Source organism: Cavia porcellus, unplaced genomic scaffold (genome assembly GCF_034190915.1).
Source record: "Cavia porcellus strain 051 isolate PalLab524CR breed Dunkin Hartley unplaced genomic scaffold, mCavPor4.1 scaffold_4, whole genome shotgun sequence".
Taxonomy (NCBI): domain Eukaryota; kingdom Metazoa; phylum Chordata; class Mammalia; order Rodentia; family Caviidae; genus Cavia; species Cavia porcellus.
Genome location: NW_026947487.1, coordinates 53502335 through 53622889, shown reverse-complemented (window position 1 = coordinate 53622889; position 120555 = coordinate 53502335). Strand labels below are relative to the sequence as shown.

The window sequence follows — 120555 nt, the reverse complement described above, 5'->3', positions numbered from 1 at the left end:
CTCCACAGCCAGCAGCCAAGTGCAGGTCTGCACCCCACTGGCCCAGATTGCACTCCGAGGGGACGGATGGTGATGTCCACCTCTGGCCTGAGCTGCCCCATCTGTGGGACCGAGTGGGGTTGGGGACAGGGCAGAGGGTCTGTGTTACACGCTGGACAGAACGGGCTCGGCTCCCTGGGGAGTGCAGGTTCCAGACTCGCCGATGGGGTCTTCCGGCTCCAGGGAAGTGCCAGCTGATAGCTTCTGGGAAGATCCAGAGATCCCTGTGGATGTGCCGTTGCCCGTGAGCCGGTTATAAATAGACATCAGCTGTGTCACTGTGCTGTGTGACACAGTGTCCCAGGGCCGCCAGCCTTCCACACTAGAAGCTCAGTTCCTAAGTGGGCCAGCACACAGCGCCGGTGTCTAGGGGCCTTGCAGTCTGTCCTGTTGGGAAAGGGAGCCCTGCAGGTGATGTGAGTCACACACTCAGGCCAGCAAGGCCCTTTCAGTGGTCACTAACCCAGACCCTGATTGACCCTGCGGTCCTCCCAGGGTCCCGCTTCCGATGTCAGTCACCATCTGTAACAGCGCTAACACTCTCGTGGGCGTGGCTTTCTCAGGGGTTTTCATGAGTTATGCTGAGGGGAATCTCTGGAATCCCGGAGATCTGTCAGTGTGCTGATCTGTGTCTGAGGAGCATGGCAGTGGGAAAAGCGAGCATAGAAGGCTATTTCGTGTCCCTGAGTCATTGTCCCCAGCTTCCCAGAGGGGATTGTTCTGTTGGACTCAGTGGTACAGGAAAGGGTGTTTCTGACTTTTAAACAACTGAAAACTAGGTAATCCCAACTGATCCCATTTCTAATCATACTGGAACTCATTTTACAAGCAATGCATCTTCACAGATCTTCTGAATGGCAAGCAGAGGTTCCTATGCTCCCCGGTGAGGAGGCAGAGGGCAGTCCAGCACTCCTGGACAGCCTGAGCACCCCTGTCCTTCCTGACCCTGTGCGGGTCTTGTGATCTTCATGCTGAACTCCACAGTGGACCAGGTGCGAGGGCGGACACCTGTGTCAGTCCAGCTGTGATTCCGTGGCCGCAGCAGTGTTATCTACCTCAGTACCTTGCAGACTGCTGCACTGGGTGATGCTGGACTGTGATCGTGTGCTCCCCATAGAGAGATGGGGTCATTTGATCCTTGTGTTCCACCATAATGTTGATAGCTGTGTTTTAATTATCTAGACACAGAACCAAAAGTTTCCCCAATATTTAAAATTCTTTTCCTGCCTGGATTTACCTCCAGTCCCCTCTTTACTAACGCATTGTTGAGCCTGTTCCTTGGGAGACACAAGGCAGAAGACTCAGCACAGTGTTCTGGAGGGGAAGGTGCCCTTAATCGTGGTGCATGCTGGGAATATCTTACATCAGCCTGGCCAGGGTTTTCATCACAGGAGGTTGTGTGTGTGTGTGTGTCCCTTACATCCCCATCACCAGCATTTCCTGGCAAGGTCCCTGGTGTGTGTGCTCTGACACAGGCCGGGCAGAGGGGATGGACACCCTTGTCCTCCCTTTTGAGTGCAGTTCTCTCCTTTCGTTTGTGATGACGCTGAAGTCTTAAGCTTAGGCATCTCTAAGTGGGGTGTTGTAAAGTCATCATTAGCACCCAGCATTCTGTCTCCCCCAGGGGAGCTGGGCTACTCCTCCCCTGTGGGGTGTAACTTGTCCCCCAGGGCCACCCTGAAAGTCCAGGGGCGAACACTGCTCACGTGGCCCCAGGCTCACTGGGATGGGCTATGAAGGTGGTATCTCCTCTGTCCGCAGCTATCCTTGGTGAGATCCCAGTTCTCTCTTCATGTCCTCCGGACAGGGGAACAGTCTCAGAAGCAAACTGGTTGGAGCTTTGCCATGCTGGAAAGGCAGCTGGGCAGAGGTCACACTCGGGATACATCAGGAGCCAGAGGCAGGACTGCAGGTGCGACAGGAAGGGGTCTCTGCTCCCTGTCCCTATGGTGTCCTCTCTGGGAGATGTCCTCAGCATGGGCCCCTGAGACCCACTGAAGAAAGAATGGGGTTCTCCTCTATCTGCTCTTTCCTGGGGGCTCATGGCAGAAACCTTCAAGGGCTACCTTTTTGATGTCTTCTTTACACAGAGGTGTCCCCTGCCCTGGCCCCAAGGGCCTTATGGGTTACCAAGTAACACTGGTGTGGTGTCTGTGGGCTTCTCCTGGAGGGCTCCACATTCTCAGGTGAGAGGGACGTGGTGCTGTGAGACTTCCCATTCCCAGGTGCACATGACCCATGTCTCATCCTCAAGGGCTGGGGGTCTCCTGTGTGACCGTAATGATGATGTGACAACCTAATTGGTTTTGAGATTTGTGTGGCATGTTGGTGGGGCACTCTGCTAGGCATGTCTGGGTAGCCATGGAGGTTGACCTTGGTGTCCATGTCCATTCCTGGTCCTTCCTTTCTGGTGCTGCACCCCTATTTGCTTTCTGGCTGCCATGAATTGAGCAGCTTTGCTCCCCAAACTCTTTCACCATGATGATGCTCCTGTCAGTGCCAGCTGACCATGGGGTTCAGTCCACGGAACCGTGAGCCACATTAACCCTCCCTCCTCTACATTGTGGGTGTCAGGTATTGTGTCCTAGCCACAGGAAAGCTGGCCAGTCCACCCTGGAAACCTGTGTCTTCAGTCCTCTGCCAGCCCCTCCACTGTCCTGTGTCCCTGCAGACTAGCCAAAATCTGTCCACAGACTCCCGGCCCTGCTCCTGTGCGGTCAGCCAGTGGGAGATAGAAACAGAGGGATCAGGTCAGAGGGTTCTTTCCTACCCCTCTTTAGGGCTTTGGGGAAGCCACAACTCCTGCCATCAGGCCATCCTCTGAGGGCCACCTGTACCCATGGGGCTTCTGGCCTTGGGCCCAGCACTGGACCTTGCTGGTTGTCCTAAACCCTGCTCTGGTAAGTGGGCCTTCACCAGCACCCCGCCTGCTGCCATGCCCTATGGCTACACACAAGACCCAAGTCTAACATGAAGAAAGGGGGGTCAGAAACAAGCAGCCATGATCGGCACTGAACACTGGTGTCCCCCAATTTCATGCGGGTGCCGGAAGTGCTGCTCCCCTGACATGGCATCTGCAGAGCCCTAGGTGTGGGTGTCCTGGTGGCTTTTCCCATCAATGCCATTGCAGAGCCTGCTCTAAATGCCCCATGTCTCCACATCTGCCCTTGTCTTCCACGGAATGATCTGTGTCTATGACCCCAGTGCTGCACCACGGACCCTCTTAGCCCATGGCTTCCATGAATTTGCATCTCCCCATTGTGTGGCTAGGACTGTCATGAACGGGATAGATGGGTCAAAGTTGACTTCCGCTAGACCTTGTGTCCGTCACTTTGTCACAGGGAAAGATCACCCAGCACCTATAACTTACAGAAGGAGAGTTTATCTTGGCTCACAGTTTGTAGGGCTTTCATTCCACAGTCAGCAGGCTCCCAGGCAGGGCAGAGGGGCTGGTGGAAGAGATCTGCTTAAGGCATGGTGGACAGGAAGCAGGAGGCAGAGAGAGGAGGGAGGAGCTGGAGTTGGAGCTGAAGCCTTCCAGGCCATGCCCCCAGGGACCAGCTGCAGCCCTCCAGCCCTCACTAATAGCAAATCAACTGTATCAGCCCACAATCCAGTCACCTTGCACAAAGGCTACCTAGAATCACATGAGACTGCAGGGGACATGTAGATAGAAAGCGTGACACCCTGGTGAAACTCAAAGTGGCCATGTAGCAACATGCTGCTGTCTTAAGGGGTGCATCTGAGTGGATCCAGCCTGAGTTGCCTGAATGACAGCGGGGACAAACCAACGAGCAAGGCCTGCTGTGATAGCCCCAGGTGGTGTCCATACCACCAAGAACCTTGGGTTCTCACAGGTGCACCTCTCCCTGGGACTCACACTGTCAGCTACAGTGAGATGCCCTCTGTGTATGTGGACAGGGGGTGGATGGACATTGAGGGTCCATGGTGCTGGTTGTCTGGGAACACGGAGAGGAGAAGCTGAGAGGCTCAGAGCTCTTGCCATGGCTCCCAGGGAGCTCAGGGAGTGGCAACAGGTTGCTGGTCTGCATCCTGCCAGACTCTGACATCTGCGAGAGCTGGAAACTTCATCTTGCCATGCAGGCAGTGTGGGGCAGCAGGGGTCTGCAGAGACATCCCCCGGAGACACTGGCAGGCCACAGGTAGACATAGTGTCCTCCTTCCCCTCCCTCATGACACCCCTGCTTCAGGCACCAGCATGCACACACATCTGCCATCGAGAACCCACACGCAGTGTCTGGTCTCGTGTCTGGGTGCATGTGTGACCAAGCACCATGCATCGGGAAGCTTAGGACAGTGGAATTCATCATGTCTCCATTGTGATGGCTGAAACTCTGAGATGAAGACATGACCTGGCCCTGCCCCTCAGAGACCAGGAGCATCCTCCTGGCTTCTTCGGTTTCTCCTGGTGACAGCCATTCCTGGTGACCCTGGGCTGGGCTGGAAGAAGCGCACTCTACTCTCTGCTGCCACCTTCACGTGGGCTTCTGCGTGTGTCTCAGTCTCCACATGACCTTCTGGTCACGTAAGCACTACAGTGCTGTTGGATGAAGGCTCACCTCACCTCGCTGTGACGTTGGCTTAACTGATTACAGCAAAAACCTTATCCCCAGCCAAGTCATGTTCTGGGGCTTCAGTGTATCACATCAGAATCTACAGTTCATCCCTGAACAGTGCCCAGGTGCCTGGTTCAGCTGTAGTGACTGGACTTGAGTTCTTTGATGGGCTCTTTCCTCTGGGTTCTTCTACCCATGGCTCAGGTCACCATAGTGATTTTAATAAAGTCAAAGCGCGGCCCACTGGCATGGTGAGAGTGTTTTCATTGTTAGGAGGGACTGTGTCCTGCTTTGAGCACCTGCAAGGCTATTTTGAACTGAGCGCGGCGATATGCCCATCTACCTGTAGTGCGTCCCTTTGGAGGAGTGTTAGACAGCCATGCCGGGCTTGGAGGTGAGCTTGAACCAGTGCCACACGCGGGCTAGGTTATAATCACACCACTCTCTGCCATTGCTTTTCCAAAACAGTCCTTCGGCTGGCCAAGATCTGAAACCTTCCCAGTTCCGTTTGTCACTCACAGCTTGATAGACAGCCCAGTGGTCACGCTTTTGCTCAGGGGAAAGGTCACATATGGTGCTCATGAGTGGCGTGTCCACCATATGTAGAGTGATGTCAAATGGCCATGCTGGGCAGTGACCATGCAGCATCACCCCTGTTCTTGTTGGTAGGAACAGATCATCCCCTCTGTCTGTGTAAAGGAAATAAATTGCTCAGCCAAGACCTTGCTTAAGCTTTTCACTGACTCTGAAGATGGGTCTGTGATTCTCAAATCATGGACCCTGCTTCTGACAAATGGTGTCTGCTGGCAGCACCTGCTGGGTACCTGAGAAAGGAGGGAATTCCATGCCCTGCCCTGGGGAGGTCGAGAACAGCCTTGGGAAACCGTGGGACTTTCCTCCTGGAAAACACTTGTCTGTGGGCTTTCTTGTGGGGCAGCTGGGGACTGTCCTGATTTGGAGCCGCCATCTAGAAGGGCCCTGCATGGTGGAGCTGCCCTGAATGTCACATGTCATTGATGGCTCTCTGTGAGACATCTGGACCAGGAGGCCAAACTCTGCTCACCACTGAAATTGAGTTTCAGGGCTCCCTGGCTGAGGCCATAAGCAAGCTTAGGCTCAACAGCTGCCTCCATTCCCTTCCACACTGCCTTGAGAGGTCACTGTGGCTGAGCTGGCCTTTCCTCGGAGGGAACCTCAGCTCCTCCAGGACACTGGACAGTACCATGTCAGGTGACCTCTGTGTGCCAGGTCTGTGTCTCCTCCTCCTTTAAATCCTAAACAGCCAGGTGAGGTGACTGGGTCTACTCTGTCACCACCACAGAGAAGAAAAGGGGTGGTTCTGAGTGCTGACATTTTGCCTGCCTGTCTTTTTGCCTAGCCTGGCTCAGGAAGAGTCTGACCATCCCATGGGCTTCCTGGGCAGGCAGGCAACTTGCAGTACCAACAGTAAAACGACCTCTGCCCATTCGAAGGAGGGAGCTGGCTACGAGAGAGACCCTCCAGTGAGCCCAGGTGGACTCAGTGGTCAGTGTCTGTGCCTGAGAACATAACTGCCCTGGAACTGAGGCTTATATCCTGGACGTAAAGCTGCAGCCACTGTCTTGGGACTTCCGCTGGGAGACAGATCTTTTGCAAAATGGATGTGGACAAAGAGAAGAAGGAAGCAGGGATAGAGAGGAGGGGAAAAGAAGTAAAAAGAATTAAGAAGTGTTGTGTGCATATAGCAACTCACCATGGTGACTTTAATTATTACGTACTGCAAGTGTGTGCTAATAAAAATAGAAATTTAAAAAAGCCTTTGGGATACCCAGGAGTGGGTGTTCTTCCCTTGCCCTGCTGCTGGTATCTAGGGCATTTTGAAGCTCCCTGGAGGGGCACAGCTCCATGGCTCCACACTGGACAGCACACTCCACCCCTTGAAGGCTCTGAGTTCTCTATGTTTTAATCAGCTGCCTCTGTGATTCACAGAGATGGACTTGGGTGGTGAAGCACAATGACCTTCCATGTTTTAACTGGTTTCAAGAATGATCAGATAATTGTGTTCCTTGGAATGATCCGTGATACCATGCTGAAGCATCCCAGCCACTGAAAAGAGCACTTTCAGGGCTTCTATCCTTGTTCTGCTCCGTGACAGGAGTGGGATGCTCTGTGGGAAGGAGAATCTGGGTGGGGGCTGAGCCCAGGAGCCTTAGAAAATTCATTTCATCTGACAGAGATGCTGGTGGGTCACTGTGTTTACAGACTGTGCCACTTCCTGGTACGCTGCCCTGCTCTGCAGTGGTTGTGAAGAAGCCCAGGGGCTAGCAGCCACTGTGGGGACAGGTCAGTCCCCAGAGCCTGGGCAGCAGGTGGCAGCTGCTGGTCACTACTTGCTGGCCATGGCTGCTCTGAGGCCGCAAATCTGAAAATCCTGCCTGGGTTTCCAAGGAGAGTTTTCAAGGTCTGAGTCTCTTGTGATGCCAAAGATGACCCTACCTGGCCTGATACCTATGACCTTCTGGTCTGGAAAAGTAGATGCTTTTGTGAGGAAAGCAAGCAAAGCAAAACAACAGAAATAAAGATTCACACTTGTTACTTAATATTTTGGTGGTTTCTCTGCTTCCCTGGCGTATTCCTGAGAGGAACACACAAAGGTACATTTGGAGAGTCCATACCCGCTGACTGAGTGTGGGTGTCCCTGGATGCATTTCCAGTGGAGCGGATACACTTTCTCCTGTCCCAGAGTTGAAGGTGGCCTCAAGAGCAGTGGTGTCAGGGACACCAATTAGGCCCAGAGTGCAGGTGCCCTGAGGCTTTGGCATTGAAGACTCCAAGCTCATGCATCGGTGAGTTCAAGGCACACCCAGCGTGGACCTGGCTTGAGGGGTCCATCCAGTACTGCAGGAGTGAATAAAGCTGGGTCATAGGGCCAGGATGAGAGTTCTGAGAACCAAGGCTGTGGCCCTGTGTGTGGGCCAGGCATGCAGACACCAGTGCAGAGGGCTCTCGGCTTCCTCAAGCTGCTGTGGCTCGGCGAGGAGTCTTTGCAGCGTGGGTCACTGCTGCAGTGGCCTGGGGTGTTGCTGCCTTTGTTGTCATGCATGTAGGTCCACCTGCTTAGCGCCCTGGCTGGCATCCCCGAGGCCTTGTCTGGGATTTGGGGTTGTTCCTCAGTCTGACCCTTCCTGGATTAGACTCGTGGCTGCTGGGTGTGTGGCACCTCTGACTGCGGTGTGTGATGACACCCTCCTGACCTCTCTGCCGTTGGGGTCAGGATTGGCTATGTGGTCTTTGTTGACGGGTATGACTTACTGAGGCCCTGTTCCATAAAACTCAGGCACACGGGGTGCTTCTGCCTGCACTTCCGGCTCTCTGGCTCTGGCAGCAGAAGTGTGTTTAGTAACCTGTGGTCATGGGGCTGAGCCCAGTGGCCCAGCCTACAGCAGACCTGAGTCAGGCCCTATGGGTCTCCCAGGGCAAAACCCAAAGACTGTGGAGCCACTGTGGTGTGAAAACTCCTTTGTTCTGTCACACAAGCCAACTAAGAGCATCTTCTTGTGCTTCCAGCCCCTGCAGCCCTTGGGTTGTGAGCAGGGCAGGCTGGGAGGCTGGAGAGGTGCGGGGCTGAAACCCTTCAAACCCATGGGGGACGTGCTTTGCAGGACAGGGCTGGGTGGTCCTTCCTCCCAGAAGCTGCCAACCTCAGCAGCAGCAGCAGCAGCAGCAGCAGCAGCAGCAGCAGCAGCAGCGACACCAGCCCTGGCCCACCATCTGCTCTTGAGGCCTGTGAGAAGTCCACCATGTTGCTGGCCCTTTCCCCCAGAGCGTGTCATAGCATCAGTGACCCTGGGCCTTGGGTCGCTCTCCTGGCCCTTGCTCTCAGGGGCTCCTACTGGGTCCCCTTCTTTGAAGTAGGGTTTTAAAACCAAATTGACAGTATGACTTGCACAATTGGCCCAGCAACTGTCTAAAGTTTAGAAAGATGAGCTGAGCCCTTGATGGGACAGGCGACATCATGGTAAGTGCTCCCGGGCACCTGCTGTTGCTGGACACTCAGGCCTGTCTCCATTGAGGAGGTGTGGAGTGGCTGCCCAGCTTCTATCCAGGGTGTCTGGTCTGTGCCATGCACAGACTGGAGAGGTGCGGGGCTGAAACCCTTCAAACCCATGGGGGATGTGCTTTGCAGGACAGGGCTGGGTGGTCCTTCCTCCCAGGGATAACAAAAGGCATCGCCCAAGTCGTGTGATGGATGCCCCAGACTTCTTAGGTGTGTAGCGGCTCTCAGTTTCCTGGGAGGCAGTGCCTGTGACCTTGAACCTTGTGAATGTTCCGCCTGAGATCGAGGCGGCGGATTCTGCTTCCCAGGCGATGTGTGCTGGTGGGCCTCTGCCCATCACAGCTGCCTGGGGCTCCGTGTCCCCTTTTGCCATCTGGGAGCATGGCACCACCACAAGGCAGTGTCCATTTCTAAGCAAATGACATGGGTTCCCCGCTGGGCCGGAAGCCCATTTGACCCTGTGTTGGGCGTATGCATGCTGTACACGGTGAACGCACAGGTGGGCTGGGTTTCAGAGCTGCCTGTGTGAGCTGGATCTCAGCCTCCCACTTTCAGGTCCTTGGGAGATTGCGTTTCTGTAGTTTCAAGGCCCACAGTGTATACGACTTTCTCCCACTGTCCCCGAAGGCCTATGCAGCCTGACTGTGGTCTCTACGTCCTTGCTAGCAGGCAGTCAAGAGATGGGCACTGAGATGGGATCCTGACCATGAAAGACTGCAAGTGGCAGAGCCCTGGCCTGCCAGCCGATGCTGACTCTGTGGACACCAGGAGGCCAGTGACAGGAGGACCCAGGGCAGCTTGGGGCCCGAATCCAGCAGCTGTGACTCAGAGGAGCTTGGTTGCCTGCTATGACAAAACTAATACAAATTTTCAGCTAGGTCACAGATCTGAGGCTCAAAACTCAGTGTGAAAGAAAACATGAAGTCTCATCCCCTTCCAGTGGCCCCCTGACTCCGTGAAAACCCCTTCATTCATCCCCTGCGCGTGCATCAGAATGCAAATCGAACCACATGCTTTCCTTCCCTCCTGACTGCTTTTAGAGAAACGTTTGCATATGTCTGCAGCTGCTGCTTCCAGCCCGGGGATGGTGCACTGCCGCTGCATGGAGAGCCTGCTCCCTGCTTCCCTCAGGCCACCAGTGGCCCTTGGACGCAGGACACTGTCACCAGCCCCCTGTTTGTGCCCTCTTGGCTTGTCCTCCTAACACTTTTTGTTCACAAAATCCTTCTATAAATGCTAGTAAAGAGGAGCAGAGTGTAAATTCCAATAGATGTTGTGCATTTTCCTCCACAGCGTGTCAGTGCCTATTCCAGCACCCAGCCAGTGTCTCCCCAGCCTCGGCAGCTCGGGGACGCCTGTAGGCTAAAGCTTCTCCTCCCCACGGTGCTGGGCAGCGACCGCCTCTCGATCTGTGCACTGATCCCTTCCATCTTTTTTTCAGGAACCTGTTTATTTTAAAATTACCCTCCCAACAAACCATGAAACACTTGGACATTACTTTATGGTCTTTCACTGAAAACATACTACACTGTAAAAGGAGTTTAAAAGTTAGAACACAGACTTGATGAAAATTTGAGGATACATTTAGGAAGGGACAATGTTAAAAATGGAGAGGAAAAAGTTTATTTCAAAATAAAAAAGGGAAATATTTCTCTGTTGTTCCTGTCATTCGCATCATTTGACAGCAGTTTCTTCAACTTTTTGAAAGTACTTCCAAGATGCTCTGAACTTATTTTGTTGTTTAACTTTGACTCTGTTGACAGCGTTTTAAAATTATTTTGTTTACTATTTAATTTGGGCATATAGAATTCTTCAAATAAATTCAAAACTTTCATCTATTTTATGTTTCTCTCCATGGAACCATTACCTTCAAAATTCCTCTCCACACCAGGCCAGGAATCCTGGTGTGGAGGGTCCTGGAGGTTTCCTGACTTCCACTGGAAGCTGGGCGTTCACACAGGGAGCTCTGCCAAGGCTGAGCCAGGTTTGTGCGTTGGAGTGGGGGTGTGGGTGTGGGTGGTGTCTGTGTCAAGGGAGGGCAGTCACACCGCTGCCTCCGCGCCCCTGCGTTTCCCTTCGAGCAGCTGACAGGCTGGCGCCCTGATCTGGGGATCCCAGTAGCCTCTTTCCTGTTCAGTGAGTGAGGCCAGGAGGGCCGGGGTGAGGGGCGCTCCGACCCCCGAGTCACAAAGCCCCGTGGTCCTGCCGCCTGCCCGGGTGAGCTGTCTCTGATGGCCAACGCCTCCTGCTCTCTCGCGCTCTCCATGCCCCCAGTCCTGGCTGCGGTTCCTCTGGCGCATCTTTGTGGGCGGCCTCCTGGAGCCTGCAGTCCTTTAGGCCAGCTCATGCCCCCTAGGTGGCAGCATACTCCAGGGAAGAAGCGGCCCTTCGCGCGGTTGCCCAGGCTGCCGGCCCTTTCTGGGGCTGCGCCCTGCAGGAATACGGGCCTCCTAGCGGGTCACCTGGACACGCACCGCCGGCGGGCGCACACGCGCACAGCCACACGCGCGCACGCCCAGACGCATTCATGCCCTCGCCGGAGACGCACTCGCTGCTTCTGCACCCGCTCCCTGTCCGCCCACACTGGAGCTGGTGCCGCACACTCGGTCCGACAGCCATGTGGGCCGCAAGCCGTGGGCTTCCTGCTCAGTGTCAGCGGGGTGAGCACTTCGGGGCCGCGGGGGGCCCACGGGGACCACCTGCTCTGCCTGTGTAAGGGAATCCCGGGTCTCCCAGCGTGCTGGCTCGGTGGCAGCCCTGATGTGCGTGGCCAGGACTCCTTCATGGTGACTGCCTGGGTTCACAGAGAGTGCCAGGGTGCCAGAAAAGCCAGCAGCGCAATCCGGCACTTTGCACCGCCCGGGCCCCCAGCTCCAGGAGCCTTGGACGCGGGCTTAGGGACCGAGTCTCCAGATTCCGGCTTCCCAGCTGTTTCTTGGAGGGCTGCTAGCCCCGCTGGGTCAAGTCCATCCCCCCGGAGCAGGTGGCCAGGGGATTCAGGGAACTTGGAATGTGAGGGAGGCTTGTGAGCCTGGGGATGCTTCCCCGGTGTGCTGCAGGGCTGAGGCTCAGCCCTAGTGGAGTGGCTACCAGGCTGTGCAGCCTCTGGGGTAGGTGACAACTTTGGGCCTCGCTGGCGGCTCTCTGAAAGCCAAGGTCACAGTGTCTTTGTGCTGTTGCTAGGAGTCACAGCCTGGGTGGCTTTGGACAAGGGAGGTTCCACTCACAGCCCAGGGGCTAGAAGCTCCCAGCACTGGTTGTCACGTGACCCTGCTTTGGGGAGTGCTGGCAGGTACCCCCCATCCTGGGGACCTAGGGAGGACCCTCCTTCCTCTTCAGCTGCTGGCTTCTCTGGTGCTCTGTACACATGCTTGTGATCACAAACCTTCCCCCTGGGGTGTCCACGGTTCCCTCTCCTCGTGAGGACACCAGGCATGTGGCAGGGTCCTGGGAGCTCCCGCATCGCATCCTTGCAACCTGGTTGCATCTGCAAAGAGTGCACTTCTATGCAGCCATAGTCATGTACGTTGGATTCAAACGTGTCCACTGGGGGTGCGATATAACCAATAATGCTTCCCTATTTAATGGTTTAGATCCAGATGTCCCCCAAAGCCTCGCGCAATCATGGCATGGCTTAGGGATGGAGATTTTGGACTCAGAGCATACTAGCTATGGGGAGAGAAGTGTGGCCTGGGACGTGGCCTGGTGAGGAGGTGGTGCCTAGTGGGAAGAAGCGGGGCCTGATGGGAAGAGGTGGTCTCTGGGGCGTGGCCTGGGAGGTGTCCTCCTCTTGGCTCCTCCCTTCTCTCTGCTTCCTGCTTCCCATCTGCTCTGCTGAGCAGCTCTTCTGCGCCAGGTCCTTTGCTCTGCTCTCTGTATGGAAGCCAGTCACCTGTAGTGAAACCTAAAACAAGACCAACTTCACCTCCCTGAAGTTGTGGATGTAGCGGGAGGCCCCAGGGGATGAAGGATGCAGGTGCTGGGCCTGCGTGGATCACAGCTGAGTCACTGCAGGGCTGTCCCACTGCAGAGGGACCCAGGGCAGGTAGAACATCTTTGCTCGCGGGATGCCGAGGGCCCCACGTGCGGATGCCACTCGTAGAATTGCGACGCTGAAGAGATCCTGCTAGTGGGCTCAGGTGCAGAATTCTGGCCCTGTACTGGGTGACTCACACCTCGGTGATGTCCCCAAGACGGCGCCTCCTTCTTGGGGAGGGTTACTTGGGGGTCCATTGTCTTTGGCTGCCCTTGGTGATCATCCCTGTCCTGGGGGCTGAGTGGCTCAGCCCTGGGGTTTAGGGTGTGATTGCCTAAGTCAGTGGGCTCATCAGGACACTCGAGTCTGGCTGGGGATGCACGGTGCATGGCCTGAGTGGCCTCTGGGCCTGCTTGGGCTCCAAAGGTGTAGGGAGGGATCTCTCGCAGGCGGGAGGCTTCCCTACTCTGCCACACAGAGGTGGCCTTTGTGCTGGCTTCCCCTCTGCAGGTCACTGCCCTGAGCTGAGGCCCAGCCTGCGGCGCACGGAGCTCCAGCTCCCGCACGGCCTGATTGACACCGAGTGAAGCTGGTGTGCACAGCAGTAAACCTCGTAGAAATGTGTGCCACCCTCTCACGGCATGTATCTGCGTCTCCTGCTGGCCAGGTGCAGTTTTTGTGTATTGGTTTGCTGTCTTACTCAGTCCTGCTTCATCTTATCTGGTGAAATGAATTGTGCCAACCAGGAAAAAAATACTCTTCTTTCTGCTTCTTGGGTGTCAGAGATTCCTCGTCTGTTCTAGAGAGGAGTTCTTCCTCAGATGTGCAGCTGCACAGTTGTTTCCACCCGGGCTGCAGTTTGTCTGTCTGTTCTCTCAACATCACCTCTTGGAGGATAGAAGTATTTTATTTTGATGAAGTTTAATTTCTATCTAAAGATGTTTTTGCTCTTGGTGGCTCTCTGCTCCCACTTGAGGTCAAGTGAGATTTCCCTGTTTTCTTCTGGCTGGGGCTCCGGAGAGGAGGACCCCGAGATCTGCCCGTGTGTGCGGTCTGGCAGTCACCTGTCTGTCCGTCTGATTCATGCTCTAGTGTTGTCTATAAATCTGTCTTTACCTTCGAGCTGTCTTTATCAATTTTCTGCCTATAATCCTTCTATCATCTATAATCTGTCTACTCGAGTATTATCTATCAGTTACTTTTGTTTCATCTGTCACTTGTTTATCTTTGTGTCTGTCGTCTTGTTATCTGTCTATATATTATCTGTCTTTTTATCTTCCACTGTCAACTCATTTTTCTATTATCCGTTGCCTGTTTACCTGCCATCTAACTGCTAATCATTCATCTACTGTCTAGCTACCCATCAGTGTCTGTCATCTTTTATTTATTGTCTGTCACCCACCAATCCACCCGTCTACCTGCCATCATTACCCGTCTGTGGGAGCTGATCTGAGCACCTCCTCTTGAACACAGAGCAGCTGCAGTGGCTTCAGTCTCAGTCCCATGTGCTGATGTGCACAGAGCGTGCACAGAGTGCTGCTCCCTCCCCCTTCAGCTGGCTCTAGGGGACGCAGATAAGGCCAGCTAAGGTACTAATGTGAGAGCTCTTAGGCCAACTGGCAGCTCCTGTTTCCTGCACAGTGGGAAGGCAGAGCCAGCCGGCTCCAGGAATGTCCGCTGGGTAGGAGCCTCAAAATGAAGAGGTTGTGAGTCCCTACGTCACAAAGTTTACATGTCAGAAACTGAAGTAACAGCCTCCAAAGACAATTCAAGTGCTACCTTAATTGAATTATGCAGATTGATCCTTCTGCAGAAATGCTTTTCTCCCCTCCTGGCCAGCTCAGATTACTCACGTGGCTCCTGCCATCCTCACTGTCACTCATCCTCTTGCCACCCCCTTCTTCATAAGATGATAAATTCTAGGAGAGGCCTTGGGTCAGGGCCTCTGTTCACACATCCTCACTTGGATCGGGCTTAGGATGCCTTGGCTGCCCTTAGTTTGAATATGTCTTGGTGCCTTTACTCATGCTGTGGGTTGCATTGGAGGTGGTAGGTTGGAGTTAACTTGCCAGGATTCCAATAACATCTCAGTGGGATTACAAATATAACTTTCCAGATTGTGAGGAAGATTAGAAAAGGGATTACAGTTCTTGGATTACAGTACCCATTATTTGGGACATAATACCTGTGTAGCTGTCTGGCCATGTATGTCTACTGGACCAGCCTGTATCTGTATGTACATCCACCTACATCTACCTACCCATTCATCTACCTCCACCTGTCTATCTGTCCATCCACCCACCCACATCTCCCCATCCATCAGCGTCCACCCAGCTGTCATGTAAGGTGGGGGCTTCAGTGGTCAGAGACTGCTGAGTCTTGTGTGGCCACAGTTGGCTGGCTGCTGACCCAGGAGGTTGCTGACGCCTTGCAGCTGGGACCTGAAGGCCTGAGTCCCATGGGAGCCGAGGGTGTGGTTCCAGCCCAAAGGCAGGAAAGACACATGTGCTAGTTAGTGTAAGATCACCAGGTGGAGGGGCCAGTCTATCTTTTGTCCTCTTCAGACCTTTGTACATGGAGTGAGGTTTGTCTCGACAGGGAGACATCCACACAGTTACCCCAGCCTGACTCCCTCCCAAAACATGGGGAACCCTGTGTGCCAACATTGGGCCGAGGCCCAGGCACGGTGACACCCATGCTTCTCTGAGAAACCAACACCCTGAACCAGGAGAAGACCTCAGACACCTGCGAGGTCAGGAGGTCACAGCACGCCGAGAGCCATACACACTGGCTGGTCCCCTTCCATCCTGTCCCCCACCCCCGTTCCATGAAGGATGGGAGATGTATGGTTCCTCTTTCCAAGTCTGGCCTACTTTGCCTCACATGATGACCTCCAGTTCTGTCTGTTTTCCTGTAGGTGATACAGTGCATCCTTCTTCAGGGCTAATATTCTATCGTGTGCAGAGATCACATTCTCTATCCATTCATCTGTGGTGCCATCTGGGCTGGTTGGCATCTTGGGTGCTGTGCCCTGAGCCACAGTAAACACAGGAAGCATGCTGGCTCTGATCTGTGCAGGCATATCAGCCCAGAAGTGGTTGAGTTGGGTCATAAGCTCTGCACTGCCTTCCCCAGCGACCTCCCTAGTGGCCTCTGATCCTGTTGTCCTTGGTGGCAGGAAGGTGGGTGCTTTCCACACCATGCTCTGCGGGGGCGACTTGCAGGGGTGGCACGCTTGAAACCCTACAGCGGGACGGGACATGCAGGTTGCTGGTGTGCGAGCCCCAGAGGGGCCAAGAGGAAGGGAAGGAAGTGGAGATGGAGGCCGCGCACTGGCCTGTGCTCACTGGATGCCAGGCTGGGAACGAGCAGGAGCGGGTGGCGGTGTGTGCCCCATGCAGACCCAAAGAGGCGCACCTTCTCTTGGCTGGAGGGGAGCGGGTGGTCTCAGTTCATCTGCTACTCAGTGATACCTTTGGCTGGTGGCTTCTCTTTAGTGTTGTCAGAGCCCAAGGACCCAGGGAATGGAGCTCGGTTTCCAGGCTGCTGGGCAAAAGTCGCCCCATCCCTTAGATCTACACTCTGGCTGTGGGGTCTTCGCAGACATCGGTCATCAGCTGAGCATGTCTGAAAACACACCCAAAGCAAGCAGAAATCCATTGGTATCACCTGTTCCAAAGTAAAATTGAGAGGATTCGCTCCAAGCGAAGCCTCTGAGTTTGACCCCCAGAATCACACACACACACACACACACACACACACACACACACACACACACACACACACAGGCACATGCACACACAGAATCTTAGGCTTTATCTCAGTGATATACCCCATTCGCTGCTATAGCCAGGGTTCCCAATCAGAAGCTAAGTTTCCCATTAACATTGCCCAGCAAGCTGCAGATGCCTGGAAAGTGGGCCAGTGCCCACCTAGTGATGCCATAGTGCTGCCTGCCCCCTGCCCCCTGACATGGCTTGGGGGCACAGAATGTTACACTAAGCAGCAGTGTAGACTGATGTGGAAGACCGGCTTCCCTTCCTCTTCCTTGAGGTGCAGCAGTGACTATTTTCAGCCTCCTCTTGGGGCATATTTGTATCGGTCAGTTCTGCATTGCAGGACAAAGCAAATGACATGCATACCTCCAAGGAGCTGTTTAGACTTCTGGGTTCTGAAGCCTCCAAGCGTCACCACAGCAGGAGGGTCAGGCAGAGCAAAGCTGCTCCCTCCATGGGGACGGAAGTGGAGGGTAGGGGAGGAGGCAGGAAGCAGGGGCTGGGGACAGGACAGAGCACCCAGGGTTACCCCCAGGAGCCAGGACACTCTACAAAGTGAGAGTTGCATCTCATCTCCTTGACGCCTCTCAAGCCAATCAATTTGCCAACCAAATTGCTTTACTTAATGTTGTTAATCAAGGCCAAACACGTTAGCAGCTGTCCTGAGGTGAAGCCTTGGGGTTTCTGTCTCTGAATTTCTTTGTAAGGAGATTCTTGGGCTTGGCATAAGCTCAGGGTGTCTGAGGGTTTGTAACCTCCACTGCTGGTGGCTTCAGGTGTCTGGCTAAGCGGGCTTGCACTGGAGGTGTAACTGCTCGTGCACAAGATTTCTGGAGCCTCTGGGCACAGGCAAGCTGGATTCTGGATACCCCTTCTCCATCATGTGCTGGGTCCTGCAAGGGATCCTGTGGAAAAGCACCTTTCAGCTGAGTTTTGCAGTCACAGGCGACAAGGGTCCTCCTTGTCTTCATCACAGCCTGCCTGGGAAGCACAGGAAAGCTTCTCTCCTGCTGCGAGCTGCAGGAAAAGTCAATTAGCACTGCTTGGTAATGAACTCCTTTCCTGTTTACTGTCTAAAAAAGCAGAGTAAGTGTTCTCATCACCACAGATTTAAGTTAAGAACTGAAACAAAGACCATGCTCAAAGTAATACCGCTGCACCTCCATTCAGCAGAGTGGCCAGGCAGAAGGGAGAGGGGAGTGAGGACCAGAGAGCAAGGCTGGGTCCTGGGAGATGGACCCCTCCACAGATGGAGGGTAGGTGGGCATGGCTTGAGAGCTTTGGGTGCTGGCCTTTTGCCAAGTCCCTGATATCCTTGCTCCACCCTTTGGAAGATAGATTGTTCCATGGCAGAAGCTCCCCTTGCATGGCAGCCCTGGTGTAGGAAAGACTGAAGCAGAGACTCCCCACGGTGCGGTGATGGGTGCTGCAGCACCAGGGAGGGTGACGGAAGCGGTCAGAAGCTCGTTGTGCAGGGAACAGAGTCGCACAACTGTGGAGCTTACAGAGAAAAGAGAACGAAGCTCCAAGCTGACTGACTACAAGGTCTCTGTCTTTGATAGGGTACAGTGAGAGGACTTCATTAGGCAAGATGGAGACACGTTTTCCAGCAGAGAAGTCCCGTTTGGGTGGATTAAATTAGGCCCTTAGATTTATCTCTTACATTTCTGACTCTAGCACAAACTACTCATGAAGTAAAAGAGGAGAGGCTTATTTGGCTTATTTGGAGAGGGCTTTGGAGGGCTCAGTCTGCAGTTGGTAGCAGAAAGGTCTGGGGTGGGGCAAAGCTGTCACCTCGGCGGCCAGGGAGCAGAGGGAGAAAAGGAGAGCAAGGGCCAAGAGTGCACCCTTGCGGGTCACACTCCAGGGCCAGCCTCCAATCTGACCCCACCTGCTGACGACACATTCAGCTGTGGGCCTGTGGATAAATGAGTCCACTGATGAGCACAACACCGACAAGAGCCAGTCACCTTCCAAGGCCTGAGACGAGAATGCGTGAGACCACATGGAGTTTAGGGGGCGTTTCAGGTCTAAATCTTAACCGTCCTGAAGGATTGCAGGGCATGTGAGTGGCAGCGAGGCTGGCAGACCTCTGTGAGCTGGGTCAGCCTTGAGGGAAACATGGGGACGCAGGGCTACCCTTGTAGGAAGTGTAGCTGCATCAGGGATTCAGGGAGTGGGCCAGCAGGGCTCAGTGCCGTCCCCTGGGGAACTAGGTTAGGATTGGGAAGGAGGTGCTGGGAGCCCGCACCACCGTGCAGAGGGCGTGGCAGTCACAGGCCCCAGGGTTCTGCAGGTCCCTGGGTCCCCTCCTGGTTCCTTTGGCTTGGAGCTTCCCTGAGGATGACTCCTAATCCTCCACAAGGAAAACATGTGAGAGGTGTTTTTCTCCTCCCATGGTATCTTAGGTCATGGTGGGCCATTTCCTTAAAATAAAAGAAACACATGCTGCTTTTAGGTCACAGCTGACAGTGAAGTGTGACTGTCATCGCAGGGGGCAGAATAACTGTCCCCAAGGTGTCCATACTGCAATCCTTGGGACCTCTAAATACATGCTCGACCTAGCAAAGGCTTTTGAGGGTGGGACTGGACCGGAGATAGGGACCTCTGCCCTGGGCAACCCAGGGGGGACCAGTGTCACCCCCTGATTTGGAAGCCCGGAGAGCTTTCCCGGCCCAAGCAGAGCTCTGAGGTGTGAACCCTGATCTGTGTGTTTCTGCCTTGGAACCGGGTGGGGCAGCAGTTTGCAGGACCCAGAGGATCAAGGGCAGAGATCCTCCCGTCCCAGAGGGAACCCCTTGACTTCAGCCAGTGCAATCCATCTTGGCCTTTGGCCACTTGGCACTGAGGCCTAGTAACTAACTGTGGGCCTTTTGGCGCTGCAGCGGGTGTGAAGCATGCGCCCTGAGTGCTGGTGTCTGGATGCCTGTGGGAGGCGCTGTTTATCTCCTGCCCTCAGAGGGGCCAGGTCCACCGCAGCCTGAGTAAGGGGACTTATTCTCTCAAACGAGCCTAGCACTTTGCTCCCCCGGAGAGAAAAACAAAACCTGCCCTAATTTCTGCCACTTGTGTCACACTGGCATCATGTGACGCTCAGAGCATTCCGGTTCTGGGCTAAAAATAGGCCGATGTCACCGTGTTCCATTAGCCAGTGCACCTTCTTATCACAGGACTGCGGGCTTTGATCTAGGGCTCATCCGCTTGGTATCTTTCTAATTTGTTTTTCTTGGGAACTCTGGCCTGAGTCTCTATTTTTTCCGCAGCCAAATGATCACTAAAGGTCACTTATTACCCACTGACAGACGTGTTTCTGAAGAGAAACATTTTTCCTCTCTAAAACCTTCACAGCAGTAGGGATTCTTGCTCCTGCCTTGTTTATGACACCAGTCACCCCTCCCAACCCTGGGGCCAGGGCTGCAGACTTTTCCTCCCTCCCCAGTGGCCCAGTGCACACACAGCCAAGCCCCAGAGTTCAAGGTCGAGTCTGCTCTTTGCCCTCCGGCACGGAGAGTCCTGCAGAGAAACAAGGTCATTATCGATGGTGCACCGCGCTGCACCCTGGCTGCACCCTGGCTGCAATTGAGCAGCGCCAAGGTGAGCCCAGGATGGAGGTGGGAGCTGCTCCATGCATGGAAGAGACACCCCAGATGGTGGCCCCCATGCTACTGGACACGACTCTGTGTCCGTCTGCGTAGGTTGGGGCTCCCGAGCCTTTGCCAGCTCTGCTGTGTCAAGAGTTGGTCTTTCCGGGTGGCCCTGGCATGAAATCTTCAGCCCCTCGTACTGCCTGCAGGAAGTCCCCGGAGAACGCAGCCTTCCCGCCCTGGCTCTCTTACCTGCCCACCAAGGAGTCACACTGGTGGTCTCCTCAAATTCCCACCAGCCAGCATAGTGCATGTGTCCTGTCCCTGCCTGCGTAAGGGCATCTCTGTGACCGTGTCCCCCTGGATGAAGGAAAGGCATCTGTCCCAAGAAGCCACCTGTGGGCTGGCTCGTGTGCTTGGCAGCCCAGTAATGGATTTCTCCCCCCATACCATGTGATCAGCGCACTGGGGAGCAAGTATCTTGAGGGAGCAGTGGGGAGGGTGCTTTTCCCAGGAGACACCTGGACTTGTGTCAGGCGAGGTCCTGGGAAAGGGGCTCCACATTGGTTTCCAAAGGGGAAGGACAAACTCAGTGGCAAATGGGTGGGGGATGGCGAGTCCCAGAGCTGGAAGCCACAGTGAGTGTGGCTGTGTCAGCTTCCCATTGCTGGCAGGAAACACCTGGGGCAAATCAGTCTGAAGGAGAAAAGGTTATTTTTGTTCAGAGGTTTCAGTTCATGGTTACTTGGCCCCACAAGGAAGCAGAACGCCATGGTGGGGCCTTATACAGCAGAGTCATCACTCCATGGGGTCAGGAAGATGAGAGAGAGGAGGGACCGGGTCCTGATACCCTTCGAGGCCGTGTTCCCAGTGACAGGACTTCTTTCTTCCTCCTCTCACTGCCTGAGGGTTTCAGCAGCTTTTCACGGGACCACTGTTGGGAGCCAAGCCAAGGAGTCTTGGGGACCCAAATCACGACTGTGGCAAAGGGAGGCCACGAACAGCTGTCGAGTCACCAAACACATCACTCATCTCTCTGTGGTTGGAATAAAAACTCTGAAGCCCACAATTTAAAACAGAGAAGTTCCTTCAGGTTTAGGCTTCCGAGGGCTCAGTCCGTGGTTAGCTGGCTCTGAATCGGAATCGTCAGGGCAGAAGGGCCTGGGAGAACAGAGGTGCTCACCGTGGAGCCCGGGAAGCAGAGAGCAGGGGAGAACCCAAGGGGAAGGGGCCAGGGTTGGTGGAGCCCCCAGCGTCACGCCTCTGCGGCCCTTTCCTCTAAGTCCGTTCTCCTTCACACAGCCCACTGGGCTGCGCACTCACCCGATATTCACCCAGGGCTGAGGTGGATGCCGCCGCAATCCGGTCACCCTCCGGACTCTCAGCCTGGTCAGGTCGAAACTCAAGGTTAACTGGCAAATCAGAGATACCCCTGCCCCGCTGGGGTCCCCACACCACCAGTGTCAGCACCTGGAAACAGTAGGAAGTCCCAGGCGTCACCACAGTGACACAGTGCAGGTGTGGGCTCCCGGGAGCCTGGGATGGGCACCTGGGTGAGCTTTCAACCGAAGAACGGGGTGCAGGCTTGGCCCCACGGGCACAGGAGAGGAGGCTCAGAGCTCCCTGGTGGGAGCCTGCAGCCGAGCTCAGTGCTGCCTTCTGCAGGGTCTGCTGAGACTGTGGGCCCTGCACAGTGAGGAGGGAGACACTGCCCTGGAAGGTCCCCGGCTGGGTCTGAGTGTTCTGACCCCAAGCTGCTGCTTTTTCTCCTTCTCATTCTCTTCCCCTTCCCCTCTCTTTTCCCTTCCCTCTTCTTCTTTTTGGTTTTGTTTTTGATTTTGGTTTCTTGAGGCAAGGTCTCTCTATACAGCTCAGGCAGGCCTCAAACTCGCAGGGATCCTCCTGCCTCAGCCTCCCAAGTGCTGGGATTACAAGAGTGTGCTGCCATGCGAAGCACTGAAGCTTTCTTGAGATAAGCAGGGCTTTAGAATTAGCACAGTGACATGGCCCAGGCCTGCTCGGTATCATTGTTACTCTCCACAGGATAAAAGGGAGCCCTGGACTTCCAGGGTTTGGGGTTTTGCAGCATCTATACAGGCTTTGAAGTTCAAACATTCCCTGATCTGTGGTGCCCTCACTTCTTCTTAGAGCCCAGTGAGCACATAGCCAGGACCCGTGTCACATAGACATCTATCAATCTATTAGTCAATCATCTATCATCTATCTATATATCTATTAGCCAATCGCCTACTATCTATCATCTATCTATCTATAATCTATCATGTATCTCTCTCGTTTTGATATTTATTATCTTTCTCTTTGCCTTTACTCTGTTCATTCATCTATTATCTATCATCTATTTATCCATCATCTATTCTTTCACCTAATATCTATCATCTATCATCTGTCTGTCAAGCATCTAGTAATTATCTATCTTTCTGTGTATCTTCCCTCTGTCTTTGTCGCTATTGATCCAGCCAGCCATCATTGTCACCAAGGTCAGGGCCAGCAGGAGCCCCATGTGCCGCAGGGCTGGGCTGTCCCTCAGATGGACACTGGATGACCTGGGCTCCTCCCCATCGTCCTCACTTAGCACCGACTCCCATGTTACAGGCTCAGTGTGACCCACTCACGAGGTTCTCGGCTGGTGGCCTTGGAGATGACCCTGGCCTGGATCTGGATGGAGTTCGCCAGCTTCATACCTCCCTGTCCAGATGCTGGACGTCTCCTAATGCCTCAGCACCACCTGACCCTTGCCAGAGGGAAGGTGACTGGCCAGACTCTGGCCCCATGTGGTGGAGACTCTGCCCAAGGATGGCCCCGGACCTGGACTCCAGGCTGCCCGGGGGCTGTGGCTGGGCGGGAGTGGGTGTTCCGGTGTCCTGCTTGGCAGGTTGGCACTCACTGCCTGTCAGTGCCCAGGATGCTACGCTGGCTCCTTGGCTTCCCCTTGGCCGAGGGTGCAGGGAAGTTGACTGGTGTCCAGGGGCCAGGCAATCCCAGGGCCCTGTCGAACATTGCCTGGGTGCAGGGCTGTCAGGTCTCCCCGCAGGCTGCGGTTTCTCTGTAGTGCAAACGTCAGGATCTCCTGTCCTGCCCTGTGAGACTGAGCACACATTTCTGTCTGTACTCAGCCTCCTGTAGGTGAGCGCACCTTAGATATTGTCCCAATCCCGCATGCCTCCGGCTCCAGGAGTGACATCACTGCCTCAGGGAACTGCTGTGCAGTGCTGCGTTCCCACGAGGCCAAACCCCTGGCTTCCACCCAGAATTGAGGCGCTGGGTAACCCACCTTTCTGTGTCTGGCTTCCTTCCTTAATTCCACGATCTTCAGTTCCCTCCATGCATCCAAATGGCCTTTTTATGCCTGAGAAGTATTCCGCTTCTACAGTCTGGTAGTGTCCCTCCAATGTCTGTATTTGATTCCTTTACCCATTCCCGGCTGATGGCGCCTGGGTTGTTCCCACTCCCTGGGTGTGGTGAGTACTGCCGTAACAGACCCAGGATCGGACGCAGCTCTTCCAACGGCGGAGGAACTGCCAGCTTCTGTGTAAAGTTTTTCTATTGTTAGTATTTTTAGCAGACTCTGCACAGACCTCTGTAGTGATTCACCTCCCCACCGACCGCGTGCCCCGGCCTCACATGTCCCCTTGTCCTGCACAGCAGCGGCCCTCACTGCTGTAACTCGCCTTGGCGTGTCCCCCGCTGCTGGCCAGGCCCGCGCCCTCCTTAGGGAAAGCTCTGGCGGTGCGCTGACCCCGAGCTGGCTTCCTTGTGCTTTGCCACCCAGCCTCAGAGGCTGTGCAGGCCGGGCCCTCCCCTCCCCCACCCGGCATATTCCATGCACCGCGCTTGCTTCCCTTGCTGGGCGGAGCCCTTTGCAGTTGCCGGAGCCCCTCCGTCTGGTTGCAGTTTGCTCTCCGTGCTTTTGCAGTGCTCTCCACAAACTCCAGCCTGATCCTACGGTCCCCTCTGCCTCTGCCCGCGCCTTCATGGTCTCCAGGCTCCCCTTGCGTCGAACCCGTGCTGTAGGTTTTTGTAACTGGTGAGCGTTGAGGGATCGAGATAGCTTTTCTACCTGTGGAAACCCGGTTTCCCTGCACCAGATAGGAAAGACTCCCTATTCCAATGTACGTCCTCAGCCTGGGGTGGCAGTCTGTCGGTTGGAGGTGTGCAGATCACGCTGGGCCCTCGATTCTGTCCTTCGGGTCCCGTATGTGGTTTTATACCGCGCACACTCTGGTTCTCCTGGGTCATATGGCTCCTTCCCCCTTGTGTCTGCACCGGGCTGCCTTGTGTCCTGGGCCCCAAGTTCTCAGGGAGTGGGCGGAGGACAAGACAGGAAGGAGCAAGGACTGGTGCCCCACCAATGCGGCTTCCACTGACTCACGTGTTTTGATGCCTTGCTTATACATTTGTTAATGAAAGAAAAATTATGGTGCTGAGGAAAGGGAAGAGAGCAGGCACGCCGCCAGGGCACCCTACGGATTTAATTGCTTGACTGACATCAGTGTGTCCTGGAGCCCTAGAGAAGGAACAAGGGAGGAGGAGGACAGCGCGGCCAGTCCGCTGGCTTTCCTCTCCCTGCCCAGGAAGAAGGTGAGCACCGAAACGGATCAGTGAGGGCCCAGCCAGGTGCAGGCACTGACCACACCTGTGCCGAGAGCGGTCAGAAACCTGAGCCCAGGTGCATAAAGTGCCTGCTCTGGCCCAAACATGGGGGGTGGCTGTTGTGACCCCGGGTGGAACCAGGGGCCACTCTGCACAGGGCCTCCTTGCTAAGGTTGCAGGGGCTGGGGCTGGGATCCCCCGGGCAGATCCTGTTTGGGTCCGGTGTTTTGGGGCCTGGAGATCCTGGTGCAGAAGGTCTGAGTTCCTTGGGCTCTGTCTTACAAACCTGGGCAGCCCTGAGTACTGAAGGGTTCGTGGCTGGGCGGGAGGGTCTCCTTGGACACCTGTTCCCAGCTGAGGCCAAGGAAAAGCAGCAGCGGGAAGGGTCTGCCCGGGTCCACACCGCCCAGCGAAGCCCTGGACATCATGGGGACACTGGGGTCTGTGGCAGGGATTCCAGACCAGCAGGACAAATGATCCAGACCAAGGGCACGGTGCACAGTGGATGGCTGTGGCCCAGAAGCCTCAGCCACTCTGAGTGGGCAGTAGTGATGTACAGTGGGGAGCTCCCAGGCTTGGCCGCCCGGCAGATAAATGGGTGCCGAGGAGACACTGGAGCGGGCGCTGTCCCAGGGCTGCAGGAATGATCCTCGTGGATAATGGAGAGCGCTGAGCCCCTGCTCCTGGACAGCCCAGCTCCGGGCCGCTGAGACAACACCCTGGGTGTAGTGAGGGCAGGGCGGACCCACCGGGGGCTCAGGGCTCCTCGGTTCTGGTTACATAAGCAGAGGCAGGAGTTCAATGAGACATGGGCGATTTGGACGACATGGGCACAGGGTGATTTGGGGCGGGAGGGAGGGCTTGCTAGAGTCAAACTGGACCTGGAGCCCAGATAGAAACCCGACTTCCCTTCCTCCTGTGCAGGTGGGGAACAGAGGGTCTGCTGCACTCACCTCTACCTGGACCGCAGCAGGTGTCACCAGACAGTATCTCTGAGAGGACATCCTCCGGTGTCCTTCTAAAAGGACAGGACATGTGGCACCCACCAAAGTGACTGCTTGCTTTAACCTGGAGGAGGAGGGCAGAGGATGGGCCCTCTGCGTGGCAGCCTGGGGAGACCCAGGAGACAGCTGCTGGCCACTGGGCAGGCTGGGGCCATCGTGGGGATTCTGTGATGCTTTTAGGGCTCATGGAGAGCCTGGGCTTCCCTAGGGGATCAGTTGGGAAGAAGGAAGAAAGACTGTACAGAGCAGAGCGAGAAAGGGAGAGGAAATGCAGAATCCCTCAGGGCCGAGTGCCACATATGCTGCCAGTGGAGCAGGAGCTGTGGCTGGATGCTGTCCGGGGCTGGGGCCAGATGTGGAGAACCTCTGCGAAGACTCACTTCCTCAGCTGTCTGTTTCCAGTAGAACTCCCCCCCCCCCCCACCCAGCACTTGGGTTTGAATCCAGGACCCTCACACTGAACTACAACCACAACCCTTTAAAAATATTTAAAGAAAAAAGTTTTGAGACAGGTTCTTGCTGTGTTGCTAAATTTCCCAGGCTGGGTTCAACCTCAAGATCCTCCTGCCTCAGCCTCCTGGAGTGTTGGGAATACAGGTGTGAGCCCAAATACCTCAGGAGACTTTTGAAGGCCTGATTTTCCTTGATGTGCTGTGGTGTGGCTTTGCTCCTCATTTCTGGAGCTGATATTTACCGTCTCTGTGCTGTTTATTTTTACATTTCTTCCGGGACCTCAAGTACAAAGCAATCCAATGATTTGCTAAATTAGGCTGCTTGGCACGGCGGCCACAGTGGGCACTGCTGCTTGCACTGCTCCTTCCAGCCCAGTGCCAAGCAGCTTTGGAGAGTGGGCTTGGGACATCTCCTGTTCACGGAGTCACACACACACTGCTGGCGACATCTATGACTGGTCTTCGGAAATCACGTGACCACATTTCGGATCATGGAAATCTTCCGGTCAAGGCCTGCCCTGGTGTGCACGGTAGCTCTCGCTGTCACGTGAACGAAGCCTGAAGTCCAGGTGCAGAGCAGGGCGCTCCAGGTCTGCTGCCCAGGCTGGGCCCTCTTCTTTGGGATGTCGGTGGCCAGCCCTCCTCTCTTGCCTAGGATGGGAGTTACTGGGTTCACGATTTGTCTGTAGAAGATGTGAGTTGGGCTCAATTAGTCACTGTACATTTACTGCTCAAACGTACTGCCAGGGCAGCACAGGGTTCTCTTGGTACAGTTCAGATGTACATAAGCATCATGGTCTTCACAGGGAGTTTGTACCTGAACCTGCAACCTCAGTTTCTGTTTGCACACAGCTTTGGGAGGAAACCTAGACATGCTTTTCCTCCTCCAATATTTTTAGGAGTAATAACATGCCGCCATACCCTTGTAGCCTTGGTCAGGTTAGGGTGGGAAAGTGTTGAAATCCAGCTGGCTGTTTATTGGAAGTGTGGTTTTCAGAGCCTAGATTTTCATTACATGAATTGGGTAAGATTTATTATTATGATTTATTTTATTTAACACTGTAATTTCCAGGTGCATCCATCTTCCTACGAATGCTTTACAAAATTTGTCCTTCTTTTCAGCCAAGTAGTCTTCTGAACAGACATCACCTTTTCTTTGTCCACTCGTTTGTTGATGGACACACAGCTGCCCCAGGACCAAGCCATTGTGAGCTGTGGGGCTAACTGTGGGTGCCCGTGGGTCACGGCAGGATGATGGCTTTAGCTGTTTTGGGAAAAGCTTAAGTACAGTTCGGTTTGTCTCATTGCAGTAAGGCCAAGTACACATAAAGACTGGGATAGAGATGTGGGGTAAGGAATGGGGAGATGGGGCTTTCCCAAGGGGTCTGGGTCCTCACTGATGGTGAGGAGAGGGGCGTGGGGGAGGGGGAAGAAGGAAGATTTAAAATAAGTCTGGTAAAGGACGGGCCCCCCCACAATGAGCGTGGTCTTTGTGTGCTACACATATGAGCTGAAAAATCATAGCAATAACAATGAAAATGGGGGAGACCCGAGAAGGGGGAGGTGGGAAGGGGAGGAATAGAGAGAACTGCGGTGAGTTCATAGCGCAGCAGCTCCCCAAGACGAGCATGGCCTGCGTGGGGTACAGTGTCTGCTACCCATCTTGCCTTCCCTGTGCCCCTCTGTAGTTACCGAGGTCCCACACACGTTTCATCTTCAATGTGCAGGTGACTGCCCTGTGCTGGAGAAGACGCACAGCGCATACATGCGTGAAACTGGCCGTTAGCGTTCCGATTCCACGGCGATTGCACCCTGGCATCTGTTCTGCTCCCCAGGCAGAGCGGGGTCGGCTCTACAAGCCCACTGGCTCTGTGGCTCCAGCCCTGTAGCCCTGAAAGTGGCCGCTCCTTTCTCAGCATGGGCCGAGCCATCCTGCCTCCTTCCGATGGTGGACCCTGGAGTCTTCCTAGGATCCCACCCTGCAGTCCAGGGCCCCCAGGCTCTAGGCATGTTCCTGGCACTGGGGGAGGTTGGGGAATTGCTGGGGTACCTAAGCTTCACCCCTGCCTGGGGCGGGAGCGGGGTGGGGCAGGCACCCTCGGGCTGCTCCTGTGGAAGCAGAGCTGGCTGCGATCTGGAGGACCTGGTCCTGCAGCACAGACCAGCCGGGCACTGAGGGGCACTGCCTGCCTGCCAGTCGCCCCACGTCTGTGTCCTGCAAGATCTGTGTCACGGCTCAGCACTGTTTGCAGGCCCATGACCACTCACTCCCTTCCCTTCCTGTCCTCCCTGGTACCTGGCAGCCTGCAGAACAAGGGCCAGGGAGGGACCAGGTGTAGGCGGGCGGGGTTTCTCTCCCATCTGTGCAGACCTCTGTGGCACACTTTCTTATGCTGATTCGCTCACTCAGTGTCACTTCCTACTACTCCAACAGGGACCTGAGAGCACCCAGTGGCTTCTAGAAAGTGGTCCTCTCTTACTTTTTTCATGGCTGACACCCACGAGTTAAGGAGGAAAAGTAGTCCACGGCAGGGCAGTTTGTCCCAGTCAGCCTGTGAGCCCCCGGCGTGGGCCTTCCCCTTCTCCACACCAGGATTTGCTGATTCTAGCCAGGACCAGTGTAGCACCACCGCCCTCAGTCCCAGCATCACACACTCTGCAGCCACCTCTGAATAGCCCCACCTAAGCCAGGGAGGGTTTGGGGGACATCTAGGTACAAGCTGTAACAAGTGGATCGGACAGCTAGGATGGCGTGGTGACCAGAAGCTCAGGGGGTGGTGGCTGTGAACGTAGGTATCATGACAGTGTCTGGGGCTGGGCTGGGGACAGGCGTGGAGACGGTGTCACAGCCAGCTCTCACCCAGGCTGCCTTTCTGCTCTTTCAGAGGAGTGGCCTCCTGGGCACAGAGCACAGGAGTGGACCAACACAGCCATGACTCTGTAATGAGCAATCGTTAGGTCACCCTCTAACCCAGAAATCAAGGCCATTGGCTGGAGATACAACCGGGCGTTCTGGCCACGGTGCCGGGGACACTGTGTCACAGTGCCGGGCGTGTCCCTCAGGATGGGAAAGGCTGCAGATCTCTCTGTTTTTTCGCTCTCCTCTGAGGCCTAGAAATTCTTGGAGGAAACAAGTGTGGCATTTGTATGAGTGACAAATACATCGCATCTTTAATTACTGCGTATCATGGGCGGCGAAACGAGACTGGTGATGACTATTGTTCAGCTCAAGGGATCCAGAAAGTGGTCACCCAGGTGCAGTTAAGTGGACGGCTGCTCTCTAAACTTACAACTGAGTGCAGCTCTCTGCTTACATGCTTCAGCACCTCGTTAGTTTTCGTGATGATGGAGGACCCTGTCCTGTGCTCTTGGGAGCTACTTTGTCCAATTGTCCCCTCCAGACCATCGCGGTCTAGTGGAGAATTTTGAGCCGATCTGTTTCCCATTAAATTCCGTCTAACGTGAGCATTTCTGCGTAGAAAGTCCTTAAAGTAAGCTGCAGGAAGCTGGCACCACGAATGGGTCAGGACTCCCGGGAAAGAGGGTGCCCACCCTGGACCGATGGAACTGGGGGGAAGGCCCGGGGGCAGCTGAATGGGACCAGTGGTGGGTGTCCTGGAAGCCACCGGGAATGGATGGCCCCAGGTCACATGCAAATGGCCTCTGTCTCTTGTGCCTCTGAGAATGTGTGGTTCAAAGCAGTTGCCACCCCCCTTCGTTTTAAAAATGGGTACATGTTTGCAGTATAAGCATCTGGGGAGCAGGCACAGGTGTATGGTACAGCCTGGTCTATTTTTTATTTAAAAATCCTTTTCCTCTCTAATTCTCTTCCTCCATTGCCATTCTCCTAAGTATTATTAATCTCAGTGCCCGTTTATGACCAGTGCCTGCCTGCACCGAGCTCCTCAGGCTCCCGTGCTGCAGCTCTGCTCCGCTCATCTGCCCCTCCCCCGCTGTCCTCTTGCCCCCAGCGGTCTCTGTGCCCATCAACAGGCAGCTGGATGATGAGAACTGGGTGTCTCTGCTGGGCTGTAGGAAAGGACAGGCTGGAGACATTTGTAGGAAAAGAGGTGCACCTGGGAAATACAATGCCGAGCGACATAAACCAGACACATAGGCATAAATACCGCATGAGGTCTCTGCAGCGAGGACCACAGCACAGGAGGGCAGGGGCCTGGGCAGCACTCCTGTGCGTGGCATCTGGAGGGTCCTGCCCGTCCGATTCAGCTCAGGGGATTGGCCAGGTGGAGCAGCAGAGGGCACTGGGAGGTGTTTCTCCTGGTATTTAAAAGTCACTGGATGGGAAGGTGTGTGGTCCCTGTGCTGAGAGCCACACACAGTGGAAGGTGTCCTGATCCAGGTGTCGTAGGATGGCTTGGCTGTCCTCTGCCCCTTGGCCTGGGAGCTCTTCCCATTGGGCTGAGGAAGGGACTTGAACAACTTGAAGCAGGACCGTGTGACTCTCAAGTCTGTTGCCTGGGTAGGCAGGCAAAGGAAAGGAAACCGTGCCTCGCTGGGAGCCATGGAGGGGTGGGGGGACTCGAGTGCCTGGCATACACCCAGGGGTACACCATCCTCACAAAAGGAGAAATTGCAGTGGCTCGTGCTGACGTGGAGGGTCCTAGAGAAATCATGCTAAATCCACTAAGGCAGATGCTGTGTGGTCCCAGTCTACATGGGATCTTCACAAAAAGCCAAAGGCACAGGGAGGGAGAGTAGAGCCATGGCGCAGGGGTGGCGAAGGACATGGGAGACTGAGGTCAACGTGGGCAATCTCACCCTTATGGGAGGCGACCAGTCCAGGGCACCGTGGTGCAGCCGGCCACTTCCAGTAAGGCTGTGGGCAAGGTGGCGTCCACTTTCTGTGGCTTCCCATGCCCACGTGAAGGGAGCTAGGAAAGGTAACGGATGTGTGAGTTACCTGACTGCAATCCCCCCGGTGCATTTATGAAAACATAATGTTAGACACCTTAAGTGTATCTAATAACTGTGAAAGTGAAAGGAGCATATGTAAAAAAAAATAAGTCAGGGCCTTCGCCTCTCCCCTTGGACTTGAGGAAGTCGGGAAGACGCTGACTCCTCAGCCTCTGGATTGTTTTGTTGGCAGCTGGATGCAAGCAGTGCTCTTGGCGCTTTGTCCTGCCAGGTCCTGAGCTGGTGCATGCAGCGGAACTGCTCCCATAAATACCACCCTGCATCCCAGACGCTGGACTTTTGGCAGCCGCTGCTCTCAGGATTTTGGCTTCTGGATTCCTTGTTTTGCTGCATGAGCCGTGACCGTAGAGCAGACCTGTGAATCACACTCCAAACCAGAAGGTCTTTGGGGATCTGACCTGTCACCCAGACAGTGCCAGTTAAACAACCCAAACCTGAACCCGAAGCCAAACGGAGGCAAATGATCTGTACCTCTACAGCTTTGCAAATGGAACTTTGAGTAGAGTGTAATGGTTAATTGATCAGTGTGAAGGTACCCAAATGGAATTCCAGCTGAACCCAAGCGAAGTAAACAAAGCTGTTTACCTGAAGGTGCTCTCAGATCACCGCCTTTGAACTTTGTAAAACGTGGTAAATATTTGCACTGACTGGAAGCAGAGCTAGATGGAGGACTTTCAGCAGAGTGCCACCACGGGTTTGTGCAATCTCTGACTTAGCTTCGGCTCCTAGACCCTGGGGTGGATGTGGCGCAGGCATCACACCCGAGGTCAGTTTTACTGTGGCTTCAGATTCGAAGCTGGCTTACATGTAAATAAATACAAGTCTAAATATTCCCTTAGAGCGGTCAAGGGACACTGTGCCTCGAGTTCCTTAGCATGTCATGAATATTAACATTCCTGAAGGGGCAGTGTCAAACAGGTGACGGAATCACAAAGGTGGCGAATTTCACTGTCTTAAACAGTCCAGCATCGTTACTCTTGAGCATCAGAAGTTCTCAGACCTAGCAGTTTATTTTTCCTTTACTAAAATGGAAACAAGTTCTTTCCTAGCCTAACAGGATGCAAAGACAGTGGATGACAATTCAGAGCAGTTTGGGTTTCGAAGCCATGGGCTAGGGCGAGGCAGCGAGCTGTGTTTCGCTGTGTTTCATCTGACAGTGTTTGCAGCCCTGGGGCAGGGGGTGCCCTGGCTGGGCAGCAGGGCCACTGCAGGGAGCAACTCCCGTGGGCATTTGGTCTGCTGAGAGCTCCAGTCGGACCTTTGTTGAACTGACTTGAGCGCCCATCACGGGCTGGGGGAAGTGCCCTGTGCCCCTCGGGGAGTCTCAGTGGTGCCCACTGAGGGGCTGAGGGGCACATGTGCAGGGGCTGGGAGAGCTCACAGGGGGTGGAGTTGCAGTCAGAGGTGGGGCTCAGGTTTGCCCCTAGTTGCTGAAGTTTTCCTTACCTTTGTTTATTTGTTTATTTTGTCTGTTTTGGGAGAAAGGCTGTGAAGCTGGCAGTGTTCTAGGAGGCACTGGAAGCAAAGGAAAAGAACAGAAAATGTGCAGACTGCAGGTGAAGCAGTTAGAATCCTCCTGTGTTCTCCTTTAGTTTTCTCTTTCGAGAAGAGTCTTACCAAACTTGGGTCGTTTTCAGGGAGTTACCCTGTCACCCTGAATCTGTGCAGTTTGCAGCCTTCGTTCCGAGGGAGGGCTGAGAGGGACCCACTTCCCGTGGAGCCCTGGGTGAGAGCAGTTACTCTGTGGGCTTGGCTTTCCTGGGGAGGGAGGGAAATATTCCTGCGCCCGCAGCTCTGCCTTCCCAGAGCTCTGCTCTGAGCCGGCAGGGAGGAATCAGCACTTCAGCTTTTGTGACTTGGTTTTCTGTAATCTTCCCTTGCAAGAACCCCAGGGAAGGCAGCCACTCCTCCCCAGAGTTGTCTCAGCACCCCTGGCACATTGGGGAGTAACAGTAAAGGCCCACGTTGGGACGAGAGCAGTGAGGGGTGGGTTGGTGCTCATCTCTGAGGGAAAGCTTGGTGCTAGCAACAAAGACCAAGCTGAGGGAAGGTACCAGGAAGCTGCTGAAGCCCAAAGTCCTGTAGGAAGCCCAGTAGGAAGTGCAGCACTGGCGGATGCCTCCCATGTCTCCCGGCTCTCCTCTGTGCATTCTGCAGTGTCTGAAAATGTTTGCTAAATGGAGCAGCTCTAGAAGGCTCTAGAAGAGATCTCTGAAGTTTTCATTGATTCTTGCTGGACTTAGTTGCTGTGGTTGGATGATGTAGCTGTGGGCGTGAGCTACACGGTCTTAGTTACTTGGCTTCTAAACAATAAACATCGAGGAAGTGGCCAGGCTGAGAAGCACTCACTGACCTGTGGAGGGGAGGGGAGGTAGCCAGGAGGTGGTTCTGCAAGGTGGCCTCGTGGTGTGACCAGGACAATGCCTGGTCCCCAGGGCAGAGGGGCTGCAGGGGATCCTGGCCACACCCAGGTGCTGGCTCACTCTACAGCTTTGCAAGCTTGCTGACCCTCTGGCAGTGCCTTCACTGCAGTGGGGTCTCACTGTCCCTTTCTCCCACTGGCTTAAGTGAGCCCTGGCCCAGGCTCCTGCCTTGTGCTGTGGACAAGCCAAGATGACCACACTGGGACCTGGCCAGCTTGAGGGAGCTCCAGGTAACCCCACTGCCTTCTGTGCAGGGGTGACCCTTAGGTGCCAGTAGAGCAAGCGAGGACTGAGGCAGAGCCTGGTACAGCATCCTGGACCCATCAGGGGGAAGGTTCTGGCCAGGGTGGCCAGCATGTGTGCCTGACCAGAAGGTGAAATCACACAGTGCTTTCTCTGGCTTGTGTTCATTAGATCTCGACAGGTTACAGTCAGGGAACCACATCAAACTGGGTGGCTCACCTGTAAGGGAACTAGAGAAAAAATTCCTGTCCTAGAGATGCTCAGAGTGGAGTGGGGGGCATGGACCAAGACAGAGACTTTTGTAGAACAACATTAAAAATGTCACTGCAGAGCTGTGGCTTGGCTGTGGGAATAGCAGGGTGGAGGAGGAGATGGCACCCTCAAATCCAGGGTCCAGACTCGGTGGACATTCTGAGTTTGCCTTACCTGTCCTTCACCTAAATGCGCTGAGATATTTCTGACTCAGCCTCTGCTTCTATCCCAGTTTTCTAAAGGAAAGCAAACTCCTAGGCTGAAGTCTTGGCTCTGCAGATGGGGCCTGAAAGGAGCTAAGTTAGGGTCAATGAGTTCCTGAGGTGGGTCCTAATCCCCTTATGGGAAGAGGAGGAGACCCAGGGGTGCTCAGAGAAGGGCCACCCACGGACCCCAGCAGCAGATTGCTGTCTGGGAAGAGAGCCCTGCGGGGGCCCGCCCTGCTGACTGCCACCTTGCTCTCAGCCCTGGAAGAGCAGGGGACACACCTGCTGCCCCAGCCCCTGCCAGCAGTTGTTCTGACTTCATTTTCCAAGACGCTGATTGGCCTTTGTTCTATGGGCACAGGTGTTTCTCAGATCGCCACCCTGAGGCTCCCTACAGCATTCCAGGAGGTGACTCGCTGCTGGCTTAGGTTCACAGTGGCCTCTGCAGTTCTAGTTGGTCTTTGTTACCCAGAATGGGCAGGACCAATGTTGCCCAGGATAAAAGTCCATTTCCCATGTCCTGGGGGGCCACATGGGGTCCAGCTCCTTGCTTGTTAACTCTGAGGAAGGTCTGTATCTTGGTGCCACCTTCCAGACCATGGAACTGCATGCCTGTCACTCGTCATAGCTCAAGAAGCTCTGGGTGATGGCGATGACCTATTGATGACCTCTCGTGAGCCACGGCCAGTGTGCGCCTGGTCTAGGGATCCCTTGGGGATGGCTGGGACCCTCTTCCTATTTGCTCATCAGGGAGGTTGAGGTGCTGACCGATGGACTCCTGAGGTCAGGAGTGCTCTTTTCACTTACTTCACTGTACTCAGCAAGGGGCCCTGGCAGAGTGGACCCTGACCTGCAAAACCCTCCAGGTCCCTTGACCGGGACAGCACCCTGGGCCAAGGCACAGCTGGTGCACAAAGGAGGATTGATCTGTCACAGCCTCAGGGTCCAAGAAGCCAGGATCCTATAAGGGGTCTGATAAGCCCCGACCTTGAAGCTGGAGGCTGCAGTGTGAGACAGAGGTGTGCTCGGATAGCTGATGCACAAGGCGTGACCCTCAAGTTGTAGGTCACAAACAAGGTGGTCAAGGCACCACTTGCTGATGCAACAGCTCTGGGTGGAGCATGGCTGCGGAATGCGAATGTGTGCGTGACTGTGCAGAACCGGATGCGCACATACACTGCAGGTGCACCCAGGGGTCCCAGTGAGGGTGATAAGGGACCAGCATAGGCGCCGGGCAGGGGTGGCGTGTACTGGTGGGCCTGAAAGCTGGTCCCGTGGGTGGGAAATAAACACAGGGCCCTCTCTTCCCTCCAGATCGTTTGTCACAACTGCCTGTGCCTCTACTCTTATCCAGCAATTTAATTTTAAAAAGTCACATTTACTCCCAAATTAATTCCTACATCTCTAAAGATCAACAGAGCAATGAGGAAAACTGTTGTCTGATAAAGCATAAAAGCAACAGCACTCTTGATTATTTTAGATGTGGAGAATGCTTTCCAGGCGAGCCAGCAACAGGCGTAAAATCGATTTCCACAGTCTTGTTTGGCCGGCAGGAGGGTTCCCATGGAAGACCCGAGACAGGCGACAAAGAGGGCCAAACATTCCGCACTGTGCTGGTGAGATCACTGCGTTTTTCTTCTGATTAGAAACCTAATGCTATTTGTAGACTATAGGGAAATAAAATGTAGTATAAGCAGGAGGGAAAAGTTTATAATTCCGACTCTGAGATAACACGCTCGACATTTTATCGTAGTTCCACCAGGCTTTGCTCTACTAAAATATGTATTTACATTTCTACATCACTGGAGTGGACTGGAAGTGGTGGTCAACTTAAACACCTGCTGAACTGAGTCAGTGTGGTGCTGAGTGTAATGGCCCTCCTGAGGACAGCTGCCAGCATCAAGGAGACCTGGGGAGGAAGAGTAGCGTTGTGGGTAATCCTGTGTTGCTATTTGGAGCTGCTGGCTCTCCTGGAGGAGCTGTCACACTGGCTTCCTTGATATGAACTCTGCTATCATCAGAGGAGCTCAGGCCCTAGTCGCTGAGGATGGCTGAGGTTCACTTTGGGGGAGCTTTGGTCCTTACTGTGAGCATTGCTTCCTGGTTCTGGAGGGGAAGATGTGTGCTATTCAGTCTCCAGGAGAAGCTGTCACTCTGGCTTCCTAATATGAACTCAGCTGTTATCATTGTAGGAGCTTGAGACCTCACTGTCACTGAGGATGGCTGTGGTACTTTTCAGGGGAGCCCTGGTCCTTATTTTGAGCATTGCTTCCTAGCTCTAGTACAGAACCCTCTGCCTGCTGGCACAGATGTTTCACCCAGCTGGCACAGACTTTCCAGCTTCCACTGCTGTCTCTTGGCCTTCCCAGTGCAGATCCATGGGATATACTTGCATGAGTTGTTGTTGTGGGCTCTTGGTTTTCAGTTGAACTCATGCAGGCCATTGCTGTGGGATCCAGACCCTCAGCTGGATTCTCTAGGTCTTTAGTGTGGACAGATTTCCTGCATTTCTTTTGTATTTGACTCCTTGGATGATCATAATCAATAATACTATAAATTATGTGCTCTGTATGTAATTGTTCTCCTTGGACTCCTGACTATAACAATCGCATAGTTGCCCCTTGATAGGAAACTGTTCTAAGCTCGTTTCCATGGCCTCCTGGAGCACCAAGAACAGCTGCATATACTGCATGGTGGTGTCCGCCTGCAGAGTTCGCTGTGGGACTCTGGCTGCATCCAGGCTGCCAGGTGCTGTGTGTGCTCTGGAATATGTGTGGTGCATTTTAGGGTAACCCCTAGACTGTCTGTTTGGTCTAGCCATTGGCTTGATCCTGGCTAGGGAAGTGGTTCTGAACTTTCCGTTATGAAAAGGCATGCTCTGGGAGCTGACCTGCAGGATACTTTCTCCACGCTTTGAGTTCTGGCTTTAGGACAGATTCCTGGGAGTAAAGCAGGGGGTGAAACCGTATGAATGGTTTTCAGGGGCTTCCAACTACAAGGCGTCTCCCCAACCCCTTCTGTCTGTCTCTCTTCCCCTGTGTCCCTCTCTTCTGTCCTCAACTTCTCTGATGTGACACACAAGTATGATACTTACTGTTTTAATCCACAGCAAGTTGGGCTTTTTTCCATGGCTGGGAATTGCTTGCCTGCACCTGGGTCGTATTGACTGGGGCAGGGACCTGGCTACTCATCATGAGTGTGAAGCCTTGGGTGGCTCTCTGGACTGAGAACTTCAGTCCTCTGAACAGTGTAAGCATGAGAGACACCCGAGGCCGTTGGTTATTCTGTGGCAGGTTTTATTCACACCCAGCTGACCATTTCCACTGTGAACAGGGAGCCTGGAGCCTGGCTTTGGCAGGGGACCCTGGCGGCAGAGTGTGGACTCTGCCGGAGTTCAGCTGTGGTGGAGGTGTGTCCGGGGGCGGAGTCTGTTGAAGAGAACGGCAGTCCCTGTGGAGGCCCGGGGTGACCCTCCTGCCCCTGCTCACCCCAGCTCTAGCCTCTCTTCCCTAACTTCTGCTTTAGGAGTGTGTTCAGAGGAGAGGGCTTTTAAAGTGTTACTCTGTTAGGGGATTTTCCTTTTAACAGATCTGAATCCTTACAGTGGCTCCTAGAACTACTGAGAGCAAAATTCCAGGCAGCCAGGAAGTGGGGTTTGATGCTGGCTGCCCTACCTCACTGAAGCAGCAATCCAGGCCTGGTCACTTTGGGGAGTGATTTTCTAACAGGTACCGGAGTCAGGGAAGGAGGCTGCAGCTGTAAACTGTCATTCATCAATGCCTCCAAACACCAGGACAAATATCCTTTGTCAGATTTCTGCATCCCTAAGTCATATCTCTTTCTTGGATCAAAAATAAATGGACCAAATGTTTATTTTTCCACATAAATAAGGATATTTGGGAAACTGTGGATTTCACTCTGCTGTCATGAAAGCCCCTCCTTGCCCCACTGCAGCATTGGGAGATGCCCCACCATGTGTCCCAGGACACTTCACAGTGCAATGGGAGGACTCGTGTCCTTACTGGGGGAAGAGCCATGCTCGATCTGTGAGAAGATGACCTTTCTTTCTGCTCATTTGGTCACACCATGGAGGCCATCAGGGTACAGGGCAAGTTGTGCCTCCAATGTGTTCCGGAATGGACGTCCTTCTCTCGAATCTGAGGGGAGGGAATCTACAGTCTTTGGCCACGGTGCGACCAAGCTTCCTGGGGGGCACACAGCACATCAGGGGTGAGGACGGCAGCCTGGATCCTGTGTCACTGCCAAGAATTCGTCTGTCCTCCCACACGCCACCTACCCATATCATGGAGTCTCGCCACAGCCCAGGTGAACCAGCAAGTGGAGTAGGTTGTTTAGAAACCAAGAGAATACCAGGCCAGCTTGTGAGAAAGAGGGTTCATAAGGCAGGAGGAGGAAAGGACAGAGTTCGCAATGACTTCCAAGCAAGGGAGAGGGGCAGGAATCGCCAGCAACTATACCTGTGCAGCGTGGCAGAACCCCACAGGTGCTGCCATCTCAACAGCAGCACCGCTTTGTGGACCTCCAAGGGACACACACTGCAAGCCCAGCACAGGATATTGCGGGACCAGCATCCCAAGAAGCCCGGCCCTCACCCTGGCAGGACAGTGGCTCCCATGGACAGCACTAGCCTGTCCACCCCCATTGTTTTTGCTTACATCTGGACATTCCAGTCTCTGAGCCCTTAGACGGTTCAGTCCATGGTCACTGGGCTCCAAGGCAGACTGTCCCTGATGTGCAACATTCAAGAGGAACATAATGGACATTTCAGTGACACAGTGTCAGGTGCCCTAGCTTTCCTCAGGGACTGTACACATGGAACCATGCCTTGGCCATCGTGATGTACCCAGATCTGTGAACAATCCTGGAGAGGATAGGACTGGAATGAGCCTCCTAGGACTGGATCAGGGAATTAGCTGAGTGCCCAGTGTTCTTTCCTGTGGCTGACCATGGCTATGGAGATGAATGGGCTCCGTCAGAGCCCAGCTCAGGGAACTCAGCATCCTCGTCCTTCTCTCCCAGAGCACAGGGGAGCCCGGCAGTGAAGCCTGTGTGAGTCTTCAATTAAATGCATGTGCAGCTTGGGAAGGGAGGTGTATTTTTTCCTGTCACTGGGAAAAAATACCTGACACCCAAACTCAAAGAAGGAGAAGTTTATTGGCTCATGGTTTCAGAGAGTCCAGTCCATGGTCTAGTCCATGCTTGGTGGACTGGTCTGAGGGAGGACAGCTGCTCACTCCATGGCAGCCAGGAAGGAGAGGGAGGGGAGAAAGAGAGGGAGGGGGAGAGAGAGAGGGAGTGGGAGAGAGAGAGAGGGAGAGGGAGAGGGAGAGGGAGAAATAGACAGAGAGAAAGAGAGAGAGGAGAGAGAGAGAGAGAGAGGAGAGAGAGAGAGAGAGAGAGGGAGAGGGAGAGGGAGAAATAGACAGAGAGAAAGAGAGAGAGGAGAGAGAGAGAGAGGAGAGAGAGAGAGAGAGAGGAGAGAGAGAGAGAGAGAGGAGAGAGAGAGAGAGAGAGAGAGAGAGAGAGAGAGAGAGAGAATCTGGGAACAAGAAAACAGCTTCCAAGTGACACCCTAGTGACCTCTTCCAGCCAGGCCTGCCTCTAACATTACATTTGGGTGGGAATTCACAATGGGTGAATCCACCTAAGAGCGCAGCACTCATGTCCAGTCACCTCCTGAAAGCGTCGCCTCTGAATACCTGATACTCTGGGCAGGGGGGCGGGGGGGGGCGGGATTTAGTTGGAAACCATACAGAAGAATCAAAATCTTTATTATTTGAAAAGAGGAAAAATAATTTTAGAATTAAACATGGCATAATCAAGCTGATCAAACTTACCATCACCAATAATGAGATTAAAATTAACTTTTTCGTATCTTAATGTGAAACAATAGAGAGAACAGGGGCTGGGGATTTAGCTCAGCAGCATAAGTTCCTGCCTTACAAGCAGGCAGTTGTGAGTTTGATCCCTGGTACCCATAATTAAAAAAAAAATAGGGAGAGCACAGAAAACACTAATTTTCTTTTTATTGAAAATCTTAACTGAAATCCAAGCGTGCAGGCAAATGCGTATCCTCGAACTTTCAGGAAGACAACTGGCCTGGGTGCTCCCAGTGTCCTTATTGTCAAAGCCAGGGAGAATACCAGGCACCTGCTAGATTGTAGAGCAGACATGATGGATATGACAAATGGATTTTAGTTAGACCTGATTAAATGTGTGTGTGTGGACACATATGCACACACTCACACACAGAGCTGGGGGCAGTTTGCATGTGGGCCGTGCACTAGTGCTATGGGTCAATTTTACACCCAATTTTACACCCAGTTGTCGTGGTGGTAAAGGTTGAACATCCCTTACCTGCAATGCTTGGAGCTGGAAGGGTTTCAGATTTATCCTTTTTTTCTGCTTTGAACCATCTGCATAAGCACAGAGCGATGTCTTGAAGATGGGACACAATTCAAACATGAGTTTAGTCTTTTATTTCATAAGCACCTCATCTATTATCAACTCTGCACACGGGCAGATATTAGGGTCCATGCGGCTGACCATGAACGCAGTGGTCTCCTTGATGTGCAGTCTGATGGGCGGACCTGTGACGCCTGCTTTGACTGAGCAGATTTCCCAAGCATTACCAAGGAATGACTGATGCTTTTGGAGCAATGTTCCTTCTGATGGCTCCAGGGCTGCACATTTTTGTCACAGCAGGAAGCCTGTTTCTGGGTGATGCTGGGAGGCCACTGTTTGCAAGGAAGAAAGGAGTGTGTGTTGTCCCCCTGGAGCTCAGGTGGAGTAGGGCGGGGTCCTCTTCCTCTGGTGGACACCGTGGTCACTGGGAGTCAGAAGCCTGTCTCTCAGGACAGGTGCTGAAGGGATGAGGGGAGAGTGATCAGAGGTTTGATTGTTACTTAATCAATTGCTTTTTCTTTTTGCATAATTCTTTTCTTGGAATATGTGAGACACTTTGAAAAACCCTTTCATTCTTTTCCCTTCCTTCCTTCCTTTCTTTCTTTCCCTTTATTTCTTTTCTTTCTCCTATGAGTTAGTCTCCTATCAGCCGATTACTGTTTTTTTTTTATAACCAGAGCCCTACCCCCACCTCCCCTCCAGCTGACTGTGAGTTTGGGGAAACCCTCCATTACCGCTGGTACTTGCCTCTCTGTGCACCCCTGAAGCATCTGCTCTGGAGTACTGCAAACGTTAAATAAGCTATCAGTTTTAAAAATATTTTAAATTTTTATTAGTACATTTTAGTATGCAATGGTTATGTCTATTGTGGGAAATTGTACGTGTGCATAACACATCTCGTTCCCTTCCTCAAGTGGGATTCTGTCAAGGGAAAAGCTTCTGTACAGCAAAGGAAGCAACCAACCAACAGAGTGAAGAGATGACCTAGAGGGTGGGAAAAAATCTTCCTGGTTATACCTCAAACAGAGTACTAATGCCTACACTGTATGGAGAACTCAAAAAACTTGATCTCCAACATAAAAAAACCCAATCAAAAAAGGACAACTGAGTGGTTTCTTCGACAGCCCCCCCCCAGAACTGAATGAAGACACTTCTCAGAAGAAGTACAAATGGCCAATAAATATATGAAAAAATATTCAACCTCACTGGCCAATAGAGAAATGCAAATTAAAACAGCACTGAGTGTTCACCCCAACAGCACATCTACTAAAACAACACCGAGATCGCTTCTCACCCCAGAAGGAATAGCCACCATCAAGGAATCAAATAATAACAAGTACTGGAGAGGCTTTGGGAGAAAGAAGCCCTCTGCATTGCTGGTGGGAAGGGAAACCGGTGCCGTCACTCTGGAAAACAGGATGCGAGTTGCTCAGGAAATTTATAAAATGATCATTAATTTATTTGAATGCAATCCCCATTGTCACTGCCTCTTGCAGGAAACACATCCCAGGAGACCCAGGGGATGGTGGGCTCTTGGTAGAGTTGGCCGAGCTGAGAAGCTGCAGACCCGTTTCTGAGACTCCTCGGTACTCCCTGTTCCTCTATTTCCACCTCATCTAACCTTACTCCCTCCTGGGCTACTTTCTTCCGAGCAACTCAGGGTGATAAATTCCAGCATCTTTTGTTTGTCCGAAAACGTCGTATGTCAAAGTCCATCCATTTCTGAAACTCCCTGGGCACAGAAATGAGGTAGCCCCTGCTGGCTGCGTCCTGCGTCCGGGGTCTCTGTTCAGAGCCACAGCTTGTGCCCTTTCTCTGGCTGGCTTTTAGGAGTCTCTCTTTACTGCCAGCATGCTCACTGCAGGGTTCCCAGCTGTGAATTTTTTATGTGCTTTGTGTAAGGTGAATGCCCTTCCTGAAGGAACAGATTGCTTATTTTTAAAACCAGATTTAAGACTGTTTGTCACGACTTCCTTTCAGCTTGTCTTACCCCTGATTTCACTTCCTTCTCCTCGTCAGACTGAAATTCCAGGTATGATTCACTTCATGACATTGTCCCCAGCCACAAAGCTTCTTTTTGTTTAAAAAGGGCTGCCCTCCTCCTTGCCCCAGTGGACGTCTTGGCCAGTTCGTCCTCGAGCTCCCGGATCTGCTCTCTCCAGCAACGGGTCTGCTTCTGGCTTGCCAGGGCTTTTCCATTTCTACTACTGCTGTCTGCACTCTAGAATTTCCACTTGGTTCTTATTTTGTAGTACGGTGAATGGTCCATCGCCTGCTGCACGTCCCCGGCCACTCCTCAGTGCACTCACATCTTCCTCTCCCTTCTCCAGCTGCTTGGTGGTTGCCCGAATCCCCTTTACCTGGTCCGCATCCCTGCTGTCCCACACTCCTGCCCTGGCTGCGCTGTGGGTGTGAGAAGGGTTTACTGCTCCTTTCCCAGTGGAGAAACCCCACCGAGGGGGGCCCTGGAGGGACAGGGAGCCCCGCAGTGCCCTCCAGGTGGGGTTTGGGGGAATCTCAGGCTACCTGTGAGGTAGTGGCCAGCATGCCAGGTCTCCCTGTCAGTGGGTGAACTCCTCATCCTGACAGCCCCACCTGCCTGGCCCTCCTTAAGTAGCTTTATTTCAGTATTTCACTGACCGCTTTCTACTGTGGCATTCTTAAGCCCCAGGGTGATGGAGGGGAACCGGGTTTGAGGAACGGAGGGAGGAGCTACCTGCTGCAGAGCGACACGGGGGTGATTGAAGCCCGCCGTGGAAGCTCAAACTGAGGTGACTCCCACAGAACATATACTGAGACAGCTGGATACAGCAAGGGGGAGCATTTCGAGTATCAAAAGGGATTAATAGCAATGTGCCATTCACTGTAATAATTTTTAAAAATTTAAGCGGTCACTGTAGTCTCTGGCTGTCCCACTGATCAATGGTCCACAGCAATTTTTGTCAAATACACACGATGCAGTGCCCTCACCCACCTTCTTCACGGGACCTAGCACTGTGCAATTCCCAGTCCTCCCCAAAGTCAGGGTGACCACAAGAGGGGAGCACGTGGGGTCCACTCATGATAATGAGCCAGGCAGGCCAGCTCGGCTAAAGACCCCTGGACTCTAGAGCTGTCCAGGGAGCGATGAGGACCATGGGGTGAGTGTGTTTCAGGCTAGAGAGAGGATTTTGAAGGGATTCGTAGCAATATGTTTTTTAGTGTAGTAAAATTTAAATACAAAGGGAAGCATTTACAGTGCATTTCGGTCAGAACGGAGATGGTGGGCTGTCACACAGAGTAACAGCAAGTCTGGAGTGGCCCGGCTGGGGAGCCGGTGCCAGGCTGCCGCAGTCCCTCCCTCTGGGCAGGGAACGAGTCCTCTGGTGCTGGAGTCCTGGCCGCCTGGTTGCTCCGTGAACTGCCAGCTTTCTGGGCAGCTGTGTCCCAGGCTCCATGCGGGCAGAGCCTTGTTAGGTGTTTATGGCCTGAAATGTACTGGGCTATAAATAGGTGCTGTCCCCCCACCCCCCCGCCCGCTCAGATGCTGGGGAATTTTTTCTTCATTTTCTTCTCCATTTGTCAGCCTTAATGAAGGAAAAAAGGAGCAAAGGGGGAAATTACAACCACCAAGGAGTTTCGGGCTGGCAGGAAGAATGCTGTGCAGCTTTTCAGGCAGTGACAGCCGAGGTCCAGCGGCAAAGATGGGGTCAGTGCTTCTGAGATGCGGGGGACGTGAGCTCAGGAGTGGCGCCGGCCCTGGACTGTCTCTGTGCCCTGGGCGCTGGGTCTGGCGACGCCAAGCCTGGCTGTTCCGAGCTCCTCATCCTGACGACTCTGGCAGGAGTTTGGTTGCCAGCACGGAACGCACTGTCCCTTTTACCTGACAAGAAGTCTCAAAGAAACAACCAGGGCTTTGTCCACCTTCTGTGTGAGGACATCAAGGCAAAGGGACCAGCTGCCTATCCCGGGTCACACCCTGGGGGATAGTGCTGCCTGGGTATATGTGTGTGTGGGGGGGGTGCTCCCAGCGCGTGCCACAGAGTGTTTCCCTGGACCTGGGCAGGGACAGGAAGCTCCTGGGGGGTCTCCATTGAGGTTGGGGTCCTCATACTCCACCAGTGGGATGGTGTTGTTGCTGAAGTGGTCTCAGAGCTGAGAATGCAGGGAGAGGGGAGAAATCCCTAGGGAAAGTTATTTGGGGACACACTGGAGTGTCCTCGTGCCCTTGAGGGTCGTGTGCGGGAGGCAGCAAGGAAGGGAGGAGGTGAGCACCAATGTGCTGGCCCATTCTGGTTCCTTTGTGCTGCAGCTGCTCTTCGAGGAGAGGACTGGATCCAGGCGCCACTGGTGGGATGCTGTGACCATCACCCGGTCTGCACTCAATGCTCAAGTCCTCCACTGTTGTCCCTTTCTCATCCTAAGTTCCTGTTGTTCCCAAGACCCTGTCAGTGGGTGAACTCCTCCTCATCCTAAAAGCCCCACATGCCTGGCCCTCCTTAAGTAGCTTTATTTCAGTATTTCACTGACCGCTTTCTACTGCGGCATTCTTAAGCCCAAGGGTGAAAGCCCACAGAATGCAGCAGCACAGACCTTGCCTTGCGCCGCTCCCTCCCAGGATGGCTTTCAGATCTCTTCACAGTGAGCTTTGCTTTTTGCTCCTGGAGATTGCGCATTGGTGCTGGATGGGTGTGTGCCCTGCACCACGTGGCAGGCATGTGCACTGTGAGATCTCTGTGCACACATCTGTGTTTAAGGCCACCTGCACCCTAGTAAGGCATCCCGGGAGCTCTGTGATCAGCAGAGTTGGCTGCTTGAAAGGATTTGATTTGAAGTGCAAGACATTGGTAGGAAGATGCCCTGCGTGGGCTCTCGTAGGTACCATGTGTCCCATTCATACTGTCATGCGTGTGCTCTGAGGCCCCCACAGCCCTGCCACCAACACAGGACCTGCTCTGGGGCCCAATGGGGGCAACACTGAGCTGGAGCCCAGTCCTCCCCCTGGGCGTCTCCATGTGAAGCCCCGCCTCCTTCCTGGTCAGGGGGCAAGCAGAGGCAGGAAGCTCCTCTGGTAAAACTCCATGAGCCACATGCTCCACGAAGAGCCTTCCCTCACTGGGTCCCAGCCCTCAGCCTCTCATCGGTGGCAGGAAGGCAGGTGACCCATTCTGCCAGATCTCACAGTGGGAGGAGCAGTTCCGTGAAAATCTCTGTGCCCCAAGGTACCCAGACTGCCCGGCATGCGGCAGCAGGGCTGATTATCAGTCCTTATCATTGCTGTGTGTTTTTGTGTTGCTGTATCAGTCAGAGGAACAGATCTAATAGAAGAGATTTTATGTTAAATCTGGGAATGATGTGGAGATGGCTTACAACAGCTGCCTGCAGAGCAGGGTGTGGTCCATGCAGAGCTGTGTGCATCGGGGACAGCTCAGGATGCTGGAGTCCACTGCAGAGTCTGTAGTGAATCTATATGGAAACCAAGTTGGCTGCGTCAGAGGCTGAAGTAACTGGAGGCCAACGTCCAAAGACAAAGGTAAAGAAGAGCTTCTCCCAAGGGGAAGGAGATTTCTTTTTTCTTTCTCTTTTCCTTCCTGCTTTCTTCCTAACTTTCCTTCATCCCTCCCTTTCCCCTCCTTCTCCCTCTCTTTTGATTCTCTTCAGGCTGCAAGCCTATTGGTCGGTGCCACCCACATCTGGAGCAAGCCTGCCCTCCTCAATTTGATGACTTACCTGTCAATCATCCACAGAAACGCCCAGAGCTGTGTGTTAGTCCATTTAAAATGACATCACAACTGACCTTCACACTTCACCCCTGGGGTTGCTTTGGAAGAACCAGTATCTGCTTTATCACAGCCCTGATAGTAAATGGAGTTTTAACCACAAGTAAAACTACCTTACTTCGAATACTGATAATTTATCTTCAAGAAAATAAAATGGTTCTTTTCAATTGCTTATTTTCTGCCCACGAAGGTCTCTGTGTCCTTATATTAGCATGGTGCAAAGCTGTTCAGGATAAACACAAGCTCTGGAAGAGTGAGCCACTTCTTTTTTTTTTTTTTTTTTTTTTTTGTCTTTTTCCTTTTTATCGGTACCAGGAATCGAACTCACAACTGCCTGCTTGCAAGGCAGGTGCTTATGCCGCTGAGCTAAATCCCGAGGGCCCCCTCCCTTTTTTTTTTTCCATCTGAGTGAGCCACTTCTGACCCTGGCTTCCCGTGGGTGTGACAAGGGGACCGTGAGCAGGGACAGCATGCACTTGGGCTCAGTCACTTGGCCAGCCAGCACAAATTGCTCCTGCCAGGGCTGCGGTTGCTGAGCCTACGTGATATCCCTCGGCTACAGCACACTGCGTGGGGGGAGATGGGTGTGTTCCCCTTTGCTGGGGGATCAGAGCAGCCTCCCTCCTACTTCCTGTGTGGGCTCCGAGATTGGCTTCCTGGTGCCTTTGGCCACCTGTCTCCTGTCGTCTTTCCTGCCAGTTGGGTTGTCACTGTGGTAGCATTCCTGAGAGATTTTAGAGTCACAGGTCTTAAGATCATCAGGCAGTGGACAAGCACCCTTTTTTCTCAATGTCTATATCCTGTTCTGTGGCTCTTGAAATTGCTCCTGCCTGGGCTGTGGTTGCTGAGCCTGCGTAATATCCCTTAAGCCCTGCTGTGTGACCTCAGATCCCCCAGGGGCAGGGTGGGCAGGGTCTGTCCTTTTGACCTGCCTAGTGCAGAATCAGCACCACTGCTATTGTGCAGATGGATGGAAGCGGTGCCCTGGGATGGTCCCGAGAGGCCTAAGGGGCCACGGCAAGGCGGAGAGACAAGAATGGGAATAAGCCCGTGTGTTTCAAAGGCAAGGGTGCACAGCCGTGGACACCCTGGAAGGCACACGGGGCAGGGCTCCGGTCTCACCATCACTCCCCCAGCCACCACGTCCGCTGCCGGGCCAGCGCTGGGCTCTGCTGTCAGCTGACGCTTGCTGTGCCATTAGCTTCACACAAGGCGTGTCTGGCAGGTGTGGAGGTGCGTAGGCCACAGACATCGCCGAGCTCGCTTTTCAGAGGCATCCCCCCCTTCTGTCAGGGGCTGCACTGGCAGGTGTAGCAGCCCGAGGCGGAGAGGTAGGACTGACCCTATGGATGCTGCTGGAGTTGAACCGTCTCCCTAGTATTCCCGCTCCCCTCCCCACAGGCAGTGTGAACACGAGTACTGTACACGTGCTGATGAGAATAGTCAGTCAAGAGCCCGCCAGCCCCGCCAGGCAGCTTGGAGCCAGTTCCCACCACGGCCCATCGGGGCTGGCCGAGCAGCACAGTGCCCACCATCCCGGGCCCTACCCCTTTCTCTTCCCTCCTCTCTGTGCTCAGGTGCAGGTCAGGGAGAAAGGGCCCTTTTGAACAAGGTCACCAGCAGGTTCAGAGAGGAGGAGCCTCCAGCTGGAACCCACAGTGCGCTTTCTTGATCTTTGGCCGCGTGGTGGAGGTGACAGGGCGGTAGCTGAGGATGAGCCAAGGTGGGCAGTGAAGAGGCAGTGCTCTGTCTCCCTCACCTGGAGCCCCTTTCCTCTGGCAGCACCCCCATCTCAGGTGTCCTCAGCCATCACATAGCATGGGAGGCAGGTGAATAATAAAGGGGGCAAAACACAGTGAGGTCACAGCAGAAGTTGCCCTCAAGTAGCTAAGTGATCCTGGCACTGATGGAGGAGGGGACGCCAGCTCTCAGAGGTCCCAGCAGAAATTCCTCGTCCGACGGTGCTGATGGATGGGTTGTATTGACAGCGCGTTTATCTTCATGAGATTTCTGATTTTATTTCCTGCTCTGCGGACTGACATCAACTGCCCCTTTATTTTCAGGGGTCATAAGGGACCCAGCCAGTATCACAGTTTTAGAAACCAAGATTGCTATCAGTTGTTTACAAAGCTGAATCCAGAAAACCCTGGTGGATAATGGGATTTTATTATGGGTCATTAACCATGTGCATGGAGAATTCTGATACAATGCCTCCTCTCACAGCGAAGGAATGAAATGCATCTTAAAAATTCCAAATATTACCTGTGTTCCCGGCATGAAGAGGAAGAGCAGAGTGATCTGAAATCCCACAGGCAGTGAGCCTTGGAATGTGTATGCAGCTTTTAACAGATTACACAGGGCACAAAATGTCACCCTGTCACATGGCCCTGGTCCTTTCTCTCCTGGAACTTTTGGCCACGGAGTCCCCGTGCTGTACTCCTCAGCAGCAGCTGGTGCCCGGCCTTGGCACGGACCACTCGGGACTCTCACTGTGCCCTCCTGGCTCCTGTTCTGTGCCTTCTTGGGCACAGACTGGAAAAGGCAGCTACTGTAACTCACTGGAACTTGCTCCTCAGAAATTCAAGCAGACAGTGTTCAATCCTTTTTTAAATCCTGAAGGCATTTAAACCTTAGCTCAGGGGTGGTGCAGCTCGGTAAAGCGCTTCCCGGCCAAGGGAGCCTCTCTCCTTGCATTCTGTCTCCAGTGCTGGAAAAACAGTAGCTGGAATAACCCGCTTCTCATTCCTTTTCAGAATGATTGCTGAACTAGTTGTTCATACTGTAATTAATTTTGTAGATGCTTGAGCATTCATGGTATGCTGTTGTCATACCTTGTACATCACTGAAGGAACTCAGGGTCCAAGCCCCATCCATCCTGTCATTAGCCTGCCTCCCCCGCCTGCTGCTTCTGCAGTGCAAGGCCCGCTGTCCCTGACGCCATGGTCTGAGGTCTGACCCCTGCATGGAGTGACCTCAGTGAGCTTCCGTGTGGGCACCATGCCCAGGGGACCCGCCTGGGGCTTCCTCTGGATAGGGTCCTTATCACCCTCCTGAGTTCCGCTGTGTCTTACAGTTTTGTAGGGGGTTAAAATTCATGGCAAAACCAAGTATCTGGGTCATTTAAACATTTCAGGTCAGTTATCCTTTTCATCTGCAATAACCTAGAAACTAAAGCTGGGGTGCCTGATCTGGGGAGCAGACAGATGGGAGTCACATGCCGAGGTGTTTTTAACACGCCCGGACATCCTTCCATGTGGGGTTTCGCCCCACATGAACTGTGGGTTCACATGCTTGTTCTCTGAACCTGGGTCAGCCCAGCTCCCCCCTTCCCCCAGCATAACTCCTTGCATGGCCGTGTGAGACATGGGACCTTAGTGAACGATTCAGTGGCTTAGACTGACTATATTGCTGGTCAGGGTAGACCAAGCACCCGCAGTGAGTCATTGGCTCAGTACTGAGAGTGGTCCATGGGTTTCCTCTGGTCTGACAGTGTCTCAGGTGCCCCACAACAGCACAATTTCCTGGTCCTGGGCCCTGCTCCTCTGACCCTCATCTACCCTGAGCCCATGAGGCGGAACCCAGAGCAGCCTCCACCCTTCTCCTGTGTTTCCCGAGGACCCCAGAGGGGATGAGCTCAAACCCAGAGCAGCCCTCTCATCTCTACTCCCAGGGGCTCAGAGTCACAGCTGTGGGGACCCAACCATCTCTTCTCCAGGCAGTGGTTTCACCTCTAAGATGGCACATGGGTTGGTCAGTCACCCTTGCTGCACGGACCCTGGTGACACACATGCTGTGCCTACAGAATAGGGTTGGGGAAGTGAGTGGCTTACCCAAGATCCTCATGCAGGCAGTCACAAAGTGGGGGCATGTTTGGCAACTGGCCCTCAACGCACTGCCCGAGGTTTATTTCAGGTCCCAGGACAGAGCTCTCCAGAGCCACTGCTCTGTGCTTTTTCTAAAATGGACTCTTGGGTTTTACTGTGATGACAAATAGGCATCTTGGAGGCAGATTCAGAACCTGGCAAGAACGTGTGGAGCATTGGAGCCAATGACACTGTGGAGGGACCGGCTCTGCGGGTGCTTGGGCCAGCTGACCAGCCTGAGAGTTGGTCCAGGGCACCGAGTCGGCAGTCAAGGTCCTGTGTCTCATGTTGCCATGCAGAGGCTGCACCCCGGAGGAGCTGGGCTGACCGAAGTTCACAGAAGCAAGCCAGGCACGTGAACCCGCCTGCTGCTGATGCAGCACAATGCCCACTGTCTCTGATGCATGGGACAGGCCCCTACCAGTGACCTCGGCAGACGTGGTGGTCCTGTTTCAGGACCTGTCTTACACCTCCATTCAGTGCATCCGCCTTTCCACTGAACAGGGTCCCTTATCCTCGTGTTCAGCGTGGCTGGGGCTAGAGTGCAGTGGGGACCCAGATCTGGGTTCCCCGTGCCAGAGACAGGACACAAGCAAGCTTCCCTTCCTATTTCCCTGACTGGAGACACACAGAGGAAGGATTTCCATCATATCCGTGTGCTGCTGCGGCCAGGCCCCTGGACAGGTCACCATTGGCTCTGGAGACCTTGCCCATTCGCTTTCCAGACACAGCAGCTCCTGTATCCTCTGCTGAGCACTGGGAAGGAGACGGCTTGAGTCTCAGCTGTTAAGAAAGAGAAGGAAAGAAACAAAGCCAGGAGGCTAGCAGGACGGTTTGTCTCAGAGCACACCGGACAGGGTCTACCTGGTGTGTGGACAGGAGCGGGTCCTCTGGACAGGTTAAGATATCTTGTGCAGGGCTGGGGTTGGGGGGGGCAGAGTCCAGTGAAAGTGGCTTGTGGCTCCTCGCAAGAACAGGGCTCCAGGGAGGGAAGCATCTCCCCGACGACGAGGCTTATGGAAGTGCAGGAGCGAAGGCTGCCCTTCCGAGTTGGGCGGGCAGGGGTTCAAGGGGTCTCTGTAGGGACAGCTGTGGTTGAATTTCTCCATTAGTTATTTCCAGTATTGCTGGACACCGTTCCCAACACCAAGATTTCCAGGAAAGAGAGGTTCGTTTTGGCTCACTCTTCCACCCACGGCCTGCTGGCTCTGAGACAGGGTGACGTGCAGAGGGGCCTGGCGGCGGACCACTGCTCTCAGCTTGGGGAGCAGGAAGTAGGAAGCAGAGGGAGAGAAACCCTTCTGGGCCCACCCCAGAGACCGGCTGTTCCCACCTGTGCATCAGCTCTAAGCCCCCCGGGACCCACAAGCACAGCCTGAGAGCGCATGGGGCTCCTGGGGGACTCGGAACACAAACCAGACCAGACCTGCCACAGACTGCAGAGTGCCGCCCTCCAAGGACCCTGCTCTCAGCTAAGAGGGTGCTCTGCACCCTGTCCCCAAGTCCAGCACCACCTCAAAGTCAGGGTGCAGAAGATTCACCTGACTTCGTCACTTCGGAAAGTTCTGTGAAAAAGATGCCTGAGTGTTCTTTCCCTGTGCAAGAGCTTGGTAAACACAGGCTGACTCAGGCGTCCTCGGGGAAGTGGGAAGTGAAGTATTTTATAACAACACTGACGCCAGAGTCGCTTTGCTTGTCCCTGTGTGGTCCACTTTTTCCGGTGGCTCGGGAAGTCTCAGGGAATGCTGTGTGGACGCTGTCTCCCGGACACGGGTGTGATCTCTCACCTGACACCTGCTCTCGAAACTTCCATACTGCGCATCTCAGCTTCCAGCTTCGGTCCCTGCAGTGCTGTGCCCTGCTTTTGGGAGTCTGCTTTGCCCATGACGCAGCACACTGGTCCCACAGTGCCTCCCCCAGCTCAGCTCTGAGCCAGGGACTGGCATTGGGGATGCTTGTGTCTCTCTACTAGTGCCAGGTGTGGTGGTCAGGCCTGGGGGAGGCCGAGGCAGGAGATTTGCAAGTTCAAGCTCAGCTGGGGCTGACTAGTGAGCTCACAGGACCCCGCCTGCTGCTGGGGTTCAGTAAGGAGGCCCCAAGTCCCATGCTCAATGCGGCCAAGAGCATAAAAAGAATCCCTCCCCTCCCTCATCTCTGGAGGTGAGACTGAAGTGTCCTGGCCACAGGGCTGCAGAGGGCCCTGCAGGGTGCTTCCCCAGCACCTGTGGTGGCCCTGGGCTCCACTCCCTGCTGTTGCCTGTGCACTGCTGAAGCTGCCTCGAATGCCACGGTGCCTTCGCTCTGCAGCCTACTGGACACCGGAGGTCACATACGGTAATCCTGTGGCTGCCGTACGGAGAGCAGTGAGTGTGGGGCCGCAGCCCCAAGGAAAGAATTGGCATCACCTGGGGATCACTCGGTAAGGAAAGTAAAATTACATGTGGCTTTTTAAAAATCCCTGCGGTTTCAGGGGCTGGAACTGGAGGTCCCCTACATACCAGGCGGGTGCTCACCCAGCTGTGACCTTTTTTTTTTGGTACTGAGAATTGAACTCAGGATCTTGTGCTTGCCAGGCAGGCGCTGTGCCACTGAGCTCTCTATCCCCAGCCTCCAGCTGTGACTTTTGCATGAAGACCCATGCATTGTCTGTTCTTAGGCCTTGCTGGAAGGCAGTGGAGTGGCCGCCTGTCCCCCACAAGGAGGCACGTTGAGGGGACTTTGCCCTGTATCTCGGCTGAGAAGCCAAAGGCCATGGGCTGGAGCCATTCGTCCCTCCAGGCGCTTCCCTGCTGTCTTCTGCTCTCTTTCTGGAGGGCAGCATCGAGATGGTGCCAGTCTGCATGTCTCTACCCCCCCCACAGGACATGGGGACTTGGATGCTCAGGACTGTGGTGGCCCAGGTCCTGTGGCACACAGCCCAGGAGCCACTGCACCTCGGGAGGAAGCTCTCGGGCCCATCCTTGACCACACACTTTGCCCCAGCTGCCTTGGGCCAGGGATCTGGTGCTGGCCCTCTGTGCTCTGTGTCATTGAGTCCTTTGACGGTACTGTCCCTGCCTGGCTGGAGTTTAGGGACAGGGTGGGAGCCCATCGGGCACTGTCACAGCCTCTCGCCCAGGGTCCCAGGTTCCTCCGATGGGAACTGGTGATGGGGATGATTCAGCCCAGGGTCCTGTACACCCTGCATCTTCCAGGTTTTGCATATTGAATAGATCTTAGAATATCACTTGCAAAATGTCATTTACACTTGTGTTTTAGGAAGCAGCAGACAAGGATTCTAGAGGCTCCTCTTAAAATGCATTTGTGGGAGGAACCTGGGCTGCTTGGAAGAGGCCTGCTCTAAGCTGTCTGGCATTGATGCAGGGTGCACAGGCAGACACCCGTGAATCCCTCTGCTTTCTGTGGATGGCAGCTGAACACCAGGGGACCAGGGAGCCCTTCCTGCTTTCATTGCAGGTGCATTCGCTGATCTTCACACAGTTGGAAGCAGCTGGTCCACCCTGAGTGGACAGGGGGTCATTTGTGAATCAGCTCCTGGGTTGGATAGAAAGGCAAGTGCTGGAGCTCCTCCTCCTTGGAGTACCTTCTGGGGGGCTGGGCTGTAGGTGGGCGAGGTGGGAAGGAAACAAGGCTTGGGTGGGGTCTCAGGAAGAATAGGAAGTGGGCTGGGAGGAAACTTCTGAGAATTCCCCTGGGAGTACCAGGTCCTCCTCCTCCTCCTCCTCCTCCTCCTCCTCCTCCTCCTCCTCCTCCCCCCCCCCACCCCCCAGCACAGGGGACAGCAGGACCGTGTCCCTGGGCAGGTGGGTGAAGCTTGCATGCTTTTCTCCACGGGGATTTCAGCATCCAGGCAAAGGAGACTGCAGGGAAGTTTGGGCTCCAGTGTGAGGCTGTAAACACAGCTTTGCTGTTTGTTTTTAAAGGTAGATGCAGAGATCTAGACCTGGTCTCTACCTGGCCCTGAGATCCTTGGGGACCAACATTGCCCTGCAAACTGAACTTCATGCAGGGTCCCAGGCCATAAACACACTTGGTGCTGGCCATGATGGACAGAGTGGGTGCTGGGAGGACGCTCAAGCCCCTGGGTGTGGAGGGCCAGCTCCTCCCCTAACGAATTGTCAGCATTTTCCTTCACCCACAGCAGCTGGCAGGAGTCCAGCTGGCTCCTGTGTGGCCACTCTTGGGCCACGCCAGGGTCAGCAGCTAGGTTCTATCACTCTGCATGTGCCTGCAGCTTCATCCTCTCTCTCCCCTCCGCTCTACTCTGTGCATACCGAGCATCACTAACCAGGGTTCAGCGTCGGCTGCGGGTTTTTCTTACAGAGTAAAATTAGGGCTGGTGTTGGGCATCTCTGCACTGCCTGGTCTCTGTCCCTATCAGAACCCCCCACCATGTGTCACCCACAAAGTCCCTTACGCTCCTGCTCATTAACCCCCACTCCTCTCACTCCAGAGGCTATCGTTGCTCGGCTCTTTGCTTTTCCGAATGGGAGAGTTTGGGGCATGTTTCTCTCTAAGGCCAAAAAGCGTATTACATGGGTCGCACACTACCATGCATCATTGTCACAGCTACTGCCGTGTTTCAGGAAGCAGGAGACAAACTGTGGTAGGGAGTGGGGGTCTCCTGACCCACAGCAACTGTGGGGTGTGGCCCGTGCCCAAGATGGCTTCCACTGGGTCTCAGGTCCTGCAGTGCCCTCCTGTGCTCCAGGGTGCAGAGGACCTTATGATGGCTATGATTTCTTGTCAGAGTTAAACAGGCACAGGCTGAGGGGTCTCACTTTCCTCCCAGGCCTCTGGATACACAAACACGTGCATTTCATGCAGGGTTTGGCTTGCAGTCAGACCGTGGGGCTGGAGACAGGCACTGTGTGGACGGAGGCGGCGTGGCTTCCATGTGCCCTGTGCCCAAAGCCCTGACCTCTTCCAAATGGTCTGAAACAGTGCACTGGACTAGCTTAGCAGGCAGGTCACAGATTTCCTCCTGCACTCAGCAGAGAGAGGATCTGAACCCATTGCCTCTCGTGGGCTGAGCTGTATTCTAGAGCCCCAGTGAACATCTTTGCTGCTTGCTGGGTTCCCTCACCCTTCGGTGATACTGGACCCACCTGCAATGCAGCTGGTAACCCAAATACCCCAGGACTAATCCCCTAGGGTGTGGCTCTACAGTGTTTTCAAACACTTGTTTGACAAAAGCAGTTAACTATTTCTATTCAGCTTTGTAGACAATTGACAGTGATTTATTGTAAAGGATTTTCAGGTGCATTTTTCTCCAGTTCCTGCTGGTTTGTCCCCCTTCAGGGACAAACAAATCACGCCTGCACAGAGTTGGGGTCCAGTGAGCTGAGACTCTTGGTGGTGGGGGCTGCTGTACCCCAGCCTCACACTCCGCTCTGGCTGGTGCCTGGGGGCATGGTCATGTGTCCTTCTGTTGCTGTCCCAGCAGCCCCTGGCCTCGATGTCCCTCTCCTTGCCATCCTAGATGATGTCCTCTAGCCCCTACAGTGACCTCTCTTTTGGACCCTTGCATCTCTCTGGGACCAGATATTTGCTTTTCCAAAGCTTCTCCTGGGAAGCCACTGGCCGGGCAGAGTTTCATCCACTTGAACGTGAGGAATGCGTCTCATTGTGAGCCAGGAAAGCTTCACAATTGTGATGTCCACGCTGACTCTCTCCCCAAGTGCTCTGATTTTGACCTCTCTAAGAAGGAAAAATATTTGGTTGCCTGGAAATACAAGGACAGGGGCACTGTGGATAGTAGGTGGGGCAGCAGACAAGTGGTCAGCCCAGTGTGTTTGTCCATCCCCACTGTGTGAGTCCCATGTTTGTGATGCCTGCTGGCTCTGGAGGAAGCAGAGAGCACCGTGCACTGGCTCCTCCTTCTGCCATCGATCTGACAAGCATTGAGGGAAGCTTGTGAGTGCCAGCGATCTGAGCCCACAAAAAATCATCGTGTCCTTGATGATGAGGGGTAGGTGAACACAGAACTTCTCCAAAGCTCCCTCGCCAAGCGGGTGACGAGATCGACTTAAAACCTGAGTTTGATGGTGTCGTAGTGATTTTCCTTGGCCTTGAGCCAAGATACTGGACAACCTACGGGAGGAGAGGTGGATTCTGGCTTCAGTTTCCATTCCTGGGAGGAGGGTGTGTGGAGGTGTGGATCTTCCCAGTGGCCCCATCACCAGTGATGAGTACAGCACCACATGAGCCAACCACTCCTGAAGCCCCACTTCTGAGCTCAGGAGCTTTGGGAGAACATTCTGGATCTGAACCCTAACATATGGATTTGATGGTGGGAGAGCTGCTGTCTTCGGCTGGGTGAGCTGGCAAAGAGTCACTGAGATACCGCCGTAGGAACACACTTTGCGGGGTGTGTGGATGGACGTTTGCTGAGCACAGGAAGAGCTGAGGGCTGCTCCCTTAGAAGGGAAATCAAGCAGTGCCAAATGGGAATGGAGGCAACTGGCCCACGATCCGATCTGTCACGGGAGACTGCTCAGGGTGGGCAGCCTGGAGCCTAGCCGTCCTGAGCTGTGTACTTGGTCCATACTCAGTCCCTGGCCACCAGCTGACACCTCTGAGTGACGGGTCCTGCAGGCAGGAACAGGGGCAATGATGGTGGCCCCTGGGGGGACAGGAATGAGGAGTGATGGGAGCAGGGGCAGATCAGAGCCCTGGGTAGACACATGGCCACTGCCCACAGAAGCCTGGGGCAGTGGACACGGCGGGCAGATCCAAGGATGACAGGGCACTTCCCAGAGAGTCGTCCGTGCTTTCTGTGTTAGAGAGGCCAGGGAAGGGAAGGCGCACTCTGAGACAGAAACGGCATCTGGGCAGCTCCATGATTGCTTGTGAAGGAAAGGTGAAAAGCTCTAAGTTAACAAAAATCAAAACAAAAGGAAAGAAACTTGAAAAATGGAAAGGAAGGAGAAACATCAGCCCTGTACCTGCCATCTGCAGCGAAAGCACAGCCCGCGGGGCTGGGTGTCCCATTCCGCTCAGAGCTGCGCCCTGTGTTGGTTCTTCGTGGTTCTCTCCATGCCAATACCCATTTGTGTACAAAACTCTGCTCATAAAAATCCCCTCCCTGCCCCTACACTGACTCCCATTCCTCTTAATCCTGATCTAAAAGGATTAAATAGCGATTATGAATCTGGAATGAGAGCTTGTGTTGTGTGCTGAAGTATTTCTCATATTTCACAGATTTTTCCCTAAAATGGATTCTGAGAAATGAGATTAGTGGCTGAAATTATATTTGCGTTGGAGAGATTTCGGATACATATGCATGCGGACCACTTATATGAAGAAAAGTCATCACTGATTAACAGTAATGATTGTTAATTACTAAGTTATAATGAGAGAAAGCTGCATCCCACAGTGAATTATTTTGCACTGGCTAGGGAATACTTTCTTCACATTTCCTCTGGGTATTTCTGCAGTATTTCAATGAATACTAAGTACCGGTGATTTGTGCCATTACACTATTGACACACGGAGCACCAGAGTTCCTGGCTCCTGTCCTCTGCCTGCTGCTCATCTGCCCGTGAAATCTGCTTATTTATTGTTCTCGTTCATGCATTCTGTGACTTTGAGATCTTTCTAGTTTTTAAAATTTTTAAAAATTACTTTTAATTTTTAGTTGTTACCCATTTTGCAGTATATGATGATTACATTCACTGTGGGGAGCTGGTACATATGCAAAGCGCATCGGAAAAGAGCTGAGAACCTTCTGGAAGGTGAATAGCCTCAGCCTTGCTATCAGGGCACCCGCCTCTTTCAAGGAAGCGGAGGTGAGCGATGGTACATGTACGTGTCCAGGTTGCCCAGGGAGAAGCAGCTTAGTCCAAGTCATTACTGCAGTTTAATTCCTGAGCTTAAAACTCCTAAGTGATGGCCGGGAGGATGTGCACTCCTTCTGAAAGGGTGACTTAGCAAGAATGCATCTGTACATTCAGAGACGGAAGGCACATCCATCACTTCCCCAAGGAACTGGTGAACTTCAGAGGAGACGGCCTGGTCATGAAGGTGACACGTGGTCTCAAAGGTGAGGGACAGAGACCTGCCCCACCGCCTTGCTTTGCTGTGTAAGTGCACAGCGCCCTCTCTGCCTCCGAATCTGTTTCTCTCCTCTCTCCCGTCACCCTTCCCTTCAGGACTGCAGCATGGTGCCGGACTCAGGGCTGCAGCATGGTGGGTGGGGTGGGCACCTAGGCCAAGCCCTTTCCTGGCTGCCAAGGCCACTCTATTTCTCCTAGCTAAAAGGCTGTCCTGGTCTTGCACCCAGGTGCCGACGGCGGTAACCCAGGCTCCCTGGAGCACCGTGGAGCCTGGGGCAGGCACAGGCGTGAGGAATGATCCATGTTAATTAGCTTCTGTCCCTTTGGTATAAACACTCATGCTCTAAGGCTAATTTCTCATTTAATTAATGCCTTTGGCCTTCCTCAGGATTATTTTATGTATAATCCTGATTTAAGATGTGTTTAAGATATACCAACTGCCTCTATTTCCATGTGCCTGCTGTGTAGAGACAGAGCTCTAATATAGAAACAGTGATTTAAGAGGTAGAATTAAAGCAGGAGCATGGAAACAACTGTTCACCCGTATCCAGTGATTTGGGTTGACTTTGGAATCTTTACCTCTGTGATGAATTCAGAGATTTTGGGGTGCTATCATTTTGCTCCCGCTTTATTCTCAGTGCTTTGGTGTCTGGTTTCTGACTCTTGTCAAATAGATTTTTGGAGGGATGGCAGGGAGGATTACTCTTGGAAAGCCTGTGTGTTTTTTGAGAACTAAGCATGGAGCTAGGTGATGTGTGAGCTGCACTTAGCTGCAAAGTCCAGGAGAACCGAGGTATGCAGGAGGGGTCCCTGCGGGGCTCCCCAGCAGGGCTGAGCTCAGTCACCAGGGCTGGGATTTGGCCAGGACCTGGTCACTGTGATCTGGGCTTGATGACTCTGACCGCTCTCAGCAGCCTGTAAAGGAACGTGTACTGCTGCTTCTGCTCTAGGTTTGTCCCTTCTGCATGTCTCGCCTCTGTCCCCAGGGTCTTCACTCTGGGCCATCCTCGATCCATCCCGAATTTCTCTGATCAAAGCCTCACAATGCTTCTGCATATCACCCCCCATTTTGGCCATCTTGATTCTTGGGATTTCTGCTCTCAGCCACAGCCCTGCAGGTTGGGTGTCCTCTCTATGGGCTGCTGGGGACGCCTGGGGCACAAACTAGAAGGCACAGGGCCTCCTGAGGAGGGGATCTGTTAGGACCACTCCTAAGAAGTGGGCGCTCATGAGCTGCGATGTCCCCCACCCCCACCCTGACAGCCTCTTTTGCCGCACTCACCACCAGGCGCTCTCTTTCCGCCCATGTCCATGGGCCTGGGTCTTCCACTGCACCTCTCAGAAGCTCTTATCCCGTCGTCCTCGGGTTGGGATTCTCAGGCCACCGAGAGTCCAACTAAATCAGTGCTGATCATTGCACAGAAGGCTGCTCACGTCCTGAAGCCCGCTTAGAAGGCCTTGGACCACACCCCGGGGGAGGTTTCCAGGGAAGCTCGATGGAGAAGGTGCTGAGTGCTACAAATGTGGCAGCCTGTTTAAAAGAGAAGGCGCTTAGCCAGCGAGACTCCCAGAAGCCTGGGCCCTGGGCTGTGGGGCTCATGCTTTCTGAAGGTGGTGGGAACCTGCAGTGGTTAGGGTTCACGAGAAGGACAGATCCATCTTGAGATGGATGGACTTTCTATGTTGCCTTCCAGTGGCCACTGTGGAGTCAGGGAGGAGGACACAGAGTGGCCTTCTACATATGGCAGAGTGGTGGATCCCGCTGAAGGCCCAAGGCCCAGAGCTCCCAGCAGAGCCTGGTATGAATTGGTATCAAAAAGCCGAAAGGGCTGCATTGAAAGCTGGGAGGAATGGAGACGGCATCCAGAGGCAACATGGACACCCCAGAGAGCCTCGGAAGAAGCAAAAGAGCAGACTTCCTTCTTTCCCTTTTTATTTCATCCAGGCCACAAGCCTATTGGCTCGTGCCACCCACATCTGGGGTGGGTCGTTTCTCAGGTTGCATCCCTAGGTCAGGCATCCCAGACACAACCAGAGCTTTAGTCCCTGATCCACCAGGTGCCTCTGAAACCACTCCAGGTGATGGCACTGTTAACCAGCACAGAACCCAAGAAAGTCCCTGAAACAGTGATCTGATGAAGTTGGCATTCCAGGGAAACCACTGCCTGGAGTTTTCTATGTACAGACAGGGAGGACTCTGTGCCCCTGACAGCGGCCACCCGCTGCTCAGTCCAGGTGAATTCGATGGCATCCAGGGCTGGGCAGTCTGGTGTCTCAGGAGTGAGCACCCTGCTGCTCTCTCTGCCCATTTCCCCTCCTGCTACTGTGAACGTGGGCTTGGAGGACAGGCCAGGGTGGCGTTTGGTGACTTTCACCCCTCTGACAGCTACCAAGTTGGCACCTAGTGCTTATCATAAGCAAAAATCCCTCCCTGCTTGGGGCTCAGGTGCAGCCAGGCCTGGGCATTGGGCTCCAGCTGCCCCTTCTGCCTTTGGGGATCTTCGGGAGCTCTGTTCCACCTGGCTAAGCTGCCTCTCCAGGTGTCACTGCCATCCAGGGGTAAAATAATAAAAGCCCATAGCAACAGTGTCCCTGGCCTGGGCACTCCATATGGACCCTACAGTCTGCAAGGTCTCCCTGTAGCCACACCACTGCCAGCCACTCAGGGCTCTCGAAGGCAGGGGCAGGGCACCTGGACTGTTGCCTCCACTGCAGAACTGACAATGGGACCAGAAGGTGAGCTCAATTCAAGATCTGAGTCAGCAACCCCAGCATGGCACCAGATTCAACCCCACTCTCGCCTGTCTGGGAAGTTAGTTCAGCAATGCGGAATGGCATGCTGACTGAGTCCATGGTGACACTTGTGCTAATCAGTCATGAGGCAGTGGGTTGGTGACCACATCCTAGGCCTGAACGGCCAAGGACAGGCCACATCATGCACTCCTTGGCCCAATGTTGGTTGCATGAATGAAGAACAACCTCTGTTAGGCTTTCAGTTGGTACATGATATCAGATGAGGGAGGGCTGCTGACCGCTTACCATGTGCACTAAGCTCAGCTCGGAGAATCGGAAGGAGTCTGCATGGACTGTACTCTGTACCTGCCGGTGGCAAGCTATACCAGGGTGATGGCAGAGTGAACAGGGGACGATGGCAAGATACACAGGGGTGATGGCAGGGTACACTGAGGATGATGGCAGTGTAGGCCTAGGAATCCGAGTTCTGTTAGGTCTCTCCCAGAAAGCGTGAAAGTGAACCTCATTGGGTCCTCTGCCCCCAGGCTTTGCGGGGCTCCTTGCTGGGACCTGCTCCTTGTCCTTCCAGGCCTCAGTCAGGAGCACATGCAGGATTCCAATGCTGGGGTCAGTGCCATTGGCAGGGACACAAGGCCCAGGTCCAGTGCTCACTTGTAGCCCTTTGAGTTGCTGGCCCTGGGCATCCACCTCTGGGCATCTTTGCTGTCCTTCTTCCCTGCATTCCCGAGAAATGGATAGATGGAGGAGCTTTCAGGGACGTGGTGGGTATCTCTTGGGTCAAACTCGCTTTTGAAACACACAGTTAACTCACCCCAGGAAACCAGAAACCCTAGTCCTTCCCCCATGCAGTTCTCCGAAAGGCTCCTGAGATTTGCTAGTCTTAAGGCAATGAGCCGTGACTAATGGGGAAAGGAAGACATCCTCAGAGCAAACATGTTAGGATTGTTTAACATTCTCCTGTCTGAAGGGTTTCTGGAAACCCAGGTGCTCAGTATGCTCAGTACTGGGACCCCGAGGCCTCCAACTGGATTTTTCTCAGACATGGTCTTGCTATATAGTCCAGGCTGGCCTTGAACTCACTGTGTAGCCCAGGCAAGCATCAAAGTCATGGTGATCCTCCTGCCTCAGCCTCCTATGTGCTGGGATCACAGATGTGTGCTGCCATGCCCAGCTCCTCCACCTGCATTTGCTCAGGAGATTGGCAAAGGCAGTGACTGGGAGGTGACTGCCTCAGCAGCCTCTTGGAGAGCAGAGTCCAGTAACCAGGACTGAGGAGGTGGGCAGTATCTACCTGCTCTTTTGGTTTCTCCTGCTGGGCTGAGCCTGGAGAAGGCAGAGCATCCCCCAAACCTCCCCACGCTGTCTTGGCTAAAGTCTAAGGGAGGGGGCAGTGGGAGGTGTTGGGGTTGAGCTGGGGTCTCTGGCTTCTTCTGCAGCCTGGCAGCAGTGCCATGACCGGGAAGGCTCCACGCTCCAGAGAGGATCCAGGACCTGGGCTGTGTGGCGTTGGTCAGGGTCCCTTCCTGCTGACTCCAGGTCGCACTCACTTCGGGTCTCTAGGGTTGCTGCATGTTAATAGTTCTCTGTCAAGAAATGCATGCTTAGGGAGTAAAATCTTCAAAACACGAAAGCAAACAGAAACTACAGAGAAGCAAAAATGCTCTAGCCCAGGGCTGGAACCTGGACCCCGGACCCCGGACCCCGGCACGATAGACAAATGTGGCCGCCATCTGTCTTGTTCTTTCTCTTGCTGTCTCTTTTTTCTTTCTTCTCTTCCTCCTCCCTCCCTCCATCTCTCCCCTTTCCCTCCCACCATTCATGTACCACATACGGGGTGCGTGGTGTGACCCACCACACTGTTCGCTTTCTGCACTGGCTCTAGTGGCCTGGAGACCGATTCCCGTCGGGTCCTGTTCCCCATCCGATGGCAGCCTGCGGTGCACCATATTGATACCTTTTGAACTATACCGCTGGGGCTAATGATTGGGCTTATTCCAATTTTCCTTTGCATAAACGTTGCTTAAATAAATACATTTAAAATACTGAGGATTCTCCTCTGTGCACATCTGTAGGCGGAAACCAGAGGCGAGGCCAGGGGACTGGGGCAGGGCGGCTTCACCCCTGAGTGAAGTTCGCTGCCCACCTGTGCCAGCTTCAGGTCTGAGCTTTCTTTAAGGAACATTTTCTTCCTGAGTAAGAAAATTCAGCTGGTTTTTGATCTGAAAATCACCCCACAGCTTCAGCTGTCTATGGAGTCAGATCACCTACATACCCTCGCCACATGCAAGCAGCAAATAAAAGATGAGGAAAAGAATAAAGGAAAGAAAAGCAAGAAGAAAAGACCAAACCCGAGCTTCGAGGGTAGAGTTTGCAGATAGGGGAGTTGATGCTGCGACCTGACCAGCCTGGTTTGCCCCAATTTCTGTGTGTGGGTCTGTGTCTGTCTGTCTGTCTGTCTGTCTGTGTGTACTGAGTCCAGGGCCTTTGCACTGAGCCACCCCTCTAGCCTTTTTCTATTTTTTATCTGGAAACCCCCTAAGTCACTGAGACACCCAGGCTGTGCTCAAACTTGTAATTTTCCTGCCTCAGCCTCCCAGAGTGCTGGGATTAGAGGCATAGACCATCAAACTGGAGCTGTTTCTCATCTCCAAATGTCACCAGTTGGACACTTTTCTGTTGGTCTTGGTTATATTTGGGGATATGGTTTAAGGTCAGCTATGACTTCTTTTTAGTGAGGTCAGAAGACTTTGCTGTTTCACCTGTGTTTTGTCCGAGAAGTAGCAAAAGTTTACACATTGAAGACAATGTCTGTCTCACATGCAGTTCAAGTCGGGCCTTGAGCTCATGGTTTAGCCAGGGCTGCTTGGAGCTCTTAGTGATCCTCCTGCCTCAGCCTCCCAAGTGCTGGGGATTACAGGCATGTGCACACCTGGCTATAATAGTTTTTGAGTAGTGAAACTTTATTACCTTGACTTAGATGATTGCTCCAAACATTACCTCCAAATGTGTGGTGGTGCACACCTGTAATCCCAGTATTCTGGGAGGCTGAGACAGGAGGATTGCAAATTTGACCCCAACCTGTTTTGAAATTCAGCAACTAAGTGAGATCATGTCTCAAAATATGTAATAAAAATGGGCTGGGAACATAGCCCAGGGCCAAGGACTGAGTTCAAAAGAAAAAGATGTGCATCGGTGTGCGGTGAAGGTACACGCGTGGCTGGTGACCCCGAGAGCTTCTGGCGTTGCCAGGGGCCCCACAGAAGGAAGCAAACTGTGCAGTGTCACTTCCCATGAGTGTCCTGTCATTACTCACACTGTGTTCATCATGACCGGACAGCACTTCCTGCTCACACTGGAGCACCATGCAAGGTGTGTGTTCCTCTCTTTTAACAGGCATGGGGCTCTGGACAGCACTGAGCCCTGCAGCCTGAGCCTCTGGGAGGATGGCATTGTTGTCTGAGCGATCCCAGAGCTCAGTGCTCTTTCCTTGCCCCTTGCCAGGGTTGGTGAGTCTGGGTCCTGGCCGTGTGGGTCTGAAGGACAGGGACCTGAGTGTTGTGCACAGGTGTGTGTGCCAGGAGCCTGCTTGTTGCCACACTTCCACACCATGGACTGCAGTGGGGACCGGTCACAGGCTGAGGTCCTCCTCTCCTGGGTGGCTCCAGTAAACCATGAGCAGCAGCACTGGACTTCAGCAGGAGCCTGGAACAGCAAGGCAAGGCTGATGGGTCCAGGTTCCTGGTCCTCCAGGTCAGCCTCGAACAAGACACGGGCTCAGGTGACACCCAGGGACCTTCCCTACCCTCACGAGAGATGAGCTCCCTCCCAGCCAGAATTGGCCATCCCTGTGAGGACGCTCTCTGTGACTTCCACACCTCACATCTACAGAATTCAGCTTTTCCTAAGAAGCAAGATGGAGTCGCACCTCAACAAGCCCTGCATCCATCTCAGTGAGCCTGGGGTGAACCAGCCAACGCCCCCAAAGACTCAGGCTTTCGCACTTCAGTGTCTGGTGCCCATCCACGGGTGACCACCAGGCAGCTAGGGCTGCATTTCTGCCTCAACCCACACAGATACCCAGCTGCTGCAGATGGAGTCCACTTCCTGCCCACTCTTTAGTTCTTTTTTTTTTTTTTTTTGTCTTTTTCATTTTTTATCGGTACTGAGAATCGAACTCATGACGGCCTGCCTGCAAGGTGCCGCTGAGCTAAATCCCCAGCCCTCCTGCCCACTCTTGCCTATGTGCAGTGAGGTAGCCACAGGGACACCTCCTTCTCCCCTGGATTTAGAATTCTAGCACTGAATTGCATGGGCTTATTTTTTTAAAAAGTTTTTGAAGAACTTCCTTAGTTCTTATTTCAGAGATTTTTTTAAAAAATTATTTAAAAGGAAAAAGAGAAAAAAAAAAACAAAGTGGTGTAAGGGTACAAGTAACACAGAACTACAAAAAAAAAACAGTAAGAAATCATCAGTTGATAGATTACACATTATCATCTTAGAGATAGTTGCTCAAGTCACAGTATCAAAGCATACAAAGTGGACATTCAAACAGTGAGACTGCAAACAGTTGTGTTCAATGATCCAACCAAAGACATTAATATGGTCAGCTATTTAACACCCCTAAACACACTTGCAGTTGTATCCTTTAGAGCACTTCTTTTTCCCTCTCTTTTTTACAACAAAATTTACACATTTTGGGTTTTATTACTCCTTAGTTCTTATTACTTTTTTTTTGGAAGAGAATAAAGTCAAATATGGCAAAACAAAGCCGTCAGTCAAAACCAAGGATAGACATAGCACATGATGTAAAAACAGAGTACAAGGTTATCAACAATGTTTACCATAATGCCTCTTGCTTCCTTAAAAAGAATTGTCTATCTCATTAGGTATTATAAAGTTGAACAAAACAGTAGAGAACAAGACCAATAAAACTCAAACATTGTAAACATTACAGGACTTCCAAAGGAGATAATAGTCAAACCAGAATGGGCATCTTAGTGAATCTTATTGCCTACAAATTAGTTGCCTATACCCTCAAACCTGATACTATCATACAGAACAGAAGAGTCTAATCAGTCAAAACAAGATAGTGGGAGTATTACAGGACTTCAAATCAAGTTAATAGGAAATCAAAAAAAGTTACTATAATATATCCTGCTAATTTTTAAAAATTTCCCCCTTAATTAAAAAAACCATAAAAAAATAACTAAATAATTTTTTAATAATGAGAGATTGAGATAAAAGAGGTCATAACAACATAACAATACAGGTCAAAGCATGACTGCTTCAGCAACCTAGTGCTTCACCACCAAATAACCCGACTTAATAGTAGTTACCATAGTCTGTCTTTTTCCTTGAAATATTTGAATATAACTTCATATACTATAGCTTCAAATATTTCCATATCAAGAAGCCCAGAATAAAGCCATTCCAATTAATAAGTGAAAACTTTATAAGGCTTCAAGGCCACATAATGGGGAATCATGATTACCACATACTTTTATATATTTGAATCATTACTTACATTAGGAAATTATTCAGTATTCACACATGCGAGATTGATTTATTTCACTTATGAGTATGGTCTCAAGCTGTGCCCAGTTATTGATAAATATCTCAATGTGATCCTTCTTTATAGCTGAATAATACTCCATTGTATAGAAATACCACAACTTTTTTATCCATTCCTCAGTTGATGGACACCTGGGTTGTTTCCAAGATCTGGTGATTACAAATTGTGCTGCTATAAACATAGGTGCACATATAGCACTGTGGTGTGATGCTTTCAGTTCTTCTGGGAATATGCCTAGAAGTGGAATAGCTGGGTCAAATGGGGCTTCCAATCCCAGCTTTTTAAGAAATCTCCAGACTGACTTCCACAAAGGTTGTACCAGTCTACACTCCCACCAACAGTGTAGGAGAGTTCCTTTTTCCCCACAACCTCTCCAGCATTTGTTGTTGTTGGTTTTCTTGATCCTGGCCATTCTTTCAGGAGTGAGATGAAATCTCAGTGTGGTTTTAATTTGCATTTCTCTAATGACCAATGATGATGAACATTTTTTCATGTATTTATTTGCCATTTGTATTTCTTCATCTGAGAAGTGCGTATTCATCTCAGATGCCCATTTTTGGATTGGATCTTTGAATTTTGGGGTTCTGAGTTTTTAAAATTCTTTATATGTTTTAGACAGAAGTCCTTTGTCTGAGGGGCAGCTCACTAAGATTTTTTCCCAGTTTGTGGGTTTTCTTTTCACTATGCTGGAGATTTCTTTTGACATGCGGAAACTTTTTAATAAGAAGTGGTCCCAGTTATTGATTCTGGGAAGTATTTCCGGTGTGGGTTGAGTCCTGTTCATGAATTTTCTACCTAGTCCTATGTCTTCAAGGTTTCTACCCAATTTGTCTTCCAATAGATTTAGTGTTTCTGTTTTAATATTCAGATCTTTGACCCATTTAGATTTTAATTTAGTACATGGTGAGAGACATGGGTCTAGCTTTAATTTTCAGCAAATGGAGAGCCAGTTTTTCCAGCACCATTTATTAAAGAGACTGTCATTCTTCCAGTGAACCTGCTTGGCTCCTTTATCAAAGATAAGATGGTTGAGTGTGTTTGTAGTTGTGATTGTATTTTCTAATCTATTCCATTGATCTTCGTCTCTGTTTTGATTCCCGTACCATGTTGATTTTACTACTGTTGCTTTGTAGTGTAACTTCAAGTAGGGGATTGTGATGCCTCCTGCCTTGCCTTTGCTGCTTAGAAATGCCTTTGCTATTCTAGGTCTCTTCTGGTTCTAGATGAATTTTAGGAGTGATTTCTCTAGATTTATAAGGTATGTTGATAGTATTTTTATTGGGATTGCATTGAATCTGTATAACAGTTTTGGGAGAATGGCCATTTTCACAATGTTTGTTCTTCCTATCCATGAGCAAGGAATGTCTTTCCATTTTCTGAGATCATCTTCAATTTCTTTTTTCAGTGTATTATAATTTTCCCTGTATAGGTTTTTCACTTCTTTCGTAAGAGTAATTCCTAAATATTTCATTTTTTTGCTTGCTAGTGTGAAGAGTGTGATTTCTTTTATTTCCCTCTCTGTGATTTTGTTGTTAGTGTATAGGAATGCTATTGATTTCTGAGTATTGATTTTGTATCCAGCTACATTACCGAATTTATTTATTATATCTAAGAGTCTTTCAATGGAGTTTAGGGGGTCTTCTATGTAGAGTATCATGTCATCTGCAAACAATGATAATTTAACTTCTTCTTTTCCTATCTTTACCCCTTTTATTTCTCTCTCTTGTCTAATTGCTCTGGCTAGTACTTCCAGTACTATATTAAATAGGAGTGGTGATAAAGGACATCCTTGTCTTGTGCCTGATTTTAAAGTAAAGGCTTTCAATTTTTGGCCATTTAGTATGATGCTGGCTGTTGGTTTGTCATAAATGGCCTTTATTATATTGAGGTAAAGACCATCTATTCCAATTTTCTGTAAAGTTCTTATCATGAATAAATGTTGGACCTTATCGAAGGCTTTTTCTGCATCTATAGAAATGATCATGTGATTCTTATTTTTGGCTTTATTGATATGGTGGATTACATTTATTGATTTATGTATATTGAACCATCCTTGCATTCCTGGGATGAATCCCACTTGATCATGGTGTATAATCTTCTTGATGATTTGCTGCATCCTATTTGCCAATATTTTATTGAGGATTTTTGCATCTGTGTTCATTAGGGAGATCGGTCTATAGTTCTCTTTTTTAGTTGGGTCTTTCTCAGGTTTTGGTACTAGAGTAATATTTGCTTCCAGGAATGACTTAGGAAGGATTGCTTCCCTTTCAATTTCATTGAAGAGTTTGAGGAGTGTCGGCATTAGGTCTTCTTTGTATTTCTTGTAGAATTCTGCAGTGAATCCATCTGGGCCTGGGCTCTTCTTTGTAGGTAAGGACTTAATTACATTTTCAATTTCATTAACAGAGATTGGGTTATTCAACAGTTTTACATCCTCTTGATCTAGCTTTGGTACTTCATATGTTTCTAAGAATCTGTCTATTTCTTCTGTGTTATCAAACCTTTGAGAGTAGAGGTTTTCGAAATAGGTGTTGATGATCTTCTGTATTTCTGTAGAGTCTGTAGTGATTTCACCTTTTTCATTTCTTATTGCATGAATTTGAGCTTTTTCTTCCCTTCTTAAAATAAGGTTGGCTAGGAGCTTATTGATTTTATTTATTCTTTTAAAGAACCAACTCTTTGATTCGTTGATTCTTTGGATTGTTTTCTTAGTCTCTATTGCATTGATTTCTGCTCTGATTTTAATAATTTCCTCTCTTCTTTTGGCTTTGGGCTTGACTTGCTCTTCTGTTTCTAGCTGTTTGAGGTGTAGCATCAGGTTATTTATTTGTATTCGTTCTGTTTTCCTGATGTGGGAACTCAGTGCAATAAATTTTCCTCTCAGGACAGCTTTCATTGCATCCCACAGATTCCAGTAAGTTGTATGTGCATTTTCATTTTCTTGTAGGTATTGTTTAATTTCTTCTTTAATTTCTTCTGTGACCTACTGATTACTCAAGAGTGTGTTATTCAGTTTCCATGTGTTTGTGGGATTTTTGCAGTATCTTTTATCACTAATTTCTAATTTCAGAGCGCTATGATCTGATAACATGCAAGGGATGATTTCAACTCTTTTGCATTTGTTTAAATATGTTCTGTGAGCTAATATATGGTTTATTTTAGAGAATGATCCATGTACTGCTGAGAAGAATGTGTATTCTGATGTTGTTGGGTGGAACATTCTGTATATGTCTATCAAATCCATTTGTTCGCAGGTGTGATTCAGTTCTGTTATTTCTTTGCTCATTTTCTGTCTGGTTGATCTGTTCCTTGGTGTCAATGGCGTATTAAGGTCTCCTGTTACAATTGTGTTACTGATAATTTGAGTTTTCATTTCTGTTAATAATTGTTTTATATAACTAGGCGCTCTGGAGTTTGGTGCATATATATTTGATAGTTATCTCTTCCTCTTGGAGTTTTCCCCTAACGAGTATGTAGTGACCTTCTTTGTCCTTTATGATCATTGTTGGTTTAAAGTTCACATTGTCTGCAAACAGAATGGCTACTCCTGCTTTTTTTTGGATTCCTGCTGCATGAAGTATTGTTTTCCATCCTTTGACTTTCAGTCTGTGAGTATCCTTCTGGGTTAGATGGGTTTCCTGTAACAGCATATGGTTGGATTTTGTTTCTTGATCCATTCTGCTCGTCTGTTCTTTTGATTGGTGCATTGAGACCATTTACATTAGTGGTTATTACTGTTAAATGCTGGTTTATTGTTGACATGTTATCTCTCTGCTGTTGCATCTTTATCTTTCTGTTCTGTTTAATTATCTGCTTTGTTTAGTGGTTTTTTCCTTTGTGTATCTAAACTGTCTTTCAATATTTTTTGCAGGGTTGGCTTGGTGTTCATGAAGTTCTTCAGCTGTTTTTTGTCATGGAAGTATCATATTTCACCATCAGTTTTGAATGATAGTTTTTCAGGGTACATCAGTCTAGGTTGGAAATCATTTTGCTTTAGGATCTGGAATACTTCACTCCATGCTCTTCTTGACTTTTATTGTTTGTGTTGAGAAGTCTACTGTAATTCTGATAGGTTTTCCTTTATAAGTGATCTGTCTTTTCTCTCTGACAGCTTTTAATAATCTATTCTTGTGTTGGATTTCTGGGATGGTGATTATTATATGTCTGAGTGTAGTTTTATTTTGGTTATGACTATTTGGAGTTCTATATGCTTCACTGAACCTGATGTCGGTTTCTGATCTCATGCTTTGGAAATTTTCATCTATTACTTCTCTAAATATCCTCTTGACATCCTTTATGTTGTCTCCTTCTTTTTCATTAATCCCTATCAATCTTATGTTATTTTTCTTTGCATCATCTTACAGTTGTTGAATTGTTATTTCCTGATTCCTTGTTATTTTTAAAAGATCTTTCCTTTCCTGTTCACTAGCTGCAATCCTTTCTTCAAGGTGTGACATTCTATCTTCACTTTCATTGAGGCGGTTTTTACAACTTTCAGTGGAGTTTTTTATTTCTTGTATATCTCTGTGCATCTGCATTATGTTTGTTTCTTATATTGCTCATCTATGGATTCTATCTTTTTGTTTAGTGCCTCCAATTTTTAACTGTGTTTTCTTTAGATATATTCAGAATCTCTTTCATTTCTTTTATCATTTCTTCTTTTATCTGGGAGATTATTTCGAGTTTGAATTCCTTTAAAGCTTCCTGGAGTTTCTTGTTAATTTCAGTAGCTATTATGTCCGATATTTGAGGTGAATGGCATATATTTTCTTTTATATACATCGCTCCTAGAGTTTCTTGAGATGGGCTGGAGGTTTGAGGTTGTAATTTGGTCTTTCGTTCCTATATTTCTGTGTTTCAAGTGTTATTTGAAAGCTTCCTCAGGGTCTGTTGGAAATCCATTTCTATGTTTGCAGCTCCTGGGACTCTAGCACCCAGTTCCCCCAAGCCACTAGGCCTATAGAACCAATGGACCTCTTCTGCCTGTTTAGAACTCTGTAGTTCCAGATAATCTGGGCTCCAGGGACACTGTGCGCCCACCTGCTTGCTGGAAGCTCCACAGTTCTCCAAGCGCAGCCAGAATGCGGAGGTGGATGTCGATGCCTCAAACCCACTTATGCACTTCACTGCACCCGGAAGCCTGGAGGGTCCGGAACAGTCTGGGCTTGGGCTTGGGCCAGAGTGCACTGAGCACTTACCGCAGGCCGTGGGGCCTCTGGAACTGGTGATGATCCCCTGCTTGCTGAGATATCCACAGTCCTCCAGACACATGGGGAGGCGGAAGCCTATTTCAGAGATTTTTAAAAAAAAATCTTAGAAGTAGAATCCTTTGTCTCAAATGAAGTATGGTAACTCCAGCACAGGAAGTGTGACTGAAAAACACAGTGAACGTTTACATTTTAAGAAGTTATTACAGTAAAAGACACAATGCCATGAGCCCTTCTCCAAATCCTCCCCTTTCTCCAAACAGGCTCATCCCTTGTCCTCACCTCCTCCTGCAGCAGCTCTGGAGTCCTCTTTCCTGAGGGTCTTTAGCTGCGCTGTCCTGCCTGCCTCTATGTCCTGAATGGGTTTAAACATTTCCCACTCACGGTTGTGACTTTGTGAAGTCTCATGGTGCTAGGTCTGGTGACTGAGATGCACGAGGACCCAGGGTCAGTTTTTACGAGCTGCTCTCCATTGCATGGTGCTCGGCTGCAGCATTCACTGTAGTTTTTTTTTTTTTTTTTCTTTTTTATCTGACCTCATAAGGACCTCAGGACAGAGGACTCCAGAGCTGCTGCAGGGAGTGGGCAGAACAATGAGAGGAGCGTGTTCCAAGAAAGTGGAGGATTCCCAGGGAAACCCATGGCGGTGTTCGGCTGTAATATTATTTTGCTAATTTACACTTTCCCCTCACCGAGGGTCTGAGCTTCAGTGGTGAGTCCTGGATGAGCAGGCTGAGGACCCAGCCCAGGGGGGCTCCTGGGACCTCCCCTAGGCGGCCTTAGACATCCCAAGGTGCCGGCTGGGAGCACGGCCCTCCAGAGGTGGGTGCTCCTGAGGGTGCCCTCCTGCGTCCCCTGCTTCGCGGGAACCTGAACTTCTGGAGTTTCCCCTGCACAAGTGTGAATGCACCTGCAGCAGACCTGTGTCCCCGCAGTGGGAAAGGGCTGATGGTTCAGCTTTATGACTGCACGGCTATTCGCACGAACATGTCAACTTCCCACGTTAAAACATTTCAGTGTGTTGGGGCTGGGGATTTAGCTCAGCGGCATAAGCACCTGCCTTGCAAGCAGGCGGTCGTGAGTTCGATCCTTGGTACCGATAAAAATGAAAAAGACAAAAAAACAAACAAACAAACAAAAAAAAAAAACCAAAAACGAAAAATAAACAAACAAACAAAAAAACCATTTCAGTGTGAAAGTTCACTTCCCAAATTTTGGCTTTAAAATAGATACAATTTACTCAATTCCTGCAGTGCCTGAGGTTCCTATGGCCTCAGGCAGGCAGGTGCCAGCCACATCCTCCCAGCTAAGCAGTCACTGTTCCTCGAAGCCTGGATGACCATGGGTAAGGTAGGAGAGTGTGGTACTCAGGAGGCCAGGAAACCAGCAGTCACTGTGGACCATCCTGCAGGGGGCAGGGGAGGAGAAAAGAACTGTTGATGAGAGCCGGGTGTGATGGTGCATCCTTGTAGTCCCAGCACTCAGGATGCTGAGGCAGGAGGATTGCTGCAAGTTCCAGGCCAGCCTGGGCTATAAAGTGAGCTCAAGGCCAGCCTAACCTGCATAGCAAGACCTTGTCTCTAAAGACGGAAAAAAAAAAATTGAGATATGTGGCTGTCATGGTTTATGTCAAGTGGCCCCCAAGCCTCATGAATTATGGACTTGACTATATCTAGCATTTGTGATTGGTTTGTTGTCTAGTGCTCAGATTGTTGGTGTGAGTGCTACACCTGCCCAGGGGTGGAGCCAGGACTGCAAGCATTCGTGAATACACCGGCAAGCTCAAGGTCCTGGGTTTGATTCCCAGTACAAAACAAAACAAAACAAAACAAAACAACCCAATAAGTTAGAAAACCACAACAAGGGGCCTGTTCAGGTCCCGCTGGGGTGGAGCGTGAGCGTGAGCCCCCTTCCAGGAGTGGTGATGTGCAACCCGGAGCTGCTGGCTGTGGGTTATGGGAGCGCCTGCGGCTACAGGGAGCCACCTCCTCTCTCCAGCTCTGGTGTTTCTCACTTCAGCGATTGGAACACCCGTGCCTGCTCGCATTGTCCCTTTTATTTCTTTACCTGGGCACTGGGGCTTCAGTGCAAAGTGTCATGTGTGCCAGGTAAGCGCACCACCACCCAGCTGCACCCAGCTCCCCGCTCAGTGTTCTGATCAGATCAGTGCAGACTCCGGGTGTCCTCTGCACTGTTCACTACTGAGGGCTCCATGGCCTGTGCACTTGGCCCAGTTGGCTCGGGGAAGGGGGCACATTGAGCTCCTCCTGGGAAGGAGCATTGCCTGCTTGGCTCCCAGAGCCTGGTTCCTTTTGTTTTTTTGAGACAGGGTCTCAATATGTGGTCTGGTCTGGCCTAGAACTCACAGCCATCCTCCTGCCTCAGCCTCCTCAGCAATTGGATTTCAGAGGTGCACCACCATGCCTGGCCCTGCTCCTCTTTAAAAGAAGCATTTTCTGCATGTCATCCTTCACAAACTGTTCCCAGAATTGCTCTGGTCTCCTTTGTCTCCAAGGCTTTGTGACATACTCAAAAGAGATGAGGTCCCATGTCCTGTTTTAAGGACCAGGGCTCTGGAATAGGCAGCTCTGAGGCTGGACACCATCACTAATCTTAGAGCCCAAGGGACACCTGTCAAGGATGTGGCAAAGCCAACTTTCTTTACAAGCCTGCTCATCATAAGCTCTGGGGCCTCGGCATGAGCTTGAATGGAGCAGGGCCTCGAGAGGACGCTCAGGTTACACTAGGTCACTGGTGTCCTGATGGTGGGGACATTTGGACCCATGGGGACACGCTGTGTGGTGACAGAGAGTGACTGGGAGATGTCTCTGAGAGTCAAGAAACCCCTGAGGTGGCAGTGAGCCACAGGAGCAGTGCAGGAGCAGGGCTGTGGCCAACCAACCTGTCACAGCTGAGCATGGTCCTGTCACCTTGCTCTTGGACCCCTGCAGTGCAGAACCAAGAGACATAAATTCAGCTATGGACAGCCCTACATGCTCTTGAGGGCAACTGCAGACACCTGACTCTCGTGTGCACCGTTGGGTTTAATTAATGACTCACAGGTTTGGAACCTGTAATTTTTTTTTTTTTTTTTTTTTTGGCTTTTTCGTTTTTATCGGTACCAGGGATTGAACTCACGACTGCCTGCTTTCAAGGCCGGCGCTTATGCCGCTGAGCTAAATCCCCAGCCCCTGGAACCTGTAATTTTAAAGGACCAGAAACACCACCTTCTGATTGAGAAGTGCCAGGGGATCACACCCATGGCTCCCGGGACGGGATCCTGCCGACTACAATGGCTCTGGTTCCTTTGTGCCCAAAGCTGGTGGGCCAGGCTCACTGTGAGGCTGCGTTCAGGTGTGGCTGGGCTGTCACCTGATGGAAGGGGGCCGAGGCACCGCCACAGGCCCTGGAGCATTCCCGTTCCCTAGGCTCCTGGTTGGTGGTAGAGTCAGAGACCGCGGGACAGTGGCGCACGCTGTCTTCCTGGTTACGTGCTGCGGGGCGTAGCTTCTGTACTAACCTTAGCATCTGGACTATCTGCCCGGTTCTAACTTTGGAGCTTTGGCCCCGTTTAGCATCTTCTGCTCCTTTTGCACTTCGAAAGCTCCCGGAGATGGGTGTGAGCCACACCGAAGGCACCCTGACTTCCTCCTCCCTTCTTCGTATTTTTAGCCTGCTCAGCTAAATTAGACTTGGAGCTCATCCCCTCCTCTCTTCTCTCTAAGACCAGGAGGAAAAAAAAAACAAGATCATTTCTCTTTTGCTAAAAGTCCCTCCGGGAAGGCCGCATAGAGAAAGCCCCACACAGGATAAAGGCGTCCTTTCCGCTGCAGCCACACACCCATCCGCCTCCATCACTTTCTGTTAAAAGAGGCAGTGTTTGTTTACTTAGGAGTTCCCTGGGGGTTGGCGGATGGCCGAGTCCACCTGGAGCAGAGCATCACATCTCCATCATTTTTACTCCCTTCCAGGCCCGTTCCTACTGCCAACACGGCTCCTTCCCCTCCCGGTTTCTTGTCATCTCTCCTTTACTTTGCTCTTGGTCCAGCGCTGAGATTCTGCTTTATTCCCGTGAGCATGGCTGTCCTCACGGTCAGCTGCAGTCTCAGCGGACCCAGTGGATTGGTAAGCACCATTCTGGGGCTGGCCAGGTGCTGCACTGGCTGGAGACCAAAGCCCCATCCGGTTGTGGGTGGTACGGTCCGGGGGGCTTGGAGCCCAGATGGAATAAAAAGGGAGGGGGGAAGCAGGAAGTCTCTCTTCTGCTTTCACTGAGAAGCTCAGGTCTTCACCATCACCTTTGGCTACAGACTCCTCAGCCTCCCAGCACTGGCCCTGCAGCTGCCCAGACTCACACGGGACTCCGCAGTGAGCTCAGGCCTTTGGCTTTGGGCTGGATGCTCTGCTTCCCGGCACATTGCCCACCCTCCTGCTTTCCCCTGACCTGACTCTGCAGGCAGTTGCTGCACGCCTGCCTTGTAAATCCTTTCAGTGTCACACGCGTTACACTGGATCACGCCATGTCATACCATGTCTGTTCCTCCAGTGAACCCTAACTAATGTGGCTATCCTCTATCATTCACAAAACAGCAAACACTGCTGAGGCTGCTGGGCCCAAGGCCCCCTTCCACACTGTGGGCGGGGACATTAGCCAGGACAACCACCAGGGAAATGAGTATGATGATTCCTCAAAAAGCTAAAACTAGACATTTCGTCTGACCCAGTGTCTCTCTCCTGGGTGTCTTCCTGAAAGAGTCACAGTCATTGTATCACAGCAGGGCACACACGCCGGGTTTCCAGCAGCACAGTGCACAGTGGCTATAAAAGACAGAGCTAAGGAGGCAGCAGCTGTAGAGTGAGTAGGCTCCAGGGGAGGGATGCAGAGAGGGCAGGGGCATCCTGCAGGGTCGCAGACACTCAGAGAGAACTGGGGTGTGGGTGGCGGAGGGTGGACTGCACCAGGTGTAGCAGAAAGAACATGGAATCTAACCATATAGATTCTAGGACTGATGGAGGTTCAAATCCCACCTTTGTTACTCCACAGAATTTTAAGTTGCCCAACCTGTTTCTCAGTGTCCCTGTATGTTAAGTAGGAGTTATAATAACACTGTGACTTAAATTTATAATGTCCTCCCCAAATCTCATGTGCTCAGAGGTTGGCCTTTAGAAGGTGATTGGGTTATGGGGGTTCTGTACTTGTCAATGGTTGAGCACACTAATAAATTTAAGGCCTAATATCCTATTAGGAGGCAGGCCTGGCTAGGAGTGGATCTCTAAGACTATGACTTGGAAAGGTCATTCATTCTTTCTTTTTTTTATTTAAGGGAAAAAAACCCAAAACAGTATAAGGGTACAAATAATACAGAATTTCAAAAAACAAAACAAATCAGAAATCACTAGTTAATAGATTACATATGGTCATCTTAGAAATAGTTGTTCAAGTTACAGGATTAAAGCATACAAAGTGGATATTCAGACAGTGAGACTGCAAACAGTTGTGTTCAATGATACAACAAAAACTTAGTAATATGTTCATCTATCTTAACACACCTAAACACACTTGCAGTTGTATCCTTTAGAGCACTTTTTTTTTTACAACAACATTTACACATTTTGGGTTTTATTACTCCCATAGTTCTTATTACTTTTTTTTGGAAGAGAATAAAACCAAATATGACAAAACAAAGCAGTCAGTCAAAACAAAGGATAGACATAGCACATGATGTAAAAACAGAATACAAAGTAATCAACAATGGTTACCATAATGCCTCTTGCTACCTTAAAAAAATTGCCTATATCATTGAGTATAATAAAATTGAACAGGAAAGGTCTTTCTTATCCCCAGCTTCTCTCTTCTCTCTCTGTCTCCTGATCTCCATCAGGTGAGCAGCTTTCTTCTACAATGCTCTTCACCTTGGAGCAATTTATTCTTTGGAGCCAGTGGATTGTGGACCAGATCCTCTGAACCATGAGATAATATAAACCTCCTTTTTAAACTGAGGGTGTTGATTGTTGTGCTCCAGGGATGGAAAACCTAACCAATACAGAAAATTGGTACCAGGAGTGGGGTTGTTGTTGGGACTGTATCTGACCTTGTAGTGCAGAAGCCTTTGGAACTGGTTCACAAGATGAATTTGGAAAGCTTTAGAGATATTGGCTAGAGAAATCCTGGAATGCTATAACCAGAACTTGCTCATGATTCTAGTTAGTGTCCAGGAGACCAGAATGCTTTTATAAATAAAGAAGCAAAGGCCATGCTCAGGGAATTTTAGTTGGGAATAAGGACTCTGTTGTATCTGGACTAGAGCTTTGTGTTATGCTCAGGCAGAAATCTTGTCTACATTTTACCCATGTCCTGAGACTTTGACACTGAATTTAAAGACTATGGATTGATTAATTTGTTGGAAGAAGTTTCAAGGCAGCTCAATGTTTGGAGTGCAGCACAAATGTTGCTGGATGCTTTCAGACAGATTTACATTGAATATGAGAAGCAGAAATATTCTAGTTTCACCAGAAAAGGAGCACCTACACAAGAGGATAAGAAATTCTGGTCGTAGAAAAGATCAGTGTTAAAAAGAAGTCAAGTATTTGCACTAGGAGGATAATAAAAACATTAGTTTGAAAGTGTCTCAGGAATTGTCCAGATCTTACCTTTATAGGCTCAAGGGTATAAAAGTGTAAGCCCTATTGAAGGACTTTGCTTAGAAAAGAGGCCCCAGGGCTTCCTGCTCATTCAGGGAAAGTGTCTCCATGAGTTCAGTCATCCAGGTTCTCAGGGGTCACTAGAACCACAATCCAAGAGGACCTGACTACTTTTTCATTTGGTAACAGATTTTAAATGATTTTTCAGCCATACAGAATGCAAGAGTTGTGGGGTCAGGAGTGCTTCCAACCTGATTTCAGAAGATGGTCTTCTGGGAGCCCAAGCCATATGTCTCTGAGAGGGCAATGTGTGAAGCTGTAAAACCAAAAGTACAGTGGAGATCCCAAGAAATTGGAGAAGCCAGGCACTGCAGGCAGAGAGCAGAGACACCTCAAAGACTGGCCACAAGGGCTGCAACCAGCAAAGCCATAGGGGTGAGAGGCTGCCCCAAGCCTCTTAGAGCTCTCATCTCACCACAACATGCCTTGGTCCTGGACACAGAACCGCAGGGTTTAGTGTTTTCCCTGCTGGGTTTCAGTCTTGCTGTGGTCCACTTCCTTTTTATCCCCCATTCCTCCTTTTAGCATGGGAACGTTTGCCCCGTGCTTTTGTATGTTTGAAATATTTAACTTCCTTTTTGATTTTTCACAGGGGCTCACAGCCAAGAGCTGCCTTGAGTCTCAAGGGAGATGTGGACTTGGGCTTTTTAGCACTGCTGGAAGTGTTCAGACTTTGGCAACATCTAGAGAAGGATTAAATGTGTTTCACATAAAGAGATAGACATGAGCTTTTTGGAGTGGAATGTTATGGTTTAGATCTCATATGATCTTCCCCACAAAGTCTCGTGTATTTAGAGGCAGGGCTTTGCAAGATGAATAGATCATGGATTTATTCATCAGTGAGTTCATGACTCCATGTGCTGTTGGTGGGTAGGGCCCACTTAGTGAAGGTCACTGGGGTATAACCTGGAACTGTGTGTTCTCATGTCAGCTTCTCCCTTTTTCCTCCACCATCTGGCTGTTGTGGAATGAACAGCTTCCTTCACCTCACCCTTCTCCCCTGCTGTTTTTCCTTGAAGTTAGCTGACCATGAACTGGGTCCCCTGGATCTAAGCCCCGTTAAACCCCTCCTTTAAGTGTTGGTTGTTGGGTATTATGTTCAGAGATGGAAACTCTGACTGGTAACTACTTTGGGGGTTGCTTTGAGAAATAAAGGAGTCTGTCAGACTCAGGCTGGGCAGCCGAAACTAAATAGCACAGAACTTTCCTTCTCCACAATCCCAGAGGCTGGGGGTCCACACAAGGTGATGGCCTCTTCCTGGCTCTGAACAGCTGCTCTTCGCTATGACCTCACAGATCTTTGCTCTGCATGCTGTATGGAGAGAGATAAAGGGGAGGGGGTGAGGGAAAGTGGGGACAGAGACGGTTGCCTGTTGTGATGTCACTGACCCCATGGGATCAGAGAGCCCTGAATGTCTTAGTCAGCAGACCATGGAAAAATACCTGACACTCACAGCCTCAAGGAGGAGAGGCTTGTTTTGTCTCATATTTCAGTCTGTACCTGACTGATTCCAAGGTAGGATGACACTGTATGGGGCCTGGATGAGGAGAGCTGCTCATGGCATGGTGGAAAGCAAGCAGAAAGTCCAGGGAGGATTCAGAAGGGAGGACCCTTCCAGGGCATGCCCCAGGGACCCTTCTCCTTCCTGCAGCAGTCAGTGATGAGCCCCGTGGTCCATCACCTTCCTAAAGCCCTTTCTATGAGCTCACAAAGCTTTGTGTGTGGGGACATATAGTCCACAACAGTGACCTCCTAGACCTTGTCACATGGGTGTTGGAATCCTGCTTCAGTGTGTAGCTGTGATCACAGACCCGAGGCCCATTGATTCCCAGTGATTAGAATAGACCTCACAGGTCGGAGGCCCATGGCATGACAGTTATCATTACCTTGCTGTCTGTAATTGGACTCTCAGTGCTATGTTAGTAGAAGTGTAAGCGAGCTGGAACTGTCTCCTCTGAGGATGTGTGGAAGATTGGGGTGCTGCAGGCCCTGCCCCCAGGGGCTCTGAGCTGGGAGCCCCAGGAGACCACAGGATGTCCGGGTCACAGGGAAACCCAGCCCGGGCCCAGCACCCTGCACACACCTGCACAGCAGCACATTTCTTTCTTGACAGGAGAGTTTGGCAGTAGGAGCCACACATGTGGAAACTGTGTCTGTGCCTTTTTTAACCTAACAGAGCTTTTTTTTGGTCTTTTTCCTTTTTATCGGTACCAGGGATCGAACTCACGACTGCCTGCTTGCAAGGCAGGCGCTTATGCCACTGAGCTAACCTCCAGCCCCCCTAACAGAGCTTTTAAAAAAAGGAAACCATCAAATGCCTACTGCCATCTCATTCATGATTGGAAAGATGAGGAAGAACCCCAAACACCCCAACATAAGGAACTGAGGACTCAGAATTGGATGCATCAAGGAAAAGTGACACTCAGGAATTTAAAATAATTGCATGCTTCCAGGTACATTCCTGGAGTTCTGTAAAGTAAGGGAGGCACTGGAAGGGACTGTGCTTGCAAAGAGATTCACATCATGTTGGTTAGTGAGAAAACCAAGGCCCAGGGGAGCGTGCTGAGAGGCCTCCCACCTCTGTGTTTAGCAGGACACAGGCTCATGGCAGCCTGCACTCCTGAGGATCACCCTCCAGGGCCTGCCCAAAGGCATCCTTCCAGGGGAGCAGGGCCGGCAGGAGCTTAGACAACCTCAGGGCTGTGGGAGCTTTGCCACTCACTTCCTTCTGTGTGTTCTTCCTTCTCTAAAATGACCTGCTCCTGTGAAAGTGAATCCTTGGGAACAAATAAACGAAACGAGTACGGGGACTTGAGCCTCATGGAAAGCAGCCTGACTTTGGAGGGGTCACCACACCAGCGTCACAGTGGGGAGATAGGGAGTGGGGGGCACCTACCCCAGCTGCATCACAGGCATGATCCAGGAGATGGCACAACTCCCTGGCTCAGGCTGTCTTGTGTGAGCGCTGGTTCCTTTGCCACCCGGACGGGACAAACGAGGTCTTCTGCCTGTGCACTGGGCATCAGCAGGGCACGCATGTTGCTCCTGCCACACTGGTTGATGGCGAAGCGTGGTTTCAGACCAGGAGTTCCCATCATGTCACAGTGCAGGACTTCCCTACTATGCAGTCCCTAAGATTCTTTAGAGACTGGGCAAGGGAAAGTCAGGGGCAGCAGTGGTCAGCATGCCCAGCAAGACCGCACTCCATGCTGTGAACAGCCCCTGCTGCAGGACCCTTGGTCAGAGTCCTGTCTTTGCCATGATAAGGGACTCTTAGTCGCAGTCAGTACTGTCCCTTCTGCTTGCCCTGTAGGACAGCCATGAGCTGCATGTGTCCAGTTGCTGTGTGGCTTTGGTGGATGTTTCCAATATGGCACGGCCATCCAGGTCCAGAAGCAGAGGTGGGTGCCTCCTGCGAAGGGCGGGTCTTTCTCACTGACCAATGGTTTGGAGGATAGGCTTTGACCCCTGGGTAGACCAGATCTCAAGCTCACAGAGGGCAGGAGGCCAGGGGTCCTGTCTAGCGTGTGCCTGCTATTCCTCAGTCAGGCCATAGTAGATGACTATTGTGGGTTAAGATCTGATGGTCAGCTTAACACCAGCTGAATTAAATCAGCATGGTGGTAAGTGTAGATGGCTCCCTGAGGAAAGTCACTGGTGTTCACATCACCACCCATGCAGGGCTCCCGCAGGCAGCATCACTGCCTCATATTCCGGGCCTTCTATGGGCTCTGTCTCCTCCTGAACTGAAATTGGACAGTGATCCTCAGAGCTTCCTGCACTGCAGCGGCTGCTTGAGCTCTGGGTCAGTGCCTAGGTCCCTGGGGCTATGGCATTCAGCCAGATGTGACTGACATCCCCTACCCTGGGACACTCGCTGACACCCCAGAGACTTCTCATCGGTGTCATCACACCCTCTGCAGGGTGACATGTCCTGCAGCACAGAGCGGAGGCACCAGTGATGCCCTCAGGGACCTCACAAGACGCAGGACTCCATGACGGGGATGCCCTGGGGGCTTGGGTGCTGGGTCCCACGGCTGAGCAGCACAAGCAGAGGTCACAGGCCCAGGTCCTTCGTGTCCCCTGCCCCTAATGTGGCCAGGGGATGATTTAATCTCACAGACCTACAGAGGTACAATCTGACAGGAGAGGAAAAGACTGCATTTCAGCTCAGCCAGAGCACACAAACAAATCTGGCTTCCACACTCTGTCTGCATGGGGCAATTCTGAGACATGAGTTGGTCTTAAAATCACCACAAGGAAAGCGGTTCGGTTCCCCTGAACTACTTTATGGACAGATGCAGATAAGAACCTCAGACTGGAAAGCACAGCACAGATTAATGATGCAGTAATAGGTTCCAGTACCTGAGATTGATTTCCTGTCTCCAAAATGATTGCACCTGAGGGCTCCGGACACAGCCTCACATTAAAGAATAATAATAAAGGAAGACATGCAGTTTTGGGGCAGTCCAGAGGGAATGGATGTTTTCTCACTTCTCCTTGGGCATAATTTGAAAACTTTGCAGTTGTTTCTTTTGCTTTTTGGGTCCTGATCACCCCCAGGCCTCTGCTCAGTGGCCTGGGGCACTGGAAGTGCGGCAGTTTTGGAACCAGTGCTGTTGGTCAGCATGGGCCTTGTGGGCCTGGGCCTGCCTTCCGTGCCCCTGAACAGGAAGATGCTTCCCCCCACCTCGCTGATTTCTCTGCTCGGCCTGAGCGATGCCCTGTCCAAGCAGGCTCAGGGGGTCAGTGGGGGGCGCATTTCCTTGGCTGCTGACCCTCAGCTGGTGAGGGAAGTGCAGACCAGTGCAGCCCTGTGGCTGGAAATGTTCAGTGAGCCCTCAGATGCTCTCGGGCTGCTCAGGACCCTCTGCTAGGCGACCCGCAGGTCACCTGAGCTCTCGCAGGACACTGGCTAGAGCACAAGCCGTGGGAGCTTTCAGATGCTCCCTGTGAGGTGTGGTAGAAAGACATGGCGACTGTCTAAAGTTTAACAGACTCAGTAAAAGACACATTGCCAGAGGCTACCCTCCAAATCTCCCCACACTTCAACACATCTGTCCCGTCCTCGCCACCTCCTGCAGCAGCTCTGGAGTCCTCTTTTCTGAGGGTATTTAGCAGCACTGTCCCGGCTGCCTTGGGATCTTGAGTGGATTTGAGATGCTTCCCTCTCACAGTCATTTTGGCTTTGGGAAGAGCTGAAGTCGCATGGTGCCAGATCCTGTGACTGAGGTGGATGAGGATGCAGCGCCCTGATTTTACAAGCCGCCTTTCCATTGGCTGGCGCTCAGCAGCAGCGGTCACAGTGGTTTTTTTAATCACTCCTAGCAAAGGCCCTTAGGAAGGAGAACTCCAGAGCTGCTGTAGGAAGTGGCCACACAATGGGATGAGCATGTCGGCACTGGTGGGAGGATTTTGAGGGAGTCACGGTGGTGTGCGTTTTACTGCAATGAGTGTTTCGTGATTTACATGTTGGTTGTATTTTGCTCACACTGGTGTGTCATCAGCCTTTTTCTCCAGCAGAGTCACAGCTCCCAGCCCCTGCATGGGCCTGACCTGCTGCTGGCCAGAATGAGGGTCTAAGTGCAAAGTGCAGTGTTGCGTGTATCGTTGGGGCCAGGTAGCTGCTCTGGCTGCCTGTGTGCAGCAGTGGACTTCAGTCTCCACTCACACCTCAGGGCCACTCTCAGTGCTGCCCCGACCCCACCTGATGTGGACACCGTCCCACTTGCCCCCAGTGCTGCCTGACACCTGTGTCTTGGTCTTGCCCTCCCCTAGGGTCAGCCCCACAGGACATCGAGAATCTCTGCCTGGGGTGGGAACCCCTGCCTCTCTCCACTCATGGTGCCACAGACAAAAGTTCACATGTGGGAGAGATAGGGGACGAAGAGCAACAGAACTCGTAGTCTCGCCTGTTACAGGGGAGAACCTGCACCAGTTGCTGCCAGAGGAGGAGATCTTCAAGTCAATCTGGAAATCCATTTACTGTTGGATGCTCCTTGAGACTGGTCTAAATCCACAGGCCATGTTAAACTGCAATCAGTGCCCTCTTTTTTTTTACTGGAGGATGAACCCAGGGCCTTTGCTGACCTATTCCCAGTCCTTTATTATTTTTATTCTTGAGACAGGGTCTCCCTAAAATTGCTAACTTTCCCAGGCTGTGTTCCCATCCTCCTGCCTCAGCCTCCAGCAGTGCTGGAGTCACAGGCGTGCATAGCATGCCTGATTATGATGCCATTCTAATGTGCAAGGTATAATTTATGATGAGGGGAGCAGGGCTTTAAGGAAAATCAGCAGAGAAAATTAAATCGCAGCTCTGGCAGTGCTCCTGCACACTTGGGCAGTGAAAGCAGCTTTCGGCCCCACAGGTACTTGGTACATGGCAGGAAACCCCACCTGGAGGTGGAGCCTGTGACTGGCTGCAGTGCAGCATCTGGGAGGGGAAGATGCAGCGGACGGTGGACAGGTGCCAGTGGGGATGGCAATGCGTGGCATGTGAGGCTGTTAGCACAGTCATCTCTGTCCCTGGCCCACCGCCCATGGCTAGATGGAGATGCCACCTGCTTCCCGGGCTCCTTTGTGCCTGGTGGTCCCACCCTAACCCTAGTGACCACTGACTGCCAGCCCAGCTGTCTCACCCATCCTCCCTTGGAGAACAGAGGGAATGGGGCCTCGTGCCCTGGCCTTCCCATGGGCTCCTTTCCTCAGGATCCCGGCCGGGTCCTGGGAGCCAGGCTGGTTTTTGTGTCCTGTCCCAGGGCCCAGCATGAGGCCCCTGATGGCTTCTCCTCCGGGAGGTCTGGCCTCCAGCTCTTGGTTTCAGGTGACCTTCAAGTTCAAAGTAAGCACAGTGCTTGTGAAACCTCCAGGTCCAGGTTATTTTCCTCACCGATGGGTTTCCCTAATGCCAGGGGAGAAGCTAGCATCACTCTTGGGGCGATGAGGGGGCCTGGCCTATGCTTTCCTCTACCTCCTCAGCTTCATCATAAGCTCTGCGCAGCAGGTCTGAGGCTCCGGGAGGCCCAACTTCCAGCCTCCACACGCCACAATGCATGCTCTGGAAGGACGACGGGGAGTACCGTGTGTCATCCTGTAAAACAGCCTTTTGCTTTCTAGGGAACCATCAGGGAGCCTTGTGATGTCCAAGGAGCTGGGAGTGGCTGTTCTCTGAGCCAGTGCTGAGAGCAGGGGTGAGGCAGGGCAGGGTGCGCCCTCTTGGAGGCTCCTGGCTGGAAGGTTCAAGGCTGTGCTCTCCTCTGACTCCTTTTGCATTCTCCTGAGGCCCCCAGCATTTTTTCACTGTGGCTTAATTCTCTGCTCATCCAAGGCATGAGCAGAGGCCTCGCCACCTTAAAGGCCTCGTGCTGCAGGAACATGGGATTCTGGAATCCTGTGCTAGGGTGAGTGAGACTAATTTCCCCAGGGGTCGGGGTCTTCAACCCATCTGGAGTCAGAGACTGATTCCGTAGAAGACAGTTTTTCTGTGGATTCCAAATGTGTGCTTTAGGGGACAGATTGTATGCACTCTACTTCTGTTAGTGTCACATAATAGACAGTGAAATGATTATGTAACACCCTGGTGTGGAGTCAGAGGGAATCTTGAACTTGTCTTCTGGCAACTAGATGGTCCCAGCAGGGCTGATGGGGCACGGTGACAGCTGAGAGATGCTGCTCATGTCCAGTCTACTCTGCAGTCTGTTCTGGTTGCTGTCACTGCCAAGAGCTCTGCTTCACAAAGTGAGGATTTTGGAAACAGAAGTGTCCTGGGCATTTCAGTGATATCATGGTGATCTTAGGGTGCTCTGTCTTGACTTTAACCCAGAATGTGTGGAGATTCGAACTTGTCTCAAACATGCTTCTCAGGGAATTGCCATTTGAGATCTCAGGTTTTTGACCCTCTTTAAGTATGGGCAAAGTTCATTCCTACTTATTCTCAAATGGGCTACGATAGATTCCTTCCGAGTTCGGGGGTTCTCTTGTGGTAGGAAGTAATGTTCAAACTCTCAGAAGCTAAGAAAGTGATCCTGCAGCAGCTGAGAGAAAGAAGGCCCTGACTCCTCAGTCCGTTTCAAAATCTCCCCTAATGTCTGAAACATTAAAAACCCTAATGTTCACCCATTGCCCCTCTAATCCCACTTTGGCTTTGAATGCAACCATTTTACCTGCTGACTTGAACACAGTTGTCATTCTCCTGAAGACTGAGATCACTGAGCAGGTTGAATATGTCACATGAGTAAGCAAGTTTTGTGACCCATTCTGTGTCACAGATGTGTGCTGCCAATGGTGACTGCTTTTATAAAACAAATGTCAGAGCAGCCCTTGTGACTAAGAACCTAGCCAGCGCTCTACTGTTAGAAAGCCATCTTGCTCCTGTGTATGAGAGAACACGCAAGCTCTGCCTCCACTTCCTCACAGAGCTACACAAACAGACACGAGTCAAGAGCATGCACTTTAATCACATTCTGCAAAGCATTAAATTCAAGTGGCATCTGCAGGCTGGCCTGCACTTCTGTAGGTACGACACAGTTCAGGAATTATATTTAGAAGCAACCTCTGTGGCCCAAGGGGTAAAATCAGAATGCTGTCCAGCCGCAGTGGCTGCCTCACCTGCGCATTCACTGACACAAAGTGCCCAGTTCCATTGTCCCCAGCATCAGTACACTCATCAGCCTGGACTGCCTGTGTGGTGACTCAGTGTTCCTAACAGTTGTGCCTCGGTGTCCCTGCTAATTCATTAATCCCCCTCGTTACAGTGCCAGCTGAAAGAGGAGCGTGTGCTGCCTCTGGAACTCAGCTCTCCTAGAAGCTCACAGCAAGCAGCCTCGGCAGCAAACGGGGTCCACTCTTCGATACTAAGGGCTTCTTAGTCTACCACATGCTCAACCATGGAAAGAGAAGCTTTTGGTGCCGACTCCTTACTGAAGTGGTGGCCTTCTGCTTGATTTTCATGCTTGCGTTTTCCTTTTCTTTAGAAAACATGGAAGCCTCATCTCTTAGAACAGGTTGCTCAGTCTGCACGAGGCAAAGCAGTTCTGGAGGTTTCATGGCTTCCTCAGGTGGCTAGTAATGACTTTATACAAAATAGTGTTGCTGTCAGGGCTCACAGAAGAATAGATTTAACACAGGACACAGACTTTATAGAACCATTTTATAATATTTATCCATAAAGTCAAATGCAGAAGAGTGCAAATGATCTCTCCAGCACTAGACTCAAATAACCCAGCTGGGGGCTTGGATCCCAAAGCAATGTCCTGCACAAGTCCCGCTGAAGACCATGAGTCTGTGGCAATGCTCCCCATGAGCCCAGCTGGAGGCCTAGAGCTCACAGCAACGTCTCATGCAAGTCTGTACCAAGGATCTGCGCCGGAAAGGCCCAAAGGTCAGTGATGGAAGCTAGAAAGTCTGCATCAGTGGGGTGAAGGCTCTGTGCTAGCAGCTGAGGGATCTGCACTGGAGTTAGGAAGAGATGCTCAAGGTTAGGACCAGAGCTTCCCTGAAAAGAACCATGGCAGCCATCCTCAGCGACAGCCAGGTCCTGAGCTCCTCCAATGGGAACAACTGAGTTCATATCAGGAGCCAGAGTGACACTCTTCTTCAGGAGAGTCAACAGTGCACTGTCTTCCCTGCAGTTCTCTTCTTATGCTGTTGATAACAGTCCTCAAGTGAGCCCTCCTGATGCAGCACTGAGCTGAGTCAGTGCAGCTAGGTGTCCGAGTTGCCCAGTAGCTCATCCACCACAAGCAAGCCTGGAGAAGGCTGAATCTGTTAACTCAAACAGGACTCTTTTAAATGCAGTTTTCTTCTTGTTGGCAGTCCTAGAGTCTTCTGCTCTCTCACCATTGGTCTTCCCTCCTTTCTAAAGCAGCTCTCTTCTGAGGTTTGTGACTGAGATGAGTGCATAATGCAAGGGAAAGGCACAGACCGAAGTGGTAAATAAAATGATGAGTGGCCACGCATGGACTAGACTCAGTGTCCAAGTCTGACTTCAAGCCCCCACCAGGAGCAGCTGGGCATCACTCTCTTGCCACTACAAAGCCTCCAACCAGATACAGCTTAATTGTCATGAGCTGCTCACTGAGATGACTTTGATGTGAGCATGCATAATTGATTCATTATGGTTTCTGTGCAATCAAACCTCTTTGCTAGTGTTTATCTGTGTTTGAAGCTGCTCCCCTGCACTAGCATCACTACCTCAACTCCACGTCAGATCATCAGGGATTAGATTTTCACAGGGAAGCACAACCCAGATCCTTCTCATGTGCAGTCCACTGTAAGGCATGAGCTCCTGTTGGGAGCCGCTGAGGCCTGTAGGAAAGAGCGAAGGAGCTAAATTACCCCTCCCATCGAGTGAGCCAAGTTGGCGCCTGCTTCCTGCCCCCTGATTGCCCTGGCGACTTAAACAGCCCGCGCAATAGATTGGTCTACCTAGCAACCAATGACGATGACCAATCAGCTTGCATTGCTTGCTGTTGCCCTATTGGATGATGAGTCCATATATATATGTATGTGACCCTCCCTGCGGGAGGAGATAGAGAGATAGAGAAAGTCCACCGGCGAGAAAGGGCTGGTGGCAGAACAGAGGCCTCGCGGGGCCCACGCGGAGACAAATAAAGACAAGGTTGCACACCGTCAGAATCTGTCGTGTGTTTTTCCTGCCGGCCGGGAGCGACACCGACATCTGGTGGCCCGTACGGGGATCTGATCACTCCCCTCGGTGGTGTGCAACGCTCCAGCGTGGTGCTGCCGGACAGGTGAGTAGGGGATAAGCCTGGGCTCTGGGTGGTGCGCACCTACAGGGCTTTTAGACTCCCCTCAGGCTCACGCGTAGGTGACGGGTTCTCTAAGTCACACGCGATGAGTTACAGCCCTTAGAGGTTAAAGATGGGTAATTTACCGAGCGCGGAGGCGCGGCCCTTGGTAAAGGCCCTTAGAAAGCTTTTAAAAGCTAGAGACCTCAGGGTAGGTCAAAAAACACTGGAACTATTCATAGCAGAGATAGATAGGGTGGCTCCCTGGTTTTTACCCACAGGGCATTTAAACCTGCCGTCACGGGAGAAGTTAGGCGGGGACCTCGCCTCGGCGGAATTGGGAGGCGATATTTCGCCGGCTATTCGCCCCCTGTGGGAAATGATACATGCGTGCCTTGAAGGGGAGGGGAAGGGGTTCCCGTCGGCAGTTAGAGACGCGGAAATCATGGACGCACGCAAGGCTTTTGAGCAGGCAAAATCGGAATGCTCTCGGGAGGGATCTGTCCAGGGGGAGAAAATCCAGGGAAAGATAGAGGACACCCAAGCTCTGGAGTCCTCCGACTCAGATAGCGAGGAGGAACCAGAAGGTGGGGCAGGAAGCCGAGAGGCCCGGAACCCCTATGCCGAGTTACGCCGCAAATTGTGTGCGTGCGCCGCTCGAAAAAAGCAGAGAGAGGAGAAAGGACCCCCGAGTGCCCCCTGGCGGGGAGGAGATAGAGAGCCATCCGCTCCGCCCTGGAGTTCTTTTCCAGAAGCGGTTCCCCGTCGAGAGGCCGCTACAGGGGACCCTCCCTTCTCTCAGCCGGCGCAGGAAGTGACGCCCCGTTCCACTCTGTCGCGACCGCCATCCTATGACGTCGCGCCGCGGGGCGGACGATATTTTCATGGGCGGTTATGGAGGGGTGAACGATGGCCCGGAGGGGATCGATCGATGCAAAAAATAGATTACGGCCCTTATGGAGTATATCCTGTGCAAATGGCCCCAGGCCAAGGGCGCAATGTTTGGGAACCGTTTGAAATAAAACAGATTAGAGAATTAAAAAGCGCTGTCACGACCTTCGGGCCCACAGCACCCTATACCATAGCTATGCTAAAAAACTTGTCTTCTGGGCCGCTCACCCCAGCGGACTGGACCCAGTTGGCAAAAGCATGTCTACCCTCAGGCAGCTACTTAGACTGGCGAGCATGGTACGCAGAGTTCTCTGCCGAGCAGGCTAAGAGAAATGCCGGTCGAGGAAACAGGGGCTGGAGATTTAGCTTAGCGGCACAAGCGCCTGCCTTGTAAGCAGGCAATCGCGAGTTCGATCCCTGGTACCGATAAAAAAAAAAAATAAAATAAAAATAAAAAAAAAATAAAAAATAAAAAATAAAAAACAAAAAGGGGGAGTAAGCCAAGGCCTGCCTCCAAAGGCGCGGTTATCTATGGCATTACAATGGATGGGCCCGGATCCGGTGGTTAGCTGGAACCGAGGCGCGGTTTGTGTTTTTCCGCAGGAACCGGGACGAGAACCACTGTGGGTCCCAGAGAGGCTGACACATGCGACAAGTCCCTCGACTGAAGATCAGGCCTGTTCCACCAGAGGCCAACCGCAGACCCAACAACAAGATGAGCCCTAAAAGAACTGCAGGACAATCCCTTTTTGGGGGCCTGGAACGGCTTGCTCCCCTATATTTTACCATTGTTAGGTCCCCTGTGCTCCTTGCTTCTGCTCTTACTTGTAGGACCATTCTTGCTCCGATGGGTTACATCATTTATTAATGGGCGCCTTGCGGCGGCCCGGCGTCAAGTACGCCTGGTTGCCCATGCGGCCCTGGCAGCAGCCCGTGATGGGCACAATGACCCCCAGGCCTACGCATGGCTCGCTCGACTGGCCTACGACTGGGTCTAGATGTGGCGGGTCTTCCACACTCCTTCCCTATTGACACCACACAGCAGGGTAGGTGAGTCAACGACAGGTAAGAGCGTGCCTCCCCAGCACGACGCGACCTAAGCCAGGCCCTACCCCATACTGCACGAAAGCCGCTGGATTACTAGAATCTGCCCAGATCTAGATGCCTCTCCGAGGGGATCACACGGAGGGGCATGAGTGCATGCCTATGTGCATCCAGGTTCCGTCCAGTTCACTCCTGGCCCTAAAAAAAAGGACGAGGGTCTCAAGGCCTTGGTGGACCCGGGGACGGCCGACCAGGGTCCAAGCCAAGGGCCTACGGTGGGCCTCAACACAGGGCATAAGCCTCTGCACTCGATCCAGGGCAGGCTGCGATGCATACATTCATTCAAAATAAATAAAATAGGGGGAGATGTTGGGAGCCGCTGAGGCCTGTAGGAAAGAGCGAAGCCTGAGCTAAATTACCCCTCCCATCGAGTGAGCCAAGTTGGCGCCTGCTTCCTGCCCCCTGATTGCCCTGGCGACTTAAACAGCCCGCGCAATAGATTGGTCTACCTAGCAACCAATGACGATGACCAATCAGCTTGCATTGCTTGCTGTTGCCCTATTGGATGATGAGTCCATATATATATGTATGTGACCCTCCCTGCGGGAGGAGATAGAGAGATAGAGAAAGTCCACCGGCGAGAAAGGGCTGGTGGCAGAACAGAGGCCTCGCGGGGCCCACGCGGAGACAAATAAAGACAAGGTTGCACACCGTCAGAATCTGTCGTGTGTTTTTCCTGCCGGCCGGGAGCGACACCGACAAGCTCCTACAAGAATCTAATGCCACTGCTGACCTGAAGGAGGAGGAGCTCAAGTGGGATGCCAGCAGTGGGGAGTGGCTATAAATGCAGATGAAGCCTTACTGGATTAACCGTCACTCAGTTCCTGTTGTAGCCTGGATCGTAACAGGCCACCAACCAATACTGAGAGGTCGGGGACCCCGCTCTGTGGGTGTGGATGGGAGGGAAAGTTTGGTGCTTCAGGGGATCTCGTGTCTTCAGTTTTCAGAGCAGGCGAAGGAGGAGATTGAGCTACTTGCCTTGCTCCAGAGTCTAGAGACCTGTGACCAGGAGACGTGTCCTCTGACCGCATCCCCCTGCAGTGTACAGTGGGGCAGGGTCCCAGGGAGGCCTCTGGGGAGCAGACACTGCAGAGAGGGAAAACCATCAGTGTGAGGGTGCTCACTGGGGAGCCAGGCTGTGGAGGAACAGAAAGCAGACAGGGTGGGATGTCCATCCCATGGCCTCGGGGGCTGTGCAAGAGTTATGTCATGGAGGTGGCCAGCTGAGGAGACCCTGAGACCCAGATGGCTGGACCTTTGCACTCTGCTTCCTGCTGCCCCTGGATGGGAGCTCCTGAGGTGGGAAGGCTTGGGGGCTGCAGGGCTGTGGCAGCCACAGAGCATGGTCCAAGGGGGCCCCTGTCCCTTGAACATCTGTCAGTTACAGTCCAGCACAGGGCACCGCACAGAGTCTAGCACCACAGGGTGACCAGAGGAGAGTTCCCTTTCCTTTGAGAGCTTCAGTGAGGGCCAGGGACAGGGGATGGACTTTCAGAATCCTGGATTCCTTCTCCACTGGAAAACCACTGATAGAGGAAAAGGGCTTTTTCTCTCTGTCATGCCTGTTCCCAAATCAGAAGGTGATGGAAAACCAAGACAGCAAGTTCGCACTGGGCCTGAGGGTGCTGCGCAGCAGGAGGGAGGTGAAGCCGAGGACACTGGCCTGGACACTCTGGGGACACGTCACTCTGATTGCTGACTATAGTGGTAGGTTATGAAAGGGGCCCAGATCTCCACCTGCCCATTTCTGGAGCCTTCTGTCAACCACTTCCGCATCCTCTGCTGGCTGACTATGACTTGTTGGCTGATGTAACATCAGCAACTGTGATGCAAGCAGAGGCCAGACTTTCGTGCAGGACTGCCCTCAGCCTGTCTGCGCTGTATCGGCTAAGAGCATGTGCCGAGCAGACCTTGTGGAGGACAAGGGAGTAAAGTTGGGTCAGTGGCAGCCCAGCTGGGGCCACCCTACATGAGCCAGCTCTGGAAAACTGAGGTCAGCGAGGCCATCTGGCTACAGGACACCCAGTGAGCTTAGCCAAATGCAACCTGGGGTCACTGGAACCTCGTTGGACCCTGAATAAGTGTGTTTCCTAAGTTCTTGGGTTTGCCTGTTATGCAGCACTGAGACAATGGTAGTTGACACATTGGCTTAGCTCTCTCAGCAGGTGCTCATCAAGGACAAGGCCGAGGGCAGCATCAGTGTCAGGTGAGGCTCCTGAAGAGGATGCACCTGGCTGCAGGGCAGCCCTGGGTACCTGGCCCTGGGCTTGCTGCACGGCCTGCAGCCATCACCTGCACATAGGTGAATTCCATCAGCCCTGAGATGAGTATCAAGCTAAAGAGGACTTGGACCCTGGCTCACCTGACCTCAAGCTGGAAATGACCTGGTTCAAGGGCATTCCATCCTTGAATTCATTTCACAAATTCTGAGCATCAGGTGACAATTCTCCTTTTGATTAGAGGTTTATTTTTTCAAGAAGCCAAGAGAAAAAGGCACAGAAAGAGGCTGACTTCTGAAGTGCCAGGGTCTCTTTCCCGTTACAAATGCACATGTGTTTACGTTCATTGTGACGGACTTGTTGTTGGGTTTGCCAAGTTTGCTACGTGCTTCTCTATTTAAAAGGCCTGGGAAAGGTGGTTTTAATAAAGCTTTCTAATGCAATAGAACATGCAACAATAACATCCTGTTTGGAGTCTCTGGAAAGAGCGTTTCTTTTGGAATTTTTTTTTTTCAAAAACTGTATGCAACTCTTTCAGGCAGAAGATGGAGAGGCAGGTCACTGCTCCCTGGGTTCACACTTGTCCCTGATGTAGCCGATAGATAACATTACCAAGGGACTCAGAGCCATCCTGATGAGCTGTCCCGAAGCCTGGTGACCCAGGCTGCAGGGCTCTCATTTCTTCATGGGCCCCAGTGGCTAGCATGGGCACAGGAAATCTACGTGTGTGTGTGTGTGTGTGTGTGTGTGTGTGTGTGTGTGTGAGAGAGAGAGAGAGAGAGAGAGAGAGAGAGAGAGAAAGAGAGACAGACAGAGAGACAGACAAAGAGACAGAGAGACAGGACTGGTGAGCCAGGAGACCCACAGGGCTGGTCCTCACAAGGAATCCCTTAAGTCAAGCAGGCACATAACCACCCAGAAATGCAATGCCAATCTCTCTGCGCTCACACACACAGCCCTGGAAGACCATGCGCCCGTGACCTCAGTCACATCGTAAGGCTGTGTGTCACCAGGGGACTCTCTGAGCCCGCACTGCAATCTTTGTCCAAAGAGCCGCGGCTGCTGGGTTTTATTTTGTGTTTGTTTCATGGACTCTGTTGCTGCTGTGTTCACAGTGGGCGGGACCCTGGGGAGCAGGACCTGCTTTGCAGGCCTCTGCTGGAACAGCACGGACTGTGTGGGCGGCTTGGCCTGTTGCTAGAAAGGAACGGGGTCAACAAAGCTGGCATGTGGCATGAGGAGGTGAGGACAGCAAGGCCCTGGGAGTAACAGGAGAGATGCACACTGGGCTGGATGTCCTGAATCACCTCGGAGGGCACAGCTGCAGAGCAGAAGCTCATTTGCTTACAGAACTGGAGTAAAACAGCATAGGTTTCGAGAGAGCCCCAGCTTGCAGACTGGGTCTGTGCTGCCAGCCCGGAGGTGTGAGATGGAGGACTCTGTCCAGGGCTGTGTGCCATCCCGGGGTTCCCATTCCTCCCCTTCACCCTACCTGTCTAGCCCATGCGGTCAGAGGCAAGCGACACAGGCCTCCTTCCCGAGAGGGCACCGAATCCTTTTACCCAGCGCTAAGAGAGACTCAGTAGAGATGAGGTGGTCCCAGCCTTGCGGCTGAACCTTGCTTTGTGATCCATTGCTGTGGGGTCCGGGCTGGAGTTGTGATGTGGTCTCTGTAGGTGCAGTTGGTCCTCGTAGTCAGGACACCTCCCCCACATTGCAGGGTCATCTACTCACCTGAATCACACAATTGCAGGTGCTGACCACCCCATCCAGTGCCCCCAACACCCCAAAGATCGGTGCTGGACCCTGGCACGTGGTCCCACAGGTGAGTGCACAGTGCAGGTGGACACTGACCCCGCACACCAAGCCGAGTGCCTGGGCTCTCTTGGGGGTGCACAGGCTGCCCCTTGTCCTCAGCTGCAACCCAAGCCCATTGGAGGATGTGGGGGGGATGGTGCCCTTGTCTTCCTCTGCTCAGCCCTTTGACCCCTTTCTGTCTCCTGGGATTATTTCCAAGCTCTTCTATGGCAACATCTTTCCCAGGAGAAAGCCGTTTCCATCGCTAGCTGACACGTTTCACAATAATGTTTATGTCCATGCAGGAATGGACTCTACTGTATTCTGTTTCACTTCTTAAGAATTGTTTTTCACTTCTTAAGAATTGTTTTTCACTTCTTAAGAATTGCTTTTATCAGCAGAGTTTTGCAGTGTACGATGACCAAGCTCACTGTGTGGAGTTGGAACATGCGCCTGACACCTCTTAATTCTTCCTGTGTTCCCTCCCTTTCCCTCCACCCCAGGTCCCATCCCTTCTGCAGAGATTTATCTCCCTGCTTCATTTTTAAAAAGGTTTTACAGCCCCCTAAAATGGTATCTTGATCCAACAATGAACTGCAAACCACACTTTGAAATTTATTGTTCTACTCCCCGGGCACTGCAGGCAGCCACCCTGCTCACCCTGGGCCCATCTGGAGAATATGTTTTATCTTTGCGTTGCTTGTCCTGTTAGTAAGCAGAGTGGCCTTCCTTGTCCCGGGCCCTGGGTCCCCTGAGCTCTCAGCTCAGGTCTCCCCCAGGGGAACTTGTGCAGTGTGTCCCTCAAACCATGCTGCTTGTTTCCTTGGTGAAGCAGAGCTCAGATGTGACAGGAGTGCTGCAGGAAGCTTGGACAGCACAGTCACGACCAGATTCGTGATCCAGGCCTTGACCCTAGTCATGGCTGCCCACCCTGGCAACCTACATCTCCCCTGGGACTCTGGAGGGAGTGCTGGGTGCTGAAACTCAGTGCAGGCATCCATGATGCTTGGTCTTGTACCAAGCCATCCCGGGAGAGGACGCTCAGGGGAGGTCACTGGCCCAGAGGGGGAGGTGCTGAGCAGGGACCTGCCAGTGTCAGGCAGCTGAGCCCTTGGCCGTAGTCGGCTTGGGGCTGGGGATTGAGCTCAGCGGCATAAGCGCCTGCCTTGCAAGCAGGCAGTTGTGAGTTTGATCCCTGGTACTGATAAAAATAAAAAAAAAAAAAAAAAAAAAGAAAGAAATAAGAGGGACTTCAGCCCCGAAAAGCCACTCGAAGTCTGCAAGAAAACTGACGCTAGGATTCTGAGGCTTGGGTGTGGTTTCAAAAGGCAAGGGATTCGGCAGAAAAGAACCAGCATGGGACCTCAGGGCCTGAGTGGATTCAACACGCTTCCAGTCCTTTTCATTTTGAATTTGGGAGGAGCCAGGTATCATGCGGTGCCTGATCCCACAACTGAGGTGGATGGGGACTCAGCATCTGTTTTCAGTCTCCTGCCTTGCTAATGGACGTGCTGGGCTGTATCTTCCTCATACCTGGTGCAGACCCTTAGGAAAGAGGACTCCAGAGCTGCTGCAGGGAGTGGGGAGACCATGGGTTGGTGTGGTCCCAGTGAGGGAGGACCTTGAGAGGGACTCATGGCTGTAGTCTTTTACTGTGAGGACAATGACAGTGTAAACGCTCACCATACCTTTTGATCATCCATGTGTATCTGCGTGTCAATCAGTGCACAAACTCTGCAGGCTGGGACTGGGGCGCCTGCAGGGTGGTGCGGCCACCATGTTAGAGAATCAGCTTTTCAATGCCAGTGTTCTCAGGATTTTCTTTAAAAATTGTCTTTTCCTTTAACGTAAGTGCAGGTACATATTTTTTGTAGGCTGTCTTATGGGCATCATTTATCTGATAATAGGGGTTTCCTTTTTGTCTCTTCATGGGCTCTATCACATTAACATATCCTCACACCTCGGGGGTAATTTTGTTCAATCATGAACTATTGTCGCTGTAATACAGCTGTGGTCTGAAATTGCCAGTGTTGTTTGGAATTTTAACCCTCCTCCTCCTAGCCTGCCAGCGCTGTTTCTGTGCCGTTTTCCTCAGGCTTTGAGGTCAGAGCTGAGCCATTTTGGGAAGTGACCGGAAAGTGTCCTGCAGATTTTTCTTGGGACGGCACTGTCCGTGCCACAGACTCATGATCTGCCCCCTGATACCGGGAGGAACTGAACCCCACAACTTCAGGTGTGGCCCCTTTTAGGAAGGAGAATATTGATAGGTCTTCATTGTTTCAGGGATCATTCTAAATGTCGATGTGTACTCAGTCAATAGGTTTAGGAAAATTACCATTTCCAACCAAATAAAAGTCCACTTCCGCGAGATTTTCCAGTGGGTAATTACAGAGTTAAGTGCATTTATTATGAGAGGATTTGCCATATTATTAATTTAATCTCACGTCCAGCTCAGTCTTCATTTTGTATATATGTAATCTCTCATTTTTCTTGAAGAGCCAGATATTTGGCATTCTAATTAGCTTTTTTTTTCTCTGAAAGAATGAGCTCTTAGATGAATATATCAAATCTGCTTTTATTCTATTTTTGCCATCAATTTTCTTTTTTAAAAAATTCCTTCCTTCCTTCCTCCTGACCTGTTTTCTTTATATTAACTTCCTGCCATGAATACTGCTTTCATCTGTTTTATTTCTTCTTTTTAATAATAAAAGCTTTCATGGTATGAATCTGTCTTTGAACACAGCTTAATTTTATTTCCCTGTGGTCAGGGTCCTTGGCCTGTACGCTTTCTGCCTTTTGAAATTCAGGGAGGTTTTATATGTGGTCTGAAGCAGAATTAATTTTCATAAATGTTCTGTGGAGTGCTATAAAGAATACATGTTTCTCTATGGAGAACAAGATTAAAACAATATTGTTTTAATTACTTTCACAATGACATTATTCAGGTGTGCGGAAGATTTATTTTATTTTCTGATTCCATCAAAGACTAAGGGAGTTATTTAACAGCTAAAATATTTATTTTGCTGAAAACATCACATAAATTCAGTGTGCATAAAGGTGTATCTGTGAGTTACCTTCTATCCTTCTCCGTCTCCTCAGGCTCCTTCCAAAGCTAAACCAAGCTTAGTAAGGCACTGTAGGTGAGCACCACGGTTAGATTGGACATGTCCTTCCAGACTCTATTTATGGACATCAAGTAAATGCCCATGTCCATGTTTATTTTCATATTTGAGAGCTTTGCATGAGTGATGAAAACCTTTAAACCATAGGCATCATGGTATTATGCTGCAAAGAATTTTTTTTTGTCTTTTTCGTTTTTATCGGTACCAAGGATCGAACTCACGACTGCCTGCTTGCAAGGCAGGCGCTTATGTCGCTGAGCTAAATCCCCAGCCCCCGCTGCAAAGAATTTTCAAGTCCAACCAAAAAAACCAGGAAATCTCCTGAGTGAAGTCACCTGGGTCCCTCAAGCCCACGGGTGTCCACCTCCTCGGGTGACATGCACAGGTCCGCTCCCCAGCCAGCTTTTTGGCAGCTCTGTCCTCCCCGAGGACCCCTTGACCTCTGCTGACCTCATCTCTAATCTCTCTCCATTTGTTTTTCTACTTTTATAATATTTTTGAATATTCAGGCACATAAAAGCAGTGCTATCAATATCAAGACTGCAGACATGACTGGGGAGGGCAGTCACCACGTGGAGAGATGGAGTCTGGGGGCAGGAGGGATGTGGCTCGCTCTGCACAGTGATGCCATTTGCTTTCAGCTGGTGACAGTTGCCACAACTCTGCTTGCTCTACACGTTCCTCCAGTTTGGGGTGCATCCATGCCCAGCCACTCCCTGAGGTCATGGGCTGGACTGTGGGCCTGGCAATGCTCAGAGGTCAGGATCTACTACTCAGCTGTATGTAAAGAGTGACACATTAGAGACGCTGGCAGGCAAATGGGTGCACCTGGAAAACATAATGCCCAGCGAAACAGATCAGACACATGAGCTTAAATAGCGTGCGCTGTCACTGCCTGAGGCAAAATACAAACAAAGGATGCTAGAAGGGGACAGGGGACAGATCCCGTCCACTGGGGAAGCGGAGGGGAGGGAAAGGAGAGGACTAAAGCTGGGTCACCTACAGGGCCCCAGGAGCTCGGGTCAGCGTAGACACTGTACGCCATCACGTGAGCTAAGACAGACACAACCAACAGCCGGAGAGGTAAAGGGGACAATGGGGATGTGGGAGGGGAGGGGACTGCAGGGAACCAGGCTGCAATGTGTACACACAGCCACGCCCCAAGGTGGTGTAAGCCATATGCATTACAAACATGTACTAATAAAATGAAATGTTAAAAAATCCAACAGTGTAAAAAAGTTCAGGGAACACATCTAGTAAATCACTGTTTAGTAGCAAGAAACATAAAAAATAAGAAAAGAGGATGCTTCCAGGCTCCTTGTGGCTGGGGTGCCAGTGCTTTCAGGCGCCCTCAGAGAGCAGTACTAGGACACGTGTGATGCTTTGTTAAAGGTGATTTGGGGTTGCTGCTCCCGCCTGACGCTCAGCTTTTAATATCTTGTTTTACACACGTGTCACTTTTCCGGCACAGAGATTCCTCACCCTTCACGTCATTCACAGATTGCACGTTTGGTTTATGGTGACAATGCTGTCATCAACTGTGAGCCCCACCACCTGGGGCTAACATTTCCTCCTGGTTCTTTGTCACCTGATTTCCCGGACCACGGGCTCTGGGAAGAGCATGACAGGCCGCACGCGCCCGGAGGAAATCTGCCCTCCACGTTGCTGTTCAGTGAGGTCCCCCCTTTCAGTTTGCTAACCATTTTAGGGACTGATTATTTAAAGTCTAAGCTTATCTGTGAACTGGCGCTAGATTTTCAGGGCTCACACATGGTAATCAAGCTGCTCTTGCTCGGTGAAAGCAAACGTGCATTCGGTCCTTATCTATTTCTCTCTTCCCTCAGCGCAATGTCCTTATCCAAGGTGGTCATATTTTTGAACATCACAGTGGACAAAGTGGACAAAAGGCTGGCCTTGGCTTCCATGCAGACATAGGCTGGCACCTGCAAGCCTCTGGCCCACCCATCCGCCCACCAGCCTGCTTTATGTATGCACCCACCTCAGGGGACTGTGGTATAGACCAGTGATTCCTTCACACCGAACTCTCATCAGCAGTGACCCCGCCTGAGCTGCACGTTCTCACCTGTGGGAGTACTAGACACGCTTCATGCTGTTTAAGCAAACCAAAGGCCAACAAAATAATGAGAAAAAAACCTCAAAAAGGACACTTGCTCACAGAATGACCAGGAAGACAAAAAGGCCTGGCCCCTTCTACCTCGGCAGAAATAAAACCCTTTTCTCTCTAGGCAAGCTTGTGAATGTTGCCAGTATTATTTGTGGATCACTGGTAAATTTTAGCAAATAGAAAAATTTCCAAATGTGAAATCTGCTAATGACACAGATTGGCTGGCTGGCTATCTATCTATATGCCCTGTGCTTTGATAAGTTAGGTATAGACTTTAAAGTATTTTAGTGTATGTAAACTATGTGCTGGAATGTCTAAAATACACCCATGCTATCTGTGCGTGATCGTGTAATCTCCCAGCTTTCTTACGAGTAAAAGCAGAGTAGATGTATTTTGGCAGTGACCCTGCGCTGGAGATGCCTCCAAATTGATACTTGCAGTCGTCCGCAGGGGCCCCCTAGTTGTGGTCCCCAGGATCTAATGTTGGGTGGCTCTACTGTCCTCAAGGCAGCAACAGTGAGCTTGTGCTGTGTGATCTGATGCTGACCAACAGCACCAAGCTTCTCCAGCTGTGCTGGCTGCTGGCAGACTTCCTCCTCCCTAGCTGCTCCCTGATTGGCCTCAGCGGCGACAGAGGAGCTCCTGTTTCTGCACAGCCTGGCCAGCACTAGTGGCGGCACATCTTCCACACTTCTGCCCTGGGATTATCGATGTCATCCATCTTTTCAGGCATCGACTGACCTCTGTTCTCAGTGCTTTTCTGTTATTCTCAGGTTTCTGATTGCGATTATTTCTGTACTTGCCTTCTTATTACTTTTTTCTGTTTCTAACTTTGGATTTAAGTTGCTCTTTTCATTTCTAAATATAAAAGCATAATTAGCTTAAGATTTTAGTTTTTCTGTCACACACTATAAATTTGTTTCCCAGCTCCTGTTTACCTATGTCTCACAAATATTGGTGTGCTGTATTTTCATTTTGATTTATTTTAATATATTTTCTAGTTTCCCTTGAGGCATTTTTCATGACTCAATGATTTTAAAATGTAATGCTAAATTTCTGGATATTTTGCCATTTTCTTTTTTAAAATTTTATTTAAAGAGAAAAGAAACAAAACAGAAAAAGGGTAGAAATAATACATAATTTAAAAAATAAACAGTAAGAAATCACCAGTTGATAAATTACATAGTGTCCTTTTAGAAATAGTTTTTCAAGTTATGAAAGTAAAGTATACAATGTGGACATTCAAACAGAGAGACTACAAAGAGTTCTGTTCAGTGATCCAAAAACTTAGTCATATGGTTATCAATCCTACCCACTTAAACATACATGCAGTTATATCCTTTAGAACACTTTCTTTTCCTTTCTTTTTTACAGTAGCAATTACACATTTTGGGTTTTATTACTCCTACAGTTCTTTTTACTTTTTACAGTAGAGACACAATGTGATATTTATAAATATGATTCTTATTTATTTCACTAATGAGGATAGTCTCAAGTTGTCTCCATTTACCTATGAAGGCCTCAAGAACATCCTTTTTATAGCTGAGTAATGTTCCATTGTATAAAAATACCACCTCTTTTTCATCCACTATGCGGTTGATGGGCATATAGGTTGTTTCCAAGATTTATCTACTTCAAAGTGTGCTGCTATGACCATGGGTGCACATATATCACTGTGATATGACCTTTTCAGGTTTTCTGGGAAAATATACAGGAGGGGAATAGCTGGATTGAATGGAACTTCCAATCCTAGTCTTCTGAGAAATCTTCATACTGATTTCCATAGTGGTTGCACCAGTCTACCAACAGTGGAGAAGTGTTCCTTTTTCTCCGCAGCCTTGCCAACATTTGTTATCAGTTGATTTCTTGATGGCAGCTATTATTTCTGGAGTGAAATGAAATCTCAATGCTGTTTTAATTTGCATTTCTTGAATGACCAGTGATGGTGAACATTTCTTCATGTATTTATTTGCCATTTGTATATCTTCATCTGAGAACTGTGTGTTCATCTCAGATGCCCAGTTTTGGAGAGGGTCTTTGAGTTTGGGGGCTTGATGTTTTTCAATTCTTTATATGTTCTGGATATAAGTACTGTATCTGAGGGGTTGCTGGCTATAATTTTTTTCCCATTCTGTGGGTTTTCTTTTCACTTGGTTGGTGTTTTCTTTTGAAGTGCAAAAACTTTTCAATAGTATGAGATTCTAGTTGTTGATTCTTTGAAGTTTTTCCTGTGCAGTTTGCATTTTGTTCATGAATTCTCTGCCTACTCCTAAATCTCTGAGACTTCTACTTACCTTGTCCTCCAGTAGATTTAATGTTTCTGTTTTAATATTTAGATCTTTAATCCATTTAGACTTTAGTTTTGTGCATGGTGATAGGCAGGGGTCTAGTTTCAGTCTTTGGTATGTGGAGAGCCAGTTTTTCCAACACCATTTATTAAAGAGGCTATCCTTCTTCCAGTGAACATGTTTAGCCCCTTTGTCAAATATCAGGTAGCTAAGTGTCTTTGTAGTTATGTTTTCATCTTCTAATCTGTTCCACTGAGCCTCAGGTCTATTTCTTTGCCAGTACCATGCTGATTTTATCACTGTGGTTTTGTAGTACAGTTTCAAGTCAGGAATTGAGATGCCTTCTGCCTTACCTTTGTTGCCCAGAATTGCATTTGCTATTCTAGGTTTCTTCTATTTCCAAATTAATTTTAGGAGTGTTTTCTCTAGATCTGTGGGGTATGTTAATGATATTTTGATTGGGATTGTGTTAAATCTGTATGGCCATTTTCACAATGTTGGTTTTCATAGCCGAGAGCAAGGAATATCCTTCCATTTTCTAATATCCTCTTCAATCTCCTTTTTTAGCATAGCATAATTTTCAGCATATAGGGCTTTTACATTCTTAGTTAGATTGATTCCTAAGTATTTCATTTTTTTATGCTATTGTGAAGGGTAATATTTCCATAATTTCTCTGTTGGTGAGTTTTTTGTTTGTGTACAGGAATGCTGTACACAATACAGGAATGCTGTATTGATTTTTGAGTGTTGACTTTGTATCCAGCTATACTGTTGAATTTGGTTATTACCTCTGGTAGTCCTTTAATGGAATTTTTTGGGTCTTCTATATGGAGTATCATGTCATCTGCAAATAATGATAATTTAACTTCTTCCTTTCCTATCTTTATTCCTTTCATTTCTCTCTCTTGTCTGATGCCCTGGATAGTGTCTCCAAAACTATATTGAATAGGAGTGGTGATAGTGGACATCCTCATCATGTTCCTGATTTTAATGCAAAAGCTTTTAGTTTTTGTCCATTTTATATAATGTTGGCTGTTGGTTTGTCATAGATGGCCTTTATAAGATTGAGGTAGACCCCATGTATTCTGAGTTTCTGAAGGCTTTTTATCATGAACATATGTTAAACTTTATTGAAAGCTTTTCCTGCATCTATTGAGATGACCATGTGGTTTTGTTTTTGGCTCTGTTGATGTGGTGCATGACATTTATTGATCTGCATATCTATTTTCAAAGTAACTGTTACAGATCTATAGTTGTATTATGCATGGTCAGAAAACTTCCTCTGTATGAGTTAAATTCTTCTAATATTATGGTTTGTATCTTACAAAAGACTCTATTTTGATGATATCAATGAGATGAATTTGAAATAGTTTTCTTGTCAATATATATAACCAGTCATTTAAATTTAATCTGATAATCTCTTTTAATATGCAATTTGAGCCATTTATATTTAATATACAACTGATGAAATATTTGGACTTAGGTTTTTATCTTTATTTTTTAAATTGATCCAGACCTGAGATTTTCAGAACTTTCAAATTCTGTTTTTTGAGCCATTTCCCTCATTCTGGGGAATGTGTTTTACTTCTTGGCACCATAAGATATTCTGGTCTCACCCTGAAATTTCCTTATGCTGATCTTGGAAGAGCTATTTCTCTAAAGTGCTCTGGCTGATGCTGGAAACCAAAACATTCTTTGATGCTACCTTAGGGTCCTTCTTTCTTTTCTGGACAGAGCAAAAGATTTTTATATGTAAAACAAGGCACGCATACACATTCCTATCCATTTCCATACCCATCTGTGCTTCTGTGCAATCACTGATCAGTTTGTGTGAATATATGGGCCCATTAACACAGGTCTTGATCCCAATCAAAGACAATGGTGCTCACTTCAGCCTGCCCCACCTCTTCCTGTGTAATGCCGTTCTCCAATGAGTCCCAGGAGTCACAACTCTTATGCACTTCCTTATTTTTCAGTCTTAGGACACATATAAACTGGGTTTAGACTCACTCAGTACAGCCCTGTGGAAAGCAGACTCGCCAGAGTCAGACCTGTGTTCCCCGATTGCACAGCCCCAGTAGTTTTGGACACACATCTTGTGCATAGCTTGTGGCTGAGGCTCTGGTGCAGGTCCAGCCTGTACCCCACCACCTTTGCAGTGCTGAGGTTGCTTCCCTGCAGTCCAGGATCACTGGTGTCCGGATGACAGGAAGCGGACCCCAGCTAGAAGGTAGGAGGCGAGGTGGCATGGGCTCTAGCAGGCATCACTACACTGTCCTGAAAACTCAGCCCCTCACCTGCCAGCCTCGAGCTTCCCCAGGGAAGGGGCACCCAGGAGCTGGTGCCGCCTCCATGGGAGAATGGAGCAGGGTAGGTGTAGGGGAAGGACACGGCCAGAGTGGTACGGACACCTTAGAAAGGTGCTCTGTGGGGGACCGTTTTTTCCCCTATGAGGGGTGCAGGGGTTGGAGAGGAATTTGCTTCATTTCTTTCTGTGCGGTCACATTCTTGTGACTCAGTTCTAGTTTAACTTTTTTTCTTTATTTCTTTCTTCCTTTCTCCTTCCTTCTTTCTTTCATTTTTTGTTTTTTTTAAAGACAGGGTCTTGCTGTGTAGCCCAGCTGATCTTGAACCAGCAACCAATCCTCTCACTGCAGCTTCCTGAGTGCCAGGGTCATGGGCAGTGTCACCATGCTTGAGCTTGTTTAGCTTTGGATCCCTAGAAATCTCTGGTCTGAAGAGCATGACGGATCTGCATCCATCCCATTCTTTCTGAAACATTTTATTTGTTTCCTTCTCTGCTCACATTGAGAATTTTTAGGAAGAAATCTGAGGGAGTTTCTTATACAAACATCCAGGAGTCCTCATGCTTAAAAGGCATCATCTGACTCTGATGCTAGAAACTTCCCACCCAGTTTCTAATTGGGGTTTTTCTCGAGTCTGGAATATTCACAACTTTAATTTTCTATCTCTGTTTGAGGGAGGAAGTTATTTTGCTACAGAAATGATTTGTACTTGATGACTTTTAGAGCTGTGTAATTTTGCATGACTGTAATATTTGCCTGCACTTGGAGGATACTAATTGGCTAGCCAAGAGTGGAGATTTTAAGCTGTGATCAAGTAATATGATATCCAAGAATAGGGATTTGCATTTGCTGCTGACTTATTAACACTATCAGCATTTTATTGACATTGGAAACTTTGTGTTTTCATACCATGGATTAGAATATATTTCTGTGCCATATTATAATCAAATTTTCTCTGTATTATCCACAGTGGTGTTTAACTGAAAGAGAGACAGTAGCTTGTTTTTACCTTAATATTCTATTTTAAGACAAAAAGCAGGATGAATGCACACAATATTAAGTTTAGAAATGATAGTTTCATGGAATAGGATTTAAATTTGTAAATACTAGCGCGTACATGGTAAGCTTTAGTAATTCTTTTTAATGAGCGTTAATTATGACTTGTTCTAACCTGAAATGTATTTCTAAGCTTGAGAAAAATACATCTTTCTAACATATTATTTTGGCACATTCCTGGAACATTTTATAATGAATAGTTTGAACATTCAGGAAAATCAAATGGATTTACAGTGACCACTTCTAACCTGGTACCTAAACTTACCACTCACCCGTAGGGCACCTGTCTGCTCACATTCTATCAATTGGTGTGCCCATGAATATTCTTTCATTTTAATTCATGTCAATGCAGAATCAGGCTCTATTTTTTGAATGAGCTTTGGAGTTTAATTAAATTTCACATTAATATCCTTTGAGGGCCATTTGTCCCCAGACTATGCTATGGTTCATATCTAGATGTCCCCCAAAGCCTCAGATGCACATGGGCAGGACTTTGGAAAGGTGATTGATATTGGGCATGTGATGCTCATCCCTACATTAGTACACCCACGAGTTTATAGCTGAATGCGATGCTGGGAGGTGGAGCCTGGTGCAGGAGGTCACTGGGGGTGTGGCCTGGGAGAGTTTGTTGCCTTCTTTTTTCCTTAATCTGTTGTTTTCTCTGCCCTGCCATGGGCTGCTTCCTTTCTTTCCTTTCCTTTTCTGCCCAGCTTTGGAGCCAGCTGACTATAGACTGAAACCTCTACAAACTGTGAGCCAAAACAAACCTCTCTTGCTTAGCAGCGTGGGTGTAGGGTATCTCGTCTCCCGATGATGAAGTACCTAAGACAGTACCTGTCATGGTGGCCCCTTGTTGGAGCAGTTAGAACAAGCTGTAAACAGCCCCACTGTTTGTACCCAAAGCTCTGTCTCTTTCCAGCAGGTCAGCCTCTTTGACCTCGGTGTCTTTTGGTCCTGTGCTTGACTTTTTTCTTTGCAGTATCCTGCCTCATGCTGTTTTGCTACAACTTTATGTCCTGGTCCCAGAAACATGCACGTGACTGATTTTAGTTTTTATTGAGAAGATTCTAAGCCTCTGCACTGAAGCACATGTCTGTAAACACAAACTTCCAGTGATGCGCATTGTCAACATTCATGAAAAAAGGGTGCAGCTCTAATCCTTTCAGGAAGTGATCTATGTACTCATTATGACAAAGTTGTCTAAGGCTTTGTTTGCAAAATCTACCAGGACAGCAGTGAGAAATCTCTTCTCTTACGTGAGCTGAGTGCAGGGCTTGGTGTGGGGATTCCTCCTCGCACTTTGGAGGTCATCTCGTGGGAAACAAGCTTCCAGACAATGTGTTGGTACTCCTTCTGTTCCTGAGCATAGCCTTTTGAGATACAACTGTATCTCAAAGCCTGTTTTTCTGCAAGGTGCAGGAAATCACTAATAAAAGGATAAATTACTTTAAGGACTTCGCACTCCAGCATCTTTAAGACCACTGTCCTGGGCATGTGGAACTCTCGGGCACGTTCCTCCTCAGGTCAGGATGAAAACTCTTCACCGAGCATGATTCCTCAATGAGGAGCTGGGATTCACTTTCCTGGAAGCCCCAGAATGATGGTCCCAAACCAAAAGAGGACCCTGAGACCCAGTTTCCTGAACCTCAAGAGGACATGAATGTCAGCTTCTCTGGGAAGTGCTCTGAAAAACACTGGAAGCTAGGCGTGCCTGAAATCCCAGCTCTTTGGCAGGCTGAGGCAGGACAATTGCTTGTTTGAGCCCAACCTGGGAAACTTTAATATCAACACAAAAAATAAAAAGGGCTAGGGATATGGCTCAGCAGGGAGCGGGCCATTGTTTGAATTCCCAACACTGAAAAGAGAAGAAGGAGGAGGGGAAGAAGAGGAGAAGGAGAGAAAGAAAACCATCATCCCTCAGCTGTGATTCTAGAGTGAAGCTATGACGTCAAGAGAGGTGATGTATCAATTAGGGGACTTCCCAGATTAGTGCCCGAGGAATACTCAGTTCTTTAGTTTCTACCAAGTAATATTCTCAGTCAGTGGCTTTACCATTCTCCTACTACCATCACACGAGTTTGAAAAGCTGAACGACCTACTCATTTTAAGGTAAAAGCTAAATGTTTTATTCAACAGTCTTATTACTTGAAATATTATAATTTCTGACGCATTCTCAACATTAACATTTTAAAATACAGATGTCTTGTCACCTGAGAAAACAAGTCTAGTGGAGTTTAAATATCCCAAGACTTCAGTATGTTAACACCCATGTGAAAGACGGAGAAACGGGTTAACAGTAGAACACACATCTCCCATCCCCTCTCCTTTCTTTCAGTCAAAAAGAACTTGATTTTTATGTATCGTGTGGGTCTCCCAACACACTTTTCAATGACTACATAAAAATTTTGAAAGCCTGGCGCATCTCCTACCAGCTTGGTGCCTCACATGTTTCTCACCTGAGATCCTGCGGTGCTGAGCTGCAGAAGCCAACCGAGCCCCAAGGGTATCCTAAAAAGTCTTTCACCTTGAGCAAACACAAAAAGCGCAAGTTTACTTGAAGTGCGTTTCTTATTGAGGTGAGTAGGTATTTTTGTCACTTGGCTCATGCATCAGAGAAGAATTTATATTTATTTGTAGCTAGAATGAGATAAGACTCAGCATCAGTTCTGCTCCTAATTCTCATTTTCGTAGTTTTAATTGAGATAAGTCATTCAAAAATTAGTGCTTGGCGTGGGCAGACACCTTGGGGTGGAAATGTCCCACCATGTGTCCCCTTTGAAGCTGTAAGAAAAGTCACCCGGAAGCCCACCAGGAGAAGCCTTCTGAAGCTCAGTCCTCAGGGCTATCAGAGGGGAGGTGCCAGCTCCACCCCAGGCCCTGGCTGCTCGCAGTTCCTGGCCTGAGCATCGCAGGAGAGCAAACTGTGAGCGCCTCACTCAGGATGCGTTATGGGGTCAGCAAAGGCTGTCTCACACCGGGGTGGAAGCACCTGAGGTTTATTTTTATTTTTTTTTTTTTACCACAAATACCAGAAAACTTTGGGAAAAGAGAATGTAGTTAATTTTAATAGGCCTGTCCCAGGCACTCCCTTCCCTTAACATGGACTCTCCAATATTTTCCTGCTGACCCAGGAGCCTCTTTCCTTCTCCCCTGCTCTCTGATGGTCGCCAGCAGGTGAGAGTCATCCTTAGACCAAGAGTTGGGGTGGGGGTGAATGTTGGTTGTTTCCCCCCAACTCACATGCATGTATCCTAAGCCCCGTGTGATGGTAGGATGAGGAGGGAGGTTGGGGGACCAAATAGTTGGTGAGGGTGCAGCCCCCCACCCCGTGGGATCAGTGTCCTGCAAAAGCTCGTCCACCAACCTTCTGGCCATGGTGACAGCCACTGATGGTCTGAGAGGGAAATGTCTGCACTGTCAGATGGGACTTGTCCTTCTGTCCCTGTGCCGCTGGGCCCTGGCAGACTGCTCCTCTCTGTTCCTGGACCACCCTTTGGAAGCAGGACAGAGACCCGTGGCTGACTCAGCCTTCCCCCGCAGGGCTTTCTTCTTTCTGCAGTACTGGGGACTGGACCCCAGCCCTTTGCACTGACCTGCATCCCCTGCACCTTTGCATTTTGAGACAGATTCTCACTAAGTCCCCATTCAGCTTGGACTCACCATCCTCCTGCCTCAGCCTCCCAGGTGCTGGGATGACGGGTGTGTACGGCCACACGCAGTCCTCTGCTGATCTTTTGCCAGGAGGTTGAGCCCACAGCCTCCCTCCTCCTTCCTGGAGCTAGGGCAGAGCATCCTCGGCAACCTCGTCCCTCACACCCAGCCCTGGCCAGTGCCCCAAGTCAGCTGAGCTCGCCGCGCCCCCAGCCTCTCAGGGAGAAGCTCTGTCCATTCTGCAGTGGGGTGCTCTGAGCCTGTGAGCTGGTACCAGGCGGTGTGAGCTAAGGGTCCGTGTCCTTCGAGGTCACAGGTGCACAGCTTCTTCCAGGGCCTTGCAGAAGCAGCAGGGGGCAGGGTCTGTGTCGGTGTCCATGCCCGGGTGGGGCACAGCCTGAAGGGAAATGTCTGTGCCAGCACAGGGTGTGTCTGGAAGCCCAGGAAGGGTCTGCAAGTCCTTTCCGAGAGTCCCCAGGCTGCTTCAGAGACGGCCCCTCTGATGGCCAGCACGGGCTGTTCTCAGTAGTGAGCCTGGCACTGGAGCAGGAAGCCTGTGTGCCCACCTGCTTCTCACATCCAGCACACCCAGCTTCACATCAGCTAGTCAGTCAACTGACACTTTCCTGGAGCACACCCTACACGAGTCCTGCATGTTGGTTCATTTTGTTCTCTTTTGTCCCCTTGTGTCTTGTAAATCACCGGCAAAGCCAGAGAGCAGGCAAGATGCACCTGGGTGCTCCATGGAAGGCAGAGGTGTGGGAGGGGATTGCTGGAGGGGTCTGTGGAGGGCCTGCCACCTCCATGGTCTATGTGCCCGCTTCCTGGGTTCCCAGACCAGGAAGGATGCCCTGAGGCTCCTAGTCCCAGCCCATGTGGAGAGGCAGCCCTAGAGCCAGGTGGCACCTGTCACTCCTGGCTGAGCTTCCCGGGCTCAGAGGCCAGAGGGAAGAGGAGCTGGGTGTTGGGGGCTCTGCCTCAGGTGCCTTTGCCTTAAGAGCTTTGGCCCCGTTGGCCTTCAGGAGCTGGGGAATGCAGCTGCCAGGAGGTGAAGAGAGTGAGCTCCTCCCAAGTGCAGAGCCATTTTCTGACCCCGGAAGTGACTGCTGGCCAAGCAACAGGCCCTTGCCACACATTGAAGCGCTGCTCTAAGGACCTGGCATATTCCTGAGAGTGCAGGCAGATGATTCCCTACAAAACCACTGTCTGTGTAGCCCCAGGGGCCCACGTCCCGAGAGGGCTGTGCGAGCCTCTGACATTCAGATCTGCCTCTCCGTTTCTATGCATTTTGAAACAGAAGTTTAAGAGACCTAACTCTTTTTGCATCAAGGTGTAACCTGTGACTTGACCTATGGTGGCTCACACCCAGTGCTCAGGAGGCTGAGGCAGGAAAACCACCTTGAGCTCCAGCCATTTTGTCTACACCATGAGTGCAAAACCAGACTGAATGACATAGCAAGACCCTGTCTCAAAAACAAACAAACAGAACAAAAAATTAAAAAGGTATAGACCATAACACTTTTCTGTTATGTTTATGGAAATACAACATGAATTCCAAATTCAGGCTTCAGACTTTGCAGGAACAAGAAAAGAATCCGATTAATGTAACTTCCAATTCCCTGCCTGACAGCTGCAGGGTGTGGCCCAGAAGTTAATTCAGCAATTCCTATCTGAGCAATAACATCTCGGCCCACCGAGGCCAAGATTTTGCCATGTGTGCGGTAGTGAGCTACACACCAGCTGGAGTGAGGCAAAGGTGCACAAAAGCTTCCTGGGGCACAGGAGTTGGGGTTGGGGCTGAGCTCCTAGCATCCCTCAGGTGGGGCAGGCATTGCCCCAAGAGCCGCCTAAATCTACAGATGTTCCCAGTCTCCAGCAGGAACAAAAAGTCTGTCCCTCCTGGGGAGTTTTAAAGATCACACCTCACTGGATGTTGTGAGGCACATCCATCATACCAGCACTTGGAGGCTGAGGCAGGAGGGTTGTTGTGAGTTCTAGACCAGCCTGGGCTACACAGCAAGACCCTGGCTCAAAGAAACAATGCAAATTGCACCTCCAAGTCATCAGCCACCTGCCCTGGTGTCTTTGGAACAATTGGTCGGTTTAGGATCCTTTTATGGGTGACACAGAGGGATGTGACCTTCACAGCAAAAGTGGCCCCCATGGTTCTTGGGGAGGTGTCACCCTCATGCTTGGCTCAGCTCCCAATGTGACTGGATCTTAGGTTTCTGAGGGCTTCAGCTCATGAATGTGCTGATGCCCCAGAACACAGATCTACAGGAAATTCACAGGCACATAAAAATGAATCTGGTAGCCCAGGACCAACACAACAGCTTGGAGTGGAGATGCCAGGCAGCCTCTGTAGGCCTTGGAGAGACAGAACACTCAGGGAACCCAGCTTGTGCTGTGGGGCTGGTGGGCATTGGTGTCTCGGAGAACTGGGCTCCGTGCAAGGCTGCCTGGCAGCCCACTGCCAGCTGCAAGTGCAGGTGCCATGGTGTGGTGATGCACAGTTGGAGCAACCCAGGCTGCAGTGTCTGGTGGGCAGCATCCTGCAGGCATCCAGAACCAGGACATCGCAGGAGGTGGCCCCAGGGTGCCAGGCCTCGTGGAGCTGCTCCTGGTCTGTTCTTGCTCCCTGCATAGCCCTGCCAAGGTCCCTCCTTTTCCCTGGCCCTCCTGACACTGGGCTTACTGCTGAGTGTGAATCGCCTTTCGCAGGCACAGAGAAGCTGGGACCCCAGGACAGGGCGTGTGAAGCCCCAAGGGTGACACAGCCAGGCTGCAGATTAGGTTCGTGGTTGCACATGGGGGCTGGGGCTTTAATCTCCATGCTGTATTTCCATGCAGAACGATTTCCTTTAGCAGTGGCCTAGGACACAGCCACGAACAAAACGGAGCTGACAAGGGCCTCAGGAGGAATCAGTGCTCTGAAAGTCCAGGCCAAGGAGAAGTCCCCAGCCTGCCTGGAAGAGGACGAGGCCTGCGCCAGCCCCGGCTGCACCATGACCCCCACTTTCATCCTGCTGAGTCAGCGAACCCCACTTGGCTGCAGCCCCAGTTGTGCTGCTTTGTACCCTTGCAACCAGCAACCAGCAGCTTGAATCTGCCGTGGCACTGAAGAAGAAAAGCTTGCCACGAGAGCTGGGGTGAATTACTGCTAGCAAAATCTACACTTCTATAATGTAAATCGGAGTTTATGGAAGAAAAGCTTTGGGGCTTTCTTTTTAGGGGCTAAGTCCTTCAAAGTAAGATCCTGAGCCAGGTTTGGTGGTGTGTGCCTAAAATCCCAGTATTCAGGAGGTTGAGGCAGGAGGATCCATTTGAGTTCCAGGCCAGCTCGGGCTACATAGTGAATTCAAGGCTGGCCTGAACTGCATAGGGAGACCCTGTCTCAAAAATGAATACATTAGTTAGTGATGGACAGATCCTGTGTCTTGCTCATTTGGTGGCACTGTGCCATTTAGGATTTTGCCTGGCATACGGAAGGAAGAACATAACCGATACCAGAAAGTACAGGAAGGGGAGCACTTCGTGGCTTGTTTTAAACAGGGCCCTGGCATGACTATTGGGAGGAATAGTACTGATCATTACTTTTCCCTAGCCAGGAGGAAGATACTTTTGGATTTAATACCTTGGCCTGGCCCTGGGCTCCAGCGACTTGATAGCCGGGCTGAGTTCCCTCGGAGGATGATCCTGGCATCATCCCTCCCTCTTTCCACCTTCTCGGAGATGTTCTCTGGATGTGGGGCTGGAGCAGCCCAAGGCCATGTCTGGGTGACGCCTACCATCTCTGTCACCTTGTTTGCTGGCTTCTGTCACCATGGAACAATCACAACGCTCCCTTTTGTTACTGCTCTCTATTTACTCAGGGATGAGAGAAACCTGCTTAGAAAAGAGGAGACCACAACTTTGAGGGAAATCTCCAAGCTGGAAATTGCCCGAGACTTTTGTGCCAAGCATATATATGCTAATGACATACAAATGACATACAAAGCATATGCAAATACATCTTTCATCTCCGCAGCTTTGATGTGGCCCCAGAGAGGGTCCTACTGTAGACCATTAATCTGAAGAGTTGATTTAACAGCTTCCTCAGCTTTATCCTTTTGTTATCTAATTGCCTTCATTAACCAGGGATAGTGCTTAAAAATCTTTCTTGGGATTCAAGTAAGAGCCTGACATTTCACAGAGGGATTTTCCACCTGGTGAGTGATCTTACCATGCCAATCCACACACATGACATCTGTGCAAAGGCTGCATTCTGCAAGGTGCCTTAGGACTGGAATGCAGATGGAAAGGGAGCTGGGGAGGAGGCAGAGATGTGGGTTAAACGAGATGTAACTACAGTTAAGTGGGAGAACTGAGCTCCAAATCCTTTTGTATTATGTGATGGTGTTTGCAGCTAAAGCTACCGAACTGCATCCTCGGACACTGTGAAGGGAAAAGGGAGTCCTCGCCATGACAAGGAGAGCTGCAGCTAGCTAGATGTAGCAGTTCCACCCTGGATGTCTACTTCAAAACATCACCTTGTACCCCACAAACATGCAATTTCATGCTGATTAAAGACCGGAATGCAGATAGAAGACAAGCTCAAAATAGTCACCATGTCCTAAGTAAGCCTAAGGGGAACCCCCGTTGGTAAGAATCACCCCTTATCTGCAGCTCCGAGTGCTTGGGAAAGACAAAGGTCTTATAAAAGCTGCTCCAGGAGACATTGAGCTCAATCTAAGTTTTGCAAGCTGCTCTCATATGTATTGCTGGCTTCTGGGCAAGTTATCCCCAAGTACTTCCTCAGTATTTCTAAGGTCCTGCAGGGCAATCGAGACAGAGGAGATTTGTTTCTCTCATCCCCTGTGAGTTCAGAGCCCAGTACCCAAGGCACTCTGTAAGTGCTTGAAGACAGATGCTAGCTGGGCCTTGTGTCTGAGTCACAGAGCTGCAGGAGCTGGTGCCACAGTGCCCACGAAGCAGGTGCAAGCCCCACATGCTCCCATTCGGTGGAACAGGGTACCAGGAGGCTAAGTCTGCAGAAAGAGCACCCAGAGTGGCCAGGTTTTTGCTGTCCATTACCCTCCTGGTGAGCAGCTCTCCCTGAGCATGCATGGCAGTTACACAGGGAAAATGACAAGATGGAAGCATTCACTGGCCTCTGCTGGCCTTGTGTGTGGCCGTGGGTACACGCAAGCACTCACCTTTGAGACTCCTCTTCCCCTTCTGCAGCTAGGAGTAGTGTTATGGTTTGTGTCTGGATGCCCCCCCAAAGCCTCATGTAGTCACAGGGTTGGCAGGGCATTTTGGAGGCTGTGGACTCTAGAGTTTATGATTGGTTCATTGTCTAGTGCTGGGATTGAGGGTGTGAATGCTGCCCCGCCCTAGGGCAGGTAGCCTGCATACACTATAATAAGGGAGGGGGAGGCTTATATACCCCTTTATTGCTCTTGTTGCTTTTGCTGTTTTCTTTTGCCATGAACTGTTGCCCATCTTTCATGTGCCACTTTACCTTGGAATCAGCTGATTATGGACTAAAACCTACATAGACTGTAAGCTAATTAAACCTCTCCTCCCTTAACTTTGGGTGCTGAGTATTTTATCTCAGCAAAGAGAGAGAAGTAACTAAGACAAGAAGGAAGGCGCAAACACAAATGTGAGGCTGTGGGAAGAAAGGATTTTCCCTCGTCCTCTGCTGGACCATGGTCCCTGCTGCTTGAAGAAGCTGTGGCTGGCGGGAGTGCACTGGCTTGGTGAGGACACTTGGTGTCCTGAAGCCTTAGTAGCGCTGTGTTGCATTTGAAGGAGATGAGGGCAGAGTTCCACTGTGAATCAGCACATTCCTGTGGCACCGGGAAGTGCTGCGCTTCCTTCTGCACCAGGTTTAATTCACCTGTCACTCACAGACTTCCAGAAGCTGCACCTCTTCTCAGTGGGGAGAAGAGAACTCAAAGCGGCCACACCCTGTCCCGTGGAGATCCACAGCTCAGATCTCCCGTGGAGCCAGGCCGCATGCTCACTGTTTAGAACATCTTCTGCATCTTAGCGCACTCTTAGCCATCCCTCAATAAACATTTCCCCAGTGCTCACCCTGTGCCAGCATCCACGCCAAGTGCTTGGCAAATATTAGCTCTCAGACAGCCCAAGATGGATGGGAACTCCTATGACTCCCAATTTCTAGTGAGATGTTGGGGTATAAAATATTGGAAGTATTTTGTCTAAGTTAATGCCACACAGATTCAACCCCAGGAGACAGAGCTCCAGAGCATAGTATGCAGGGTGCCCCTTAGGACAGTGTCACGGTGCCTTAAATCTTTTAAATTCCATCAGATGCAGGGACAGCTCCAGGTGTAGGTCCAGGTGGTGGCCCAAGTTGGTCACCTTTGGAACTAAGAAATCTGCTTCCACGCAAAGTCTGTCCATGGACAGGAAAAGTAAAAGGCTGCTGTTGAGCTTGGTGCAGGGAGAGACCTGGTCATGGTCCCCAGCTGCTGGGCAGCTGAATTCCGTTCTGTCCGAGACAGAACACATGCAGCAGAGAAACCCAGGGCCAATTGTTCCAGAGAGCAGACTAAACATTCCATCTGGAGCAGAGCGGAGAACGCCTGAGGTTTTGAATACTGCAGCCAGGGCGAGGGGGTAAGGTGGCAAGGAGCCCTAGGAACCCTGAAGAACTGCAAAGCGGCCCCTGCATCACCTCCCAGGGAGCTGGGGTGAGCCAAAGTGCCGGGGAACCATGGGGAAACTCAGTAGGGAAGCAGCGCAGTCCGGGGTGTCCAGGCAAGAAGCAGTTGCCCATCCCAACACCACTGGCAGCTTTGTGGTGGACACCAAGCACCACTAAAGGACCTGTCAGTGCATCTCAGCCAGGGGACCACCAGGGCACCTGCAGGTGTATCAGGAGCTGGGTGTGGCACTGGACTGGAGACCCAGGGCTCTTCCAGGTAAAGCCAGCCAGGGCCTGGAGGCCTCTCCACCGCACTTCAGGATTGATCATTCAGGAGGTGGGCAGAGCTGGGGCCCAAGGCCATATGTGCATGAGCTCACTCCCTTCCTGTGTCCCGGATTCTGGTGCACAGTGTTACTCCATGTTGACTCTCTTCACACAGCGTGCACCCCTATGCAGGCTGAGCTGGGCCTGACAAAGACCGTCCCCTGTCTCCCCATTTGCATGACACAGCTCAGGGTCTCCTCTGCTCCGAGTCTTTGAGGTGTTTCTTATTATTGATCTGGAGCCATCTTGATTACACTGTCCCTTGGGAAATCCATAAGTCATCATGCCTTGTCAGTCACCGAGTGATTCCTTAGCTCTTCTTTCAATGACATTTGGTTTTAACTAATAAATAAAACCACAAAATATTTGCCTGTAAGGGAGGACCACATGATACTTCAATAGTTGGGTATAATGTCATTTGGTTATGCAATCTTCTCCTTGAGCATTCATAATTTAGGGGGAAATGTATTTCCCTGGACCGGGAGAGCCGTGTCTGGGATCACAGAGTCCCATTTGGAGGTAACAGGGGCTGGGTTTTAAATACACTAATTCTGAAAGAGCACAATTCAACCAGCCCGTAAGACTTCTTATTATAGCAAAACCTAGTGGCTTCAACCACACAGTGGAATCTGCTCCCAGAAGGGTCCTGCACCAGGGTGGGCTGGTACCAGGCTGCTGGGATTTGGCCTGGAGGACTCAGGGGGACCTGGCTGGCCATCTCCGCAGGCCCTGGTACTTCATGTGTACTGCCTGGGCCAGATTCTTTTGGGATGAGACTGTGACCCAGCACCCATGTGGCCTCTCTGCTGACTTGGGGTCACCACAGCGAGTGACAGTGCCACTTCCACTGGTCTCCAGTGGATGAAGCCGCTACTCACTCTCAGATCAGAGCAGAAGAGGATGACATTTTACCTGAGGGTGACATGGAGATGGAATGTGAAAAATTATATCTCCCAGCCTGGTAGATGTGAATTCCAACCACACTGAGTTTGTGCTAAAATCAAAGAATGAATTCTAGGAACAACGGAGGCTATGGGTAGGAAAATATTTACTGAGCAATAGCTCCTGAGAGGTTGGGGGAACCCCAAAGGGTAATGGGGGGCTCTATAGGGAGATTTTATAGAGCAAAACCCACATGGGTACCACGTGGGTTACAGCAGCGGTTAGCTGATAAGGGCACTCAGTGGGGAAACAAGTCACACAACAAGTGTGTGCAAAAAGAATGAAGACTCTAGGAAATAGTGGGTCTGGAGGTCTTGGTCACTCACCAAGGTGACAGTTGTCTGTGAGGCTTCACTGGGCCCAGAGTCTGTCTTTGAAAAGTGCAGGCCTGGTCATCTCTTCTTTGCCTTGAGGCTGGTCTCCAACAGTCGCATCTCTGATCTTGGTCCCAACTCTCGAGGACCTCTCCCACCTATTAACCTAGCTGGATACCCTAATGGGGGAGTGGCATGTCTGTGGGGAAGTGTGTGTGGCAGGAGGCATGGCCATGGTCATGTTTAGGTCATAACATCACCGCACACAGCCCTGGTCTTGGGGGACTAACCCTTCATCTGTGAAACCGGCTGTGTAGTCCATGAATCCCGCGTGCCACTGGGCTCACTCTAAGTCCTGCTCTTCACTGGTGCTGGGGTTGGCCTGTGGTCTCCACGCAACATGCCTGCGTCCACCACTGAGGAGCTGCAGGGGTAGGAAGAATTTTAGGTTTGCAAAATCAAAAATTTGCCCCTCAATGCTGTAATACTATGACTAACATTCCAGTCTTCTTAACATCCCTGTGAATTACCCATCTTCTATTATTTATTGTGTGCACCAGAGAGTTAGAGTTTGCTGTCCTGTTTCTATGAAAATGCACCCATTGGTTCCTCTGGGCTCGCTTCTTTATCTTTTTGACCTGGGTGCTAAGTTTATTTTTATTTCTTTAATGCTTCATAGTTAACCCTGCAAGGATGAGAAGTTCACCTCAAAGAACAGATCTGGTTACGATTCCTGAGTTTTGCTACTCAGTGTTTTATTTTTCAATAATCATTTCTCAATGTTTTAATTTCAAAATAATCTGTAATGCCCTTCAGCCTCCATGTTTCAAAATTTGATTTGCAGTGGAGGAAGTAGCAGCCTGGCCCCGAACGCGGCAGTGCGGTGGCGCCGGTTTCAGTCCTTCCCTAGCGCTCTGTGTGCTGCCAGGGGCCTCTGCCTGTCCCCGTGTGTGCTCCCGAGGAGTCCGAATGTCACGCTGTGTGTGTGGAAGTCCTTCACTGATTTCTGTGGTGTGTGTTTCTGTCTTCTTGACCGTAATGCTAAGTGTGTCTGTGACCCTTCTATGCCTCACCCCTAAACCAGCGAGGACCCGTGGTTGCCCCCAGGGATGGCTCGGCTGACAATCCTTGGCTTTTGCCACTTTGAAGTCTCCACATTTTATTTTCAAAATAATCTGTTCCTCGAATTTTTAATTGCCTTTTGACCTGAGAGTGATTTATAGGAATTTTATTCTACAGTTTTAGTAAAATGAGAAAATTTTACTAAAGGAAAGAACAAAACAGAATAAAACCTTCTGACATGGTCCTTCATTCAGACTGATCAATTGCTATTAAAATGCAGTGATTCTTCCCGCAATTCAGATAATTATGAGTAAGCGATTAGAGCTGGGGCAAACCAGGCCACTGACTGGTTAGAAAGTCTGAGAGATCACAAAAACCCGCGGCCATGGGTTGAGTTCCCTGAAAAGAGCGCAGACCCAGCCACAGGGCCTGAGCCCTGCGCATACACTGCTGGGAACAGAGCTGCTTTCAATCCGTGCTCCAACTTGGGCTCAATTCAAAGAACCAATCAGAAGACGCTATTCTCAACCCTTCATTTACATGTGGGCACAGCCAATCAAAAGCCGTTTTGTTTCGGGTTCTTCATTTATACCTGAACAGGTCAGGCCATGTTTTGGATAGGGCCAATTACTGCCTGGCCAAGTGAGCATTCCCCACAACAGACGGCCCAGAGCCTTGGTCCCTGAGGTAAAGGTCAATCCAGGATTTCAGGCACTGAGGACCCCTCTCACTTTGTCCTTGGGGGCCCCTCTGAGCCTGCGTACCTGCCCGCTCTGGGCTGAGGACCCAGGAAGAAGCCCATAGATCCCCCGCATCCAACTGCAGTGGCACATACGTAGATGTGTGCGTTCTTCATAAGAAAGGAAAACAAGCACAGCTGACTGAAATCTGCGATCGCTCACCGCCCTGGATTATGTGCACACCAAGCTAGCACATGTCTAGGCTTGTGAGTTTCTTCCTGATAAATGGTCCTTTGAATGTTGCATTTCACTCCGGTCCCCACCAAGGGCCATTTCTGTCCTTGTCCTGGAGATGTTGCTCTGAGGTCTCCAGCAAGCCCCCCTTCCTGCCCAGGTGAGGGGTCCCACAGGTTCCTGATGGGGAGAGTGGCTCGGTTGATACCAGCTTTTCTAATTGTTACAAACGCCATCTCGGTGCTCTTCGGAGCTCCCATGGCAATGCATGCTGAGAGGCTGCTGGCATGAACGTAACCTTTTATTAGTAATAGGCAGCTTCGGAGTGATCAGAGTATCAGATTATAGTCTTATAGTGGGGAGCAATGTAAAAACAATTGCTCTAGTTGGCTATACTCTCCTTGCTTTTCTAACATTTTACTTGGAGTTTTTTTTTGTCTTTTTGAAACAGGGTCTCTCTCTGTGGTTTAGGCTGGCCTTGAGCTCACTTTGTAGTCTAGGCTGGTCTCAGACTTGCAATGATCCTCCTGGCTCAGCCTCCCAGTGCTGGGATTACAAGTGTGAGTCATCATGCTT

At 50.9% G+C, this 120555-nt stretch overlaps 1 protein-coding gene across 4 annotated transcripts; it reads left to right on the top strand.

Moving 5' to 3' along the window:
• The first annotated feature begins 11044 nt into the window (after nt 1-11044).
• On the top strand, nt 11045-91857 carry LOC106025209 (endogenous retrovirus group K member 6 Gag polyprotein-like). 4 transcript variants are annotated; one of them, XR_010046893.1, is made up of 3 exons: nt 11045-11312; nt 45905-46052; nt 46181-46484. XR_010046893.1 is itself a non-coding variant. In XM_063247027.1 (2 exons), exon 2 carries the CDS (start codon nt 89337-89339, stop codon nt 90486-90488), a length of 1152 nt encoding a protein of 383 aa, XP_063103097.1. In that variant the 5' UTR covers nt 11045-11312; nt 87209-89336; the 3' UTR covers nt 90489-91857. The 4 variants fall into 4 exon arrangements, 1 of the variants encoding a protein (XP_063103097.1); XR_010046892.1 differs by having other exon boundaries at nt 45824-46052; XR_001198786.3 differs by having other exon boundaries at nt 44832-46052.
• The last annotated feature ends 28698 nt before the right edge of the window (nt 91858-120555 follow it).

What these genes read in the sequence shown, in the direction of transcription:
- LOC106025209 (XM_063247027.1), top strand. Translation starts at nt 89,337, where the DNA reads ATGGGTAATTTACCGAGCGCGGAGGCGCGGCCCTTGGTAAAGGCCCTT.